Source organism: Pseudophryne corroboree, chromosome 6, assembly GCF_028390025.1.
Source record: "Pseudophryne corroboree isolate aPseCor3 chromosome 6, aPseCor3.hap2, whole genome shotgun sequence".
Taxonomy (NCBI): Eukaryota; Metazoa; Chordata; class Amphibia; order Anura; family Myobatrachidae; genus Pseudophryne; species Pseudophryne corroboree.
In genome coordinates, this window is record NC_086449.1 from 785,793,884 (window position 1) to 785,938,062 (window position 144,179).

The 144,179-nt window shown below is 42.1% G+C and overlaps 2 long non-coding RNA genes and 2 pseudogenes across 2 annotated transcripts; 2 read left to right on the forward strand and 2 right to left on the reverse strand.

The window, feature by feature from the left end:
* Positions 1 to 16,626: 16,626 nt before the first annotated feature.
* On the reverse strand, positions 16,627 to 37,438 carry LOC134935730 (uncharacterized). Its single transcript, XR_010180374.1, has 4 exons — positions 37,374 to 37,438; positions 18,120 to 18,177; positions 17,762 to 17,840; positions 16,627 to 16,766 (listed from the first exon to the last, which is right to left on the reverse strand). It is a non-coding gene; the product is annotated as an uncharacterized LOC134935730 (long non-coding RNA).
* LOC134935731 (uncharacterized) lies at positions 20,441 to 78,316 on the forward strand. The gene is made up of 3 exons (XR_010180375.1): positions 20,441 to 20,556; positions 33,295 to 33,451; positions 78,227 to 78,316. It is a non-coding gene; the product is annotated as an uncharacterized LOC134935731 (long non-coding RNA).
* Positions 78,317 to 132,077: 53,761 nt separating this feature from the next.
* On the reverse strand, positions 132,078 to 132,196 carry LOC134937035 (5S ribosomal RNA; annotated as a pseudogene).
* Positions 132,197 to 135,431: 3,235 nt separating this feature from the next.
* Positions 135,432 to 135,550, forward strand: LOC134937036 (5S ribosomal RNA; annotated as a pseudogene).
* The last annotated feature ends 8,629 nt before the right edge of the window (positions 135,551 to 144,179 follow it).

A 144,179-nucleotide genomic window follows, 5' to 3' on the forward strand; every position in this document is an offset into this window, starting at 1 on the left:
TCTCCAGTATTAACCTGTACTGCTGTTTATTGTGCAGCAATCTGGTTGTATAGCCATACACAGTTAAATACATGGGTTGGGTATGGGTGACTGGCATTTGGTATACCGAGGCTTTGAGTGCCGGTGGGGGGGTGAGCGCAATGAAGCCCCTTGCGGGATTGGTGGATTGCTGCGCTTTACACAGGTTCTATTCCCACTCTATGGGTGTCGTGGACACCCACGAGTGGGAATAGTCCCTGCTAGTCGGCATGTCGACTGTCGGGCGTTGAAGTGTTCAGGATCCCGCTGCTGGTCACATAACTACATCCCAAATACACTTAGTTTCTGCATGATGGAGTGTAGCATATACGAGCATATATATATATATATATATATATATATAACATATGTAGAGCATATACATATATAACATAAGTAGAGCACCAGCTGGGTGCATATTCAACAGTATCAGTATGCAGAAATAACGGGTTCCTCTCCCTCAAATCGCAGGGTCTCATTGGAGCTAATCCACTGTAATAAAATGGCACTGTGCATGTGCAGAAGACCAAACGGTGACCATCTTGGTTAGGAACTGATTCCTCCCTGAAGGAGTATCATGGAGACTGCATAGCAGCTCTATCCACATCCCAACAGAAACAAAATTGACTGTGATATTTAAAACAGCATGTGATTTCTATATGGTGAGTTAGCTGTACTCCGATTGGCTTCAGAATAAACGTCTGGAAATCCATTTTAAATTGAGGAAATTAACACCTGTCACTAGTGCCACTAGTGCCATAGATTGAATAATTCAACTCTGATTTCATTATTTTATAATAAAATTTATATATGATACCAGTCCTTGATAAATACATGTATATCCTGACGAAAATGCCACAATAAATACGGGCATTGAAACGTTGCATTTATACCTTAGTCTCTGTGTCAATCATTGGAGTGCCGCACCGCTCGTCCTCTCTGCTTATTTCTGTGAGGGCACCCAATGTTATACTATTTACAAGTGGCTGTGCCGGACCCCTGCCTTCCTCTATTGATGTTTTCTGGATTTCCGGATCTCTGGTCAGGGCACCCCTGAAGTCTTCATTCCAGGTATCATCTCCGTGTGTATTCACTCATGGACTGTTTTTAAATCACTTTGTTGATTATTTTTTTATCCTGCACGCATTTCTATTTACCATCTCGTTAGTCTCTTTTGTTGTTATGGCTGAGTCTAATCCTGACCCACAACCTAGTGGTCATGCATTCACCACTTATCCGATTGGTGATTCTTATTCTTATTCGGAAGCAGAAGCTGACGCCATTCTAGTCACTGGTGGCCTCACAGAACAAGCTGAGGCTTTACCCTTGGATGATGTATACCGTGAATTATTAAGGTTAAAGAGGCGTGAGATCGACTATTACTATCATGCATTATCCTTAAGCGACTATTACAGAGCGAAGAAAATCCCTAGGGGCCTGCGTGTTCGCAATGGCCCTACAATTGGGAAACATGATCCCGCTTTTTGCCGAAAGTGGATATCAATAACTAATAAATGCTCTTTTGACCTAATGTTATTGATCATAGAGTTCTCCACTAAAGAGGTTGCTAATACTAAGGATAAAATTGATGCATTTGAGATAATCCATAAACCTAATCTCACCAGTGATACTGACAGTGAATGGTATACCAAACTAAATACTCAGCTACAGACCTACAAACGAGACCTGATTAAATTTAAAAAGAACAAATTAACCAAAGTTGAAGCAGATTATGAAAACAATACGGTGTATCAGTGGACCTATCCAGCTAGAGGTCATGACTATCGTAAACCTTTCTTTAGACGTAACAGACGACAGGATCACCAGCAGGACTCTTCTACAGAGTTTAATTCTTCGGCAAGTGACAATGATCGACGGGCCCCTCGTGGCAGAAAACGTGATCAACTGGACCCTTTAGGGGTGACTACGAGAGCACGATACACCCGCGATGCAGAAAATACACCAGAAGGGGTGGACAAAACAAAAGGCAGGGGCCGCGCAAAAAAAACAACCTCCAGCAAAACTTAATTGTCAACTTATCTTCATATGATTTGACAACTACTGAGACTGAGGTCTTATCAAAGGGTCTTTCATTTGTCCCGACGCAAAAATTTAATGCGCTTGAATGGAATGTTGAACAACATAAATTACATCGGCTGCTGAAGCTTAAAGAATTTTACCATAAACGCCCACCTGCCGCTCCATCTCCCTCACAGGAGTCACCAGCTGCTGAAATTCCTCCACAATTGTTGAAACTTACTCCTAGAAGCACGTTTGAACCCCAATCGTTCAACCCCTCTATTAAGACATTTATACGTCTCCTTAATGATGAAGTCCAGTCGTCTGTGTCGTCTTTACCTTTGTGCCGCTTTAATTTATCTAAAGCTGAACAATTAGCATTGGACAATTTATCCAACAACAAATCATTGATTTTCCGTCCAGCTGACAAGGGGGGTGCTCTAGTAATCCAGGATCTAGACAAATACAAAGCCCAAGTTGATGTTCATCTGAATGATTCATCCACTTACCGCCTTCTTCCACAGGATCCGTCAGTCATCTTTAGAACTGAACTTGCCACTATCCTTAAGAATGCTTTGGATCATGATATCATTCCTGAGGCACTTTCTAAAGCACTTTTACCATCTTTTCCCATCGTCCCATTATTCTACACTACCCCAAAGATTCACAAATCCATCGTTGATCCCCCGGGCAGACCCATCATTGCTGCCCGTGGTAGCCTATCCCAACCTGCATCAGTATACATTGACAGTCTACTTCAACCATTTATTAGACAACATCCGAGATACTTGCTTGATACTACATCTCTCCTTGTGAAACTTTGTGAACTCCCTAAGCTTGACCAAGATGTGACAATGTTTACTATTGATGTCACTAATCTGTACACTGTTATTCCTCATGATTTAGGTTTACTTTCAGTTAGCCGCTTCCTAGAAAATCAGAGTTCTTATAATGGTCCTGACGTTGAATTTGTGATTATGTTACTCAAATTTATTTTGAATAGGAATTTTTTTCTATACAATGGTGCTTTTTATTTACAGCTAATTGGTTGTGCGATGGGGGCGGCGGTGGCCCCCTCATACGCTAATATTTTTATGTTTGATGTTGAAAAATCTGTATTTTTTTCAGATGACTCAATTGCAGATAGGATTATCTTTTTATGCCGTTACATAGATGATCTGTTGATCTTCTGGAAGGGTGATAGCCTTGTTCTTATTGACCATATCAACCAACATAATTTGGGCTCTAGCCCCGTAAAATTCACGTTCGCTTGTAGTCCCACTGAAATCAATTATCTTGATGTTTCTATACACTTACATGAGGGCTATGTGTCAACTAGTTTGTTTAGCAAACCCACGGACCGTAACAATTTACTGGCTTACAATAGCTGTCACCCAAGACCCCTTATTGCAGGTCTGCCGTATTCCCAGTTTATCCGTGTGAGACGTATTACATCAGACACTCAACAAGCAGAACTCCAAATGAACACCCTAATGAAGAAGTTTCTTGACAGGGGGTATGATTACGATCAGTTACTTCTTTCCAAAAATAAGGCACTTAATATGCATAGACAAACTTTATTGGAACCTAAACCTTGTGACAATAAAAATGTCCTTCCATGGGTTACCCAATTTACTACAGCTAGTGGCTCCATTAACAAAATTTCTAAAAAATTGTGGCCTATCGTCACATCAGACCCTGACTGTAACTTGACCAACACACATCTTATGTCATGCTATAAACGTGGCCGTAATATCCGTGACATTCTAGTTAAAGCGGATATCACAGAACCTGCTCCCAGTATTTACAGAGGTAAATTGGGATGCATACGCTGCACCTGTGTTACGTGCAAATTCCTTATTCCTGGTGACACCTTTTACCACCCTCATACTGGCAAAAAATTATCCATTAGACACAGACTCACGTGCAATTCAAAATTTATTGTTTACCAAATTATCTGCCCATGTAGTTTGTCTTACATAGGCAAAACTGAACGCTCATTCAAGGAGCGGATGGCAGCACATCGTTCAGCTATTAAAGCCGCTTTAATTTCTGGTAGTAGCGACCAACCAGTGGCGAGGCATTTTGCCTTAGCTTCACATAATTTGACCACACTAAAATATAGGATGATCGATCATATACCTGCATCCCTTAGGGGTGGGAATCGAGGTCTTAAATTGTTACATTGCGAGGCACGCTGGATTCACCGTTTAGGTACTCTAGTCCCTGGCGGCCTTAATGAACAGTCTGGCATTGCAACTTTGGCCCTTACTTAAATAGATATACTTGCCGCATAGATCGACATTTTGACTAGAGCCTTTTTCCATTTATATTGTTTACCATCTTGTTGTATATTTTGTTTCTTTTGGTATCTGTTCACTGATACATTATTGCAGTTTCCTTATTTGTCCTGTTTCGTTTACTCTAATCACTTTAAGATAAGGTCTCTTTTTTATTTGTGAGATGTGTCTATGCTGATACGTGCATTGTATATTCTTGTTGTCATGGTGACGGGTTTTCCTAATCACTCACAGTCAGACGCGTCTTTTCAGAGCGCCATGACGTAATCTCCGCTGAGTCGGACAGGTGGGTGGTCCCGCCGCACCGGCTGGCGTTTTCACATGGTGGTGGCTCCTATATAAGGTATGTTCATTTTTTTACATGTATATCCTGACGAAAATGCCACAATAAATACGGGCATTGAAACGTTGCATTTATACCTTAGTCTCTGTGTCAATCATTGGAGTGCCGCACCGCTCGTCCTCTCTGCTTATTTCTGTGAGGGCACCCAATGTTATACTATTTACAAGTGGCTGTGCCGGACCCCTGCCTTCCTCTATATATATATATATAACATATGTAGAGCATATACATATATAACATAAGTAGAGCACCAGCTGGGTGCATATTCAACAGTATCAGTATGCAGAAATAACGGGTTCCTCTCCCTCAAATCGCAGGGTCTCATTGGAGCTAATCCACTGTAATAAAATGGCACTGTGCATGTGCAGAAGACCAAACGGTGACCATCTTGGTTAGGAACTGATTCCTCCCTGAAGGAGTATCATGGAGACTGCATAGCAGCTCTATCCACATCCCAACAGAAACAAAATTGACTGTGATATTTAAAACAGCATGTGATTTCTATATGGTGAGTTAGCTGTACTCCGATTGGCTTCAGAATAAACGTCTGGAAATCCATTTTAAATTGAGGAAATTAACACCTGTCACTAGTGCCATAGATTGAATAATTCAACTCTGATTTCATTATTTTATAATAAAATTTATATATGATACCAGTCCTTGATAAATACATGTATATCCTGACGAAAATGCCACAATAAATACGGGCATTGAAACGTTGCATTTATACCTTAGTCTCTGTGTCAATCATTGGAGTGCCGCACCGCTCGTCCTCTCTGCTTATTTCTGTGAGGGCACCCAATGTTATACTATTTACAAGTGGCTGTGCCGGACCCCTGCCTTCCTCTATATATATATAAATAACATATGTAGAGCATATACATATATAACATAAGTAGAGCACCAGCTGGGTGCATATTCAACAGTATCAGTATGCAGAAATAACGGGTTCCTCTCCCTCAAATCGCAGGGTCTCATTGGAGCTAATCCACTGTAATAAAATGGCACTGTGCATGTGCAGAAGACCAAACGGTGACCATCTTGGTTAGGAACTGATTCCTCCCTGAAGGAGTATCATGGAGACTGCATAGCAGCTCTATCCACATCCCAACAGAAACAAAATTGACTGTGATATTTAAAACAGCATGTGATTTCTATATGGTGAGTTAGCTGTACTCCGATTGGCTTCAGAATAAACGTCTGGAAATCCATTTTAAATTGAGGAAATTAACACCTGTCACTAGTGCCATAGATTGAATAATTCAACTCTGATTTCATTATTTTATAATAAAATTTATATATGATACCAGTCCTTGATAAATTTTTTCAGAGTGCCTCATGAGCAAAGTCTCAAGAATAATGAGTAGCTCTCTGTCTTAACTTACCAAGAATGACAAACTGTCATGATCTAAACCGTCGGGCAAGGTGCTAAAGGTGATATGTGAGTCTTGCATAGGATGAGTGATGTTTGACTCTGACCATAGGCATATTTACAATGGATGCATGGTGTACAGTGCACATGGGCCCCTAAGTCCAGGGGGCCACACACCTCACATAATGCAGCCAGAATACACTTACTTTGTGCTGACAAGAGGATCCCTCCACCTCTGTGGAGCCATCTTCCCAGTGACATCTTCAGGATGGAACTGTGCAGTGAAAGCAAAGACTCTGGCATTCTCCTGTGCCCATGTGCCATCTTCCTGAATGGGATGTAGTTTTGTGACCTGCAGTCAGGAGACCGCCGGTCACAATACCAATGCCGGGATCCTGCCCCTAACAATTCCGATAGTTGGCATGCCGACTAACAGGGACTATTCCAAGTCATGGGTGTCCATGACACCCATAAAGTGGGAATAGAACCTGTGGTGAGCACTGCTCGCCACCAAGTCCGCAAGGGACTTCGTTGCGCTGCCCCCTCCCCCGACGGGCACCTCAAAGCTGGGTCTCTGGTGTCAGTATGGTGACCGGTGGTCTCCTGACTGCCGGTCAGACATACCCAACTCTCTGGAATACAGCAGGGAAGATAGTGGCACAGAGTAGAAGGGACCCGACTGACAGCCCTAGGTAACATGGGGAAATTGGTGGCGGTCCCGCTGCTAATAGGAGGAGGCCAGCCCAGCCACTGCTATCAGTTTTTTAACTATGTATGTTACCATAGCTGTATGGCCTTTTACTAACACATTTGTATCCCATGAGATGTTGCCCTCTTTGACTCTGAGAGCAGAGATCAGCATGGTGGTGACTGATAAATAGTCACCTCTGAAACATGCTGTGGTGTGCTGTTCATTAGGGTTATAGGGTTTTGCAACCGGGAGGAGGCTCAATTACCACTGGGGATGAATGCTACAATGTAGACCTACTGTATGAACATTGATGAAACGCCCATGAGGTAACGCTACTGGGGGATCTACTACCACTGGGAGGTGAGTCTAATGCCACAGCAGAATATACTACCACCGAGGGGACAAAGCTACACTGGGAACATATGGGCACTGTGGGTATATGGACTATGCTACTGCACTTTCCTTCATGTTGCTTTACACCTGAAGCATTTAACTATAGCAAGATGGCCACCGTTCTTTGTATGTGCAAGACATCTTGTTCACTGTGTTTGAGCAGTGGAACACACACGTATATACTACTCAGCACCCTGCAAATGCCTGTGTGTCCTGTGATCCTGCCTACATACATGTCTGGCTGATCCTCTGAATGCTCCACACCACCTTCACTGTATGCTCTGTTCCATCATTGCTGTCTGTCTATCAGAACTGTGAGTATGGCTGTACTATTGTTGAGCACTGGTATCTACTACTACTACTACTACTACTAGAGATGTGCGCTGGACCATTTTTACTGGTTTTGGTTCTAATTCGACACCCAGTTTTGGTTTTGGATTTTGTTTGCGATTTCGGTCGTGACTTGTTTTGGTTTTGGATTGTTTTCCAAAAATTTACCAAAAAAGCTAAAATCACATAAATTTGGCCTTTTTTATTCCTAAAGTATTATTTCACAAATTTCCAGTCAATTCTGACAACCTCACAGCTCCCAATATTGTTTTTATCTGTTTTAGGCCAAAGGCTGGAACAAGCTGGCTGGTTACTACGCGACAAACACACGGCAGTATATAACACATCTAAGAAACATTGCCACACAGCAATGGCAGACATGAAAAGTGGAACAAGATGGAATTGTCATTCAGATCTGTTCGCAGCAGCAAATTTGTTAGCTAATGGGTAAAACCATGTAGCAGTGCAGGTGGGGCAGATATGACATGTGCAGAGAGAGTTAGATTTGGGTGGGGTGTGTTCAAACTGAAATCTAAGTTGCAGTGTAAAAATAAAGCAGCCAGTATTTACCCTCCACAGAAACAAAATAACCCACCCAAATCTAACTCTCAGGCCCAAAGTTGCACTGGGGTACAGTGCAGAACAGTACAAACAAATTATACAATATTTTGTTTTCTTTTAACGGCAGCTCTGCTCACACTGTGTGGAGTCAGACTGCCTTTCTGCATGCACACTGGGGTGCAGTACACAGAACAGTACAAACAAAGGGGGTCATTCCGAGTTGATCGTAGCTGTGCTAAATTTAGCACAGCTATGATCATCTTCCCTGACATGCGGGGGGACGCCCAGCACAGGGCTAGTCTGCCCCGCATGTCAGTCCGCCCCCCCCCCCCCCAAACAAGTTCAAAGGCATCGCACAGCGCAGCTCCTGCGGCTGGCCGGGAGTTGATCGCCGCTGCCCTGGTCGCAGCGGCAGCATGTGACGTCACGCAGCCACTGCGGCCCGCTCCCCGCACCAGGGGCAAACGCAGGATCTAGTCAGCGGGGTTTCCATATGTATGTGTGCGAATATATATATATAAATATATCTATATATCCATATATCTATATATATCTATATCTCTCTCTCTCACTCTCTCTCTATATATATACACACACTGTGTATCTCGAAAAAGGTGGCACTCACGACGGCTTGAAATGATCGCAAGGATCCCAGCATTTAGTTCAACGCTTCAATCTTGTTATCAGATATACATATATATAGTCAAGAATAGGCAGCGGCACTCAGGGACATCAGTAGTGAAAAAGCTGTACTGAAAAACAGAAACCAAAACAAACCAATGTTTCGAGGCTCGTGGCCCCTTTTTCAAGGTAAACAAGGGGCCACGAGCCTCGAAATATCGGTTTGTTTTTGTGACTTGTTCAATACAGCTTTTTCACTACGGAAGTCCCTGAGTGCCGCTGCCTATTCTTTACTGTGCTGGACTACCCACAAGTAAAATAAATAAAAAAAAAATAATAATGATAGAAAAATAAAATAAATAAATAGATTTAAATATATATATATATATATATATATATATATATATATATACACACACACACACACACACACACACACACACTGTGTGTGTATATGCAGTATGGAGATATATATATATATATATATATATATACTTATGCTTACAGCATAGCACAGACATTCATACAGACACACACACAGTACATACATACATACATACATACATACAAACATACATACACAAACACACATACATAGATACATACATACTGTAAATACACGCAAACTTGACATACTGTATACAGCACACTACAAATTGCATATACAGTACTGTACCATCAGGGGCCTTGAGGAGGGAGCAGACGGGTGGCACTGTGTGGACGGAGGGAGCTGCTATGGCTGAGCATGCGCAGCCAGCAGCTCCCCCAGGACATTCTCCATGCAGAGAGCTACATAGCTGTCTGTTGCTACAGCTCTGCTGTCACGGTCACGTACGCGATCGTGGCTTTTACTGAGACGTCTCAAAAATAAAAATGTTGGCTCATCAGGGGGGGTTCCAGGTACTCAGAAACCTCCCCTGCATGCGCCACTGCGCACGGTCCGGCCACGCCTGCGTTGGCCGGACCATGCCCCCTTAACGGCTTGCGGGGGAGGCTTGCTGGGACTTGTAGTTCTTCTACAAAAAACAATATTCTTTCATTTTTCACTATGGCTATTAGCCTCCCATCCACTGCCCATGGATGGGGGGGACAGCCTCGGTCTTCTACCCTGGTCCTTGGGTGGTTGGAGGGGGGGACTCCTTGTTTTAAGGGGTCCCCACTCCTCCAGGGTACCCCGGCCAGGGGTGACTAGTTGGGGGGGTAATACCACGGCCACAGGGACCAGTATAACAGTGTCCCCCAGCTGTGGCATTATCTTTCTGGCTAGTGGAGCCCAGTGCTGGTTTAAAAAATATGGCGGACCCCTATGTGTTTTGTCCCCCGTATTTTTTGAACCAGGACTGGACGCAGAGCCTGGTGCTGGTTGTTTAAATATGGGAGAACCCTACACATTTTTTTCCCTGTATTTTTACAACCAGGACTGGCTCAAAGAGCCCGAGGCTGGTTACGTATAGGAGGTAGGGACCCCATGCAATTTTTTTTTTACATTTGTCTCCTAAACAGACCATTTCCCACAGATAACCATGCACAGATCTCACTGGTCCGTGTATGACTATCCAAACACGCTAGGAAAAAGCAAGTCTATTTTTTTGCTGCTTTTTTTAACGAATCGCTAAAAAAATACACCCGCAATTGACCATTCAGAGACAAACACCCAAATACGAATGAATAGTAAATTCCTGTGTTGTATGAACAAACAGCCGCGTTTGACCGATGGTCTATTCATTCGTATTTCTGATCTCTGCCATGAAAACCATTACGAATATCCCCAACACTGCCGAGATTTGTGCTTAGTAAATTCCCGTGTTGCCACTTAGAAAAACAAAATCAGACAAAGGGGTAAATTTACTAAGATGGGAGTACTATTTAAGATGGGATGTTGCCCATAGCAACCAATCAGATTCTACTTCTCATTTATCTAGCACCTTCTAGAAGATAATACCTGAAATCTGATTGGTTGCTATGGGCAACATCCCATCTTAAATAGAACTCCCATCTTAGTAAATTTACCCCAAAATCGGGACTTTAGTAAATAAACCCCAGAGGTGGGAGATAATGCTACATGGATATCAAGACAAAAGTATAGGGAAATACTACATTGGGGTCATCTGGGGGAGCCAAGGATCACATTTTGTCAGTGGGCCCATAATTCCCTATGGATTTAGGAGTTTTATAATAAAAATGAAACAAGAAGTTTGGGCACATTTTAATGAATACTGAAATGTTTTTTTTAAAGCTGTGCGTGTTATTTACTACAGTACATTCAGTTGTGGAACTTCATGTTTCCTTTGGCATGTGTGGTGGGGCTATGAACATTTCTATGCACAAAATCTGGACTGTTGTCCAACTATAAATTATGCCCTTAATGTGTGAATGTTCTGTTTAGTGTCTAGGAAAATAATAACCATGATGAGATCTTATCATAGGAAACAATGTTACTTTTGATTGCTTTTTTTTTCTATTCAGCATTAATAACCATAATAATAAAATAAAAACAATGAGAAGGAAAAGAAAATAAATTTCTCCCCCCCCCCAAAAAACAAACAAACAAAAAAAACAACAGAATTTTCGGGGACATAATTTTTTAAAATAATAATTTTATCATCCTGTTCCGTGTAACAAAAAGTAAAAATATTATTCAAATTATTATAAACCCAAGTACTGCAAACGAAAGCCACACCAAAACATACCATTTTTCATAACTTCCATTATGTCAAGTTTGAAGCAATGGAAACAACGCTGATAGCTATATTGTTTGTCACAAAATCTATTTTCCGTGTTTGCTGCTCCTAATCATTCATGCTTATGGAAATATAATTGGGTTCTCCATACTGTAGCTCCTTTCATTCTGCCTAAAAATAAATAAATTAATATTTTTTTTCAGTGTCCTGGATGTGGTTTCGCAACAGCAAGTTTTCTCAAGAGTAAAATTCAATACTTCAATGTTCATTTCATGTGATTTTCTCAATTCTCGCAGGGTGAGGAATGTTGATGTTTTTGTAATTTTGTGCTAAACGTAACATTTCACTCTAATTGCAATAAACTAATATTTCCAGTGTTGCATAGAACAAGAGAGACACTCTGACCTATGGGGGTCATTCCGACCTGATAGCACGCTAGCTATTTTTTGCAACACTATGATCAGGTCAAAACTAGTCAAAACTGCGCATGCATATGCACCGCAAAACACAGGCGCGTCGTATGGGTACAAAGCGGATCGGTGCTGGGCGATGGATTTAATGAAGAATCCATTCGCACAGCCGATCGCAAGAAGACTGACAGGAAGAAGTCATTTATGGGTGCCAACTGACCGTTTTCAGGGATTGGTTGGAAAAACGAAGGCGTGTCCAAGCATTTGCAGGGCGGGTGTCTGACATCAATTCCGGGACCGGACAGGCTGAAGTGATTGCAGCGGCTGAGTAAGTTCAGACCTACTCAGAAACTGCACAAACTATTTTTGTAGTGCTCGGCTGCACAAGCGTTCGCACACTTGCAAAGCGAAAATACACTCCCCCATCTGATCGCAGCGCTGCAAAAACTAGCTAGCGAGCGATCAACTCGGAATGACCCCCTATGTGCAAGCAAGCAGACACAGCAGGGGTGTACAGGATATCAGTGCATGGCAGAGACTCATTAGTAGAATATGTGAATTATAGAGGTTTAGAGTATATATATATATATATATATATATATATATCTATATATCATACAAACATTTATAGAACACTGCAAGTATGTAGATTTGGACACAAATCCTCTTTATACCACATTCATGCACATAACTTGAGAGCTTGTTGTTATTCAGTAACAATACCCTTTATTAAATAACACATTCCAGTATACTGCCTTACCCAGGATTCAAACCCATAACCTGTTGCATTCCAGTCAAACACCCTACTCATTGAGCTATTTGATCCTGCATAAAAAGTAATGAGATTTCTAACTACAATATATAAAGCTACACGTGCTCTGTAAAAATAAAGTAGGCAAGTATAGTAACATTGGTGCTGTGTTTTTCAGCAGGCTAAGACCCCGGCTGCCTTCCCAGCACCAACCAATAACAAGCTGCCGGCTACACACCATTAAGAGGACACGCTGACCCAGGCTTTTGCTTGTTAACAGGTGCAGTCACCGATGTTACAGAAATCAGAGGCTCACTTTGCTAGCTATCCAATTGACAGTGGAAACTAAAGGCCCGTACACACTGGCCGAAATATCGTCAGTTCTCTTGAACGGCCGATATATCGCGGGTCCGTTGGCCAGTGTGTATGGCCGATATGTCTGTGAACTCCGTCGTTCACAGACATATCGCTTCAGCCCCACAGCACAGCCGACGGCCAATATATCTACCGATATATTGGCGCATCGCTGTGTGTGTACGGCGGTCGGCCGACCACCCATACACATGCTGCGGCGGCTGGCGGTGATTGACAGCTGAACTGGGCGGGCGTGTGTACACGCCCGCCCAGTTCATGACGTCAGTCCCCGACGGATCGGGCAGTGTGTGTATGCACAGCACACTGCCCGATCCGTCCATAGATATATCTGCCGATCAATTGATCTGCAGATATATCTTTCCAGTGTGTACCCACCTTAAGACCCTGGACAACCTTTAACTCTCACTGAGTATCACTACAGCAGCTTTGTGGTGAGTTTAAAGACAGACTTTATTATCAGCACTGTGCTTCAGTTAGCAGTATAAACCTCCACTTTGCCTCCCAGGTGGGGGGATTTGGTGTAGCTTATAGGGGGATGTAGTGTACCATATAGGGTATGTAGTGTAGTAATGTATTGCAATATATAGGGGCATGTAGTGCACTGATGTGGTGTAGCATATAAGGGGATGTGGTGTAGTGATGAAGTGTAGCATATAGTGTATGTAGTGCACTGTATAGGGGTATGTAGTGTAGTGGTGTAGTTCAGCGTGTAGGGGATATAGTATAGTGATGTAGTGTACCATATAGGTGATGTAGTGTAGTAATGTATTGCAATATATGGGGGCATGTAGTGCACTGATGTAGTGTAGCATATAAGGGGATGTGGTGTAGTGATGAAGTGTAGCATATAGGGTATGTAGTGCAGTGTATAGGGGAATGTAGTGTAGTGATGTAGTTCAGCATGTAGGGGATGTACTATAGTGATGTAGTGCAGTGATGAAGTGTTATGATGTAGTGCAGTGATATAGTGCAATGCATGGGGACATATGGTAGACATGTAGTGGAACATGCTGCTGGGGGGGCATGTGACGCTTAGGTCATATGGGGCACATTGTGGAATATTGTTCAACAGTATCCCCTTTTTTGACATTTTTGTTAATCTGATTATTCAAGTCTGGCTGTGTTTTTTGGGGGGTTGCACCAAATTACTGCTTTGCCCCGGGTGACGAAAGTCCTAGTTTCAGCCCTGGCCAGGGCATTTGTGTGCTAAGCATAACAAACTGCAAAAATGAATATTGTGGCACACGGTTATCACAAAAATGAAAAAAATGTTTTTGAAAACTAAACATTTTACAGATTATTAGCATGTGATTAACAGATTTGCATAAATAACAATTGGATAGTAATTAGAGATGTGCGTCAACCCCTGTGTTTTGGGTTTAGTTTTGGATCTGTATTTTCTAAAAAAAAATGTATAAAAACAGCTAAAATCACATAATTTGGGCATTTTTTGTTCCTCCAGTATTATTCACCCAAATAACGTTAATTTCCAGTCATTTCCAGTCATTTCCACTCAATGGTGACCACCTCACAGCTCACAATATTGTTCACCAACATAGGCCAAAGGCTGACTGACTAACCTAAGCAACAGAGCAGCGGCAGAAACACACGGTAGTTATTTCTGTATCTTCAGTGCTGGTCAAATACAGTGCTGGTCAAATACAGTGGAGGTCGGATACAGAGCAGGTTACAGTGCAGGTTGTACACAATGCTGGTCAAATTCGGTGCAGGTCGGACACATCGCAGGTTGGATACAATGTGGGTTACAGTGCAGCTCAAATACGGTGTGGGTTTGATACAGTGCAGGTCAGGTTCAAAGTGGGCCGGATACAGTGCAAATTGGATACAGTGCAGGTCAGGTTCAAAGTGGGCCGGATACAGTGCAGGTTGGATATAGTGTGGGTTGGATACACCAATAGTGCACTTACTGTGACAGCAGGTGGCCCCCTCCCAGTGGTGTCCGTGAGGCTGATGATGGCCCGGGCACTGCAGTGTTCTCCATACTGGCTTTTGTATGGACTGTGGTTGCAGAAGGAAAAGAATGCAGGAGCTTATTGTCTGAGAGCCATGAGAACTGCTCTCACAGCCAATCAGCAATCAGCCACTTAAATTCATTGGCACTTTGAAATTTGACACCTGAATCCAAAACCTGCGAGATCTGACAGGGGGAAGGTGACGTCTCATGTAGTTATTTCTCCGAGAACCGAGCCCACTCATTTCTAATAGTAATATTAGAATACAGTATTATTATGCATATTATTACATTATAAAATACTAAGTGCACAATAACAATAATACAGTACATGACAATGACTATGGTGGTCATTCCGAGTTGTTCGCTCGCTAGCAGTTTTTAGCAGCCGTGCAAACGCTATGCCGCCTCCCACTGGGAGTGTATTTTATCTTAGCAGAAGTGCGAACGAAAGGATCGCAGAGCATCTACAAAGATTTTTTGTGCAGTTTCAGAGTAGCTCAAAACCTACTCAGCGCTTGCGATCACTTCAGACTGTTCAGTTCCTGTTTTGACGTCACAAACACGCCCTGCGTTCGCCCAACCACGCCTGTGTTTTTTCAAACACTCCCAGAAAACGGTCAGTTGACACCCAGAAACGCCCACTTCATGTCAATCATTCTGCGGCAACCAGTGCGACTAAAAAGCTTCGCTAGACCCTGTGTGAAACAACATCGTTCGTTGTAATAGTATGTTGCGTATGCACATTGCGCCGCATACGCATGCGCAGAAGTGCTGTTTTTTTGCATCATCTCAGCACAGCGAACGAATGCAGCTAGCGAACAACTCGGAATGACCACCTATGTGTACCTAGCTGCGACAATTTGCACCCACGATCACACAATGTGAAGTCAATGAGTCGCGTGTGCGAAAATGCGTACATGACCATGTACATCTGTGTACACCACAAAAAAAAAATAGTCACGGGTGCGAATATCTTCAGCCACAACGAGCTTGGCTACATCTTTATTTTACATTCTAACAACACTTTCATCAATGCATAAAAATTACATCATGATTTGTTTCGCTGCCAAGGTACACTTCATGTAAATTGTCTTTTCTAGAGAATTAAGGATTAGCAATAAATTCTAATTTTAAAATTATTCCAGATCTGCTACTGCTATAAAATATATCACGCCGATAAATGTTTGAGATAGAGGAACAATAATTCATAGCCCTTAACATTCTTATTTACACGACAATCTGCATAAAACTGTACATAACATTTTATAGTATTGACAGAGAAAAACACTTTAAAATGAACTGTCCTTTTCATAAGTCTTTTATTACCCCGAAATGTCACAATGATTTGGCTCATCCATACGTCAGCTGAGCAGAGAAAAAACGAATAAAGAAATTTTCTAGCAAAATAGCTTGTACAGGTTGAGTATCCCTTATCCAAAATGCTTGGGACCAGAGGAATTTTGGATATCGGATTTTTCCGTATTTTGGAATAATTGCATACTATAATGACATATCATGGTGATGGGACCTAAATCTAAGCACAGAATGCATTTATGTTTCATATACACCTTATACACACAGCCTGAAGGTCATTTTAGCCAGTATTTTTTATAACTTTGTGCATTACACAAAGTGTGTGTACATTCACACAATTCATTTATGTTTCATATACACCTTATACACACAGCCTGAAGGTCATTTAATACAATATTTTTAATAACTTTGAGTATTAAACAAAGTTTGTGTACACTGAGCCATCAAAAAACAAAGCTTTCACTATCTCAGTCTTACTCAAAAAAGTCCGTATTTCGGAATATTCCGTATTTCGGAATATTTGGATATGGGATACTCAACCTGTACCACCTCTAAGGAAAATGCTAGATGAACGAAGAGGGATCTTAACTGTTCTTTATTCGGTCTCTGTTCCTAAAAACACATACAACAAGTGTTCAGGAGCCTTTTAAAAGTTACTGAAAAATATATTTCATCATCATCACCATCATCAATAACATTCTTTATTTGCAATTCAAAGGGAAGGCAGTAAGCTGGAACAATAGGATCTAGAGGGACAGGACCGTAGCTGGTGGTTTATGAGACATTACTTAAAAGTTCACAAGTTGAGTCTGGTCAGGTAGGCAAGGGGACTTTATAAGAGGGGAGAAGTGCAGAAGGAGTCTTGGAGTTAGGAGACGTGGTAATCAGAGAAGATGCAAGGTACAGGGCAAAGGCAAGTAATCTTGTGATGAGGTTAGAGATGTATGAATGGGAGGTGATGGTGAGGGCTTGAAGTTGAGAGTGGGTAACCTGAATTAGATTCTGGAAGACATGGGGAACGGGCGTACAGATTTGTAGAGTGGTGCAGCAACTGTAGAATGGCAAGACAGGAAAATAAGTTTTGTCAAAACATTTAACGAAATGGACCATGGATAAACTGCTACAGGGCAGCTATAAAATACTTACTGTAGTCAATGAGGGAGATAATGAGAGAATGGATGATATTCTTCTGTCCTGAGTGAAAAAATTATGTTTTCTGGCAATGTTTTGAAGTTGGTATTGATGTGACTGAATGTGTGGAGTGAGGGCATAGTCAAGAATGTCAGAGGTGATACCAAAGAAGTGAGTATGGCAGACTTGGGAAAACACAATGTTGTGTGAATGGTGAGCGTGAATAGACAGGTGGTAGTGATACTGGAAGAAGGAAAGATAATGGGATTTGTTTTGGATTCAGTATGTTGAACTTTAAGTACATTACATTGGAATAGGGGTGAATGTATTTGTGCACACAGGAGGAATGGGAACAAGATAGGTACTGTAGATTTGTGTCACCTCAAAAGGGTAATAGTGGAGTCTGAAGTTTACCAGATTAACAGCACTATAAAATAATGTCACAGTTTTATCCCCCGAACGCACAAATCATATACCTGTAGATTGATACATAGCAGATCTTGCATAGAATCCATATTAAGTTCCTATGGTGGAACGTCATCAGGTCTGGTCTTTCTAAAAGAAACAAGTACAGTACACAAACTTTGATGAGAAGAGCAAGTATCCAGGTGAACCTCCAGGACAAATTAAGACATATAACCCACAACTCACTGTCTCTTAAGTGAGTGTTTAACAGCGACAGTATCTGTAAGCAAGATGGGTAAGCATGATGGGATCCCATGATTGGATAGCTCAACAAAAGCAGTCTCCTTTGTATGCAGATACTCAGGAACTTGTCAGAAATAATGTATTTTAAACTACTGTAGAACACAATTTGTAAATGAAACATCTTACACATGAGTCTTGCTGACACTTCATACACTTTATTCTGTGGGGAATTACAAAAACTCTCCTGGAATGACAAAAAAAAAGTAGTTTAATAATTGAAATAAACATTTTAACTAATGTCTAATTTCCATTTCTCATAATATGGTCAATGCGTAGGGAAAGCAATCGGTATTGTTAAATTGTCTAATATATAGTATTTATTCATATACTTATACACTATATAAATGTATTCAATGAATTAAAAAATATTTTTAGTGTTCTTAGAGTGTTAAAGAGACTGTAATAGTAACAATAACTAGCACTAAAAATATATTTTTACATAGTTTATATTTCTATCAGATTGTTAATTATCTTTTGAATGTCATTTTAACCTGAAAGGTTCAACATTTGCTTTACCTATTAAAGTAATATCTTTAGCCAGAAACAATTCTAGCATAATTTAGTTTCATTAAGCTTAAATGTTCCTTTCTTGATTACAATCCTTCAAGGAACTTATCCTAGTGGTTATTAACCTCACAATTCCATTTTACATTTATTTCTTATTTTTAATTAGTACTAATTGAAAAAAAAACAATAACAGTTGGAACCAACTTTCATCTATAGGCTACAGAATTTATCTATTTAATGCGCTTTAGTCTGAGAATATTTTATTGGCTGAATTGCAAAAAAAAATGAAAACACTATACTGTAGCTTAATGATGAATAATATTCATTAATAATGATTATCCAAGTGTTTTGACTAGAGATGTTGCTGGATTTGAAATTGGCTCTGATCTGTCACCCAGTTTTGGATTTGGATTTGCCAAATTGCCGTGACTGGGTTTGGATTTTGATTTTGATCTTTGTTTCAAAAGTTGACAAAAAGCTAAAATCACATACTTTATTTTGTTCCTGGAGTATTTTTAACCCCAACAACATTAATTTCCAGTCATTTCCAACCAATTTTGACCACCTCACAGCTCAACACTACAAACAAGATAATATATATATATATATATATATATATATATATAATGTGTTGGGGTTAAAAATATTCCAGGAACAATCTTGTTTGTAGTGTTGAGCTGTGAAGTGGTCAAAATTGGCTGGAAATGTATATATGTATATATATTTATATATATTCGGAAGTAAACGTCCGGAACTTCTAATGTTATGCAAACATCATGTCTAGGTGCCTATCCTCTCGAAATGGCATACAGTATACAGCAGCAGATGTTGGACAGCACTCTGAAGCTTATATACCCATATAACATCAGGCGTCAATATGGTGCCCAACATTTCCGGGACTTTATTCCTTTTATCAAGACTTGAAATATTGGTACATAAGCTTCCTCCTTCGTCCTACATTTATTATTTATTTATTAACAGTTTCTTATATAGCGCAGTAAATTCAGTTGCGCTTTACAATTGGAAATAACAATGATATAACAGAACTGGGTAATAACAAACAGTCATAGAGGTAGGAAGGCCCTGCTCGCAAGCTTTGTTATATATTATATCAAGTGCCCTTGTGGGCTGCTCTACATTGGCAAAACCATTCGACAATTTAAAGAAAGGATAGCATTGCACCGATCCAGCATACGAGCTGCCCTTGAGGGTCGGGGAGCAGATCAACCGGTAGCCCGCCACTTTAAGGAATTACAGCACAGCCTATCATCTATCCGGTACAAAATTATTAATTATTAATGGTGTACCTGAATCTACAAGTGCTTCGGAAAGATGCTTGAATCTACAAGTGCTTCGGAAAGATGCTTGGTGGATACATACACTGCAAACTGTTAAACCTCCGGGTTTGAATTAAATACTTTCTTACACATGCTTTTTGTAGATTACTCTTATACGTTGAGGGTCTGGCCATTTCTATTAGCTGATGGTTAGTCGGTTATTACTGGCATGCAGATTGGTTGTGTGTATCCTCTGATCTTCCACTATCGTCAGGGCTTTAGAGTATGGCCCATGGAGATTTTATACTCTGCTATTGGCCACCCCCCTACATTATATATTATGTTTTTCAGTATTCATCTTAGGTTAGCTTGCACACTTAAGCAGTTTTATATCTAATGCAGCACATTGTGGCTGCTTCATTGACTTTTACCTCTTATAGTACAGTATTACTTTAAAGCTCCTAGTATGTGTCAGGGTAATCGTTTTCATTAGCATTTACTTTAGTCTGTTCCATTTGATCTCCCCACTGCCACCTGTCCCCCTTATGATTAATGTATTCGTATGTGCCTCCCTCATGCCAGTGATTAGGGTGCTGTCACTGTCAGTGTATTTTTACATCATGTTTTTCTATATTCTTCCAGCTGTCTATTGTTTCCATGGTGATGGAACACAGTTTTTGATCCATGCCCCCTAGTGATTCCGGGGTCGCCGGCGAGCGCCTATGACATCACCGGGACTCTCTGGGTGCAGTGGAGGAATCGTGCATGCGGTGGATCCGGTAATGTATATATTCTTGTTTATTTTGTATGTACAGTTGGTCTTGATAATTAAGGGTTAAGCCCTGAAACGTTGACATAAGATACTTTGTCACCTGGTCTTTTGGTCTCCACGAGTGCCAGCTACTATTCGTTTTATATATATATATCCCACCTCTATATATAAATATATATATATACTGTACATAGCTCCAATATATATATATATATATATATATATATATACAGTATATATATATATATATATATATATATAGCTCCCACCTCCTCCTCCTCTGCTACCCCTCTCCTTCTGCCTGTTCCCATCTTGCCCACCTTCTCAATCTCTCCCTCTCATCAGGCACTGTCCCCTCTGCCTTCAAGAATGCACTCGTCACTCCTCCCTTTTGCCTCCAAACTCCTTGAGCGTATTGTCTATAACCACCTCACTGCCTTTCTTTCCTCCCACTCACTGCTTGACCCATTCCAGTCTGGTTTCTGTTCTTTTCACTTCTCTGAAACTGCCCACACAAAAGTGAGAAATGACCTCCATGCAGCCAAATTTAAGGGTCACTACTCTCTGCATATTCTTCTTGACCTCTCTGCTGCTTTTGACACTGTGGACCACCCTCTCCTTCTGAAAATCCTTCACTCTCTTGGTCTGCATGATGTGAAGCTGGAGCAAAATCATCTCCTAGCAAGTCTCGATGTTGAATCTCTATACAGTAGTATTGACCATCTGAAGGGTATCTCTGCGGTCAAATACTTCCTTGAGATGGAAGGTCCCAGTGACTTCAATTAATTTCTATTAAAATTACTACACTTTGTCCTCCACAAGAACATCTTCACATTCGCTGACATATTTTACACACAAGTACGAGGAACAGCGATGGGCGCGGCCTGCGCACCGACGTACGCGAACCTATATTTGGGATGGTGGGAACGAGAAGTGGTTTTCTGTGAGGAAAATGAGGAGTTCACCAAGAAGATAATCTCGTGGATGCGATATATAGACAATATATTCATCATTTGGGAGGGAGAAGAGAAGCAACTGGAGAGCTTCGTCAATAAATTAAATAACAACACCTTAAATTTAAGATTAACACACGAGATTAACAAAAACGAGATTCCTTTCTTGGACTTACGAATTTACAGAGAAACCAATGGCATGCTAGCAACAAAGCTTTATAGGAAAAAGACAGCTAGCAACAGTTTGCTTCTGAATACTAGCTCTCACTTTCCAGCCACGATACAAAACATACCGAGAGGAGAATTCCTGAGACTTAGGAGAAATTGTACAGAGGATGAGACTTATAAGATCCAGAGCAAGGAATTGACTGCTAGGTTGAAGGAAAGGGGATACAGCATGCGCTGCTTTTAGAAAGCAAGCAGGGCGCTTCTCCACACAGACAGGCAAGCCTTAATCTTCCAAGAAAGCAGGAGAGCTAAAAAACTGAAGGAGGGAGACAAACCTAAACCAAGATTTGTTGGTAGCTTCTGCCAGGAGTGGCGGGAGATTAAGAATGCTATTAACAAACACTGGCCAATACTCCTTAATGACCCAGACCTTGCTTCCAATCTTGACTCCTCTGTGTCAATGAGTTGGAAGAGATCACCTAGTCTCAGGGACAAATTGGTGAGAAGCCATTTTTGTCGAATGCCGAGGCGGAGATCAACAATGAAGGGAACCTATCCTTGTAGGAAGTGTAAGGTGTGTGATCACGTGGATACCAGTCCCATGATTAAGGACAGGTACGGCAATAATGTGGAGATGAAGGAATTCACAAATTGTCAGTCATCAAATGTTATTTACTGCATCCAATGCCCCTGTAAGATGCTATATGTGGGCATGACCACAAGGATGGTAAAGGTGAGGATCATGGAGCACATGGGAAATATAAAAAATGTGGAATCTGACTTGGCAAGATTCAGGCAAATTACATTGGTTGCCAGGCATTTTTATTACCAACATTCCAAATCTCCCTGTGAACTGAAATTCTTTTGTCTAGACAAGCTAAAAATGGGCATTAGAGGCGGTGATTCAGAAAGAGATTACAAAAGTTGGAAAGTGAATGGATCTTTAAATTGAATACGGTGGCCCCTGGTGGCCTAAATGAGAATATCAACTATAGTGTGTTTTTGCCAACTTGATACACCTTTTGTAGCAAGAACCGCTGGAACTCTGTACTTATATTAGTCATTGCAGAATACATATCCATTTATATTAACCAAAGTGTCTTTGTACGTGCACCTTCATATGTAGACGATCGCAATATATAGAAATCCATATATTATACCTTATATCATATCATATCTCAAAAGGATGGTTCTACCATGTCCCCTATAGAATAACTGTATTTTCATGGAGGCCTATATTTTGCACACTATAATAAGAGTGTGCACATATAAGTATCAGAAACACGATATTCACCTATTAATGGTGATACTTATTTGACGATAGGGATACTATATAATTTCCGGTGTTTATAGGTTGGTGTCTGCTTGGGTCGGCAGTCTTTTGTTTTCATCTACCGGAGCACTTTGGGGGACTCTCTGAGCGTCGGTCACTATGTCCCGTCTATTGGTGTGGATCTCCCTCTTTCAGAGTTAGGACGGCATGATTCTGTCCCAGTATTTGCAACTTTGATAAATCTGTGCAAATGGGGTTGGTGTATTAGCAATTGATGGGACGAGTGATGGTCCTGGCCAAAGACTATCGTCGGTGTGTCTGTGAAGGGAGTGGTTTGGTCTTCCCCTCGCCATCTAATTGATACTAACAGATTGGTGAGGTTTGTTTGCTCTGGTATCGATTGTGGTACTAGTGTACCGATGATTGAGGATAATAATTTAACATGATAATAATCTGACATGTACTATAGTCATGGGTATGATACATATATTGCGGGATATGGTTAGGATACATGTACTGTCACTAGCTAGTCACGCCGTTTTGATTCACATGAAAGACGGACTTTCTCCCTGCATATATTGTGGTGAAATACATTTCATGGTATTTGTCATCTCTGTGTTCCTTGCTGGCCTCGCAGTAGGGACATAATGCTATTGTGGAGTGGCGCATAATTCAGATTGTTTACAGTGTTTAAATAAATTTACGGGCAGAACATAAGCACCGTGATTGTCCAATTTGGTCTCCTAAATCATTGATAATTGAATCCTTTTCTCAGTGTACCCATAAGTAATTAAGATAAACTCTTTCTTTTCAACAATATATGTTACGTTATAGTTATTTCTGTGTTCCTCACCTATCATAAGGACCTAGCACTGTTCAGGCACGATTCATAATTTTACCCTATACCTAGGATATTAGACCAATTACAGTGTTTAATTAGTTAATACGACTATCTTGGGTTGTGATTATCGACTTAATTAGGACTGCTATTATCAATTGAAAATTAATTGTATTTTATAACTTGGGGACGAAGCTCCCTAGTATAGGCATTAAATATGTTTGGTGTATTTACATATCACCCTCGGTCCTCTAATTGCTCTAAGGAGTCTAATAATTATATATAATATAAAGCCACACCTGTATTGAGATTGCTACTTATACAGCTCTGGCAGATAGATCTGTCAGATACCGATGTGAACAAGCCTTTGTGAACTGTACGTCATCGGCATACCAGACGTACACTGTTTCCGGGGGTGTGGAATCTCCAACCCGACCCGGCGTCTGGTCACGTGAGCGGTTCTCTGCATCTAGCTGTGCACACAGGAATGGCGACACACACACGCTCCTTTTACATTTCAGAGCGGCTCTCATCCACAATAGTTCTCCTGCTGCCTCTGCACTGTGGCGGCACAACAGAGGAGGAGTAGCTCTTTTTGGGGACAGCAGAAGCAACTTGCGCTTCTTTCTTCCGTCCCGGCATCAGGCGTGACCCGAACTCTCATCGATCTCATTCACTGCAAAATTGCACATGGGACGACAGCAGAAAGGGGAACTAGCCCATCGGTGCCGGGACGTATTCACTTTCCTTTAGTGACACCTATACATATCAGCAGCCTTTTGCTTCTTAAATTAGGTATACATCACCTGGATACATTGTTGTGAGTTTTCTAACTGTGTCTATTATTAGATACTATATCACATTGTCTTAAGAATTTACTGTGGTGATGTCCTGAAGTTATTGTATCTATTGGCCTGACCAATTGAGGAACACATAGACATACAGGCTTTGATAAAGGGAACTTTTCCTTTTTATTATATCATGCAATATTGACAGATGTTTAATTAATGGAATGATGACTATGATATGTACGCATTTATGAATTTGAATAATATGCCTAGGTTACCATGTCACATATTGAATTATATGAACTATATGTTTCTCTCCTACCCTGTTAGCTGCCAATTACTACAGGAAATGTGTGTTTATTTATGGATTACCATTGCACACATTTAGGGGGATATATATTTTCAGAAATCAAGATAAGGATTGTGATGAATTTAGGCTCATCAATTGATTTTTATGCATTAGGTGTGTCGTTAACCATTTCATATTTTGGATTTATTTGAACAATTTATACCACTCCTGACCTCTTAGAGGACAACAATTCCCATTTATTAAAGAAAAGGGATGTGCATCAGCAGAGTAGACAGTTGCCGCTAACCGGGTATATGTCTCCGATGTGAGATCCAACCATTTATTGAGAGAGATCTCCTTGAGCTTTTAGTTACCCGAATAACCATATAACCAATATTTAACTTTTGTTCTACAACTATCTATCGTTTCTGTAGACACGTGGTTATGTTTTAAAGAAATTTCTAATAGAGACTCTATTTGTATACAAAGTGTTACCAGTTTCTTGTGCGCAAAAAAACCTCCTATAATGCAGCTAGTTAAGTATATCAGAGTAACGCATCCGTATTACTCAGGGGGAGTGATTTGAAAGAAGAAGATAGATATACACCATCTAGCGCTAAGGAGAATACCACATTCACAATATATTTTTCTATAAAACACCACACACAAACGTCTGCCACCAATAGGAAAAATAACACAATTGGTAGTACTTAACGTTTAGAAAAGTGGTCAACATATGGGCAGGTGTTTCTTAATCCATGGATATCGACAATTTTGTCATGTGAAAAGAAAAAAACGTATAATTGTGCAGATTATTTCAAGTAGATTGCGAGTTTTATTAAATGGATCCACTTACAAGTGTAGACTTTAAATTGAGCCTGATTGAGTTCCAAAACTGGCAGAATACAGCAACGGACAGGTGCATCGATTTTCAAAGTCGTAGGGGGACTTTCATGCAGACTCCATAATGAGAATGCACAATACCATAAGGAAGAAATATAGATAGTGCAAGTATGTAAAAACAATCCACAGTTTTAATACACATATACACTTACAAAAACTTGATAGCGTGGCTTTGGAAGGGACACCCCGCTCGGCTTAAAGACCTTGGGTTTGGTACAGTACTCACATTCCGGAAGTGAGAGCTGGATTATTCCTCGAACATCAGGAACTCACCTCTGCTGTCTTGCCAGTGGGGCACCCGTTATGCTGTATTTCTATCAAGTTTTTGTAAGTGTATATGTGTATTAAAACTGTGGATTGTTTTTACATACTTGCACTATCTATATTTCTTCCTTATGGTATTGTGCATTCTCATTATGGAGTCTGCATGAAAGTCCCCCTACGACTTTGAAAATCGATGCACCTGTCCGTTGCTGTATTCTGCCAGTTTTGGAACTCAATCAGGCTCAATTTAAAGTCTACACTTGTAAGTGGATCCATTTAATAAAACTCGCAATCTACTTGAAATAATCTGCACAATTATACGTTTTTTTCTTTTCACATGACAAAATTGTCGATATCCATGGATTAAGAAACACCTGCCCATATGTTGACCACTTTTCTAAACGTTAAGTACTACCAATTGTGTTATTTTTCCTATTGGTGGCAGACGTTTGTGTGTGGTGTTTTATAGAAAAATATATTGTGAATGTGGTATTCTCCTTAGCGCTAGATGGTGTATATCTATCTTCTTCTTTCAAGAGACTCTATTTGCACAATATAGTGAACATTAACCACGTATATACCATACGTATATGCATACAGTGATCTTGAATCACTGCAGGTCAATTCTGACCAACCTGTGTTGTTTATGTCTTATTTTGACCACATTATTTTAATATTTCCAATAAATGTTAAGTTTTAATTCTTTAATAATTATGAATTTGATAACAAAAAAGAGTGCGCCACAAAGTAAGCCTTCTTTGGAGGGTGACCGTCTTATGGTCATTCTCCTCTTTCCCCTTTTTTCTAGATACTGTATTATGCTTACTGGTGCACCTCCAGCCTAATCTAATCCAGTTTAGGGTACTCCGCTTTTTCAATTGTCTTTCCAAGGCTGGTTTTTCAATTAATACTTTTTCTCAATAATATTGATAGAGCCTGTGCATAGCCCTTCAGACTATACGTCTTTCTTTCTCTGCATGATACTGCCCTGCCCTGGCTGTCCTCCTACTGTACCTCTCTGATCGTTCCTTCTCTGTCTCCTCTCATGACACTACCTCCCCCCCACTTCCACTAACTGTTGGTGTCCCCCAAGGTTCCGTTCTTGGTCCTCTCCTTTTCTCTCTCTATACATCCTCTTTAGGTGAACTCATTAGTTCTTTCAACTTCCAATATCACCTCTATGCTGATGACACTAACATCTACCCTTCCTCCCCTGATCTCCTCATTTGTACCTCCAACTGTCTCTCTGCTATCTCTTCCTGGATGTCCCAGTGCTTTCTTAAACTCAACCTGTCCAATACCGAGCTGATCATCTTCCCACCCTCCCACGCAACCTCACTTCCCACAATCTCATTATTCATTGATGGCACGACTATCTCCTCTAGCCCCCATTATGCTGTCTTTGCGTAATCCTTGACTCCTCTCTCTACTTCAACCACACATTCAGGAGCTCTCACAAACCTGTCATTTTCATCTCAAAAACATTTACAGGATCAGACCCTTTCCCACCCAGGATGCCACCAAGCCCATTATCCAGTCACTGATTATTTCCAGACTGGATTACTGTAATCTCCTCCTAACTGGCCTCCCTGACGATTACCTCTCTCCACTCCAAACTATCCTCAAAGCTGCAGCCCGCTTCATCTTCCTCACCAAAAGCACTACGTCCACCTCCCCTCTCCTAGAAGCCCTTCAATGGCTTCCCTTCACTTTCAGAATCCAATTCAAACTTCTCACACTCACTTACAAAGCAGTCACCCACTCCTCTCCCATTTACATCTCTGACCTTATTTCCCTTTACTCTCCCACCCGTCCTCTTCGCTATGCTAATGCATGACGACTCTCATGTCTTCTGATTACTTCCTCCCTCCAAGATTTTTCACGTGCTGCTCTCTTACTCTGGAATTCTCTACCTCTCCCCCTCAGACTATCCACCTCTCTACAGAACTTTAAACAGGCTCACAAGACACATTTCTTTACCAAACCCAGCCAAATCTCATCCTAAGCCTCTGTCCCACGCTCGGTCTACCCCATCTGTGTCACCCCTGCCTGTCTACCCCTCCCCTTTAGAATGTAAGCTCTCACGAGTAGGGCCCTCTTCCCTCATGTGATTATCCTTTTCTTACTTTAATAATCATCAACTGCCCAAATCCTGCAGTTCTCGGCCACCTTGATACTTATCTCAGTGTCATCTACTGATGTAGTTATGCTTAGCTACCCTGTACTTGTCCGATATGGTCTTCAACTGTAAGTCACTATTTTCCTGTTTTGATTATGTGAATATGTACTCTGTAATTGGGCGCTGCGGAACCTGTGTGGTGCCATATAAATAAAGGATAATAATAATAATAATAATAAATATATGTATTTACATGTATATGTACGTGTGTGTGTATATATATATATATATATATATATATGTATATAAGTCAATTATCAAACAGAAGAAATTACCTTTTTCTCTGTCATATACCATGTAATTGTTTAATAGTTCAGTTGGGCTGCACAAAATTAAATGGAATTTATTTCAGAAATCCCATTACATCATTCCTTACATTATAAGGGAAACCAGGGTAAAACTTTATGATGGAAACACACAATACATAAAAAACAAGTTAAAATAGCTTCACAGTACAATAAACATTGGTGGTAGAAGTGGGTGCAAACTGCTGAATTACAGGAGAGTATGGGGGTCATTCTGAGTTGATCGTAGTTGTGCTAAATTTAGCACAGCTACAATCAGGCACTCAGATATGTGGGAGGACACCCAGCACAGGGCTAGTCCGCCCCGCATGTCAGTGCCCCCCCCCCCAGAAGTGCAAAAGCATCGCACAGCGGCGATGCTTTTGCATTTCAGGAGTACCTCCCGGCCAGCGCAGCTCCTGCGGCTGGCCGGGAGAACCTCTTTGCTGCCCGGGACGCAGCGGCTGCATGTGACGTCATGCAGCCACTGCGGCCCACCCTCCAATGGTCCGGCCACGCCTGCATTGGACGGACCGCGCCCCCTAAACGGCGGCGTAATGCCACCATCCAGCTCCCTCCCGCCCAGCAACCGCCTATGCCTGTCTGGCATTTGCGGCGCACTGCGGCGCCGGCGCATGTGCAGTTCTGACCCGATTGCACCGCTGCGAACAGCTACAGACTGCGATCGGGTTAGAATGACCCCCTATGTGCTTTTATGTATAAATACACTTACTTACAACTATAATTCTGCCAATATGTCATCAATGAACTTATCCTATGTCCTTTTATCACCCTGTTAAGTGGGGAAATATCTTAGCTGCATACAGTATAACTTTACATAACCGTAGGTCATGGGCAGTGAGATGCATCCGTAAAACTGACTTATGATCAACTTTGCAGCAGCCTCTAAGCATGTTATTTAATAGGTTTCAAGATATCGGAACCAGTGTGATTTTATCGAGTTTGCTGTGAAATTTAAATCGGCAATCAGTTATAAGGTTGGTTTTGACTTATAATTGACTGCCAATGTTTCTGTAATCTTATTTATTTATTTATTACCAGTTATTTTTATAGCACACTCATATTCCGCAGCATTTTTACAGAGAAAATTTGCCCATTCACATCAGTCCCTGCCCCAGTGGAGTTTACAATCTATATTCCCTACCACATGTGCAAATGCATTCACACTAAAGCTGGACATACTGTACACCATACAATTATCTGGCAGATAAACTGTGGTTCAAATGAAAACCTGGTAAGAGCAACTGACAATCGACCATTTGCTGCCAAACACTGGAAAATGGACAAAATCTGTCCGTGATTTAATCAATTTGTATATGCCAAGTTTAAGGGTTAATTTTTGTTGGGAACCAATCAACCTACCAGTAGATTTTTTTGGATCGTGGGAGGAAACCGGAGTACCCAGAGGAAACCCACGCAAGCACAGGGAGAAGATACAAACTCCACACAGTTAGGGCCATTGTGGGAATTGAACCCATGACCTCAATGCTGTGAGGCAGTAATGCTTACCATTACACCATCCGTGCTGCCCAAATCTTGGAACCAATCTTGGAACCAATTACATAATCCTTTATGTTGACTCCCTTTGACAATTTGATTGAGCAGATATTCCAAATATTTCTAAATCATTGATTGCAGTTTTGTCAAAAGGAGTCAACAAAAATATTGTTTTTATAATAAACCTATCAAATGGGACACACATTATAAGGGTTTCTCATGTGTTGGCAGCAATGGGCCTGATTCATATTTGTACACTATGCCAATGTTTTCACAATTGAATGTTTATCGATCAACTATGCAATGTGCACATGCATTGAGGATTCATTTGCAAGTGATTGACAGGAAGTGTCTGTTTTGTGGGAAGTAGGAAGTGGCCACAAAAATGGGGGCATGTTGGGACCATTTTAGGGATGTATATCAGCCACTGACTGCAATCTTGCACACATGAATCATGTCTCCGGCATCTCTGTTGCAAAAGCCATTCTCATTGACCATAGACTCCCTGATTGAGTCAATGTTTTCCAGATCTACTGTGAATGTGCGTGCAGTTGTGGGCAGCTGTGATGGCTCCAGGGCATACCTCTATACAGATTCCAGCAGCTGTTCATTTAGCATATTTTCGCACATCCTCTGAGTCAAAAATCACATCTGCGACAGCATTATTGTACAGCTATGAATCCATGCTCACTGTCTGCCCCATCTGTGTCACCTCTGTCTGTCTGTCTGTCCCTCCCCTTTAGAAGGTAAGATCTCATGAGCAGGGCCCTCTCACCTCATGTGCTTTTCCTTCTTTTACTTAGTCTATCATGTACTCTATGATCACTACAATGGCACATAGCCCTTGGTTTCTACCACCCTGATGCTTATTTCAGTGTCATGTCTACTGATGCAGAAATTTTTTTATACCTTCTACTTGTCCTACATTGTCTTGTAATGTAAGTCACTGTTTTCTTGTTTTTTAATTTGTTTATGTACCGTGTTTGGTACTGCGGAACCCTTGTGGTGCCTGATAAATAAACAACAATAATAATGTAAGAAGAACCATTATTCTGGTTTGCCACAATTTGTAAGAAATTAAACTCAAAATTATTGAATTGCTGTACTATTATATATATATATATATATATATATATATATATATAAATAAAACACATTGGACAAACAGCGTCTCTCTGAGGCTGTATAATGGCTGATGTAAAAAATGTGTATTTAAATCATCACAGCAATCCCAACGTTTCAGGGCTGTAACGCCCCTTTGTCAAGGTCCTGAGGTGTTTTCTATAACCTATCTTCTGATGGCACCGGAGCAATTAACCTTTACGTAAGGGTGAGTGCCAATTCAACGTATATATATAAACTTGCATATCATCATTTAAAGCTAGCAGTCATGGTATTGGGTATTGGTTTCTCTTGATATAATACTTTTCTTCACAGAATATCTTTTTTCTTTTTTGTGTGTGTGTTTGTGTGTGTGTGTGTGTGTGTGTGTTTGTGTGTGTGTGTGTGTGTGTGTGTGTGTGTGTGTGGGGGGGGGGGGGGGGTAATGCAATGATAGAGCTCATGCTTCTGAGATATGGCTGATGGAGAAGGTAATTTATCGTGCCTGCTGAATTCAAGCACCTAGATGGAATTTCTCTTCATCACCACCACTTAATACAACTTCCCAAACAGTTTCTAAAAATAAGATGTCTAATACAATTGAATTTTTGGAGTTTAAAGGGTAGCCAAAATAGGAATACCAGAATATATATATATATATATATATATATATACTGTATATATATATATATATATATATATGAGATTATACCTCAGATTCATAGACGACTTGGTAATTATATGGTCTGGCCCCAAGGAATTACTATTACAGTTAATAGATTCCCATAATGCCACAGAACATCCAGTACAATTAACTTATGAGGTTAGTAATGAGAAAATACATTTTCTGGATGTAAACATCCAGCTTTCACCTCTAGGTTTAAAGAAATCCATTTATGTGAAGGAGACTGATAGAAATTCTATTCTCCGACACGACAGTAATCACCCCCTGCTGTCTAGAAAGGGATTACCTTACTCTCAAATGTTGAAAGTGAGGAGAATTACCAGTGACCCTGACCAGACTCAGATAGATTTAACTAAAATGGTGGATAAATTTGAAGAAAGAGGTTATGATAGAACCCCTCTTCAACAGATTAAAGAAAAAGTCCTTAAAGTACCGAGAGAAGAAACTCTCAAACCAAAAATAACATCAGGCTTGTCAGATAAAATAATTCCCTGGGTCAATAGGTATACAGATTTTAGTGGGACAACACAAAAGCTAGCTAGACGGTATTGGCCTTTGGTTAACACAGATAAGGATCTCCCATTATTAAAGGATAGTAAGATAATGCCTAGCTATACTAGGGGGACTAATTTGGCTGACAAATTGATAAAAAGAGACACAACTAAATTGCATCAAACAAAAATAGAAAATTTTCTAACACACAAACCAGGGTGTTATAGGTGTCTGGGTTGTGTTACTTGTCGATCCATGATCACTAGTAATTTTTTCACCCACCCCTACTCGGGGAAGAAATATACAAATAATTATCCCTTGACATGTACGACTAGGTATGTGGTTTACGTTCTGTCTTGCCCATGTGGACTTATCTACGTGGGCAAGATAGAACGCCAATTCAAGGAGCGCATGGCGCTTCACAGATTTGCTATTAGAACAGCATTAGAGACGGGTCACAGCGACCAACCCATGGCACGCCACTGCCTCCAAGCGAAACATAGTATTGCTAGCATCAGGTCTAAGATAATAGATCATATACCTTACAATATAATAGGGTTCAAAAACTCCTACGCTTGGAGAGTAGATGGATATTCCAGTTGGACGCATTGGCACCTAAAGGTCTCAATGAAAAGTTAGGATTGCAATGCTTTCTATGAGTCAGTTTTGCAGCCCTTGATATAAAATTTATAACATAAAAAATTCCTGCGGGTATTATAAGCTCTAATTTAGCGTACGAGTCAGCACTATGCAAGTTAAGTTATCTCAAAAAGGAGATACATTTTTTCTAAAATGACTGAAGAGCTTTTAGAAAAGGGTTTTTGTCTTGAATATCCTTTTTAGAGAATTGCAATTATGACTGTTGTTGTATAGATACTATTAGAATTTTAAAATACTATTAGAATTTTAAAATAGAAAAAGTAACATTTAAGTGCTACATTGGGTTGTTACTTTTTGCCTTATGTATTAATATGATTCACAAGTAAGTTTTTATCATGTTTGAATTGAAGTAAGAAGACGCATGGTTGCTATGGCAACCACACACAGAACCTCGATCTCCGCTGGCGGACGTGGCCCTATGACGTCACCGGCGCATCGAAGCGGCGTCAAGGCAGCACGAGCACCGGGACGGACGCGGGAAGCGGACGCACAGCGGAATCGTCTCAGGTAATCACTGGGTTTGCACAGGGGGGTATATATTTGTATGAATGCACATTACACTTGTTATCCTGGCGACGGGACAGGTTCCCGAAACGTTGAAATAAAAACACTGATTATTCTACTAAAGAAAGTCTGGGAGTGCCGCCATTTCGTTTGGTGTATTGGAGACAATCTCATGGAGGGCACCCCAAGCAAGTAAAGTAGGCGCCTTTCAGCGAGTGCCGGGTGATTTGGAAGATATATACAGGTTGAGTATCCCATATCCAAATATTCCGAAATACGGAATATTCCGAAATACAGACTTTTTTGAGTGAGAGTGAGATAATGAAACCTTTGTTTTTTGATGGCTCAATATACACAAACTTTATTTAATACACAAAGTTATTAAAAATATTGTATTAAATGAACTTCAGGCTGTGTATATAAGGTGTATATGAAACATAAATGAATTGTGTGAATGTAGACACACTTTGTTTAATGCACAAAGTTATAAAAAATACTGGCTAAAATTACCTTCAGGCTGTGTGTATAAGGTGTATATGTAACATAAATGCATTCTGTGCTTAGATTTAGGTCCCATCACCATGATATCTCATTATGGTATGCAATTATTCCAAAATACGGAAAAATCCCATATCCAAAATACCTCTGGTCCCAAGCATTTTGGATAAGGGATACCCAACCTGTATATATATATATATATATATATATATATATACAGGTTGAGTCTCCCTTATCCAAAATGCTTGGGACCAGACGTATTTTGGATATCGGATTTTTCCGTATTTTGGAATAATTGCATACAATAATGAGATATCATGGCGATGGGACCCAAGTCTAAGCACAGAATGCATTTATGTTACATATACACCTTATACACACAGCCTGTAGGTAATTTTAGCCAATATTTTTTTATAAATTTGTGTATTAAACAGTGTGTCTACATTCACACAATTCATTTATGTTTCATATACACCTTATGCACACAGCCTGAAGGTAATTTAATACAATATTTTTAATAACTTTGTGTATTAAACAAAGTTTGTGTACATTGAGCCATCAAAAAACAAAGGTTTCATTATCTCACTCTCACTCAAAAAATTCCGTATTTCGGAATATTCCGTATTTCGGAATATTTGGATATGGGATACTCAACCTGTATATATTTATTTGGAAGGCACTGTTTATTGGTAAATAATTAAGTAAACAGAGTATAATTTTACAGCGATACAGGGCTAAATTAACAATTTATAATCTTAATTTATGTACAGTTTATTGTGAGAAGTTTGTTGTTGGATCTTCATATAAATGACCCAATACATAACTTTAATTGTTCATTGTTTGTTTGACTGTTGTTCTATTAAAATTCGCAGAGTAAAACAGAGGATCTTTAACTCAGGTTTAATCAGTTATCTACTCTTTGGGTTTTTTTTATTTTGTGGATATATAATATTTAGTTTGTTTATTGTTTTTCTGTATGTGTTGATTGAATAACCTGTCTGTATTTATGTAATGTGTAATATGGTGTATAAAATGAGCTCCATAGTTTACTTTACATAAGGGGTCATTCAGAGTTCACAGCAGCAAATTTGTTAGCAGTTGGGCAAAACCAGGTGCACTGCAGGTGGGGCAGATATAACATGTGCAGAGAGAGTTAGATTTGGGTGGGTTATTTTGTTTCTGTGCAGGGTAAATACTGGCTGCTTTATTTTTACACTGCAATTTAGATTTCAGTTTGAACACACCCCACCCAAATCTAACTCACTTCAATTTAGACTGCAGTGGCACTGCCAAGTACACAAGAAAGACTGTCAGCTTGTTCAGACCAATGAAAGGTGTGAGGCATCTAGACAATAATTTTCACCATAATTTGGCGTTGTTTGAGACCTTTTTTGCCAGTGTCACATTTATGGCCTGATTCTGGGCCATACGCAATCAGCATTGCAATTATTTGCAATGGTGCATGCATGACAATATCTGAAAAATCCCCATGGTACATGTGTTACACAAAACTGCTGCTACAATCGATTTAGACGGTATCAAAAATGTGGTCAAAAAGTAATGGGTATTCCTGAGCGTGACTGGGAGGTGACTAGTAGTGCATGAAAAACTCTTCCGTTCATTGGGCGTTTTACGGGAGTATCAATGCAAACTCTCAGCCACAAGCATAGGAGGCCATGATCAGACAGAGACACTACAGCTGCCATATAAGGATATACCTATTAATGTTACAACATGCACGGGCATTAAATGTGGATGTCTCAGTTCTTGCACATTCTGCTGCAAGGATGTAGACAAGGGAAGGAGTATGTAGGCCATTTGCATAAACTCACAGATGGGCGACAACAAATACAAGCTGCTATAGTCGCTTATGCGTGTGATTCAGATTTGACCTCTTAGTCTTGCAGTGTTTTTTGGTGGTAAATTTCCACACATCTGACCATCTTTGTGCATGGAATTATAATAAATGTCTATAACTCTGAGGATGATTCTGTGGATGAGGATGGCATTGCTCTGCTACTACTGCATCTCATCTCACTGATCCTCAAACTACTGGTACTTTATTGTAATTTCAAAAGAACCATGTTTTTATAATTGCTAGGATCTGCCTATTAAACTTGACAATGGGTCGTCCAAAAAACAAAAGATGGGAATGGACAGACTTACATCCATCAGTGCATTGTAAGAAAAATGACACCAAGGGGCGGATTCTGAGTCACGTGGACCTCTCTCAACCCAACGCAAGATGTGAATTTTTGCATCTATGTCTCTCCGTCCTATTCTGAGTTGGACAGGACTCGGACCTAAATAGCATACCCTCCAACTGTACCTTTTTGGCAGGTACAGTACCTTTTTTTATGGTCTGTACCGATTTTTGGCTCTCCAAACTTCCATTGAAAGTATAGGAAAAGGGGTGTGACCACGCCCCTTTACATAAGGCCATGCCCCTTTTGAATTTGTACCTAATTTTATGTGTAAATTGTTGGAGTGTATGAAATAGGGGTGTGATGAGGAGTGAACTGAGTGGTAACAAGGCTATCGCATGGAACCACCTTGAATTGTGGGAGTGACATGGGAGTTTTAGGGGCGTGTATCAAAAGCTGTATGCGATTCGGAGTCATGCGCATGGGAAGGGGAGCCTGGTTTTTGCTAAGATGGCAATGTATTGCTTAGGTATTTACTGTATATGTGTTATGGACTTTAAGGTAAACAAATAAGATTTTAGGGCAATTACTGTATTCAATTAAATTGTAAATGGTAAAAGGGTAAATATGGCCAATGTTTACTGTAATAAACAAAAACCCATATACCTATTGTCCTCCAACAGTCTTCTAGCCAGTAGCAATGTAAAATATATAATACAATATAGTAAAATATGGCATTGCTGCCATGCACCAAGTATGCAAAAAGAAGAGGAGAAGAAACAAGATTGAAAAAGTCAGAAAGAAAGACACTGATCCAGTGCAGTTTATGCTATAGTAGCATTCACAGATGTTTTCTGTAGACCAATGTTGGAGAAACAAGTACCAGCTTTTATGGATCTATTTACTAAGACTTGGATGGAGATAAAGTCGCTGGAAATAAAGTACCAGCCAATCAGCTCCTAACTGCCATTTTTCAAACCGACATGGCAGTTAGGAACCAATTGGCTGGGACTTTATCTCTGGCAACTTTATCTTCATCCAAGGTTTAGTAAATAGACCCCTTAGGCTGCTTTTACAAGACTTTAGATGCATTGTGACACTTATGTGTTCCTTGTTGATTGGCGTCTGTATATTCAACTCACTGTGATGCTGCAAATGTTATGCAGATATGAACTGATTCATGAATTGTTGCAATTCAGTCATATTTCACAAACTTAACTTAACAAATGCATCAATCCCTAATGAAAAGCTGCTATATTAGGAATCGCTACATTTCAAATTACCAGAGTGTTGCTTGGAGGGGCTTTCAAATTACAAGGGTTCCAGTCTTCAGCCCATGGCAGTCCCTGAAAAAGGTAGTTTAATATAGAGATAATTATGTGTGTGGTCAGTTACCTTCAATGTACCATCTTGCACATGAACATATTACAAAGCATTACAGTACCCACAAGCTGAGAAATAAAATCTGTTCTTAAAATACACCTCTTTTTCCGAGCCATTTATTTTATTTAGTCAGAGTAGATAACTGTGTTTTACATACTTTAGAATGACACAGAAATAATGCCGTTTCAATTTTCTGAAAGATTTTATAAAGCAAATCCTAGTTCCATACATATTCCAGGTGCATTAAGCCAGGCACAATGCAAGCAAATTAGCTGGTCATTTTCCAAAACATGAGCTGTAATATAAGCTAGAAATAGAAAATGACTATCAGATTTCAGCGTTCCTCATAAAATTGAGCAGTTTGTGCTATTCACTAAGATCGCTCAGCACACATCACTCCCGTCAGTACTGGCCGTAAGATTACCTGTCTTATTATGTTGATTTTGGAACAAAACCTGATAATCAGTGTGAAGTATTAAAAAAAAAGTATCATCAAATTGAATAATGGTGCTTACTTTTCTTGCTGTCGCTCCATCTCAGCAAAGATATAGGGGCTAATTCAGGTTGGATCGCAAATCGCAATCCAACCGGAATTTTTACAATCACCCAGCGGGCGCATGCTCAGTGCCCATCCTGTGCATATGCCTGCACTTTCAGCAGGGGGGGGGGGGGGGCCGCAGAAAATGCGATTGCCTCTGTCTGTCAATCAGGCAGAGGCGGTGGTGGGAGGGCAACACTCTGTTTCCAGGGGGGAGACAGAGCATTACGGGGGCGGTGCGGCATGAATGGGGGGCGGAGTTGGATGAACGGGGGCATGCCATGGGTGTGTCGTGGGCGTGATCACAGCAGCTGCATGATGTCACACGCAGCCACCGTGATCAGGGAGAATGCGGCGGGTCCCCTCCCGGGGGAACAGCCAAGCTGTGCTGGCAGGAGGCTTCCAGTATTTCTGCTAATAAGCAGAAATTGCGATCACTCGCAATTTCTGCTTGTTGAAGGTGGGGGGGAGGCTCCGGTCAGCATGCTGGGTGGCCTGGCCCAGCAATGGGCGGCTCCAGCATGCTAGGAAAAGAATAGCAAATTCTGCTGATTAGCATAACTTGCTATCCTTACTGATTTAGCCCCATGGTGCCTGATTCCGAATTGGATGAATTGGATAAAGCCCCATTTTTGTTTGCGTCTATTGTCAGTTGCATGCTAGTGACTTTATGCAAATGCAGCAACAAATCCACTTCTAGGTGTACATTCGCAAGTCCTAATGTGCAAGGACAAAGAGGTTAAGCCTTGGATGGAGATAGAGTGGACAGAAATAAAGTACCAGCCAACCAGCTCCTGTAACATGGCAGTTAGGAGCTGATTAGCTGGAACTTTTTTTTTCATCCACTTTATCTCCATCAAAGGCTTAGTAAATAGACCATTAAGACATCCAGCTTCTTAATATGCTGAAATATTGATTGCTGCATCTTTAGATGCACCAACGGTCACACCATCAAATTTGCAGTTGCCCTATGGCAATTGCAGATACTCCATGTGAGAATGGCCTCCTATGTGAATGATTCTGTGCAGAACTGGCACTGACCAATTTGTTGCCCAAGGCAAGCCTACCACCATCTTCTGGCTTCCCACCATTGTGGCTTTCCTACTCTACCTGCCTCTGCAGTGCTGTGTGATGTCATGATGTCATGCGCTGAAATGAACAAAAACAAACTTTATTACACAAACCATCACTGGTGCAATAAAACTACAGCCTGGAATTGCAAAGTAGAACTTAAATGTCCAGCCTGCCCAGATTGTCATAGGATTTTCATATACTCCTAGGTGTTTTCCTATACTGCCTATGCCTAGAACTGTCTCAGATTCTGCATCTCTGAGCACAACTATCCACAACACACCCGTTACACTCACATAACATGCTAATGAGATGGACCAACACCGAGCATGCGCTAAGCAACCTCCCAGTTACCGTCCAGAAAAGTCCAATGTATTTTTAAACATTTCTGAAACTGTGATTTTCCTGTGCACCCCAATTGCTACTCCGACTTTTGAGGCATGCATCCGACATCCCCGCTGCATCCGACACAGGAATCAGACCAGTAGCATTAATGTACTTGGTTAAGATAACAGGCATTTACCTACTAAACCTGGTTGCAATGGATCCTAGAAAGAACTTTGTAAACAGTTTGTGAATACTGTGTCACTATCCTGACAGTAAACCAATGTACTGTATAACTGTTGGCATTTGTACTGTGGTTATAGGTGTAATCAGGGCCAGATCTAGACCTTGTGGTGCCCATGGTGAAAAATAGGGGCGTGGCTTCATGGAGAAGGGGCATGGTCAGTTATGCCCCCCGTAGCTGTGCCCTCAGTAGTTATGCCCCCAGTACTGTGCCCCCTGTAGAGTTATGCCTCCTGTAAAGTTGTGCCCCCTGTAGAGTTGTGCCCCCAGTAGTATTGCCCCCAGTACTGTACCCCCCTAGTTGCACCACTTACAAAAAAAAAAAAAAGGAATACTCACAATCCCCGCTCCTGCTTTCCGACTGCTGCTGGCCGGCGCTGCTTCTCGGATCTATGCACCGCATAGACAGTAGAAGTCAATTATGACCTCTAGCGTCTATGTGCCGCTCCCACAATCATCCGCACCGCACAGCACAGCACCGCATCTGCACAGTACCGGGCAGCACCAGTAACGGATCTTTCCACAGCGGCGGAGGCCTCCCAACGGCATACGCACCCTCCAGAAGGCGGCACCATAGGCAAAAATCCTGCTTGCCTGTAGCAAGATCCGCTACTGGGTGTAATGCACCATAAGGGCCATCATAAATCCGAGTCATCATCTTACTACAACTGTAATTTTCCCATTTCAGTTCAGTGACAACAATTGTGTGAATATACACTGTAACTATGCCTGAAATGTTATAATTCTCAAACTGTATTATATTATTTTCCCTTTATTGTGAAAAGGAAATATTGCATTGTTTCAGTATCTAATTTCCAAGAATGAAATCCATCTATCATGAAATGGGTTAAAGTCAAGAAACCATCACTCAAAAAAATATGTTCTCACTTTCTCTCCCTCCCTAGGAATTGCTTTTTTTGCACCCTGGTAAGCTTAGTAAATCATTCAAGGGTATTAAACAAGGATAAGATGTGTTTAAAGTTCTTTGGGTCAGATGCTAAAAGTATATTACTGGCACCATTTAACTAAGACATAAAAATATTTAGGTAAGTATCTTTAATACAGAATGTCCTGTAAAAAAGTCACAGAAGTTTAGAAAGTAATTGTCCAATCATTCACAGGCCAATCATTCACAGGCCAAGCTTGACTATAGGGCTATTCCGATAACCGCAATTAATGATGGTTTGTCATGTCTTCAGCAAATCAACATCCAACATAGGGCCTAATTCCCCTCCTGTAGTGCACGTGGCTTTACCCATTAGCTAACAAATCTGCTGCGATCAGATTTGAATTAGGCCATTGTTGTTTCTAGCCAATCGCAGTGCAGATCTGTCAATCAATCAGAGCTCCTGTCCAAGGTCACACATTGGCCCTCATTCCGAGTTGATCGCTCGGTATTTTTCATCGCATCGCAGTGAAATTCCGCTTAGTACGCATGCGCAATATTCGCACTGCGACTGCGCCAAGTAATTTTACAATGGAGATAGTATTTTTACTCACGGCTTTTTCATCGCTCCGGCGATCGTAATGTGATTGACAGGAAATGGGTGTTACTGGGCGGAAACAGGCCGTTTTATGGGCGTGCGGGAAAAAACGCTACCGTTTCCGGAAAAAACGCAGGAGTGGCCGGGGAAACGGGGGAGTGTCTGGGCGAACGCTGGGTGTGTTTGTGACGTCAAAACAGGAACGACAAGCACTGAACTGATCGCACAGGCAGAGTAAGTCTGAAGCTACTCTGAAACTGCTAAGTAGTTAGTAATCGCAATATTGCGAATACATCGGTCGCAATTTTAAGAAGCTAAGATTCACTCCCAGTAGGCGGCGGCTTAGCGTGTGTAACTCTGCTAAAATCGCCTTGCGAGCGATCAACTCGGAATGAGGGCCCTTGTAACATGAAAGAATGGCTGGGAAGGAAAATATAAATCTGTTTACCATGTCACCACTTGTAGTGTTTGAATACTTTATGGTTCTAAGGGGCATATTTAATAAGTCAGTTGCACACCCGGTGTGCAAAATAGAGAATTCCTCCCAAGCCCCCAACCTCCTTGCATGCGGTGAGGGTGTGCAGGTCCAAAAAGGGGCATGGCATTTTGTGAAGTGGGAGTGGCCTCATGGATGCCCCCATTTTCATCACTCTGGTGGTGTGCCCGGCATTACTGGAGATGACTGGCTACCCCCGGACACTCTGCATGTATTACTTGTATAAGCACTTGCAAAACACAATAGAAACATTTAAAGGGTGGGATTCAATTATTTTCACCCCTTTCCACACCCGTTCTGTTTCTGCCCTTAGGGGCGTGGTATCATTATTTCAGCTCGCTACTCCTGAAGTATGGAGGCACCCAACTCTTTACACTGCTAAACCTGATTACTATGGGCGCAATATGCGCGATAATGGAGATTATTTTAGAAAGGAAATTGGGCGCGGTATATCATTTGAATCCCACCCAAATAGTCTAAATAATCTAAAAAAGTCTAAATACAATTGTTTGCTGAAATTAACTTTTTTATTTTTGTATGAATGAAAAATGACCTTCATTTGTCATTCATAAATAAAAGTTGTAATATTCAAGTCTGTGAGACCTTATAAAAGCCTCTTGTGCCCACTAGCAGCCTCCTACACTTTCCTTCATGGCCACTAGCTAACTTATTTCAGACTTTTAATGGGAATTGAGGTGCACAGGTGACATGGATAATGCAAGGAGTAGAGAAGAAGTGAAGAAGGCTTAAGTTGTGATGAAGGGTGCTAGGCTTTTATGAAGAAGTATCTGAAGGACTCATTTAAAGGTGTGGATACTGGAAGAGATAGGAAGAGGTAATTAGAGAGCAGTGGGGGCAGCATGGGAGTAGGCTTAGGGGGTCATTCCGACCCAATCGCACGCTGCACTTTTTCGCAGCTGTGCGATCGGGTCAGAACTGCGCATGTGCTGCGGCTGCAATGCACAGGCACATTATTGCCCGGCAACGGCAATGATGAGTCCTACAACTAACATTCGCAGCGGCTAATGCATGAAGATTGACAGGCAGGAGGCGGATCCGGACGTCAACTGACCGTTTTCGTGGAGTGGTGATCCGAAAGCGGGCGTGTCCAGGCTTTTTGAGGGCGGATGTCTGACGTCAATTCCAGCACCTGATAGGCTGAAGTGATCGCAGTGGGTAAGTAAGTCAGGACCTACTCCTAAACTGCACAAAATGTTTTGCATAGCTCGGCTGCACAAGCGATCGCAGCCTAGGCTGGCGTGCGCAGCACATTTTATTAGGGGGTGCACCGTCGGAGGGGTGTGTCTAGCACCGCCTTTTGGCCGTGTCTAGCACCAACTATTGATGGTCAATGCATATAAAATATCCACCTTTGTACCAAGCCTAATAAAGCAGATACATTGTCAGATGTTGTGGGGTGCACCAAACACACACCCCTGATGGCACTCACTGCAATTACACTGCTCCCCCTCAGCCTGTCAATGCTGCTCCGACCACCTGCCAGTATTGAATTTGTCTTCCTAAGAGGAACTCTGGCTGCATGCTGCTCCTCATCAGTGGCTGGCGTTGGCATAGCATAGAAGGAGAGAGGTGGGCATGTGGCGGGTGTGGCGATTGGGCGTGCGAGCAGCATGACATAATCATGTCACATAACGCTGTTTTTGTACATGGAGGAGGAGCTGGGAATTTGAAAGCCGGTGTCAGTGGCACCCTTGATTAACCAAGGCGTCTGGTCAGTAATACAGTCCTGACAGGGTGCAGTGCAGAGGGGACAGTAATCAGCCTGCTCGGAGATCGCTGCATCAGGCATGCGAGATCGGGGTGCCGGACATTAGGGGGTGCCTGTGCACACCAGGCACCCCCCCTGCGCACACCTAAGAGCCTTGCTATGCAAAAAAAACGCTCCCCCATAGGCAGCGACTATCTGATCGCATGGCAGCTAAAAACAGCTACCATGCAATCAACTCGGAATGAGGGCCTTAGACCCAACACTTGGAATTCATCTAATTTATTTAAGATAGCCTGCTTGGTAGGAAGTATGTTGTAAAGGCCAATGTTATTGGAGATGACTGTAGGACCTTCTATTATTATTATTATTATTATCCTTTATTTATATGGTGCCACAAGGGATCCGCAGCTCCCAGTACACAGTACATAATCAAATGAGCAAACAAGAAAACCGCACTTACAGTACAAGACAATATAGGACAGGTATAGAAAACCCGGGGTTAGGTGCCATCAAAGGGAGTATGGAGTATAAGATAATGTAAGTAAAAAAAGGAAAGGCACATTAGGAAAGTAGTCCCTGCTCTTGCGAGCTTACAATCTAAAAGGGGAGGGGCTAACAGTCTGGAGTGACACAGAAGGGGTAGACAGTGAGCATAAACAAGAGGATTAGGAGGAGAGTTGGCTGGGTTTGGGGAAGAATTGGGTCTTGAGAGCCCATTTGAAGTTTTGTAGAAAGGTGGAGAGTTGGACGGGGAGAGGTAGAGCATTCCAGAGATAGGGAGCAGCATGTGCAAAATCCTGCAGGTAGGAGTGGGAGGAGGTAATCAGTTGGTAGGAGAGACGGCATGCATTAGCAGAGCAAAGAGAATGGGTGGGAATGTAAAGGGAGATAAGGTCAGAGATGTAAGAGGGAGAAGAGTTGGTGAGATCTTTGTAGGAGAGTGTGAGAATCTTGAATTGGATTCTGAATGGGAAGGGTAGCCAGTGAAGGTCCTGCAAGAGAGGGGATGTGGATGTAGTACGTTTGGTGAGGAAGATGAGACGGGCAGCAGCATTGAGGATAGATTGAAGAGGCATTTTTGAGGGAGGCCAGATAGGAGGAGATTGCAGTAGTCCAATCTGGAGATGACCAGTGAGTGGATGAGGGTCTTAGTAGCATCCTGGGTGAGAAAGGGTCTGATCCTAGAGATGTTTTTGAGATGGAAATGGCAGGTTTTTGAGAAGTACTGAATGTGTGGTTTGAAGGAAAGTGAGGAGTCAAGGATTACTCCAAGATATCACACTTGAAGGCTAGAGGAGATAGTTGTGCCATCAATGGATAATGACATTGTGGGAGGTGAGGTTATGCCGGAGGGAGGGAAGATGATCAGCTCAGTTAAGTTTAAGAAAGCGCTGGGACATCCAGGAGGAGATAGCAGAGAGAAAGTTGAAGATACGAGTGAGGAGAGCAGGGGATAGGTCAGGGGAGGAAAGGTAGATTCTATGATGCCTGAATCCAATATGACATTTCCAGAGACAGTTGTGTTATGGTAACTGACCTGACGTCATTGTGCAGGTATGTGTCAGACTGGCCGTGTTTCTTTTTCTCCAAGGAAATTTATAAAGGACACCAAGGGCTGCCAGGTAAAGCTGCCAAGTAAAGCTGCCAAATAAGAGTCAAGCTCTCTCAACAACTGTGAATTTTAAAGGTGTTGATCTAACCTTGAGATGGGCACAATAACAACTGTGTGCATTACAATTAAATTACAGTATTTATAAAACTGAATCACTGTATAAGACTGTCCTTGAATTAGATACTGTTCACTTTACTCTGATTTTCTTATTGTGGTTATTTTATATACAGTATAAGCAGTATTTGAGTTTAATTCTCTTTCTTCCCTTTAGCTAAATACAATTATTTAGGAATTTGTCACATAGGGGGAGATTCAAATGTTTGAAAAGTCGGTTGGGTGTTTGTTTTTTCCTGTCTATTAGATAGGAAAAAACAGACTCCCAACTGACTTTTCAAACATTTAAATCTCCCCCATAATGTTTAAAAAAAAATAGTTGTGCCTAGTACTTAGGGGAACATAACTGGGGCATGCAGAGGTATTGTGTAGATATGGTACCACTGACGAGTTCATGGCCAAAAAATAGAAAGCATGACTGGAGGGCTTCTTTGTAAAATTTCTCCAGAATGGACCATTGTGAGAATGCAGTGGTATGGGCCCATGCTTATGGGTGTGGCCAGCCTCGAGAGGGGTGTGGCAAGCTACCACAGAGGCTATATTCTGCACAGGACCATATGGTGCATTTTCTAGAGTGTATTGCAGTTGTCAACCAATAGAAAGTATATGTCTGTGCCTCTTTATAAATATATATAGCAAATACTGATAGTGCATGCATGATAATGTACCAGAATAACAACAGCAATACACTCTAGAATAGACCACAGTCCTTTGCAGTATAATGTAAAATATACTGTACTGTATATATGCAAGTCTAGTGTACAGTCTAGAACTTGATCATTAGAGGAGTGGGTGGGCCCTCAGGCAGTGAGGCTCACTGGGGGTTTCCCCTGTACCTCTGTGGGTCAGACCAACCCTGCCTCCAGTAAATGTCCTTACTATGCAGTGACTTACATGTTTGTTACACTGTCAACCTCCAATTTAGGTAAAAGCGTTTAGTACATTTGTGGTACAGTATAATTTTTGGTAACATCTGTAGCAAACCTTCCAAAATATAAGACTTGAATGTCAACCAAAACTCTATCCATATATACTCAAGTCTTACTCTAAATGACTCCACTGCTAAGAAATTCAGAGCAGTAAATTCTAATTACACTAAGCGAAATTAACATGCATTAGAAATTGTTTCCTAATTTTATTTTCATGTTTTGACATTTTTTAATGTTGAGATTAGTTACATCAATTATCACAAATTGTTCTACAACTGATTTTTGTAAAACTTCATGTAAATTGGTTTACTGTATGTACAGTATATAAGTATTTCAGTATAAATAATGTCATTTCATAAATAAAGCTGTTAAGCTTTTGTCAAAATTACAACATGCTATACTTACCACTTTTTTTGTCTGTTACTTTCAAAATTGACTGCAAATAGATATAAAAATTGGTCAAAAATTGTCTACCACTTCCTGCTGATTATCTATTGGACGAAACATACCACATGTAAGAGGCTGATGAGATTCCTTTAATTCTGGTTTGCATACAGTACATCTACAATGGTGGGATGCTTGTGATGGGGTTCCACCGCAGTGCCCTCTGAGCCATTTAATGCATCGACAGATGCATGGGTATCACAGCTGACATTGTGCATACTAAGGGTATGTGAAATTTATGCAAAAAACCCCAGCATCCCTGAAAGTACATAGACGCTCACCAGAGCCATATCATAAAGGCACAGCAACTGTGTACGCATTTGCAGCGCACAAGCAGATTTTTCTAAATTGTCAGCTTAAGTAAATCTATGGCCAAGCCACATGGTAGCCTGAACAGAGAGACGCCCAAGCATGGCCACGACAAACCTGCATTCAATGCTCACAAATGGTGCCTGACTGTCAATCACTGTGTGAAGGTAAGTGCTGTGAACGCATTGCTATTAGACTTAGGCGTATGCGTGAACAATTCACCGATAACCACCCAATTGCAAAAATATCAGCATAGCGTTCGTCATTCCTAGTTTTATGGGTATCATAAGGAAGGTTTAGGCAATAGAATGTGTTTTACAAGTGAAAAATGTCTGTCATTTATTAGTCTATTGATTGGTTGAAGTTTGGTTGATTTTACAAACCAGCTGTTAGTAAATATCTGATTTGCATAGTAGACTATAGAAAACAATTATGTTTTTTCAATGTATTTTTTTTTTTTTTTGGCCGCAAGTTGATTTTTACAGATTTTTGGACAATTTTTTTCTTTAATAAATCTTCAATTTGCCAAATTGACCAAAAATTGACCAAAGATCCATGGACAACTTAAAATCGGTCATAATTGACAATTAGTAAGTATACCACCCAGTGTTTACAGATGTCCTTTATTGAAATAAAGTACAGTAGATGTAATCAACATCCTTACTGTATTGTAGGTATGACAGAAATACTGAAGCTATAACAGGGCCACAACTAGTGGGGGATCTAAGTGTTCCCATGCCCGTGGGTATATGAAGGGGTGCCAAAACAGTGACTCTGCATCCACTCCCTCCTCTCAGCCCCTGCTGCATGTCCACACACCAGCAATGTGGACTCCTGCAAAGCCCTTCAGAAACTAGAAAGTTAATGAATGGGGTGGAGGCCATGACCATGAACTCACCAGGTGATTGGTCTGGCTGTGGCCATGCCTCAATTCATTACCAAAGTGCTGGTTGGTGGCAATGCACACAGTCAGCCTGTGTACATAATGGGGGTAATTCCAAGTTGATCGCAGCAGGAAATTTTTTAGCAGTTGGGCAAAACCATGTGCACTGCAGGGGAGGCAGATATAACATGTGCAGAGAGAGTTAGATTTGGGTGGGTTATTTAATTTCTGTGCAGGGTAAATACTGGCTGCTTTATTTTTACACTGCAAATTAGATTGCAGATTGAACACACCACACCCAAATCTAACTCTCTCTGCACATGTTATATCTGCCTCCCCTGCAGTGCACATGGTTTTGCCCAACTGCTAAAAAAATTCCTGCTGCGATCAACTTGGAATTACCCCCCATGTCTGCTCCCAGCCCAGTTCCCTAGCACCTTTCCCTGCCGGGTAGCTCCAACAGAAGATGGAGGCAGCGAGAGGATAAAGCAGCCGCCATCCATCAGTACATGCACTGAGGTGAGGTTTCCATAATCCAAGATAGCTGCTGGTGCTAAAGTGAAGTTCTAGATCCTGGATGGCATGCTGGACTTTGTAGTCCTACAGCAGCTGGAGGCACTTTCTAACCCCCAGTTATATAATACCAGTCAGATCCAGGGGGGCCTCCCTGCAGTCACATTGTGTGTGTCCCCAGAAAGTTGGGACTCCTCTTTAATTTTCTTTTTATTGCTGAGAGCAGCTGGTGCACTCAGACAAGTCTGCTGCAGGAGCCCTACATTGCTGCACTGTACACAACAGGCCAGGTATGCCTGATCGGGGTCAGAGATACTGCAGAACCTCTTGTTAAGATCCCACCATGTTTATTTATATGGCTGACCGTGGTCTGCAGCGTGGGATGGAAAAGTTTCATGCAGAATCTTATGCATGGTTCTTCCACTCATGAAGCATATTTGCAATTGACATCTGCTTTGATTGGTGCTTTCCACATGCAAATCAGTGTCCATGGTAATGCTCAAAGCTAAGCTTACATGGATTTCCTCTGGTTACTTCCCCCAAATTCAAAAATACACTGGTAGGTTAAATGGCTCCCAACAAAATTAAGGCCCTCATTCCGAGTTGTTCGCTCGCTAGCCGCTTTTCGCAGCAGTGCACACGCTAAGCCACCGCCCTCTGGGAGTGTATCTTAGCTTAGCAGAATTGCGAACGAAAGATTAGCAAAATTGCGAATAGACATTTCTTAGCAGTTTCTGAGTACCTCGAGACTTACTCTGCCACTGCGATCAGTTCAGTCAGTTTTGTTCCTGGTTTGACGTCACAAACACACCCAGCATTCGCCCAGACACTCCCCCGTTTCTCCAGCCACTCCCGCGTTTTTCCCAGAAACGCCAGCGTTTTTTCACACACACCCATAAAACAGCCAGTTTCCGCCCAGAAACACCCACTTCCTGTCATTCACACTCCGATCACCAGAACGAAGAAAAATCCTCGTAAAGCCGTGAGTAAAATACCAAACTTCTTAGCAAATTTACTTGACGCAGCCGCAGTGCGAACATTGCGCATGCGCAGTTAGCGGAAAATCGCACCGATGCGAAGGAAAATAACGAGCGAACAACTCGGAATGAGGGTCTAAGTCTAATGTGTAAGTGTGTGCATCAGAGGCGTATCTAAGGTAGGGCGAGTGAGGCACTTACCCTGGGCACCTTGGCAGGCCTAGCAGAGAAGGGTGCCGCCGCCGGCCAGGGCATCATGCCCACCCGCCCCCAGAGCCGGATTTTTTTTTAACAGGGTCACCCGCCGCCCGCAGCCCGCACACAGATCGTATTACCGATCTGAGGCGCTACGCTCCTCCGGCGGCTCCCTTATAGGTTGCCATGGCAACTGAACAGAAGCAGCTTCAGCGCCGCATAGAATTTCAGGACATCTGAGCGACGGCTCAGCTGTCCAATGGTGTAAAGATTAGGGATGAGCGGGTTCGGATCCTCAGGATCCGAACCCGCCCGAACTTCATCTTTTTTTCACGGGTCCGAGCAACTCGGATCCTCCCGCCTTGCTCGGTTAACACGAGCGCGCCCGAACGTCATCATCCGGCGGTCGGATTCTCGCGAGATTCGTATTCTATATAAGGAGCCGCGCGTCGCCGCCATTTTTCACTCGTGCATTGGAGATGATCGTGAGAGGACGTAGCTGGCATCCTCTCAGTTTCTATGTTCAGTGGGCTGCAAATTGTGCTTCAAATATTTGTGCTCAGTGTGCTGCAAATATCTGTGCTCAGTGTGCTGCAAGTGCAAATATCTACGTTCTCTGCCTGAAAAACGCTCCATATCTGACTGTGCTCAGTGTGCTGCAAATATCTGTGCTCAGTGTGCTAATTGCTTTATTGTGGGGACTGGGGACCAGCAATATTATATAGTAGGAGGACAGTGCAGAGTTTTGCTGACCAGTGACCAGTGACCACCAGTATTATACGTTCTCTGCCTGAAAAACGCTCCATATCTGTGCTTCATTGTAGTATATAGTAGGAGGACAGTGCAGAATTTTGCTGACCACCAGTATAACTAGATATATAGCAGTACGGTACAGTAGGCCACTGCTCTACCTACCTCTGTGTCGTCAAGTATACTATCCATCCATACCTGTGGTGCATTTCAGTTTTGCACAGTTTGCTGACCACCAGTATATACTATATAGCAGTACGGTACAGAAGGCCACTGCTCTACCTACCTCTGTGTCGTCAAGTATTCTATCCATCCATACCTGTGGTACATTTCAGTTTTGCACAGTTTGCTGACCACCAGTATATACTATATAGCAGTACGGTACAGAAGGCCACTGCTCTACCTACCTCTGTGTCATCAAGTATACTATCCATCCATACCTGTGGTGCATTTCAGTTTTGCACAGTTTGCTGACCACCAGTATATACTATATAGCAGTACGGTACAGAAGGCCACTGCTCTACCTACCTCTGTGTCGTCAAGTATACTATCCATCCATACCTGTGGTGCATTTCAGTTTTGCACAGTTTGCTGACCACCAGTATATACTATATAGCAGTACGGTACAGAAGGCCACTGCTCTACCTACCTCTGTGTCGTCAAGTATACTATCCATCCATACCTGTGATGCATTTCAGTTTTGCACAGTTTGCTGACCACCAGTATATACTATATAGCAGTACGGTACAGAAGGCCACTTCTCTACCTACCTCTGTGTCGTCAAGTATACTATCCATTCATACCTGTGGTGCATTTCAGTTTTGCACAGTTTGCTGACCACCAGTATATACTATATAGCAGTACGGTACAGAAGGCCACTGCTCTACCTACCTCTGTGTCGTCAAGTATACTATCCATCCATACCTGTGGTGCATTTCAGTTTCGCAAAGTTTGCTGACCACCAGTATATAATATATAGCAGTACGGTACAGTAGGCCACTGCTCTACCTACCTCTGTGTCGTCAAGTATACTATCCATCCATACCTGTGGTGCATTTCAGTTTTGCACAGTTTGCTGACCACCAGTATATAATATATAGCAGTACGGTACAGTAGGCCACTGCTCTACCTACCTCTGTGTCGTCAAGTATACTATCTATCCTTACCTGTGGTGCATTTCAGTTTTGCACAGTTTGCTGACCACCAGTATATACTATATAGCAGTACGGTACAGAAGGCCACTGCTCTACCTACCTCTGTGTCGTCAAGTATACTATCCATCCATACCTGTGGTGCATTTCAGTTTTGCACAGTTTGCTGTCCACCAGTATATAATATATAGCAGTACGGTACAGTAGGCCACTGCTCTACCTACCTCTGTGTCGTCAAGTATACTATCCATCCATACCTGTGGTGCATTTCAGTTCTGCACAGTTTGCTGTCCACCAGTATATAATATATAGCAGTACGGAACAGTAGGCCACTGCTCTACCTACCTCTGTGTCGTCAAGTATACTATCTATCCTTACCTGTGGTGCATTTCAGTTTTGCACAGTTTGCTGACCACCAGTATATACTATATAGCAGTACGGTACAGAAGGCCACTGCTCTACCTACCTCTGTGTCGTCAAGTATACTATCCATCCATACCTGTGGTGCATTTCAGTTTTGCACAGTTTGCTGTCCACCAGTATATAATATATAGCAGTACGGTACAGTAGGCCACTGCTCTACCTACCTCTGTGTCGTCAAGTATACTATCCATCCATTCCTGTGGTGCATTTCAGTTGTGCGCAGTATATATAGTAGTAGGCCATTGCTATTGATATATTGCTGGCATATAATTCCACACATTAAAAAATGGAGAACAAAAATGTGGAGGGTAAAATAGGGAAAGATCAAGAGCCACTTCCACCTCGTGCTGAAGCTGCTGCCACTAGTCATGGCCGAGACGATGAAATGCCATCAACGTCGTCTGCCAAGGCCGATGCCCAATGTCATAGTAGAGAGCATGTAAAATCAAAAAAAATAAAGCTCAGTAAAATGACCCAAAAATCTAAATCAAAATCGTCTGAGGAGAAGCGTAAACTTGCCAATGTGCCATTAACGACACGGAGTGGCAAGGAACGGCTGAGGCCCTGGCCTATGTTCATGGCTAGTGGTTCAGCTTCACCTGAGCACGGAAGCACTCATCCTCCTGCTAGAAAACTTAAAAGAGTTAAGATGGCAAAAGTGCAGCAAAGAACTGTGCGTTCTTCTAAATCACAAATCCCCAAGGAGAGTCCAATTGTGTCGGTTGCGATGCCTGACCTTCCCAACACTGGACGGGAAGAGGTTGCGCCTTCCACCATTTGCACGCCCCCTGCAAGTGCTGGAAGGAGCACCCGCAGTCCAGTTCCTTATAGTCAAATTGAAGATGTCACTGTTGAAGTACACCAGGATGAGGATATGGGTGTTGCTGGCGCTGGGGTGGAAATTGACAAGGAGGATTCTGATGGTGAGGTGGTTTGTTTAAGTCAGGCACCCGGGGAGACACCTGTTGTCCGTGGGACGAATATGGCCATTGACATGCCTGGTCAAAATACAAAAAAAATCACCTCTTCGGTGTGGAATTATTTCAACAGAAATGCGGACAACTGGTGTCAAGCCGTGTGTTGCCTTTGTCAAGCTGTAATAAGTAGGGGTAAGGACGTTAACCACCTAGGAACATCCTCCCTTATACGTCACCTGGACCGCATTCATCAGAAGTCAGTGACAAGTTCAAAAACTTTGGATGACAGCGGAAGCAGTCCACTGACCACTAAATCCCTTCCTCTTGTAACCAAGCTCCTGTAAACCACACCACCAACTCCCTCAGTGTCAATTTCTTCCTTAGACAGGAAAGCCAATAGTCCTGCAGGCCATGTCACTGTCAAGTCTGACGAGTTCTCTCCTGCCTGGGATTCCTCCGATGCATCCTTGAGTGTAACGCCTACTGCTGCTGGCGCTGCTGTTGTTGCTGCTGGGATTCGATCATCATCCCAGAGGGGAAGTCGGAAGACCACTTGTACTACTTCCAGTAAGCAATTGACCGTCCAACAGTCCTTTGCGAGGAAGATGAAATATCACAGCAGTCATCCTGCTGCAAAGCGGATAACTCAGGCCTTGGCAGCCTGGATGGTGAGAAACGTGTTTCCGGTATCCACCGTTAATTCACAGGGAACTAGAGACTTGATTGAGGTACTGTGTCCCCGGTACCAAATACCATCTAGGTTCCATTTTCTAGGCAGGCGATACCGAAAATGTACACAGACGTCAGAAAAAGAGTCACCAGTGTCCTAAAAAATGCAGTTGTACCCAATGTCCACTTAACCACGGACATGTGGACAAGCGGAGCAGGGCAGACTCGGATCCGGGATCGTGACGTGAAGTCCGGGGCGGTTCGATTCTCTGAGAACTGAACCCGCTCATCTCTATAAAAAAGGCATCTATTGTAATAGCGCTAGCATCTGTGCCACGTATATACCTTGATATCAAGTCCTCTCACAGTGCATCCCTTTCCATTTGAATAGCCACCTCCCCTGGTCACCACCTAGGAACACTTAATTCATTTCCAGTACATTCCTGAGAGTGCGCTTCAATTAATACTGCGTCTCTGTGTATATACACTGTACACTTAGACATATGCGCAGTTTGAAAAGCAATGACTTTTTGCACAAATATCAGCATTGTGTGTGACTCAGATATCAGGGGATGTGGTTAGCATCCCTGCAGTCGGAAATGCCAGTAGTCATGTGACCGATGCCGGAATCCCGACACCACTCAGAATCTCAGTGCCAGAACATTAACCGCCGACACTCGAAGGTAAGTATCGGGGGGTTACTGTTAGGGCCCAGGGGGAAGGTTAGGCACTATGAGAGGAGTAGCCCTAGCAATCACCCCTCGAGTCTTAGCCCTAGCCGCCACTCCCGGTGTCTTAGCCCTACCCACCACACCAGGTGGGTTGGGGTAAGGGTAGGTGACAGGAGAAGGCTAAAACAATTACCCCGTTGCTTGTCAGCATACTCATTGTCAGGATGCCAGTGTCGGTCATGTAACTGCTGGCATCCCAACTGCTGGGATAATATATCACACCCGACATCAGGCCCATAAATCTGTCAGTATAAAATATGAAAGAGGCTAACATATCTTTTATACAATACTGTAGGTTTACATTTTTGATTAATTAACAATTTGTACATAATCTGTTTTAGGGGGAATTCAATTAGCCGCGGAATTTTACCACGGGCTAATTGAAGCAGCAGAGCTATTCAATTACTCCCTAAAGCTGCAGACAAGTACAGTATACTCTATATTTTTTAAAGAAACCTCTGTTAAATAGCCTGTTTTTGGGTGCCGCAACTGTGTTAACAAATAAGATTCTATGGGTTAATGCCCATTAACAGTATAATTTACTAAGCGAGAAAAAGGGTCTCTAATTGAATAGCCCTGGGAATTAGAGCTCAAGGCTACCACCCTTTTTTAACTATGGTAAATTACTACATCTAATTGAATTCCTCCCACATCCTTCATGTGGTATATCATACAGAGATTTCTGTACAAGGCAAACAAATAACCATTATACCAGCTACGATCCTGTGAATTGATCCAGTATGTTTACATTTTGTGGGTTCTTCAATTTATTATTACCTTCATGTGTAAATGTATTTTATAGCATGAAGTTAATTAAGAAAACTCACGAAATGTCATGAGGTCAGCACAGTAATGTTCCAGATATTGCAGAACCTTTTACAGACATGACATGTCGTTTATGATTTCGAGCCTCGGTATGAATTTTTTGTGGATAATCATGTCAAGTGTAAGATATTGATCCACATGACTGAGAAGAGATTTTGAGAGTTTTCTCAGCTTTGAGAGCATATCTGTCACTCTGACAGCTAATAACCACCCATAAATCAATTGAAGTATAAATCATCTGGACCAAACACTACGAAACACTAGAAAACGTGAATGAAGGATTGTCTCTTCACAAAGCTTTGATGATGGTTCTACAACATTTCAGGTCTTCCTACACCATAACTGCGGAAGCACTAACAAAGCTGGTGATGAGTCATGATCTATGGCTGCCGCACACATTTTTACAATCATTGATTAAAGGGTAGTTGGTCAGAAGGTCGGTCAACAGTAACCATGTTGATGTTTGTAATTTCGACACAATGACAACATTAGTATGTCAGCATGGGTCAAAGTATTAAGTCCCCTGAACAAAAATAAACATCTCAGAGAATAAGAATCATGCCCTTCATGATTTCCAACAATAAGACTAGGACCCAAATGTAATAGACTGTGATCCCCTGGCCAGTGACAGATGATGAAAGTGACAAAATGAGCTTAGCATGTGAAACTACTTGTTCCAGCAAGCCCATGCAGCCATCAGGGTTGCCACCAGAAATTGTGGGGTCTGGGACTGACAAAATAGGCAGGGCCCCCCACCACCACCACCACCCAGACAATGCCCCATAGACACACTCACAGACTACCCCACAGCCCCACACAGGCAATGCCCCATAAACACACACATATACCCTGCACCAGCCCCTCTTAGCTCCAGCCACAACAGCTTACCATTCTGGGTGCTCTATCCCAACAGCATTGAACGGGACCACTGATAGACAACAATGGACGGAGCGACAGAGATGGTGGTGATGGTGTTTTGAATTCAGTCAGCTTGTGGACTGGCAGCCAATCAGGACCTGCCAAGTGGCAGCTCCTGGTTGGCTGCCAGTCTGCAAGCTCCGATTTGATAGTGGCCGGCACTAAATTCAAAATACCAACACCACTGGCTCTGTGTCTCCATCCATAGTACATAGTTGTCTGCTAGTGGTCCCTGTCAATGCTGCTGTCATACAGGTCCCCTCTTGGTACGGGCCTGTGACTGAAGTCCTGTTTATCCTCCCTTGAAGGTGGCCCTGGCAGCCATTATGTCAGCAATACCAGTTCCAGCATACCCAAGTGAATGGCTGTCAGAGCTTGCTGGGACTTGTACCAGTAAACTACAGCAGTTTTGAGGAATCTTTGATCTTCAAACTTTCTTTGTTCTAGGGAATAGGATTACTGGTGGGTGGATGATCAAGCCCCCCCAATTACCACCACCTAAGACCATAAGGAGGGCAGTGCGGCTAGTGACATTGCACATGGTGAAGCAATCTGCATTTGGGGCAGCTCACTCCAGTCAGTTTCTCTGCTGCAGTGCTGGTTGGCATGTCCTTTGGGCATTGCCGTCACGCACCCTGCAAGTTGTACAGCCATTCCGAGCATCCTTAGTGCAGTAGTGCCCCACTGATGGTGGGAACGGGCCATGCTGTCACTCATTTACGGTGCTGCCACCACCAACTGTTGCTAGGAGGCAAGAGCTACCAATAAACAAATTGACTTTTCTTGCTATCACTTATTATCCCATTTCACACTGGAAATAAAGCCACAGTGCTATCTGGATGGGACTGGTTGTCCTTAAGTAGGGGTGGTTGCACAAAAAAACCCGCCAGTCTTCATAGATACTGTAGCAGATCTTTATGCACTTTGGCCCTCATTCCGAGTTGATTGCACAAAACAGCTTTTTGCGATCAACTATTCGCCGCCTATGAGGGAGGGATTTTTTGCATAGCAAGGCTGCGAACGCTTGTGCATCCCTGCTATGCAAAAGGATTTTGTGCAGTTTCTAAGTAGGTCCTGACATACTCACCGGCTGCGATATCTTCAGCATGACTGGTCCCGGAGTTGACGTCAGACACCTGCTCTGCAAACGCCTGGACACGCCTGCGTTGAACTCACCACTCCCAGAAAACAGTGAGTATCTGACCCCAGAACGCCTTCCGCCTGTCAATCTTCTTGCGATCACCGGTGCGATCGCTTTTGTCGCTGTCCCTGTCGTTGACCAGCGATGGCCGTTGCTGGGCAATGATGCGCGTGTGCAATACGGCCGCTGCGAATGCGCAGTTCCGGCCCAATCACAAGGCTGTGAAGAAGTGCAGTGTGCGATCGGGTCAGAATGACCCCCTTTAATCATAATTTGAAGTAGCCGAGTTGCAGTCTTTTGAACTGCACACATGGATGGATTACGTATGGGATCCCGGAGGACATGATTCTGGCAGTCATTAGACAGATGCCAGAATCCTGACAGCTGGAATCCCAGCAGAGAACACAGTGAGTCCCTTTGCGGGCTCACTGCACTCACCATACTGCGCTCGCCACACTGCGCTCACCATGCTGCTTGCCACACTATTTTATTTCCGCTCCAGTGGTGGCGGGGTCCACCACCCTATGGGGAAAACTGGGAGTGTGTCAGGATTCAGTGAGCCGGCACGTCACCCGCTGTCGGGTTTCTGGCATTGGTATCCTGACCGCCAAGAACCCCACAGCCAGGAAACTAAACACATCCCTCATAGAATATACACCCCTAACTACAAAACTTAGCTCATAAATTTATGTTGATATTTTTAGATTATACAATAAGTAGGACACTAAATTGTAGTCTACGCTGGGTGTGGACCTACTGTATAAATAGGTTTATCAGACTATCCATATAATTTAGGGACACCCATGAATTACACAGTTTCCGTGGCTGATTAAATCCAGGTGAAATGGATTTTCCGGGGGCGTGGCCACGGCAGCACAGGAGTAGCTCCCTGGCTGATTTATCCTGCAACACAATCCTGACCCCCTCTGGTGTGCCTGACTAGCCTGCTTCCTCTCCCCACATTGCGGGGCACAGGCAGGCGTCCTTCTCCGCTCTCACCGAGGTCCGTACGGCTGCGGCGGCGCACTTCCGGTTCTGCGGCCTGTGCCTCCTCCGGATCCCCGGCCTCAATTTTGGCGGCTCCCGGCCGCGTTGCGCCCGGAGCTCGAGTGGCGGGACGCTGTCACCGCTGGACGCCGCGGAGCGGTGGGGGTAAGGCCGCTGGCCCTCCTCCTCCTGACAGGCTGCGATTCGGGGCCCTGACTCCCGGAGGGAACGCAGGCACTCCTGGAGAAGGGGTGAGGGCACTGAGACCAGCGGCCATTTTACCAACAGCTGCACAGACGGCCCCACTGCTTTGGACTGTCATCCTAGCCTGGAAGGGATATCTGCATCCAAGGGCTGCCTGGTCTGTTTTTCTGTGTCCGGTGAGTGGATTCTGCCTTCTGGGACCACGCTGCAGGCTGACTTCACCTGCTCTCATTTTACATACTGACTATTACATTGCTCCTGTTCACCTATATTCTGTGACGCTGCCTGTACCCTCCTTTATATTTGCCTTCTACTTTGACGGCCAGCTGCGGCTACATTCCTACATACTGAAAGCTTAAGACTCCACTACTGCTGCCTCCTTTTTACGCTTCTGACCTGTGAATTTGCTGGAGTGACTGTCACTACCTTTTGTCCGTCATGGTTCGGGATGGCCAGCGCGCGGCTGCGGCTAAGTTGGAGAGGTTTTTCAGACAACCTAATCCACCTAACCTTCGGGCCTTGCAGGCCCCTTCTCAGGGGGCCTCTCCGTCTCACTCCTATTCCCCGTCTGCGGCAGCTGCTGACTCCCCTACCACACCCTCAGCTCCAGCCCTTCAACAAGTGCTGGAGGCCATTGCAGGGACAGAACAGTGTCTGTCGGATAAGATGGAGAAAGTACAGTGTGATCTATCCTTGCTTCGCCAGGATGTCCAGCGCATACGAGAGAGAGTGGGTGAGGCGGAAACCTGTGTCTCGAATCTGGAGGATATGTGCGGCCCTATGAAACAATCCGTATCCGCGGTGACCCAGCAAGTTTCTTCCCTTCAATCCAAGCTATTAGACATGGAGGGTCGGCTACGTAGAAATAATGTGCGATTTGTGGGCCTGCCGGAGAGGGAGGAGGGCTCTCAGCCTGAGGACTTCCTTGAATCGTGGCTAAAGGAAATGTACGGCGCTGAATCCTTCACGGCACAGTTTACGGTGGAGCGTGCACACCAGATACCATCCCGTCCTCTACCTCCTGGTGCTCCTCCGCGCACCTTCATTGCCAAATTTCTGCATTATAAAGATTGTGACTCGGTCCTCTGTCTGGGACGCACGAAAGGCCCCCTTGTCAGGAATGGGGTTACTGTGTCAGCTTTCCCTGATTTTGCCGCGGACGTCCAGAAAGACCGAGCCCAGTTTATACCTATTAAGAGGCGCCTCAGGGACCTGAACCTCTCCTACTCTATGCTGTTCCCTTCTCGGCTCCGGGTGGTGGCTGACGGGGAAACCAAGTTCTTTAATTCCCCTAGAGAGGCGGCCCAATGGCTGGACAGATATGCACCAGGTGCTCGCCAGCTGGCCCCGGACTGATGTCCTGCATTGCTTATGGTTCGTTTGGGCTCACCAGAGGTCTCCACCCATTGTCCAGGAAGCCCCCCCTTGGCTTTGGTGGCTCAGGACTTTTTTTTCCCTTGCTCACTTGATTTTGGTTAAGGGTTTTGTTGAGAATTTAGCCCTTGGGAGTTATGATTGGTTGTTTGGGATATAAGTATGCCGAAGTTAGGGGTGGTGTACGGGGAGGGGGGGGGGGATGTCAGCAAACAGTTCATTGCTATTTCTTCTGCATGTTTTTTTCTTTCTATAGTTTGTTATTTTTCTTGTGTTTGAATTTGTTTTTATGTTTATTTTCTTTGATGTGGGAAGTATATTTGATGCTTTGGTTACTGTGGATTGCGTTTCAGGGATTAAGTAAGATTAGCACGGTTCTTGCCTTTACTGACGACTTCCAGGTATATTTGCTGGGATGTTTATTTACTGTGCTACATAGAACCCTACCTGGATTATGGCTAATTTGAAGTTTCTGACATGGAATGTTCGAGGTTTGAATAATAAGATAAAACGTTCCTTAGTCTTGACTACACTTCGGAAATATGGCCCGGATGTTGCATGTCTCTGCGAGACTCACTTGGATGGGAATAGGTTGTTGTCACTTAGAAGACCCTGGGTGGGTTGGGCCTATCATGCTTCTCATTCCTCCTCTTCCAGGGGTGTGTCGGTTCTGATAAGAAAGTCAGTACACTTTGAGTTGGTGTCGGTCAAGACTGACCAGTATGGTCGTTTTGTGTTCCTTGACTGTAAGCTGAGTTCCCAACCCTATTACATTCTGGCGGTTTATGTCTCCCCCCCCTTTTTCGTATGATGTGTTACAACAGGCAGCTTCATTCATAGCCTCCTCTCCATGCACCCCGGTGATCTGCTTGGGTGACTTTAATAACGTTATGAATTTGGCATTAGACAGGTGGCGCTCTCCACAGGCTGCTGGGGTGGGTTCTGGTCCTACTAAATTTGCTGATTTTCTGAATAATTTGCAGTGGGTGGATGTGTGGAGGTTTCGGCACCCTACAACTAGTCAGTTTTCATGCTTCTCCGGCACACATGGCTCATTTTCCAGAATCGACCTGATCCTACTGTCTCCCGTTCTTCTCCCCAGGGAAGTTGATGTCCAGTACGAGGCCCGAGGTATTTCTGACCACTCCCCTATGATGTTGACTCTTGCTATGGTGAGCCAGAGGGGACAATCTTATTAAAAAGTGCACCCTTCTTGGCTGGTACAAATGGGCGACTGCTCTGACCAGGTGACTCAGTGGGAGGGTTATTTTATTGATAATGTAGGGTCGGCCCCGTGAACAGTGGTCTGGGATTCATTTAAGGCTCATAAGATATCCTGCGAGCCCTTGAGAGTGACGCCAGAGATCTGGAGTCCCGCTACCTGGTGGATGGTACCCCTGCACTGAAGGCACGCTGGTTGGCGGCCCAGTCAGCATGGGTGGCTCATTTGTCTGATAAAAACTCGCGCTCGCTTCTATTTCAGGCTACTAACATTTATATGCAGGGTGACAGGCCTGGTAGCCTGCTGGCTCGACTGATACACTGCGACCGCCCTGGCTCTACGATTACCCAGATGTCCGGTAGCGATGGCTCCCTTGTAGACACCACGCCGAACATTGCGCAGTTTTTTCATTCTTACTATGCTGAGGTCTATAGTTCACAGTTAGTATGCTCAGCATCAGACCTCTCCACTTATTTGAGAAATATTCCCTTACCCACACTCTCCTCTGAGGCCTCTGAAGTGTTGGAGGCACCTTTGACACTGGAGGAGGTGACGGCAGCTATTGGTCTGTCTCCCAATGGCAAGGCACCGGGGTGTGACGGCATCCCCTCTGAAGTGTATAAGACCCATATTGATTTTTTTTGGTCCCAGGCTTCACGCCCTGTATTCTGATATATTTGTTAATAATGAACTTCCCCCCTCTATGTCGGAGGCGATTATTATAGTGATCCCGAAGCCCGGAAAGGACCCTAGGTCCCCGGAATCCTATAGACTAGGGGTGGGCAACATGCGGCCCGCGGGCCGGATGCGGCCCGCGGACCGATCCTGCCTGGCCCGCTGTGCCCCACCAGAGTGCAATGACAAGAGGCCCGACAGGCCGCTTGTCATTGCACTGCTCGCAGACGCGGCGCCGCTGAGGAAATCCCGGTCACGTCACATGGTCAGCTGACCGGGATTTCCTCTATCTCATGCGCTGGGCGTCACGGGTTGCGTCACGGGGGGCGGCGCTGGGCGGGCACTGCAGAGCAGAACGAAGCGGCCAGTGGGGAGCACAAGCGGAGGCCAGTGGGGAGAAGAAACGGCGGCCAGCGGGGAGAAGCAGCAGCAGCGCCGATCATCACTGACAGTGGGGATCGTCACTGACAAATAGGTAAACCCCCTGGATAAAGCTAAAGCTGCCCTATAAGTTATGGGGAGGGGAGTTAAAAACGGTTGTATGGGTTTAGGGGAGTGTGGGGGTGGGGAGGGTAAGGACTGCTATATAGGTTTAGGGGAGGGTGGGGAAAGGGGGGTAGGGACTGTCTGCCGTAATGTGTAAAAACGGGGGCGCTGTCTGCCGTAATGTGTAAAAACGGGGGCGCTGTCTGCCGTAATGTGTAAAAACGGGGGCGCTGTCTGCCGTAATGTATAAAAACAGGGGCGCTGTCTGCCGTAATGTGTAAAAATGGGGGCGCTGTCTGCCGTAATGTATAAAAACGGGGTCGCTGTCTGCCGTAATTATAAAAACGGGGGTGCTGTCTGCCGTAATGTGTAAAAACGGGGGCACTGTCTGCCGTAATGTATAAAAACGGGGGCGATGTCTGCCGTAATGTGTAAAAAGGGGATGCTGTCTGCCGTAATGTGTAAAAACGGGGGCGCTTGCTGCCGTAATGTGTAAAAACGGGGGCGCTGTCTGCCGTAATGTGTAAAAACGGGGACGCTGTCTGCCGTAATGTATAAAAGCGGGGGCGCTGTCTGCCATAATGTATAAAAGCGGGGGCGCTGTCTGCCGTAATTATAAAAATGGGGGTGCTGTCTGTCGTAATCTGTAAAAAGGGGACGCTGTCTGTCGTAATGTGTAAAAAGGGGGACACTGTCTGCCATAATGTGTAAAAAGGGCACGCTGTCTGCCGTAATGTGTAAAAAGGGATCTCTTTTTGAGTATTTTGTGTGTGGCCCTCGAATATTCGCTGGAAGTGTTAAGCGGCCCCCCAGCTGAAATAATTGCCCACCCCTGCTATAGACCGATCTCTTTGATTCCCACCGATGCTAAGATCCTGGCAAAAATTTTAGCAGTTCGGCTTAACACTGTAATTACCTCCATTATCCACCCTGACCAGACCGGCTTTATGCCAGGGATGTCCACTTCTATTAACTTGCGTAGATTATATACCATCTTACAAGTCCCACATGATTTTCCCTCCGACTCGGTAGTGGTCTCGCTGGATGCCGCCAAGGCATTTGACAGTATTGAATGGCCTTATTTATGGGAAGTCATGACTTGTATGGGCTCCGGGCCTAATATTATAAAATGGACTAAACTACTCTACCAGCACCCGACTGCCAGGATCTCAGTAAACGGCTATATCTCTCCTTCATTCCGCCTGTCTCGCGGAACCAGACAGGGCTGCCCTCTATCCCCCACTTTGTTTGCCCTGGCCATCGAGCCCTTAGCCTGTCTGATAAGGTCGCACCCGGGTATCGTGGGAATCCATACCGGCCCTCAGGAGGATAAGATTGCTCTTTACGCTGACGACATGCTGTTGTTTTTGCAGGATTACACCAGGTCTATGCCTACTTTGTTGCAATTGATCGAGGAGTTCGGTGCGTATTCAGGCCTTCATATTAACTGGTCTAAATCCTCCATTATGCCTGTGATTGCCCCCCCCCCCCCCCCCCCCCTGCTGTTCCTAAAATCTCCCTGCCACTATGTTGGACGGCGAAATTTATTTAAATATCTCGGGATTCAGGTAACCAACGACCCCTCTGACTTTACACCTCTGAATCTCGATCCGATCATGCAACAGGTTGCTCGTAAATCTAGGACTTGGTGTAAGCTTCCATTGACTGTATCTGGTAGGGTCAGCCTTGTTAAAATGATAATATTACCTAAGATTCTGTATATTATTCTTCAATCCCCTATGTATATTCGGCCATCCTTCTTTAAGAAATTGAATAGGTGTTTTATCTTCTTTAATATGGGCTAACAAACGTCCTAGAATACAGCTGAATACTCTCACCAGATTGCGCTGCGACGGTGGTCCGGCCTTACCAAATTTTCAAATGTATTATTATGCCGCTCAGCTGACTCATATTAGTGCATGGGTGCAGGATACTGGCGTTACTTCTCTACACTGGGTGTTTATTCAATGTTACTTCCCTGACCTATCTCCCCTGCAGGTGTTGTTGAGTGGGAGCATGGCCCAGTTTCTTCCCCCAATTATATTTCACGCCGTGAAGGTTTGGCAGGCCCTAAGGGACCTTTTGAAATTTGACGGATTAGACCCAGACACCCCCCTCTGGTATTCTAAATGGCTCCCTGAACTGCATGCGCTCGAGGGGAGGGAGGTTTGGGCCCCTAAATCAGTGGTTTCCATATCTCACCTCTATACAGATACTACACTTAAATCCTTCCAACAATTAAAGGATGAGTTTGACCTACCTAACTCCTACTTTTTTAGATACCTTCAACTTAGACATGCTCTACAGTCCCAATTCGCTAGTTCTCCCCCTAAGATCCTTCCATTTCCCATTAAGACCTTTGTAAGTATGCTGGGTCGAGCTAAGATGATTTCCCTTGCTTATGGTTATCTTCTCGCTAAACTCCATATAGACCCTTTGACACGTCTCCGTGGCAAATGGGAGGAGGATCTGGGCCCCTTAACTGAAGAGGACTGGACCCTTGCTTTGGAAAACCCGAGCACGGTTACCAAATCCATTAGGTATCAACAAATACAATATTTCCTTTTGCATAGAACGTATATGACCCCGGTTAGACTGGCTAGATTCGGAGGGGGTCGATCGGGTGACTGCCCTAAATGTGGGGTGGCTGTGGGTACTTTTTGGCACCTTATTTGGGTCTGTCCACTGCTGTTTAAGTAATACCCTGTGACAGAAAGAGTACAGAGTATGTTACACCCAAAAAGGCCCTCATTTTTAAGTGAGTCAAATCTGCCAGGAGATACTACCATCCCTTCGCTAGCTACATCCTCTTTGTATATCACTGTGAACACTTTGCCCTGTCACAACCCCGGATTTTCCCATACATATGTGTGCCATTTTCTCCCATTGACACATTGTGGCACTGCAAAAGTACATCAGAGCTCCAATGTTTATAGCCTGTGAAGAATTTTATATCTTTGCTAGTGAAAGCTAGAAAGTTAGTGTTCGTTATTGCTGAATGTGTTTTTCATTACTCTCAGTACCACATTATAGATTCCAATTATCTTATGCTAATATTTGTGGTTCCAATTAACATGTTCATCTGTGATTCACATGATATGCTGCCATTCTTCTGTGATTCAAGACAATTGTCTTTGCATATTGAATGCTCCTTTGTGGTGTGAACTGTTGTCAATTGTCTTCTCTTTGTTTTTCTTTAATGCCCAATTCTACTTTTTGTGATTATTTAAATTTAACACCAACTAACCAACCATCATCATCTTCAATTCAGAGTTCATTCCAGCTCAATAAAAATACATCCTGTTGAATTGCCGAATCACCCTTGTTTCATATAAATTTATCCTACCTCTCTGTATACGGTACTACAGGACAAGGTACGGGGAGAAACATTTCAGGGGGAAGGTCCATCACATAGCAACCCAACACCTGTGATACCTCTTTCAACCACTTAGATATACCCGCCAACCCCGGGGTGTTGCACACAGGTGTGTTCGTTACTCACTGACACATTTTAAAAGTTCCAAATGTGGAACTAATTATTTCCCTTGTGATTCTGTGAGGAGACCTGGAATTCATGCACTGTTTGGGGTCCAGATGACCGAGTGTGAGAACCTATGTTATAGGAATTTTAATAATATTTATGAGAATTTCCCAACATGGTCCTCAAGGCACCCTAAAGATGGATACAAACGATGAGATTATCTGTCCAATCTTTGTGGTTGGAGCGAAAATCTGGTAATGTATGGGAGCAATGACAATTTGCTCCCAAAAGCTGAAAAATGGGGGAAAATGGTTGTATGGATAAATTGATTAACAAATTTGTCTGAAAGTCTATTTTTGTCTGTTTTCCAGTGTTTGGGAGCAAATGGTCAATTGTCATTTTCTCCTATACATTACCTGACTTACGCTCCAACCAGATTGGACAGATAATATTAAATCCCCTACACATGGTACGATGTGTACCGTCATGTGATCGACGATCCGAGGGCTGACATATCAGGCGGTCCCTAGACATAGGGCGATCCAGCACCTGACAACCCACTGTGTTGCCAAAACACACACATACACACATAGCGCTGCATGGAATCATCAGCTGCATCGGTTAATCTTTTGAATATGCAGAAAGGTCAGGCAAAGGGACGGATGACCCCACGGTAGCGCGCAATGAACGATATCATGCATACACATGGAACAGTATAGCTGTTTTATAGTTCCAATGCAACACCATCATCTATATCGTTCCGTGTCTGGGGACCTTTAAAGAGTGTATAAAGATTAAAAATCCAGGTGTTAAAGATAACCAAGCATGGGACCAAGTGACTTCATCAGTACCTCAATTAAATTGATTTAACCATCTGTGCTCATCCATGGATATCCTTAAATTCTGGACCGTTAGGGTACTTTGAGAACTGTGTTTGGGAACCACTGATTTTATATATCTATTTTGAGGATAGCCATGCTTGAGCACAGATGACTTAATCAGTACCTGAGTCAATGCTTGAGTACTGTCAAAGTCAGAAAAATATCACTCTGCACGTTGCCATATATTCACCTCATGCGCGTGCCTGCTGCACATGCACATTCTCTCCCGTGCATGCGGATACTCGCAGCCGCGTGATGGCGCCTCGGCCATACGCTCGAGCACGTGGTATGTGCATTTACGGTAGAGTTTGTGTGCGTCTAGCGAGCGACTCAATCGTTAGATAATAAATCCATATAGCATGTTTTATAGATAATGTTCCCCTTAGTAATAACTGTAAGTTTGTTTAATGTGACTTGTTCACGGACTTAGGAATCCCTCTTTGTATGGTACGAAGGGTCAGACAGGGTTTGAACAGCTGTGTCTGGTACCTAACTGAAGAGTATTTTAATAGCAACAATCCGGTGCTGGTTAGGTAAAGATTAATCACTCCTGCGTATAGTTATGGCCATTAGTAGATTCTGGACATTTCATATATTTGCGATTCATTATCCATGCGGCGGGAATCCGGAGATTCCCACCCACCTGAGCTGTTTGAAATAGTCACAGCCCACCTGTTCAAACTAACCTATGACCTTTTGATATGATGCGAGGAGACATTCCTGTGTCCAATGAACAATGAGATTGTAGGTCCCTTTGTAGTATACTGTACTCAGTGTATATAAGATCAGCCAGCCTGGACAGCTCCCCCACTCTCCACAAACGGTTTTCATATTGACTAACTCGGAGCTGGTACCAGGCTGCGCTGTGATCGTTCCCAGTGTGTGTAAGTAATTCTCTGTGATTATCTCGCTCTTTGTTTGTATTGGCCACATTCTCTCTCTCTCTCTGTTTAGTTTAAGATTGTAACGTTATTATATATATTTCTGTCTAGATATTCTGTTAGAATTATATGTTAGTATGTAGTGTATGACTTGTAACTGTTTTACCCCTTTTTGATATAACTAAAAGCTTGTTAGTAAAGGTGTTGGATCCTTAACACGGTATTGTGTGTTCATTACATTGCAGAGGGTAATAGGAGCGTTTCGATCGCTCAAACAGCTTTAGTGTTAATAAGGTTAAGCAGCGTTATATCGCTACAGTGTCTCAGTACAAGGTTTACAGTATAAAAGTATCCTTTCTGTGTGTTACATTCAAGGTATACTGATTGTCATCTTGTGAGCGTCTGCGCCGCTCGTGATCTCCTCGTGGTCTCGAGCGTCCGCTACGCTGATAGCGTAGCATTACGGTAGTCGCTCGCCTATAGCGTGCTCGACACCACGCATTAAGCTGTGAGCGAGCGTGCCGCATGTGCGTCTCGATCACGGCATAGCGTATGCTACGCTAAATACGTACCCTTACGGTACCCCATACGCCAATTGCGTACTGTGTCTCTTACCCATTATTGTGAAGTTATAAGGTAATCTAAATCAGCATTATCAATTGGCGGCTCGTCCGTCCTCCACATATCCGCACTAGCGAAAACAAACGTTATCTGTCAGCAAGGGCGGGAAGGCAGTATCCCTTCGTATCGGGATACAGGAGTGCTGACTAGATAAGCGTCTGTTTCGCTAGATTGAAGGAGTGCTGGTGGGATCCGGAACCGGAGGTAAGAACAATACGCTATTGTTTTTTTAAAACTGTTTATTTCTGTTTTGCGTACACACGCACGCACACACACAACTGTATCTCTTTTCATTTGTGTATTTTCACATATCACCTTCCTGTTTGCCATTTCACAATTGATAACGTACTGAGAAAGATTTGTTGCTATTGGTAGTTAAAAGTTAATATTAATACGTAAGGAAGTAATTTGTAAAACACGCACATGGCTTGCCTAAAATACAAGGAAATTCTGTGTGGTGTTCAGTAGATGATTACAATTAAAGGACATTTACATTGATAAACGTGTTAGTTGTGTTACTGTGGACATACCTGGCTTGCGTACACGTGTCTCTAACAAGGGGCAGAACGAGTGTACGCGACGCAAGGGTCGACGCACGGAGCGTATATTACGCAACGGAGCGTCTGGGTACGCCCACATAATACAAATCACACAATAGTATTATTTTAAATAGGCGAAAAGGAGGCAACGCGATAATAGCGCAAGTCAATTTCAGTGTCCAAAATTTTAAGCTAATAGATCCTTCTCTAATTTGCAACTCATCTGGACTGAACTGTGTTACTGAATGAAAGGGATTTCTGCGCAGAAACGAAAGTAAAGTGTATATGAGGTGAAAGAGTGTGTATACATATATATAAGTTTCTAATTTTTGGGGTTTGAACCAAAGGAAATCATCGAGTTCTCGTGAAGGTACATACGTGTAAGTGACTGCATGGTGGCTTGGGAGGCATCCCTTGTTAAACATTTAAAAAAGAGCATTAGAGTATAGCAGACCAGGAAGTCTACTGTAGCACAGACCAGGAGGTCCAGACAGACGGACTCGGGAGACTTGTGTACTGGATACGCAGTCGTAGATGACCAAGGTACCATAGAAGCAGAACCGCTAGGCCCACCTCACTCAGCACAAGTTGCTGAACTGGTTGCCCTAACCAGAGCATGTGAATTGGCTAAGGGCAAGTCAGCCAATATCTACACAGATTCTAGGTACGCATTCGGAGTAGTCCATGATTTCGGAGCCTTATGGCGCCTCAGAAATTTCATGACGGCAGCTGGCACACCCGTAGCGCATGCAGCCCACATCAAAAGACTTCTAACAGCGATACAGGAACCCGACAGAGTGGCTGTTATCAAGTGTAAAGCTCACACGTATAGCCAAGACCCGGTATCACTTGGTAACAGCCGAGCAGACGAAGCTGCTAAATCAGCAGCTAGTAACCCCATACAAACAGATAGTACACGACTGATGGTATTTAATACTGTAAACACACAGAAATTGTGTGAAATGCAAAATTTGTGTTCCCCACAGGAAAAGGCAGTTTGGAAGTCAAAAGGATATGACCAGGAGTCCTCAGGATCCTGGACAGATGGACATGGTAAACCAGTGGCACCCAGAGCATACCTTCCAAGTCTACCGGAAGCAGCACATCGGCTGACTCATCTAGGCAAAGAAGGGATGTGCAAGCTAGTAAGAGCTTATTGGTGCGCCCCAGGATTTTCTTCCCACGCGGGTAAAAGAGCAATGACATGTCTCACCTGCTTGAGGAAGAATATCGGAAAGGCAATACCGACAGAGCCATCCCATATCCCTCCGACAGATGGCCCTTTCCAGGTAATACAAATTGATTTTATACAATTGCCACCTTGTAGAAATTTAAAGTATGTTTTGGTCTGTATTGATGTATTCTCAAATTGGGTTGAAGCATTTCCTGCGGCCACAAATACCGCTGTATTTACTGCAAAGAAAATTGTGCAGGAATTTGTGTGTAGATACGGTATCCCTAGAATAATTGAAAGTGATAGGGGTACCCATTTCACAGGTGAAGTCTTTCAAACAATGTGTAAGTTGATGGGAATTAATAGTAAGCTGCATACTCCGTACCGCCCCCAGGCGAGCGCGAAAGTGGAAAGAGTAAACAACACTATTAAAAATAAATTGAGCAAGGTAATGACTGAAACAGGACTGTTATGGCCTGAAGCTTTGCCAATCGTATTATACAGCATCAGAACCACTCCCAGGTCCCCTCTTAATCTGTCTCCTTTTGAAATTCTGTTTGGTCGACAACCCCATGTTATGATTAACCCCCAGGATGATTTGAAATGTAACAATGAAGTAACCGTAAAGTACTTGGTTAAGATGAGTAAGCAATTGAGGAATCAGAATAATAATCTAAAGTTGGTGATTCCTGATTTGCCAGACAGTAATTGTCATGACATTGAACCTGGGGATTGTGTAATGATACGGAATTTTCTACGCTCAGGTTGCCTTATTGACAGATGGGAAGGACCATATCAAGTCTTATTGACCAGCACAACTGCTTTGAAGGTTGCCGAGAGAGAGACTTGGGTCCATTCGTCTCATTGTAAAAAGGTCACTGACCCAGAGAGGTCCCGTGATAAAGAACAGACGGTAGAGGTTGTATCACTAGAGTGTCTGTTCAGGGAGGATTGAGACGACACCTGAGCGCTGAGAATAACAAGACCGGAAGCTTGTCGAGCTAGATTTCTTTTTCCCATTTGTTATTTTCTCCAGTTCCCACCTCCCTCCTATTTTCTTTCCTCCTTCTTATTTTTCCCCTTTTACTCCTCAAAGATGGACTTGCCCCAAGAGACTGTGATCCGGATTTTCCTGTTGACCATGATGTTGACCAGAGCAGTCTGTTTCGGTGAGAGTACCATGGAGGTCGAGAAAGGATCGGGAATGGGTTCTGATGACCAGGATGCAGGCGTAGATTTCCAAGAACAACATAATCTCTGAGTAAAGGCGAGTATCAGAAAACGATCTGGTAGCATTGACAATAGAAGGAATTGTGAAGGATTGTTAGCTGAAGAGAACTGCATCTGTAGGCATTGTGACAATATAGTTGAGGATGGGTGCATAAAGAAATGTCAGTCCAGTTTTAATGTCCACATGGACCGGCATCCATTGAGTAACTATCACTCCTTAGTGGGTAAAGTGTTAAACCAGACAGACTGTTGGGTATGCTCTCAAGTACCTCAAGGCCATAGCAAATCAGGACTAGTACCATTCCCTTTAACGGTAGGAGAGGTACTTGAGCTAAGTGGTGGGAGGCCGGTGGACAAGAGGTTTAATATCTCTAGTCCTCCTAGTTTGAAGCTCCACCAATATCATGTGGATAGGTCCTTAGTGTGCTTTAAGATTTCCAATCCCCGAAAGCCGGGAAATTGTGAAGTGTCATGGAGTAATCAAACCATGACATTCTCACATAGAGCCGACAGATTGCCCATAGACACAGAACTTATACGCCTGATAGCCGACCATAGGAAATTCTTTCGGTATAGGTACACCTTAGGAAGTAGGATCATGCGAGTTGGAGAAGTATCACCAGGATACTGTGCACAGATCGTACAAACTGATACGTGTACTAAACAGATGGAAGAATTAGGGTTAGGAGAGTTCACATGGATAATCTGTAATATGGTTATGTCACACTCCGTCCCATATGTTCTCCCCGATGATGCATACTTCATATGCGGGAGGAAGGCGTATAAGTGGCTTGCCCCAAACTCAGAAGGGTTATGTTATATTGGAAAAGTACTGCCTGAGGTAATGACTGTATCCCACACTAAAATGAAAGATATTGACCGTGGTGCCCAAGCTCCTTATACTCACACTCATTACGAGCACATCGTTAAACGGCACCTGATAGAAAGAACAGAGCATTCAGCCTCTGACCTGATCCATGAATCCACCGGGATTCAATTCCTACTCGCGTTAGATATCACTCGTACCGCTAGAGGAGTGATAAATTATAAATATATATCTGCGGTTGCAAATTTATTAGACAATATCACCGAAATGTATGACGACACCTTCAGGTACACTGGGAAAGAGTTACAAGCCTACAAAACGGAACTGGTTCAGCATAGGATGATTCTCAATTACCTCACAGCTGTGACAGGCGGGTATTGTGTAACCCTGGCAACTCAATATGGAATCAAGTGCTGCACGTACATTACAAACAGCACGGAGGACCCAGCCGAGGTCATAGACCAAAAGATGGATGATATTTTACAATTAAATGGGAGTTCCGAAGGAAACACAATCTCACCCTTGCGGCTGTGGGTAATGAGCTGACCAGTTGGGTGTCATGGTTGAACCCACGAAATTGGTTCTCTGGTTTAGGAGAATGGGCCCAAGGTATTATCATGGATGTAGGGAAATTTCTTTTGTGTATTCTGGGAGTCGCCATATTGGTTGGTCTGATATTTAGATGCGTTCGGGTTTTAACGAAGTGTAAACGTAGTGCCCGAGTGATGAGTTTAAGAAGCAAGGACACTGTATTAACAACGACTAATTTGATGTATGACCCAACGATAGAGACAATGTTGTGATGAAAATGTGATTCCACGGTCCGTTTCTTTCACCCGTTTCTCCTTTGTTTTCCTCCAAGGTACAAAGACATCCGCTTGGAAGAAGAATTTGACAACCTTTTACACAGACCATTGATGGACAATGCCATAGACCCCCATTTTCCCTAGTGACTCTAAAATTTTACGATAGCCCAACACTTCAAAGATTGTAAGTCTATGGACATTGAGAAAGCTTTTTGCTCAAGCAATTATAGCAAAAGCATCGGGAGACTACAGTCAACATGTACATCGAGACAAGACATCAGACAAGACCTCAATCGGCAAATGTACATTAAACTCACATAGTTTATGACTGCATTTACCATAATTGCTTCTTATGTTCATCTCTACAACCTTCAGGTAATGACACACATAGTCGATAGGGAATACAGGCACAGATATCAGCACTCACATATCCCCCCATTCATGTATCATCAACTAAAATGTGCTCCCCCATTTTGTTGCAACCAAAAGCCGAAAAGAGCTCGGTAAAGTTTGACAGCCCATCCACAGACCCGTACTACGGGATAAGAAGGAATTCAAATGTATACTTCGCAATACCTCAAAGCTTGATTTAAAACACGTACGGCACGATGATACATGACCCCTCAAACATGGACTCATACATACATGCTTCTACTATCTCACTAGGTCATACCTTTTTCCCACCTTCTTCTCTTCTCCCTTACCCAATCATAGAAATGTATTTTTACATGACATATATTTTTCTCTTTTTGAACTGTTTTTAGGAAGTGGCAGTTATTGATGACTGCCAAAGGGTGGAAGGTCAAAGTCAGAAAAATATCACTCTGCACGTTGCCATATATTCACCTCATGCGCGTGCCTGCTGCACGTGCACATTCTCTCCCGTGCGTGCGGATACTCGCAGCCGCGTGATGGCGCCTCGGCCATGCGCTCGAGCGCGTGGTATGTGCATTTACGGTAGAGTTTGTGTGCGTCTAGCGAGCGACTCAATCGTTAGATAATAAATCCATATAGCATGTTTTATAGATAATATTCCCCTTAGTAATAACTGTAAGTTTGTTTAATGTGACTTGTTCACAGACTTAGGAATTCCTCTTTGTATGGTACGAAGGGTCAGACAGGGTTTGAACAGCTGTGTCTGGTACCTAACTGAAGAGTATTTTAATAGCAACAATCTGGTGCTGGTTAGGTAAAGATTAATCGCTCCTGCGTATAGTTATGGCCATTAGTAGATTCTGGACATTTCATATATTTGCGATTCATTATCCATGCGGCGGGAATCCGGAGATTCCCACCCACCTGAGCTGTTTGAAATAGTCACAGCCCACCTGTTCAAACTAACCTATGACCTTTTGATATGATGCGAGGAGACATTCCTGTGTCCAATGAACAATACGATTGTAGGTCCCTTTGTAGTATATAGTGATGAGCGTCTGTACTCAGTGTATAAAAGATCAGCCAGCCTGGACAGCTCCCCCACTCTCCACAAACGGTTTTCATATTGACTAACTCGGAGCTGGTACCAGGCTGCGCTGCGATCGTTCCCAGTGTGTGTAAGTAATTCTCTGTGATTATCTCGCTCTTTGTTTGTATTGGCCACATTCTCTCTCTCTCTCTGTTTAGTTTAAGATTGTAACGTTATTATATATATTTCTGTCTAGATATTCTGTTAGAATTATATGTTAGTATGTAGTGTATGACTTGTAACTGTTTTACCCCTTTTTGATATAACTAAAAGCTTGTTAGTAAAGGTGTTGGATCCTTAACACGGTATTGTGTGTTCATTACATTGCAGAGGGTAATAGGAGCGTCTCGATCGCTCAAACAGCTTTAGTGTTAATAAGGTTAAGCAGCGTTATATCGCTACAGTGTCTCAGTACAAGGTTTACAGTATAAGAGTATCCTTTCTGTGTGTTACATTCAAGGTATACTGATTGTCATCTTGTGAGCGTCTGCGCTGCTCGTGATCTCCTCGTGGTCTCGAGCATCCGCTACGCTGATAGCGTAGCATTACGGTAGTCGCTCGCCTATAGCGTGCTCGACACCACGCATTAAGCTGTGAGCGAGCGTGCCGCATGTGCATCTCGATCGCGGCCTAGCGTATGCTACGCTAAATACGTACCGTTACGGTACCCCATACGCCAATTGCGTACTGTGTCTCTTACCCATTATTGTGAAGTTATAAGGTAATCTAAATCAGCATTATCAGTACAGATGATAAATTAAATTGACTCAGGTACCTGTGCTCAAGCATGGGTATCCTTAAAACCTGGACTGTAATGGTCAGAATTTGGGGAATTCTGCTTTAGTTACTCCTGAACTCATTTTACAGTAGATGGTTGAAATTTTGGGCTGGATGTTATTTTCAGACGTGCCGCATTAATTATTTGAAAGCTATTGTTTTTGTGGCAGTTGGTGTTATAATTTTGAAGAGCCTCTTGCTGCTTTATCTTACAGCTTCAGTCTTTGCAGTTAGTTATGATTTTTATGGCCGTTATATTGTTGCTGTAGCGAGATGTGCTTTGTATTCCTGCAGTGCCTGCGCTGTGTTTAATTTCCTACATGTTTGCTTCCAGCTGTCTCTTTGCTGCAAGGAATCCAAGACAGAAAGTACTGGGGGCTTATCCTATACACTAAGGGCCTAATTCAGCATGGATCATATATGTTTCGAAAAAGCTACGAACCATTTCACTGACATGAGGGGGGACGCCCAGCATGCCGGATCCAGAACACACCCCCGCGCACGCACACATGCGAAAGCGTCGCCCGGCGGTAATGCTTTCGTATGTTTTGGGTATCTCTCTCCTACACAGCCTAGCTGCTAAGGCAGACAGCCACCCACCATGTTTCGGATTGCAGCGGTTGCATGTGACGTCACACAGCCACCACAGCCAGCCCCGCAAATGGTTCAGACATGCTTGCGTTGTCCGAACCAAGCCTCCCCAACATTGCTGCGATGCCCCTTAAATGCTATTGTGATGCACTGCAATGCCCCCTCCCGCCCCCGTGAATGTATCTGCCTGTCAATCAGGCAGAGGCGCTCACAGATGTGAGATGCCGCAGCATCTAACAGTGTGCGCATGTGCAGTGCGGCTTCAGCAGTGCGGGTTATGGAAGTAACTGGGCAGTTGTAAATATGAGCTTAGAAACATAGAAACATAGAATTTGATGGCAATTAAGAAACACTTGGCCCACCTAGCCTGCGCTAAACATATGTACATACACACACTGGGGATCATTTTTTGTCGGGAGCCAATTAACCTACAGTAGCAGTTAATTTTTGGATTGTGGAAGGAAACTGGAGTACCTGGAGGAAACCCAAGCACAGGGAGAATATACAAACTCCACACAGTTAGAGCCATGGTGGGAATTGAACCCATGACCTCAGCACTGCGAGGCAGCAATGTTAACCCTACACCATCCGTACTGCCCTTACGCCATCCGTTATGCCCAGGCTTGGTGCTTTCATTTTATGCCTTCATTCAATAGTGAAATTTATTTTGGACAATAAATGTAAATTCAATTCTGGGTATGTATATTGTGCCCTAACTGGGATGTTACATGTTTGCAGCCAGGAAGGAAGGAGGGCGGGACGCAGGTACTATTATCTGGGTCACAGCTTTCTTGAGGGTCCCAAAGGGGGCCCTGAGATGCTGTTGAGAAGGACTAAAAAGGGGGGCCTGCTGTTGAGTGCCCCCCATTGAATCACACATAGCCACTCAAAGTACGTAGTATTTTTTATTTCTCTGGAGGGGACGTGGTCACATCTGAATTTGGTCGCACACCTTTAGCACCACCTGGGTCCTATTTGCAGCAGCTAGTCACCATTTTCCCGCCTGAAAAAGTCAAAAAGGTGGTGCTAAAAGTCACAGGTGGATCAACCAACCTTCAGCCTACATTCATTGGGGGGTATGTACTGAGCCTTGGAGAGAGATGAAGTGGAGAGAGATAAACAACCAACTAATCTGCTCCTAACTGCCATGATACAGGCTGTGTGAAAAATCAGGTGTTCATTGACAGGGATGCAGTTAATAAACCGGCTGTTGGAATCCCGGCGTTCAGGATCCTGACACCGGAATCCCAACAGCCATGGAAATACCGGTGGTCAGAATCCTGACCAAAGCCCCGTATTCCCACTTGGGAGATGGTCCATGCCAACACCCGAGGTGGAATATAATTGTGTGGCGAGCAAAGCTTGCAACTGGGCCCGAAGCATGGCTAGCGCAGCGAGCCTGCCAGGGAATTTGCTGCACTCTCCATTGGGATTCTGAATGTCAGGATTCCGGCGTCGGGATCCTGACCGCCGATATTTCATACCTGATCCCATTGACACACTCACTATGATAATTAATTTAAGACAGAAATAAAATCTAACTCAAATGTTGGAATTATTGGTACTTTGGGAAGGGACCACAGGGTTGCAGTAGTAGACATTCATTTTTATGTAAAACCCTTGCAGCTATGCAGCATTTTATGCAATTTTATTGGAACCTGGGGACATTAAATTAATGTACAGTATTAGATATGTTTACTTTAGATTCAAGATACTGTAAGGCAGTAATTAAAATGTCATTTAATGTATATAATGTTGCAAATATGTCTCTTTACCATGAGCATGGAATAGTTTCTAATTTTGGCCTTTTTTTTTTTCATTTTAGAAGTTAATATAAAAAAATAAAATGCTACGTATCTCTACCATCATAGACTAGTGTCAAGGGCGTAGCTTAGGTGCAGGCAGTGCAGTGCTATGGGGCCCAGATAGCTTAGGTGGCTTTACTATTTAGCTTAGGTGCAGGCAGTGCAGTGCTATGGGGCCCAGAGCTGAGAGGGGCCCACCTTCCCTGTCAAAGTTACATGTGTTATATACATTTTTTGCCATTGGGTAGTACGTAGGGGTCCTTTCAAACTTTTTACTTGGGGCCTGCAATATATCTAGGTATGCCCCTGGACCTGCTCATTGTAGCGTGGTATAAAATGAACTGGAGGGCATTTTAATGTTATATAATATGAACTGGGGCACTGTAATGAGGCACAATATGAACGGGGAGCACTTTATATCATAATCTGAATTGGGGGTACTGTGTGGCATAATGTGTACTGGCAGCTCTGAAATGTGACATAGGGGGAACTTAAGAACTACTGCGATTCAAAAGAAACTAGGGCACTACTATGGGGCATAACATTAAATAAGGCTCTACTATGGTTCAGACAATGAACTAGGGCACTATTATAGGGCATAAAATTAACAGAGAAGTGATTTTTTTTCTAGAAGCATTGGGATGGGGGCCCCTTCAAAATGTTGTTATGGGACCCACAAATTTCTGGCTACGCCCCTGACTAGTGTATTTCTGTATTCATAGTAAATGTTTGGATTCAAGGGGCAGGATGTAATGAAGTCTGAGTTCGACAGCTGTGTGGGATGCCGGATGAACTCGGATGTGTTTTAAAGAGGCAGTAATGTAAAAGGCATGGTTTAGCCTTGTACATGATTGCCCCTTTAAAAACAGCATGGCCGCCAAACTCGGATTTCATTATATCCCAGCCAATCTGTTGTTTTATCAGGGACCAGAGAATGTGATTGCAGACACCAATGACATGGAGCCTTTTGAAAATCTCTTTTCATATTGGTTGAACATTTTTTTGGTTGTTATATTTTTCAGCCAAATACAATATATCTATCTATCTATCTATCTATCTATCTATCTATCTATCTATCTATCTATCTATCTACAGTATACATTTAAAATAAAAAAAAATCTCAATATAAAACATACAGTAATGTAATAATCCAATATTGGTAATACTTTAGAAATTAGCACAGAATTGATATGCAGGTTTCAGGATCCCAGGAATTCAGGAACTGACTGTATATTCTATCACACAATGATTTGATACCCAGTCACCTATCTTCGCACCAATCAGTGCTTTTAATGTCAGAATACTTGTGGAAATTCTAAATTATTATTATTATTTTTTACAGCAAGAAAATTCATCATTACAGAGGCGCTGTGGATATTCCATATAACGTATGTCCTAAATGGACATTTTTGGAAGGTTTAGACAAATACAATACAGTACCATAAAAATACAAATTATTTAAAACCTATAATAATAAAATGGAATACAAAAACATGAATTTGAATAGTATTTTAACTACTTTCTTAAATTTACTGTTATTCCTGAATAACACACCTAAAAATCACCACTGTAACATGGTGCAAGTGTATAAAGCGGTAATAAATAATTTTTTTACTGGTGAGTTAGCGTAAAACCTCTCCAGCGATGAGGCGGGCGACCAAACTAATTAAGGGCATGGAGATGCTGGAATACGAGGAAAGGCTTGCAAGGCTAGGCATGTTTACATTGGAAAAGAGGAGACTAAGAGGGGACATGATCCACTTCTTTAAATATATAAGGGGACAATACACAGATCTTGCGCAGGACCTGTTTTTGGTTAGATCAACACAGAGAACTCGTGGACACTCGCTCAGGTTAGAGGAGAGGAGATTCCGCACAATATGGCGTAAAGGCTTTTTCACGGTAAGGATGATACGTGTTTGGTATTCCCTGCCTGAGGGAGTTGTAATGGCCGACTCAGTCAACACCTTTAAGAATGGATTAGATAAATTCCTAATGTATAAGGATATCCAGGGTTATGGTGCATAGTCACGCACTATAGTTATTATAAAAAAGAGGGATAAAACGTAACGGCAGACATCAGCATCAGTCAAAATTTTATACCAAATAATCCTGCATAGGAGACCACAAATAGGTTGAACTCGATGGACCAATTGTCTTTTTTCAACCTTAGATACTATGTTACTCTGTTACTATGTTACTATGATATCCCATATCACTGAAATAAGGGACAGTCACTCCATGGTGTATTATGCATAATAGTTTATTTTACCTTAGGATAATTTAAATTTCAGATTAACAAGTCTCCTCCAAGATACACATTTTCATCAATGCATTGTAATAAAGCTTCTAGTAGTAGTGTAATTATTTCATATCTCTTGCCAGATCATGTTTGTCAATTGTACACTGATCATTATACAGTATCACTACGATAATGTATTGATGCTAAAGTAGTTTATTTTTGGAATTTGTAAAACAAGGGATCACTCATTGTATCATCCTTTTCCCGTCATGCGATATTATCTTTAAGTCATGTATCATTTGATACAGAATTCACCCTTAAGATCATGGAAGAGCCCGGAACATTTCCGCTCTTTCATTCACATTTTTTTTTCCAACTTTTAATTCATATTCCTCTATAGCAGTGGTTCTCAAACTCAGTCCTCAGGACCCCATACGGTTCACGTTTTCCATGTCACCCAGCAGGTGCACTGTGTATCACTAACTGTCACATTTTAAAAATCTACAGGTAACCTGCAAAATATGAGCTGTGTGGGGTCCTGAGGACAGAGTTTGAGAACCTGTGTTCTATAGAGTAGAGAAAAGTCTATGTATTTTCATTGTTAGAGATACTGCATATACCAGTGCTGTCTACAGTCTGTGCCCATGCTTCATGTGAGATGTATATCCTGAGCTTCCCAGGAGTGACTTCTTACTGTACAATTCCATCAATTTATTTTCCATTTTCATAACTGCTGAACTATACAGAGGATACTGTGTACATTTGTTCACAACATTTTTACACATAAAAAATGAATATTTACTTGAAAACATAAGTAAGAGCAATATTCATAATGACATCACAATGTCGACAGCAGTGGTGTTTTAAGAGAGGAGGGGGCCCGTGTGCATACTCCATCTAGGCCCCTACATCTCTCTCTCTTTTGCCGGCAGTGTAGTCTCTGTCACGGCACCGCTAATAGACAGAAGCACTGTGCTAAAGTCTACTGTCAAGCTCAGGGTTCTGGGAAAAAGGCGTAGAATTGAATTTCTCAGCTATTCCTTTTTTACTGCGCATGTGCAAAACTCCAGTAAAATGCCTATGTCGCCATTTTCCTGGTGCTTTTACAGGCTGCCGCAGTGGATGCTGGGCTCCAGAGAGGTGAGTACTGAAAAAATGGGTGCAGCATGTGTGGTGTGGGCCCCCTTGAATCCATGAGGCTCGTGAGCTCCACACACACTGCACCCATAAAAGATACAGAGTAGGGATTAGGGTTAAGAATAGTGGAGAAAGACATACTGGAATGCAGGAGAATTGGAGGTCTGATATGTCACAGTCACATGACGCCCAGGACCCATAAGATTCTGAAGGAGCCACTGCAGCCATCAGGAGAAGGTAAACCCCACTGGGCCACCAGGACAGAATGGCAACATTTCATGACTGTCTACTGTACAAGATAAATGTCGACAAGCTCATGTCAACATGATGAATGTGTATATCATGACTGTTGACATATCATACCCACCCCACTGTATGCCATTTGGTAGTAGTTGTACATTAGTAAACCAAAGGATGTATTTGTTTGGTTAGGTGTTGGTGTAAAGATTTGAAATACAAGTGAACATGATCCCTCAAAGATTTGCACAAATATAATTGTGAACCTATATTATGAAGTAGTCACGCGTTAATTGTTTATCCAGATGGTAGAAAGTTCATAAAATATGTGTATGGATGACTGCAAGCATTCAGTCTGCAATTAAACTATTCTATTAGTTATTACAAGTATATGATTATATTGTTCACAAACAAGTGGCAAAGGGAGATTAAGATTATCTTCGACTATGGCCATTGAAAAAAATCATCGATTAACCCTTCAACTCCTCTACAAAAATGTTGACATGCTGTGTGCTTGATTACTCAGTTCTCAACATCCCATGTAACTCCTCCGTAGAATTGTTACCATGCTGTATATCTGATCATGCAATAAATTGCCTATTATTGAATACCTGTACAGAAAGGTTAGCAGACTGTATGCTAGCTCACCCTGTTATTGACCAATATCCTACTACTCTACAAAAATCTTATCCTTCTTTATATCTGATAACCCTTGGCATTTGCTTCCTGGCCAACTTCTATATAGAAATATCACCATGCTCCATGAATGTTTACTCAGTTATTGGCCTGCCATCCAACTCCACTTCCATATCTCTTTAATCAGTACTCATGCAGAACCAAATTTTAGAGCAGTCCACAAGCGCTGCTAGAAAATACACCTCACAAAATCTCACCATGAGAGTGGTACCCCAGGCTGTAAGTTTGTTCTTAAACCTTTTTTTCACCTTAAAAACTGAGGGCCATAGTTTGACATTGGTTAGACTCTTTCTCAAAATTATAAAGAGGAGAATATACAATTGGCTTCCTGAGGGTGTAAGGTGGAACAAATCTACAACTAATTGGGGGTATTGTATTTTTATCTTTTTTTTTTTTGTTTTTATCCATTTTTTTGGTGGACTTTTTAATCTTTTATGGATATATACGCTGTATGCTTCTGATATGGAATACACTTTTTTGCTTTGGATACAACACTTGGATCTTATTGGCTACGTCAACATCTGCTGTGGTAGATGGTTTCCCGAACAAACATTGGTGTGACGACTCCGAAAATAAACTTTTCAAGTAATATAGGGAATAATATTGGGGTGAGTGCCCCTCATAAGGAACAAGATGTTCTTTAGCTGACTGGGTGTGGTGATACACGTGAGGACTCAAAGAAACCTTTTGATATACATCTCTCGCTAAGAGGAGGTTAGTCCAGAGGTGCGAGTCCAATACATAAAAAAGGAATTTTTGAACACTAATTAAATATTCCACCCTTTTCAACTATATAGGACATCTTGTAAAGAATCGTGAGGATTGAGATGTGTATTTTCTAGCAGAGCTTGTGGACTACTCTACTATTTGGTTTTGTACGTTGTTCAAGGAGTGGTGCTCTTGAGAGCTACGGACTGAGCTGTAGCTAGGGCGCAAGTTACCCTTTTCTTCTGTTATAGTACACATGCAGTGTTTATCCCTTATAAACTGCAAGACCATAAGGTGGTAAAGAAAGAAAATACAAGAGCTCAAACTCACTGAGAGCCGTTTATGAGCCACATAAGTGTAAAAGTACATAAAACTTCTGAGAAGTGTTAGAGTTTGCACCGATTGATGGGAGAAGCTGGGTGGATTAAGGGTATTTAATAAAAAGAGTAGAATAGATGCACCAAGGCGCCTTCTTTGACAGATAATTGCAAGAACTAAATTTCATTTCTGGTAAATGGGATAATTTAAATATGGTAACTTGGTAGGGAGGGAAAATTTACAGAGCACATAAAGAAGCTTCATGGGTTTGTAGAATTTTCAATCCATATAAGTTTTTAATTAATACTGTTCCAATAATTTTATTTCCAAAAAAGAACAAGAAAAATGTAGATACGCTGTTTAAAGTATATAAACGGATTTGTTATTTGAAATGAGTCATTTGATCGCTATGAATAATTGAAAAGCATATTACTATGCAGCCTAAATCTGTTATCTCTCTGCAATCTTTTTTTCTTATGCAGTGAAAATAAAGAATCTGTCATGTCCAGGTAAATGGATCATTTTGTTTACACTTACCAAAAATACATTTCATTAAACTCTGTAAATCTTTGACAGATATTGGGTATCATATAATATGTACCCTGCTGCCTAGTAATGCAATGCTATTTTTCACTCATAGGCATTTTGGTTAAATAATAAAACAGTAGAAATTTAAAAAAGATGGATGTGCAACAATACATAAATATATATTATTTTCATGAACAAAGATTGTTTGAACACATGAATGAAAGAGGGTAGCTAAGCACATATAAGGGTGCACTGCAGCCAGTACTGCTGCTGCAGAGTTATCCATAACATCCTACATGGAACCTTCAGCCTGTAGAGAAACCCAGAACATTCTTTGGCTGCTCTACTTCCTAGTGGTGGCTGTCCTGCAGGGCAGTTTCTACAGAGGAGGGGGCCCGTGTGCACCTCCGAGTGGGCCCCCTCCTCTGAATGGCGCTGTAGACTCCGGCTTTGTGCCGGAGTCTACTGCGCATGCGCAGGTCTCCGGGAACATGGCACCCACCATGATCAGGAGACCAATTTGGCTAACGCTGGACTCCGGTAAGTATTTAAATGGGTGCAATGTGTGCGGAGTAGGCCCCCCCTGGACCCATTAACACACATTGCACCCATTAAAGAAACGCCAATGCTTTCCTGCACTCTTGGTATTATGTCATGATGGGCACTTCATATAGCCCTGCTCTGACCCAGCTGTAATATATTGGAGAATGTTTCTGTTTCATAAAGGAACCTTTACTTTCACTGCTAGGGAAGTAACACCATCTGTCTCTACTTTTGGCAGTGAGCAGCAAAAGAAAATGAAAAGGGTAAAATGTGTTTATTGCTGGTATAAGCAATGTGATTGGTTATCAGAGAAGAACAAGGCCGGGCTGTAATGAAGTCCGAGTTCGGCAGCCGAGCGGGATGCCGTCGAACTCTGACATTTCTTTTAAGGGAGCAAACATATACAAGGCTTAAACTATGCCTGTACATGATTGCCGCTTTAAGAAAATGTCAGCGTTTGGCCGGCATCACACATGGTCACCAAATTCGGACTTCATTAGATACCGCCGCAAATCTTTAAAATTCTTTTTGTTGTGCTGCAAAGTATGACATTTTTACTGTAGGTGATAATGAGCTGTATTAGCACAATGTTCAAATATATTTAAATCTATATTTAAACATAGATTTACTAAGTTTGTCATTTAATTGTGTAATTTAAAATGTTGCATGGTTTATAAATTACATGCCAGAGCTTTGAAATGTAATAAAATTTAAAATGTGTATTAATTAAACATTAATGGGAAATGAATTAACATCTAATTTAAATTAAACCCCACAAATGAGTACATTCGCTGTACAGTTCTTGATGATTAGTTATGCAACACAGAGTGACTAGCGGGTGCCATGGGGTGCTCACTGCATGAAAAATGTAGTTTTCCTCCAGCAACACAGATATAAGTAATATAAGTTATAATTTAGTATCTTTGGGAAATAATAATTTCCAGCTTCTTATTCCACAAATCCTTATGAAGTTTATAGGCAAAAGAAAACGTTGGTTTGTCTGCCAGTATTGTTTAAAACTAACACTGCTCTTGAAATGTCATTCATTTATTGATAATTCCTTTTTAACAGTATTCTATTCTGAAGTGAGATTTGAACTAATTATCAATTTTCTAAGATTGATTTAGATTGAATGTCAAATTGTGAATTCTGTGTAGAGGCAATTTAACTTTCTACAGCTGTATATTAAACAACATGCACAGTATCTTAACAAATGTGTGATCTTTAAATCTGGCTTAAAGAGGTGACTCATGAAAAAGTACTGTCACAGTCGTCAACTTGCAAATTAATACCAGGCATATGGTTTGTGAAAAGATACAGTATTCCTCCTAAAAGAAATTTGAAGATGGACCTTCTGTGTCTGCCTGGGAGGAGAAGCAGAGATTGGTGTTGGAAAAGGAAGATACACAGTAAAAAAGGTATTCACCGGGAAGCAGCAACCATCATTGCTAGAGCCATCTTGGAGAAGGTTGGCACTGTTGTAACATCGTCTCATGAGTTTGGTATTGGAAGGCTTGAATCTCCAAAGATTTAGACTCAGCCAATCAATCAGAAACATGTTATACAAACCAAGCAGGTCAGATGACCATGACCATTGCCAGTCCGTGATTGCCATAGTTATTCCCCACCCATTTCTTATTAAGAATAAATGAAGTGCTGAATGAGAGAAGAGACACCAGCAGGCGGTAGAAGAGAATTGGCAGTGGAAAGTAGAAAAAAGAGGCCAACACCTATATCATGGCCACAATGATGTTCTTATGTAAAGATCCTACATTTTCCCCTGTTTTGTACAGATGAAGGCCAGTGTGATTTAAGAGACCAGCAGGAGTCAAGTTGACCAGCACTGCAGATCACTTTTGGGAACTGCTGTTACCCAGGGGACCCATTGTAAAATAGTCATCCCTGGCTATGCCTTGTTTTTCATGCTGACATTTGCTGATATTGTAAGACCCTAGTGGGACACTTGTGTGTTGGTGAGTCACGGAACACACCATTGATGTTGGGCAGACATGTGCCAAACATTGGACACTAGGCAACCCATTTCAACAAGACTTAATATTGTGTACACTACCTTATCAGTTATACTGTACTGTATGTGCATTGTGTATTATTCAATTCTTAAATGTTGACAGGTACTTTAGTTAAGTTATTTAACCAGCAAAAAAAGGAGCTAAGGTTACTTATGGCCATCAAGGTACTGAACCGACTGGGGGCACTCCAATGATATATTCCAATTGCCGCAATACGGTGAATCATTGGATATATCCGATCAAAATTGGGGCTTGACATAAGATGTTCAAAAACCAATGTAATTGTTCTCCATTACCTGCTAAAACTGTCCAAATTTGTGTACAGCTAGACTCCCTACAGCTGCTCACTATAAAATACCTTCTACCTCTGGGGAAGCCTTATTTATTCACACATACAGTATTGCAATGCAGTGTAGCTATCTTGGAAGTGCCTTGCTGAATGTGCACCACCTTGGGAACCAGACTGATCATAAAAGGAATATGGTGGGAAACACCAACAGTCGAGTACTGTGAAGTTCTGATTACGATTCACCACTCCTAATAGACAGCTGTTTGTATACAGATGTATATACTTACGCCTATAGCCACAAATTGTGGAAAAAAGACACATTTTGTGTGCAATAGACTTTGCAGTTTACCATGCCATATGACTTTTCCTAATATGCATCTTAATTTGCTTCTTACTTATCCTAAGTACTTGGGGCCTAATTCAAGGTTGATTGCAAAACAACATTTTCCTCTAATGGGAAAAACAATGTACACTGCAGGTGGGGCAGGTATAACATGTGCAGAGAGAGTTAGATTTGGGTGGGTTATATTGTTTCTTTGCAGGGTAAATACTGGCTGCTTTATTTTTAAACTGCAAATTACAGTAGATTTCAGTTTGAACACACCCACCCAAATCTAACTCTTTCTGCATATGTTATATTTGCCACACCTGAAGTACACATAGTTTTGCCCATTAGAGGAAATTGTTGTTTTGCAATCAAAATTGAATTAGGCCCTTAGTGCACTATTTGTGACATAAAATGAAAAAATTATAAAAATAAATATTATTCCTAAATACAGTACTTAATATACTAATAAGGAATTAAGATGCAAAATTTGTGAAAACATACTCAAGTGCTGGAATCCCAAGGCAGAGCTACTGTTGTCCCAGGAATCTTATGCTCTATGATGCAAAAAAGGTAAACACAAATCTATTGATGTATCAGATGCTCTGTTAGCACATAATGTTGCCTACAAACAACCTACTGTAGCTATTCTGAGGGGTAAAAATGAGCTACTCATTATCTGCAATAATAAGATTTTACTTACCGATAAATCTATTTCTCGGAGTCCGTAGTGGATGCTGGGGTTCCTGAAAGGACCATGGGGAATAGCGGCTCCGCAGGAGACAGGGCACAAAAAGTAAAGCTTTTTCAGATCAGGTGGTGTGCACTGGCTCCTCCCCCCATGACCCTCCTCCAGACTCCAGTTAGGTACTGTGCCCGGACGAGCGTACACAATAAGGGAGGATTTTGAATCCCGGGTAAGACTCATACCAGCCACACCAATCACACCGTACAACCTGTGATCTAAACCCAGTTAACAGTATGATAACAGCGGAGCCTCTGAAAGATGGCTTCCTTCAACAATAACCCGAATTAGTTAACAATAACTATGTACAATTTATGCAGATAATCCGCACTTGGGATGGGCGCCCAGCATCCACTACGGACTCCGAGAAATAGATTTATCGGTAAGTAAAATCTTATTTTCTCTATCGTCCTAGTGGATGCTGGGGTTCCTGAAAGGACCATGGGGATTATACCAAAGCTCCCAAACGGGCGGGAGAGTGCGGATGACTCTGCAGCACCGAATGAGAGAACTCCAGGTCCTCCTTAGCCAGAGTATCAAATTTGTAAAATTTTACAAACGTGTTCTCCCCTGACCACGTAGCTGCTCGGCAAAGTTGTAATGCCGAGACCCCTCGGGCAGCCGCCCAAGATGAGCCCACCTTCCTTGTGGAGTGGGCCTTTACAGATTTAGGCTGTGGCAGGCCTGCCACAGAATGTGCAAGTTGGATTGTGCTACAGATCCAACGAGCAATCGTCTGCTTAGACGCAGGAGCACCCATCTTGTTGGGTGCATACAATATAAACAACGAACAGATTTTCTGACTCCAGCTGTCCTTGCAATATATATTTTTAATGCTCTGACAACGTCCAGTAACTTGGAGTCCTCCAAGTCACTTGTAGCCGCAGGCACTACAATAGGCTGGTTCAGATGAAATGCTGACACCACCTTAGGGAGAAAATGCGGACGAGTCCGCAGTTCTGCCCTGTCCGAATGGAAAATCAGATATGGGCTTTTGTAAGATAAAGCTGCCAATTCTGATACTCTCCTGGCAGAAGCCAGGGCTAGAAGCATGGTCACTTTCCAAGTGAGATATTTCAAATCCACCTTATTTAGTGGTTCAAACCAATGAGATTTTAGAAAGTCCAAAACCACATTGAGATCCCACGGTGCCACTGGAGGCACCACAGGAGGCTGTATATGCAGCACTCCCTTAACAAAGGTCTGGACTTCAGGGACTGAAGCCAATTCTTTTTGAAAGAAAATCGACAGGGCCGAAATTTGAACCTTAATAGATCCCAATTTGAGACCCATAGACAATCCTGATTGCAGGAAATGTAGGAATCGACCCAGTTGAAATTCCTCCGTCGGAGCACTCCGATCTTCGCACCACGCAACATATTTTCGCCAAATTCGGTGATAATGTTGCACGGTTACTTCCTTCCTTGCTTTAATCAAAGTAGGAATGACTTCTTCCGGCATGCCTTTTTCCTTTAGGATCCGGCGTTCAACCGCCATGCCGTCAAACGCAGCCGCGGTAAGTCTTGAAACAGACAGGGACCCTGCTGAAGCAAGTCCCTCCTTAGAGGTAGAGGCCACGGATCTTCCGTGATCATCTCTTGAAGTTCCGGGTACCAAGTCCTTCTTGGCCAATCCGGAACCACTAGTATCGTTCTTACGCCTCTTTGCCGTATAATTCTCAATACTTTTGGTATGAGAGGCAGAGGAGGAAACACATACACCGACTGGTACACCCAAGGCGTTACCAACGCGTCCACAGCTATTGCCTGCGGATCTCTTGACCTGGCGCAATACCTGTCCAGTTTTTTGTTGAGGCGAGACGCCATCATGTCCACCATTGGTCTTTCCCAACGGGTTACCAGCATGTGGAAGACTTCTGGATGAAGTCCCCACTCTCCCGGGTGAAGATCGTGTCTGCTGAGGAAGTCTGCTTCCCAGTTGTCCACTCCCGGGATGAACACTGCTGACAGTGCTATCACATGATTCTCTGCCCAGCGAAGAATCCTTGCAGCTTCTGCCATTGCACTCCTGCTTCTTGTGCCGCCCTGTCTGTTCACATGGGCGACTGCCGTGATGTTGTCCGACTGGATCAACACCGGTTTTCCCTGAAGCAGAGGTTCTGCCTGGCTTAGAGCATTGTATATTGCTCTTAGTTCCAGAATGTTTATGTGAAGAGACGTTTCCAGGCTCGTCCATACTCCCTGGAAGTTTCTTCCTTGTGTGACTGCTCCCCAGCCTCTCAGGCTGGCGTCCGTGGTCACCAGGATCCAATCCTGTATGCCGAATCTGCGGCCCTCCAATAGATGAGGACTCTGCAACCACCACAGAAGAGACACCCTTGTCCTTGGAGACAGGGTTATCCGTAGGTGCATCTGAAGATGCGACCCTGACCATTTGTCCAACAGATCCCTTTGGAAAATTCTTGCGTGGAATCTGCCGAATGGAATTGCTTCGTAAGAAGCCACCATTTTTCCCAGGACTCTTGTGCATTGATGTACAGACACCTTTCCTGGTTTTAGGAGGTTCCTGACAAGCTCGGATAACTCCTTGGCTTTTTCCTCCGGGAGAAAAACCTTTTTCTGAACCGTGTCCAGAATCATCCCTAGGAACAGCAGACGAGTTGTCGGCATTAACTGGGATTTTGGAATATTCAGAATCCACCCGTGCTGTTTTAGCACTTCTTGAGACAGTGCTAATCCCATCTCTAGCTGTTCTCTGGACCTCGCCCTTATTAGGAGATCGTCCAAGTATGGGATAATTAATATGCCTTTTCTTCGAAGAAGAATCATCATCTCGGCCATTACCTTTGTAAAGATCCGAGGTGCCGTGGACAATCCGAACGGCAGCGTCTGAAACTGATAGTGACAGTTTTGTACAACGAACCTGAGGTACCCCTGGTGTGAGGGGTAAATTGGAACGTGGAGATACGCATCCTTGATGTCCAAGGATACCATAAAGTCCCCCTCTTCCAGGTTCGCTATCACTGCTCTGAGTGACTCCATCTTGAACTTGAACTTCTTTATGTACAGGTTCAAGGACTTCAGATTTAGAATAGGCCTTACCGAGCCATCCGGCTTCGGTACCACAAAAAGAGTGGAATAATACCCCTTCCCTTGTTGTAGAAGAGGTACCTTGACTATCACCTGCTGAGAGTACAGCTTGTGAATGGCTTCCAAAACCGTCTCCCTTTCGGAGAGGGACGTTGGTAAAGCAGACTTCAGGAAACGGCGAGGTGGATCTGTCTCTAATTCCAACCTGTACCCTTGAGATATTATCTGCAGGATCCAGGGATCTACCTGCGAGTGAGCCCACTGCTCGCTGTAATTTTTGAGACGACCGCCCACCGTCCCCGAGTCCGCTTGAGAAGCCCCAGCGTCATGCTGAGGCTTTTGTAGAAGCCGGGGAGGGCTTCTGTTCCTGGGAAGGAGCTGCGTGTTGCTGTCTCTTCCCTCGACCTCTGCCTCGTGGCAGATATGAATAGCCCTTTGCTCTCTTATTTTTAAAGGAACGAAAGGGCTGCGGTTGAAAAGTCGGTGCCTTTTTCTGTTGGGGAGTGACTTGAGGTAGAAAGGTGGATTTCCCGGCTGTAGCCGTGGCCACCAAATCTGATAGACCGACTCCAAATAACTCCTCCCCTTTATACGGCAAAACTTCCATATGCCGTTTTGAATCCGCATCGCCTGTCCACTGTCGCGTCCATAAAGCTCTTCTGGCCGAAATGGACATAGCACTTACCCGTGATGCCAGTGTGCAGATATCCCTCTGTGCATCACGCATATAAAGAAATGCATCCTTTATTTGTTCTAACGACAGTAAAATATTGTCCCTGTCCAGGGTATCAATATTTTCAATCAGGGACTCTGACCAAACTACCCCAGCACTGCCCATCCAGGCAGTCGCTACAGCTGGTCGTAGTATAACACCTGCATGTGTGTATATACTTTTTTGGATATTTTCCATCCTCCTATCTGATGGATCTTTAAGTGCGGCCGTCTCAGGAGAGGGTAACGCCACTTGTTTAGATAAGCGTGTTAGCGCCTTGTCCACCCTAGGAGGTGTTTCCCAGCGCTCCCTAACCTCTGGCGGGAAAGGGTATAATGCCAATAATTTCTTTGAAATTATCAGCTTTTTATCAGGGGCAACCCACGCTTCATTACACACGTCATTTAATTCTTCTGATTCAGGAAAAACTATAGGTAGTTTTTTCATACCCCACATAATACCCTGTTTAGTGGTACCTGTAGTATCAGCTAAATGTAACGCCTCCTTCATTGCCAAAATCATATAACGTGTGGCCCTACTGGAAAATACGGTTGAATCGTCACCGTCACCACTGGAGTCAGTGCCTGCGTCTGGGTCTGTGTCGACCGACTGAGGCAAAGGGCGTTTCACAGCCCCTGACGGTGTTTGAGTCGCCTGGACAGGCACTAATTGATTGTCCGGCCGCCTCATGTCGTCAAACGACTGCTTTAGCGTGTTGACACTATCCCGTAGTTCCATAAATAAAGGCATCCATTCTGGTGTCGACTCCCTAGGGGGTGACATCCTCATATTTGGCAATTGCTCCGCCTCCACACCAATATCGTCCTCATACATGTCGACACACACGTACCGACACCCAGCAGACACACAGGGAATGCTCCTAACGAAGACAGGACCCACTAGCCCTTTGGGGAGACAGAGGGAGAGTTTGCCAGCACACACCAAAAGCGCTATATATATATCAGGGATAGCCTTATAATAAGTGCTCCCTTATAGCTGCTTTGTTATATCAAAATATCGCCATAAATTTGCCCCCCCCTCTCTGTTTTACCCTGTTTCTGTAGTGCAGTGCAGGGGAGAGACTTGGGAGCCGTCCTGACCAGCGGAGCAGTGAGAGGAAATGGCGCCGTGTGCTGAGGAGATAGGCCCCGCCCCTTTTCTGGCGGGCTCGTCTCCCGCTATTTAGAAAAATCAGGCAGGGGTTAAATATCTCCATATAGCCTCTAGGGGCTATATGTGAGGTATTTTTAGCCTTTATAGGTATTCATTTGCCTCCCAGGGCGCCCCCCTCCCAGCGCCCTGCACCCTCAGTGACTGCCGTGTGAAGTGTGCTGAGAGGAAAATGGCGCACAGCTGCAGTGCTGTGCGCTACCTTTAGAAGACTGCAGGAGTCTTCAGCCGCCGATTCTGGACCTCTTCTGACTTCAGCATCTGCAAGGGGGCCGGCGGCGCGGCTCCGGTGACCATCCAGGCTGTACCTGTGATCGTCCCTCTGGAGCTTGATGTCCAGTAGCCAAGAAGCCAATCCATCCTGCACGCAGGTGAGTTGACTCCTTCTCCCCTCAGTCCCTCGCTGCAGTGATCCTGTTGCCAGCAGGAATCACTGTAAAATAAAAAACCTAGCTAAACTTTTTCTAAGCAGCTCTTTAGGAGAGCCACCTAGATTGTACCCTTCTCGGCCGGGCACAAAAATCTAACTGGAGTCTGGAGGAGGGTCATGGGGGGAGGAGCCAGTGCACACCACCTGATCTGAAAAAGCTTTACTTTTTGTGCCCTGTCTCCTGCGGAGCCGCTATTCCCCATGGTCCTTTCAGGAACCCCAGCATCCACTAGGACGATAGAGAAAATCACACACCTCTAGTGTACTGACCTTACACATGAATGGTTTTAACCCTCCTCTCTAAATTAGGTGCAAGATATGCAACCTCAATCATGGACACATGGCAAAATTAGAAATATTACACTGTAAACCAGGCCCTACAGTATGTGTCATTTGACCACTCTAGGATAACCTAGACTGCTGCTTCTCTATCCATGACACCTGAAACTGGAGACCTGGTGGGAAAATTACCAAAGTCCCACTAAAATCAAGCAAAAAATGCATCTCAGTGTACCACTTTTAAAAAGCAACAGGTGCAAACCATTATAATTAAGACTAAACCAATCCCACCAAGTTACCTGCAGCACTCACTTTCAACTCAACCATAGCTGAGGTGGATGTTGCTGTAGTCTGTATCCGGTCACTGATTTCATGTGTCCTGCACCAGCTGATAGACTGGGGAGTTTGTTACATTACAGTACAACGACTTGTGGAGCACATTGAGGCATGAGTTGGTTTGTGCCTGCATGCAACTTGTGAGCCATTCTACGGTGAATTATAATGCATTCACAAATCACACACGCCAGAAAGCGACAACATAAGACAAAGTGAAAATTCTTCTTAGTTAATGTACAATTTTTGTTCTGGCGATTAGGGCGATAAGAGTTGATTGAGGGTGATTTGTAATCTCACCCAAAATTGATTCTTAGTAAATTGCCCTCCTGGCTTTTGTTATTGATATTAACTCTCTGTCTTCAATAACTTTTGTAAACCATTGTAATATATCTACAGATTTTGGCAACCTGCATATGAGGCCTAGTGGTGACTGAATCACTTGTTCAGAGTAGTAGATATTGGGCCTGAAAAAAGGTGGGTACACACTGGAAGATATATCTGCAGATCAATTGATCTGCAGATATATCTATGGACGGATCGGGCAGTGTGTTGAGCATACACACTGCCCGATCCGTCGGGGACTGACGTCATGAACTGGGCGGGCGTGTACACACGCCCGCCCAGTTCAGCTGTCAATCACCGCCGGCCGTCGCAGCATGTGTACACACACAGCGACGCGCCAATATATCGGTAGATATATTGGCTGTCGGCTGTGCTGCGGGGCCGACGCGATACGTCTGTGAACGACGGAGTTCACAGACGTATCAGTCGTACACACTGGCCGACGGACCCGCGATACATCGGCCATTCAAGAGAACGGCCGATATATCGGCCATTGTGTACGGGCCTTTAGAGATGGCCGCAAATTTTGATTTTGTACTGTATGAAGTGAATATTTGCTACTGTACATGTGAATAAGTTGTACTGATCATATACCCCGATGGTCTGGCGGCAGGGGTCTCAGTGAGTGACAGACATGGATCGTTTGTGGAAGGTATTGCAGGCGCATTGTGACCATTTTGGGTCATGTCTGAGCTTGCGACTGAGATCCCATATGCAGTTGCAATGTCTCTGGTGTCATATTTCCTGCACCCATGTGGCGCACCATAGGGTTAATCACAAGATTGATTATGGACTAATGCACATCTTCATACACAAGCAGAGAATATAAGAAACCCCCAGAGAACATCTTGGTATAAATCAGGCGGCTTCAACATTTGCATATTTTTGTACAGCTGCTGCATGCTAAAACACAGCTACAATGGCATTTGCATACATCTCTGAATTAGGCCCATTGTGTTGTACACCACTTGAAGATAATTCTCTATTGCTATGTCTATGAAATTAGGCACTTAGCTCATAGTACTTGTGCATATAGATAAAGGGTGGAGTGTGATCAAATATTGCTGGGTACCAGCCCATCTTGCCATGAAATCAAGATTTATTTGCTCTATTTTCCCTAGCACAATAAGCATCAGGGTTTTAAGCACTACTTGTCCAATTTCCCAATGCACATCACTTTCAATAGATAATAAATATTATAGAAGTTGCAATAAGGTTGTAATAAGGTCAAATTCCAAATTCCACTTTACATGGACTTTTCCAACACAGTTTTATGCATACTGTCCCAGTAAATAGGTAGCACATACTGAGTATTGCTGGGGATAGTAGTTATACAACATGACAGTACATTAAATACCAATGCAAAATATTCATGAGCCTAAGTTTCTCATATTGTCTCAGCCAACAAGAATCCTAATGTCTGACACATCCCTCCCAACAAGGACTCTTGTAACTTCCATCACATTGCATACAATAGCTTTTTATTGTGGACATACTTGTATCCTATTATACAGGTACTTTGCCATTATAATACTTTCCAATATCCAGAGACCATCTCTCTGACATGTTGGCAATGCTATTTCCTCTGCTAGACTCTCCAGCTTACATGTGTGATTACCATGTTGCCTTCTTGCAATGGTCCCTCACTATAGAAACACTTCTCAGTGGGCTTTCAATCAGGGATCCTTCATCACATTACACATGGGGGCACTCACCCACACATCCTGGTTGTCTACCACTTCTCTCCTCAGGCATTCTTTACATATGGGTCTCCATTGCAGCGTCTCTACCTCTTGTGAGCTTTAGGTCCCCCTTAAATGTGGGAACTTCTCATTTTAATATTATAGGTGCTTCTTAAAGCGGGGCTTTTCTTGCTGAGGGATTCACCTCTTTTGGTCTCAAAGCCCACACTGCTGCTTGAGCCATGCACTCCTCTAAGCAATTTGCAACTGCGGGACCTCCTCGCTCCTGTCCATGGTTCTGGTAATTTGGTCACCAATTCAAATGCAGGAAACCTGAAAATTTTATACTTTTAGTTTCCTCTTGTGATTCCTAACAGTTCTGGATGGAACGTGCATGTAAGCCCCACTTGGTTACACCTACAATCAAGAAAAACCTTACTGCAATGGGGTGCCTCGCTCTGACATTGTGATGACTGACAGCTGATCTTACAGGAAGGAAGGGCTACATGGAGCGCCATTTAATACTATATCAATCTGAATAAAAATCAATCTTATAGTCACAATTATAAATTCTAGATACCAAATTATTAAAATCCATTTCACTTATTTTTTACACTTTCAAATGAATCATGATCTGTTTTATTATAAAGATAGCAACATTTAATAATGCTTCCTAAAATTAACTGGGCATGTAACTTTACTTGGGTATTGCATTTTGTATTGCTTTTACAGGTTGAAATTATGTATTACCCAATCTCTGTGTTGTATTATATTGTACTGTACATTACTGTATACATCAGCTTTTACAATCCCCACAATAGCCACTAAAATTCCACTAATCCTAAGTGCCTTTTACCACCATTCCATCTATACACCATTTTATTTTCACTGTGTCTCGGAAATAGTAATGATTAATGTAGTGTCCATTTTCAAAATGAAGTTAAAAGATTTCTCTCACGTAGCCTCAAACTGTTTATTGTACCAAATGACCCAGTTCCATATTAAGATTTCACACTGTGAATATAAAAAATAACAGAAGCCTGAATAATATTTAATATGCCTGAAGTGTAAAATAATTAGCTTCTCTGTGTTACATTTCTACAATATTTAACTTTTTGTTACAGTACTTGACTGCCAGTTGACAAAATCAATACACTTATAGGCAGGATACTAACATGATGAAACAAAAAAATGGTAATCTTGAAAAAAACAATGAAGTTTTTAAATGATAAATACAACAAAGCAAAGCAAAAATCAACTACATGTTTAAAAAATATCTATTGTTTTTTTTTCAACAAGGGGTTCAAACTAAGTTGTGGGGAATAGGAAACTTTAGGCCATATAGCAAAGCACATCTTACTCTATTCTATCCCATAGCATGGTCACAATGGAATCAAAATGTAAAGATTGCGCAAATAAAATAAATAACATAACATACTACTCACTGTATATTTTCATTTAACCACTGCTTACTTTCTGCAAATTTACATTTTATTTAAAGGGTGGTTGCCATGTTAATATCTCAGTCAAATTAATTATCTTTCAATGACTACATTGAAACTGTTCCACAGAGTTGCTAAAAAGATATGAAAAATGATAGAACTGTGAAGAAGTATAAAAGGATTGCACTACTAGTGTGACAAACATTCTAATATACATGCAATAACTTTTATTAATTACAATTAATTAATTAGCCACTTAGTTTAAACTAAGAAATAGGATTATTTGTCTGCTGTTAGAAATTCCACACAGACATTATTTCATTTAATGTATTTTGTATTTCTGTTAACATGTTTAATAAACATTTCTTTCACATAAAACACATATAGTACAATACATATAGAAATTAATACAGGTTGAGTATCCCTTATCCAAAATGCTTGGGACCAGAGGTATTTTGGATATGGGATTTTTCCGTATTTTGGGATAATTGCATACTATAATGAGATATCATGGTGATGGGACCTAAATCTAAGCACATAATGCATTTATGTTTCATATACACCTTATACACCCAGCCTGAAGGTAATTTTAGCCAATATTTTTTATAACTTTGTGTATTAAACAAAGTGTGTCTACATTCACACAATTCATTTATGTTTCATATACATCTTATACACACAGCCTGAAGGTCATTTAATACAATATTTTTAATAACTTTGTGTATTAAACAAAGTTTGTGTGTCACAACTGAGGGCCTGAGCTGACGGGAGGCAGCCTCAGTTGTAGGGGCTGAGATGTACCGGAACCTGGGAGGTTGTATCAGACCCCTGGACATGTAAGTAACATGAACAATAACTGCCCGAAGGCGTGACCACGACAACTTAGATAAAAGTCAATGATGTTTATTATGACAACTCCGCATCACAGCAGCAATAAAAGAAAACGTAAAAGTCAGCAAAGAATAAATACAGTTCCTGAGTACTACAGCATGGCAGGAGCCACAGGGCACTGGTAGTGTGAGATAGTTCTTATGATCTACTAGATGGAAAGTCCTTACCAGGCCCGGCTGTAGCAATGGAGATAACCCAGGATTGTACCAGCTGGTGTTCCAGGAAGAGCTGGGTTGCTGAAGGTAAAACAGCTGCTGTGGATACTGGCTGGAACCAGACTGTTGTTAGCACGGAGTGGATACTGGCTGGAACCAGTTAAATAATAAATGAACTTTGGGAGCGATGAAATGTGAACTGAAATGTAGAACTTGAGAGCGGAGAAATAATAATTCCGGTGGAGAGTGGTAAAGTGTAGAAAGGACACCGGCCCTTTAAGGGAAGCTGTACTCTGCTGGAAGCTGAGGCTGGAAGCAGGTAGTGTTGTAGCTGGAAACAGATGAATCCACAATGGATTGGAGAGTCAGGCTACACCGCAGGTGGAATGCTGGTGCGGGTCTCTATGGTGGAAGTCTTGAGACAGGAGCTGGAACCTGGAAGACAATCATAGAAGAGAGACAAACAGGAACTAGGTTTGACAACCAAAGCACTGACGTCTTCCTTGCTCAGGTACAGCTTACTTATACCTGCAGCAAGGAAGGGGTTGGCTAGGCAATTATGCAAATCAACAACACAGACAGCAGATTGGTGGAAATGATCAGATGACAGAATCCAAGATGGCTGCGCCCATGCAGACACTTGGAGGGAAGTTTGGTTTGTAATCCATGTGGTCTGGGAAACAGTAATGGCGGCGCCGGCCACCGGAGACAGGAGACGCCAGGCTGATAGATGCACATTTAACCACGCGGGCACAGCGGAGGCCGCGGCTGATGAAAAGACCACTCTGCATGTGGAAACTTAGGAACAGCGGAATCCGGTCCTGGAACGCTGAGCCCGCCTTAGGAGGCATCTGAAGGGTAAGTAATGGCGTCCAGATACCCGGATCGTGACAGCACCCCCCCCTTTAGGAGTGGCCCCAGGACACTTCTTAGGCTTTAAAGGAAACTTTGCGTGGAAATTTCGGACCAAGGCAGGAGCATGGACGTCAGAGGCATTGGTCCAAGAGCGTTCTTCAGGACCATAGCCCTTCCAGTCAATGAGATACTGAAGTTGACCGTAACGGTGACGTGAGTCCAGGATCTTGGCCACTTCATACTCAACGCCTCGTTGAGTTTGGACTTTCGGAGTTGGTGGAAGTGAGGAATGAAACCGATTCAAGATTAACGGTTTCAACAGGGAAACATGGAATGTCCTGGGTATTTTTAAGAAGGGAGGTAACTGGAGTCTGTAAGCAACAGGATTGATGACTTGATCAATTTTAAAAGGACCGATGTAGCGAGGTGCAAACTTCATACTGGGAACTCTTAACCTCAAATTCTTCGTGGATAACCATACCCGATCACCCACCTTGAGAGCAGGAACTGCTCGACGCTTCTTATCCGCAAACTTCTTGTACCTGAACGATGCCTTGAGCAGAGCTGATCGTACGCTCTTCCAGATATTGGCAAACTGATGCAAGGTGATATCCACTGCGGGAACAGAAGTTGCTGGAAGCGGTTGGAACTCAGGGACTTTAGGGTGGAATCCAAAGTTGGTGAAGAATGGTGTTGAGGAAGATGAAGAATGATACTGGTTGTTATGACAGAACTCGGCCCAGGGAAGTAATTGAACCCAGTCATCTTGAGAGGAGGACACATAGATGCGGAGGAAGGCCTCCAAGTCCTGATTCACCCTCTCAGTTTGACCATTGGTCTGAGGATGGTAAGCCGTGGAAAACTTTAACTTGACTTGGAGGACTTGACATAAACTTCGCCAGAATTTGGCTGTGAATTGAACTCCTCGATCTGAGATAATTTCTTCTGGAAGACCGTGGAGTCGGAAGATCTCTTGTATGAATACTTGAGCCAACTTGGAAGCTGACGGAAGACCGGTGAGAGGAATGAAGTGTGCCATCTTGGTGAACCGGTCAACTACCACCCAGATGGTATTGAACTTGTTGCACATGGGCAAATCTGTAATAAAATCCATCGACAAATGGGTCCATGGTCGACGGGGAACAGATAGTGGAACCAGTTGCCCCGCAGGCGACTGGCGGGATACTTTATGTTGAGCACACTTTGGGCAAGATGCAATAAACTCCAAAACGTCCTTTTTCAGAGTTGGCCACCAATAGGACCTAGAGATAAACTCCAGGGTTTTTTGGATACCTGTATGTCCGGCAAAACGGGAAGCATGGGCCCAATGCATGAGCTTCTTCCTTAGTGTCGGCTTCACAAAACTTTTCCCTGATGGGGGCGTAGAGTCCATCCCTACCGTGGAGAATGCCAACGGATTTATAATAGGATGCTTGTCTGAAGACTCTGACTCATTTTCTTGCTCCCATGAGCGGGAAAGGGCATCGGCCTTGCGATTCTGAGAGCCCGGACAGAACTGGAGTTTAAAGTCGAACCTGGAAAAGAAAAGTGCCCATCTGGCCTGACGAGGGTTGAGACATTGTGCGCCTTTTAGATATAGAAGGTTCTTGTGGTCTGTAAGGATGGTGATTGAATGAGAAGCTCCCTCCAACAGATATCTCCACTCCTCTAGAGCGAGCTTGATGGCTAGCAACTCCTGGTCGCCAATGGCATAGTTGCGCTCCGCTGGGGAGAACTTCCGTGAGAAGAAACTGCAAGGATGTAAATGACCATCTTTAGCCCTCTGAGATAACACCGCTCCTACTCCAACGGAGGAGGCATCCACCTCTAAGATGAAAGGAGAGTCGATGTCAGGCTGTTTCAGGACAGGCGCAGAGATGAACCTCTGTTTTAAAAGATGAAAAGCTTGCATGGCTTCTTCAGACCACTTGGACGGGTTAGCACCCTTCTTGGTGAAAGCAGTAATAGGCGCCACAATGGTGGAAAAGTCTCGTATAAACTTTCGGTAATAATTGGCGAACCCTAAGAACCTCTGGACCCCTTTGAGGGTTAAGGGTACCGGCCAATTCTGGATTGCTTGTAGTTTCTCAGGATCCATCTCTAGTCCGGAACCGGACACAATGTACCCTAGAAACGGAATGGACTTGACTTCAAAGACGCATTTCTCTAATTTGCAGTAGAGATGATTGACACGGAGACGGGACAGAACCTCCTTTACCCAGAAACGATGTTCCTCTAAATCGTTGGCAAAAATGAGGATATCATCTAGATAGACCACGACATGACGGTATAGAATGTCTCTGAAGATCTCATTGACGAAATGCTGGAAGACAGCTGGAGCATTGCTCAATCCGAAGGGCATGACGAGGTACTCATAATGTCCGTCACGGGTGTTAAATGCGGTCTTCCACTCGTCACCCTCACGGATCCGGATGAGATTGTATGCACCTCTCAGGTCCAGCTTTGTAAAGATGGTAGCTCCGCTAACTCTGTCAAAGAGCTCAGTAATCAGGGGTAAAGGATAGCGGTTCTTGATGGTAATGTCGTTCAAACCTCTGTAGTCGATGCACGGCCGCAGACCACCATCTTTCTTCTTTACAAAAAAGAAGCCTGCGCCGGCTGGAGAAGAAGAAGGTCGAATGAACCCCTTTGCTAGGTTCTCTTTAATGTATTCCTCCATAGAATGTGTCTCGGGGAGAGACAACGGATAAGTTCGGCCTCGAGGTGGAACCTTCCCTGGAACGAGATCAATCGGGCAGTCCCATTCTCTATGAGGAGGAAGGATATCAGCAGAAGCTTTACTGAACACATCCGTGAAATCTTGATATGGAGGAGGTGGAACATCAGACGACCTGGGGGAGGAAGAACAGACAGGCAACACTTTAAACAAACATGTCTTAGTACAGGAGGAACCCCATGCCAGGATTTGCGTAGTCGTCCAATCAATTGTAGGATTGTGAAGACGGAGCCATGGAAGGCCCAGGACCACAGGATGTGTGGCTCTTGGAATCACTAAAAATGAAATAAGTTCGGAATGAAGAACTCCCACTCTCAGACGAACTGGTAGAGTCCTTAGAGAAATAACTGTATCAAAAATTTTACTGCCATCCACAGCAGTTAAGGAAAAGGACGAAGGAAGTCTCTCGGTGGGTAGAGACCACCGTTTAACATAGGCTTCAGTAATAAAGTTCCCAGCTGCTCCGGAATCCAGGAGGGCAATGACGTTCTGATAACGTTGAGCAACTTGAAGCGAGACTGGGAGGTTACAATCTTGAGGAGATGGAGAGGAGATCATTACTCCTAGCCGGCCCTCTCCTTGGCGAGCTAGGATTTGGAGTTTCCCGGACGTTTGGGACAGGCATTAATGGTGTGAGACGGAGCTGCACAATACAGACAGAGAAACTCGGAGAGACGTCTTCGGCGCTCAGCAGGAGTTAAACGGGAACGGCCAATTTGCATGGGTTCATCTGTAGTTGGTGACAGTTGGCGAGGAGGAGGAGTAGAAGATTTTGGAGCAGATGATCTTCCACGCTCCGTTGCTCTCTCTCTGAAACGTAAGTCAACTTTCGTACAAAGTGAGATTAGCTCATCTAACTTGGAGGGTAAGTCTCTGGTAGCTAACTCATCTTTAATACGCTCGGATAAACCATGCCAGAATGCAGCATACAGGGCCTCGTCGTTCCATGCCAGTTCGGATGCCAGGATCTGGAACTGTATAAGATATTGTCCTACAGTACGTGATTCCTGGCGTAAACGTAGAATCTCAGACGAAGCTGAAGTTACCCGGCCTGGCTCGTCGAAGATGCGCCTGAATGTTGACACAAATGCAGTGTAAGAAGATAGCAGGGTGTCGGACCTCTCCCATAACGGTGATGCCCAATCAAGGGCTGAGCCACTGAGAAGAGAAATAATGTAGGCAATTTTTGTACGGTCACTGGGAAAATTGCCAGGTTGTAGCTCAAACTGAATCTCACACTGGTTGAGAAATCCCCTGCAGAATCTTGGAGATCCGTCAAATTTTGCTGGCGTTGGAAGATGAAGACGTGGAGCAGAAATGGGTAAGGTGGGTGGGGTTATAGCTGGAGTCACTGTGGTTGACGCACCAGATGCGCCTGATCCACGGAGAGTTGTCTGAATCCCATCCAGCCGAGTAGAGAGATCCTGGAGACAGCGGATGATGTGGCCCTGTGCAGCCTCCTGATGTTCTAGTCGGGCTGCCAGTTCTTGCATCGGCCTGGCCGCTTGATCCTGGTCTCCGGCTGGATTCATTAGGTCAGTGCTTACTGTCACAACTGAGGGCCTGAGCTGACGGGAGGCAGCCTCAGTTGTAGGGGCTGAGATGTACCGGAACCTGGGAGGTTGTATCAGACCCCTGGACATGTAAGTAACATGAACAATAACTGCCCGAAGGCGTGACCACGACAACTTAGATAAAAGTCAATGATGTTTATTATGACAACTCCGCATCACAGCAGCAATAAAAGAAAACGTAAAAGTCAGCAAAGAATAAATACAGTTCCTGAGTACTACAGCATGGCAGGAGCCACAGGGCACTGGTAGTGTGAGATAGTTCTTATGATCTACTAGATGGAAAGTCCTTACCAGGCCCGGCTGTAGCAATGGAGATAACCCAGGATTGTACCAGCTGGTGTTCCAGGAAGAGCTGGGTTGCTGAAGGTAAAACAGCTGCTGTGGATACTGGCTGGAACCAGACTGTTGTTAGCACGGAGTGGATACTGGCTGGAACCAGTTAAATAATAAATGAACTTTGGGAGCGATGAAATGTGAACTGAAATGTAGAACTTGAGAGCGGAGAAATAATAATTCCGGTGGAGAGTGGTAAAGTGTAGAAAGGACACCGGCCCTTTAAGGGAAGCTGTACTCTGCTGGAAGCTGAGGCTGGAAGCAGGTAGTGTTGTAGCTGGAAACAGATGAATCCACAATGGATTGGAGAGTCAGGCTACACCGCAGGTGGAATGCTGGTGCGGGTCTCTATGGTGGAAGTCTTGAGACAGGAGCTGGAACCTGGAAGACAATCATAGAAGAGAGACAAACAGGAACTAGGTTTGACAACCAAAGCACTGACGTCTTCCTTGCTCAGGTACAGCTTACTTATACCTGCAGCAAGGAAGGGGTTGGCTAGGCAATTATGCAAATCAACAACACAGACAGCAGATTGGTGGAAATGATCAGATGACAGAATCCAAGATGGCTGCGCCCATGCAGACACTTGGAGGGAAGTTTGGTTTGTAATCCATGTGGTCTGGGAAACAGTAATGGCGGCGCCGGCCACCGGAGACAGGAGACGCCAGGCTGATAGATGCACATTTAACCACGCGGGCACAGCGGAGGCCGCGGCTGATGAAAAGACCACTCTGCATGTGGAAACTTAGGAACAGCGGAATCCGGTCCTGGAACGCTGAGCCCGCCTTAGGAGGCATCTGAAGGGTAAGTAATGGCGTCCAGATACCCGGATCGTGACAGCACCCCCCCCTTTAGGAGTGGCCCCAGGACACTTCTTAGGCTTTAAAGGAAACTTTGCGTGGAAATTTCGGACCAAGGCAGGAGCATGGACGTCAGAGGCATTGGTCCAAGAGCGTTCTTCAGGACCATAGCCCTTCCAGTCAATGAGATACTGAAGTTGACCGTAACGGTGACGTGAGTCCAGGATCTTGGCCACTTCATACTCAACGCCTCGTTGAGTTTGGACTTTCGGAGTTGGTGGAAGTGAGGAATGAAACCGATTCAAGATTAACGGTTTCAACAGGGAAACATGGAATGTCCTGGGTATTTTTAAGAAGGGAGGTAACTGGAGTCTGTAAGCAACAGGATTGATGACTTGATCAATTTTAAAAGGACCGATGTAGCGAGGTGCAAACTTCATACTGGGAACTCTTAACCTCAAATTCTTCGTGGATAACCATACCCGATCACCCACCTTGAGAGCAGGAACTGCTCGACGCTTCTTATCCGCAAACTTCTTGTACCTGAACGATGCCTTGAGCAGAGCTGATCGTACGCTCTTCCAGATATTGGCAAACTGATGCAAGGTGATATCCACTGCGGGAACAGAAGTTGCTGGAAGCGGTTGGAACTCAGGGACTTTAGGGTGGAATCCAAAGTTGGTGAAGAATGGTGTTGAGGAAGATGAAGAATGATACTGGTTGTTATGACAGAACTCGGCCCAGGGAAGTAATTGAACCCAGTCATCTTGAGAGGAGGACACATAGATGCGGAGGAAGGCCTCCAAGTCCTGATTCACCCTCTCAGTTTGACCATTGGTCTGAGGATGGTAAGCCGTGGAAAACTTTAACTTGACTTGGAGGACTTGACATAAACTTCGCCAGAATTTGGCTGTGAATTGAACTCCTCGATCTGAGATAATTTCTTCTGGAAGACCGTGGAGTCGGAAGATCTCTTGTATGAATACTTGAGCCAACTTGGAAGCTGACGGAAGACCGGTGAGAGGAATGAAGTGTGCCATCTTGGTGAACCGGTCAACTACCACCCAGATGGTATTGAACTTGTTGCACATGGGCAAATCTGTAATAAAATCCATCGACAAATGGGTCCATGGTCGACGGGGAACAGATAGTGGAACCAGTTGCCCCGCAGGCGACTGGCGGGATACTTTATGTTGAGCACACTTTGGGCAAGATGCAATAAACTCCAAAACGTCCTTTTTCAGAGTTGGCCACCAATAGGACCTAGAGATAAACTCCAGGGTTTTTTGGATACCTGTATGTCCGGCAAAACGGGAAGCATGGGCCCAATGCATGAGCTTCTTCCTTAGTGTCGGCTTCACAAAACTTTTCCCTGATGGGGGCGTAGAGTCCATCCCTACCGTGGAGAATGCCAACGGATTTATAATAGGATGCTTGTCTGAAGACTCTGACTCATTTTCTTGCTCCCATGAGCGGGAAAGGGCATCGGCCTTGCGATTCTGAGAGCCCGGACAGAACTGGAGTTTAAAGTCGAACCTGGAAAAGAAAAGTGCCCATCTGGCCTGACGAGGGTTGAGACATTGTGCGCCTTTTAGATATAGAAGGTTCTTGTGGTCTGTAAGGATGGTGATTGAATGAGAAGCTCCCTCCAACAGATATCTCCACTCCTCTAGAGCGAGCTTGATGGCTAGCAACTCCTGGTCGCCAATGGCATAGTTGCGCTCCGCTGGGGAGAACTTCCGTGAGAAGAAACTGCAAGGATGTAAATGACCATCTTTAGCCCTCTGAGATAACACCGCTCCTACTCCAACGGAGGAGGCATCCACCTCTAAGATGAAAGGAGAGTCGATGTCAGGCTGTTTCAGGACAGGCGCAGAGATGAACCTCTGTTTTAAAAGATGAAAAGCTTGCATGGCTTCTTCAGACCACTTGGACGGGTTAGCACCCTTCTTGGTGAAAGCAGTAATAGGCGCCACAATGGTGGAAAAGTCTCGTATAAACTTTCGGTAATAATTGGCGAACCCTAAGAACCTCTGGACCCCTTTGAGGGTTAAGGGTACCGGCCAATTCTGGATTGCTTGTAGTTTCTCAGGATCCATCTCTAGTCCGGAACCGGACACAATGTACCCTAGAAACGGAATGGACTTGACTTCAAAGACGCATTTCTCTAATTTGCAGTAGAGATGATTGACACGGAGACGGGACAGAACCTCCTTTACCCAGAAACGATGTTCCTCTAAATCGTTGGCAAAAATGAGGATATCATCTAGATAGACCACGACATGACGGTATAGAATGTCTCTGAAGATCTCATTGACGAAATGCTGGAAGACAGCTGGAGCATTGCTCAATCCGAAGGGCATGACGAGGTACTCATAATGTCCGTCACGGGTGTTAAATGCGGTCTTCCACTCGTCACCCTCACGGATCCGGATGAGATTGTATGCACCTCTCAGGTCCAGCTTTGTAAAGATGGTAGCTCCGCTAACTCTGTCAAAGAGCTCAGTAATCAGGGGTAAAGGATAGCGGTTCTTGATGGTAATGTCGTTCAAACCTCTGTAGTCGATGCACGGCCGCAGACCACCATCTTTCTTCTTTACAAAAAAGAAGCCTGCGCCGGCTGGAGAAGAAGAAGGTCGAATGAACCCCTTTGCTAGGTTCTCTTTAATGTATTCCTCCATAGAATGTGTCTCGGGGAGAGACAACGGATAAGTTCGGCCTCGAGGTGGAACCTTCCCTGGAACGAGATCAATCGGGCAGTCCCATTCTCTATGAGGAGGAAGGATATCAGCAGAAGCTTTACTGAACACATCCGTGAAATCTTGATATGGAGGAGGTGGAACATCAGACGACCTGGGGGAGGAAGAACAGACAGGCAACACTTTAAACAAACATGTCTTAGTACAGGAGGAACCCCATGCCAGGATTTGCGTAGTCGTCCAATCAATTGTAGGATTGTGAAGACGGAGCCATGGAAGGCCCAGGACCACAGGATGTGTGGCTCTTGGAATCACTAAAAATGAAATAAGTTCGGAATGAAGAACTCCCACTCTCAGACGAACTGGTAGAGTCCTTAGAGAAATAACTGTATCAAAAATTTTACTGCCATCCACAGCAGTTAAGGAAAAGGACGAAGGAAGTCTCTCGGTGGGTAGAGACCACCGTTTAACATAGGCTTCAGTAATAAAGTTCCCAGCTGCTCCGGAATCCAGGAGGGCAATGACGTTCTGATAACGTTGAGCAACTTGAAGCGAGACTGGGAGGTTACAATCTTGAGGAGATGGAGAGGAGATCATTACTCCTAGCCGGCCCTCTCCTTGGCGAGCTAGGATTTGGAGTTTCCCGGACGTTTGGGACAGGCATTAATGGTGTGAGACGGAGCTGCACAATACAGACAGAGAAACTCGGAGAGACGTCTTCGGCGCTCAGCAGGAGTTAAACGGGAACGGCCAATTTGCATGGGTTCATCTGTAGTTGGTGACAGTTGGCGAGGAGGAGGAGTAGAAGATTTTGGAGCAGATGATCTTCCACGCTCCGTTGCTCTCTCTCTGAAACGTAAGTCAACTTTCGTACAAAGTGAGATTAGCTCATCTAACTTGGAGGGTAAGTCTCTGGTAGCTAACTCATCTTTAATACGCTCGGATAAACCATGCCAGAATGCAGCATACAGGGCCTCGTCGTTCCATGCCAGTTCGGATGCCAGGATCTGGAACTGTATAAGATATTGTCCTACAGTACGTGATTCCTGGCGTAAACGTAGAATCTCAGACGAAGCTGAAGTTACCCGGCCTGGCTCGTCGAAGATGCGCCTGAATGTTGACACAAATGCAGTGTAAGAAGATAGCAGGGTGTCGGACCTCTCCCATAACGGTGATGCCCAATCAAGGGCTGAGCCACTGAGAAGAGAAATAATGTAGGCAATTTTTGTACGGTCACTGGGAAAATTGCCAGGTTGTAGCTCAAACTGAATCTCACACTGGTTGAGAAATCCCCTGCAGAATCTTGGAGATCCGTCAAATTTTGCTGGCGTTGGAAGATGAAGACGTGGAGCAGAAATGGGTAAGGTGGGTGGGGTTATAGCTGGAGTCACTGTGGTTGACGCACCAGACGCGCCTGATCCACGGAGAGTTGTCTGAATCCCATCCAGCCGAGTAGAGAGATCCTGGAGACAGCGGATGATGTGGCCCTGTGCAGCCTCCTGATGTTCTAGTCGGGCTGCCAGTTCTTGCATCGGCCTGGCCGCTTGATCCTGGTCTCCGGCTGGATTCATTAGGTCAGTGCTTACTGTCACAACTGAGGGCCTGAGCTGACGGGAGGCAGCCTCAGTTGTAGGGGCTGAGATGTACCGGAACCTGGGAGGTTGTATCAGACCCCTGGACATGTAAGTAACATGAACAATAACTGCCCGAAGGCGTGACCACGACAACTTAGATAAAAGTCAATGATGTTTATTATGACAACTCCGCATCACAGCAGCAATAAAAGAAAACGTAAAAGTCAGCAAAGAATAAATACAGTTCCTGAGTACTACAGCATGGCAGGAGCCACAGGGCACTGGTAGTGTGAGATAGTTCTTATGATCTACTAGATGGAAAGTCCTTACCAGGCCCGGCTGTAGCAATGGAGATAACCCAGGATTGTACCAGCTGGTGTTCCAGGAAGAGCTGGGTTGCTGAAGGTAAAACAGCTGCTGTGGATACTGGCTGGAACCAGACTGTTGTTAGCACGGAGTGGATACTGGCTGGAACCAGTTAAATAATAAATGAACTTTGGGAGCGATGAAATGTGAACTGAAATGTAGAACTTGAGAGCGGAGAAATAATAATTCCGGTGGAGAGTGGTAAAGTGTAGAAAGGACACCGGCCCTTTAAGGGAAGCTGTACTCTGCTGGAAGCTGAGGCTGGAAGCAGGTAGTGTTGTAGCTGGAAACAGATGAATCCACAATGGATTGGAGAGTCAGGCTACACCGCAGGTGGAATGCTGGTGCGGGTCTCTATGGTGGAAGTCTTGAGACAGGAGCTGGAACCTGGAAGACAATCATAGAAGAGAGACAAACAGGAACTAGGTTTGACAACCAAAGCACTGACGTCTTCCTTGCTCAGGTACAGCTTACTTATACCTGCAGCAAGGAAGGGGTTGGCTAGGCAATTATGCAAATCAACAACACAGACAGCAGATTGGTGGAAATGATCAGATGACAGAATCCAAGATGGCTGCGCCCATGCAGACACTTGGAGGGAAGTTTGGTTTGTAATCCATGTGGTCTGGGAAACAGTAATGGCGGCGCCGGCCACCGGAGACAGGAGACGCCAGGCTGATAGATGCACATTTAACCACGCGGGCACAGCGGAGGCCGCGGCTGATGAAAAGACCACTCTGCATGTGGAAACTTAGGAACAGCGGAATCCGGTCCTGGAACGCTGAGCCCGCCTTAGGAGGCATCTGAAGGGTAAGTAATGGCGTCCAGATACCCGGATCGTGACATTGTGTACATTGAGCCATCAAAAAACAAAGGTTTCACTATCTCACTCTCACTCAAAAAAAATCTGTATTTCGGAATATTCCGTATTTCGGAATATTTAGATATGGGATACTCAACCTGTATATACATTGTTATTTTCATTCTATACTGTGTAGTATGAGATGAAGTCTCAAACTGCTGCTTTTTGATTATGTGTTGATGAAGCCTCACGTGTCAGTATAGAGGGTTTATCTAAGGCAATGTCTATCATATTGTTACTGTGCTACACACAGGATGTGGTGACAAGTTTGACAGCCACCATCTTGTTATTAAAAAACTCAATTTTGTCTACAGTAAACCACAAATGTAATCATACAGTATATCACATGTATATAACATGTAGCATAACTCATATGTTAACTACACCTCTCATTTAGAATAGTAATAAAATAACTAATCACATGTTTGAATCACTATTAACCATTAAACTCTGGCAGCACATGTAAACAGAATTTATATCACTGTATACACAATCATTATGCTTTATAGTCAGTGTAATGAATATAAAGTCTTAATCCATGATAGGCAATTTAAATACAGGGACAGATACTCCACAGCATAATTCTGAATTGAAGACTTTTCTTTTGCATGATTCTACAGATATAAACCATTTTAAAATATACCATAATTTACAATGCATTAGCTAGGCATAGGTATGTATAGTTGTAGCCCCGTGCAAAAAGTCTAGCCCACAATGAATGTGCCCGTGTAAGTGCATCATGGGCTGAACCAGTCTGACATTATCTGTACAATTATACATACTGCTTCTACAAACCATACACTTAAAACAATATAAAATAATTTTAATCGAATGATTATTAAAGACTTGAAATGTTTTTTCTTCATTTTTTTTTATAACAAGAAAAGAGGTCTTCTTTGGTGTGTAGGTCCCTTGGGCACAGCACAATATTTTTTTTTACAAGCAATCTTAAAATCACATTGCTTCTTAACTCATACACAACTGAAATACACACCGCAGTATAGATAGAGGAGAAAATAATATGTGCAAGTTTAATTTTTCTTTAACAGACAAGAATCTGTTTGCTTAGTAGTACTGAATTGTAGGTGACAATTGTCTGACAATCACTTTGTAGCCTGTACATTTTTCACTATAGTGTACTGGACTGTAGTAACAGCTAGTGAGTCTGACAAAGAAACACACTAACAAAGAAATCTACAGTCACTCTTCCAAGGCACCAACTCTTCCACCTATTACTACAACTCATTTTAGTGCCAATAAAGCTGGGGAAAATAGGGATCTACATGTCTTTAAGCAGTGGCAGGTGCTGTATTTTTAGCTATGGATGTTGCAGATACAGTACGTGTTGAGTCCCACAGCCTTCATAATTGTACAGCTGCCCAAACAGTACTTGTTGGTTTAATTAAGCTACACTAGCCAAAGGTAAAACTATAAATACAGATGTAGTGGGGCTCATCTGAGCTGTGGCTTTTTGTATTAGCAATTGTTTTCTCACACTGCACACATACATTCACAGGCATGTACATATATTTACACTCGCAGTTCAAAGACTTTACACTATGTAATCATGAATGCAAAAAGTGACAGCCAGGCACAGCTTGATGTATGCATATGCATCGCGGGTAAGCTGAGCCTAGCTATCTCTGTATCAACACAGAGTCCTGCTATGCTTTTGGGGTAGTTCATGACTTTGACACCTTGAACATCTAAAATTCCTGTTTAATGTTTAATAAGTAAGTTTCACATCACACAACAGTAAATAAGCTGTCTTACTTCTCAAAAAGTAGCTGCATTTAAATGCCAAGCACAAATTGTTAACACTAATAATATAACTATAGCTGTCACCCCATTTCTAGCTGCATTCATCATACTAGAAATTCATCTCCCTTTCTTTGATGAAATCTTTCTTTGAAACAGGATTCTGGTCCAAAAGGTGAAAACATGTGGAGACTGGACACAGCAAGGCTGCAGCTAAAATTACAAGGATATCTAGGTTGATCCAAATCACCCATCCTATGAACATTCCACTAAATTCAAGGCTGCATCTCACCTTATTTTAATCAGCCACAGAACCTATGTAAATCATAGATATACCAGATTTTATTGATATAATGTCAAGTATACCCATACTGCAACTCAATAAAATAATTAATTAGTAGACAGACAGTTTACTACAGTATTTACTAAAGTATGGGGTTATAGAAGTAGACTCTAGTTATTTTCTAGAAGGTGGTAGATTAATGATAAGTAAAATGTGACTGGTTGCTATTGGTGATCTCCACTTCCATAAAAATTGTGTTAAATTTGATTACACAAGTTTAATGGAGGATAGTATTATATGTTAGGTGTTGTTACTGTTGTGCATGTGTTTAATTTAGTACAATGTTATGCACTGTGTTCTTTTTTTGCATATCTATAGTAGGTTGATAGTATATATAGCTGTGATTTGAAACAAATAGATTTTACCAGCAATACATTAAAATGTATCTTATTTTATATAGTATATGAGTGAGCTTAATTTCTACACCTGTAATGGGTTAATGGCTGTATTATATTATCTATGGTCATGCACATGCATACGCACATGTGCGACAGTTTGCGGACACACTTGGCATGGCTACTTTGCCACAATGTGTGCAAAGAAAAGGCTGGCTACATATGTACATAGTGGGTGTTTACATGTACTGTAGCTGGCAAGTGCACCCCAAAAATAAATAAGCAGTGTTAAAATTTTTATTTATTTGCTGGAGTTAAAAAATATTTCAAGCCTTCTATAATTATTTAATTGAAATCATATTTTTCAAGTGTGTGTTTCATACAAGCACCATAAATCATTGTACTTAGCGAGGGGTTGGCCTTCTCTAATTATTTGATTAAAATCATATTTTTCAAGTGTGTGTTTCATACAAGCAGCATATATCATTGTACTTAGCAAGGGGTTGACACATGGATGCCAACTGCAGCCCAAATATAAATAAGCACACACAAAATATTTTTTTATGTTGCTTTCAACCAAAATATTCAAGCTTTAAAAAAATGCATGAAAAATGTAACAGTCCCTCATTCTCTATCTCATTGTATGTACAATTGGTGTGGTAGCAGTTATGTTCAACTACAGTAGTTTTTCTCCTGTCCTGGTGTGAAAAAAAACAATCATGGGTCAGTCAATGGAAAAGCAGGACTAACTAGTACTTACAGTAATAGTACTTCTTCAACATCTACTAAAGGAGGTCAATGGTAAATAATATGTAAAAGGCACCTCAAATAAAAACATAATTTCACTCTAATCATTCTAATTATGGAAGGATAATTTTAAATCATGGCCTTTACTTGTCAGGGGTGGTCTTGCTACTGCGCTTTCATGCATTAAAAAGCCTATTGAGAAAGCCAGGGACAAACAAAGGCACATTCTCTAACCTCACATGCACCACCTTCTCACTCTGAATCTAGATATGTCACTTTTGAGTCTACATGTGTCACCTTCATAACAGGAAAATCAGTCCACAAAAAGAACACTAAAGATGAAGAAGAAACTGTGTGCTCAAACGTCACAAATTCTTGAGTAGAGTCTTAGGGTGTTTATGAGTGATACTGTATGTGCGAGTGATGAAAAGAAATAAAAGTAATAATGGTGATAGTTTAGACATAGACATTGAGGCTGCTACTTTGGAAGTGCAACAGGATGATAAGTATAATAATGCACCTGATGCTAATGAGGATGTTGATGATGATGATGATGATGATGATGATGATGGCATTGGACAAGAAGAAGTTGATAAAAGTCAGGAGCATGTTGTTTGTATCAAACTATAACAATCTGGAAAATCTTATAAAATAATAACAAGCAGTCCAGCATCATCTTTCATAAACATGGATAGATATCAGCACATGCCATTTTCACTTCATCATCTAACTCTTCATTAGCAATTGGTGGTAGTACTGTATTCAGTTTTCAAATTCAAGCTCTTTTTTGTCTAGGATTCAAAAGAGGAATCCTTGTGTTATAGGACTGCTGCTGAGGGTGACACTTCATCAGAGAAGGGGACCAAGAATAAGACTAGTAGTTTGTTTACACAACAACTATCTGTAAGCCATTAATTTGCAAGAGGTCAACCACCATTTGTGGCCAATAAAAATTCTGGGCATTTTCAGAATTCAGCAACCAACCACATGTAGATCTTTGCAGCCACTGAAAGAAAAGTTACAATTGCCATGCCACCAACTAAAGCAATACTTTAGGTAGTAATCAAGAGTAATTAAACCATCTATATGCTTCAGAAACTGGGGGAACAGCAACAAGCCATCCACATGTACATATCATGCCCTGAGATTGGGAGAAGATGGTATGTTTTCTTAGTCCAGCATACTGGAGAATTATCTTGGTTTTATGCAATCTATTTAAACCATTTGAAATTGTAACCAATGAAGGGATTTAAGACACTTCCAGCCTGCATCAGGTCATACCCTTAATTAAACTACTGAAAAAGCAGCTAGAGAAGCTGAAGGAGGAAATGAAAGAAAGTGATTCTGATATGTATGCTGAGCTTGTAGGTCAAGTTATTATTATTATTATTATTATTATTATTATTATTATTATTATTAGCTTTTCCAGGACCTACAGGCTTGCAAAATCTTGCACTTTGATCAGGAAAAGTTGGCAGCCATGCTTGACCCTAGGTTTTAGTCCATTATAACATCTTTGCTTCCAACTAACACAGATGTTCAGAGATGCATATATCTCCTTGAGAGCAAATTGGAATGAAAGATGGCACATGATAGGATGATGTCTCCTGCTTTATTTTCTCCTACAAATGCTGCTGCTTAGCTCAAAACTGATCTTATCCATGATATACTGTTGCTGTGATGATGATGATGATGATGTTGATGATGAGTTAACTGAGCGCACCTGAGTGAAAGAACATTATGACACATTGTCAGGCTTAAATAAATTGCCCAAAATTATTTCCACCTCTGCCATGACTAAATCCGATAGAGGAAACAGAAAAGGAACGGCGGATGATTTCTTTAGTTATAACTAACAAATTAGCATCTCACACAGTTCCTTTGAATACTGTGAGGAGAAGAAGGCAATATGGAGCCCCTTCTACAATCTTGCTTTGGTGTACTTATGCTGCGCACCCTCCAGTGTGTACTCAGACAGAGTGTTTATTATTATAATATAATAAAAATAATAATACTTTAGCAAAAACAGATCCTAATAACTTGATTTTAGCTGTTTTAGGCACTTGTTATAAAACGCCAAAACATAAAGCAAAACATTTAAGGGGGGTTTTGCCAAAACCAAAACCAGTGCATGATAAACAATTAGAACCAAATCAAAACACGGGGGTCTACACAAATCTCTAGTTTTAAAAGAATACATTAATTTTTTTTAACAGTTCTTATAACACATCAATCCCTGAACAAATATCTTCTTATTCTACTGTATGTGTATTTGTTTTAATTACTGTATTTTATCATGATCTTTTCAAATGTAGATGTTACAATGAATTTTGTAAGAGCTTTTCTAGAAGAAATAATTAGTTTTGCATTCTGTTAGCTGTCAAAAGTGGTTGTGCATCAACTGTCAATGCCACCTGTCATTTTATGTGCATATGCCTTAAAAAACTAAATAATTCAGCTATTGCTGTTCATCACACTTTCAAGTACTTATTGTATTTATTCTCAACTACATACATAACAAATGGTGATGAGATAAAAACATATTCATCACTGCTCCAAAAAAATCACCAGCAGTGGCATGTTGGAAGTGTATGAAACAGGAAAGGGGTCCTCCAATGCACTCTGATTCTTTTATCTCAGAATTACCAAAGGATGCATTGATAGATGTTCAAAATGTCAAAATATTTTTTTTAGTGCTCATAAATTGGCTTATTAAATTAGGGTGAGGTGAATTTTCTCCTGTAATTTTCTACAAAATACATTTCTCAGATCACAGTCTGCTTCATCAAGTTTCTGCAACTTGGTCTGATTATCAAAGTTCCAAAATTCTCCCATCAATACCCATGGAAAGGGATAAACCAAAACCTGTTATTAGGATCCTACCCCCTAACTAAGCATCCTCTGCTCTCTTGAGCTCTCTTGAGCCTCCAGTAGCAACACTGATCTCTGATTGACATTTGTATTGCTATAGTAAGGATTCATTTAATTTGAATACACTATCTTCTGTGGTTTCTTTTTTTATCTTCATCTACCATTTGGTATGTCAGTTTCTCAGGATTCAAGAGTGCATTTACTCTGTCATTTTGGCTGTTTCATTGTTTGCCTAACAACTTCAGGGTGTGCAGCTCTTGCATTCTTGTCATAGTTTTATATATGCCCCAGGTGGAATGTTAGACTTTTTTTGTAAAAAAAACCTTGACTACAGTACTTGCTCACATTTTGCAGTTGTTCCATAATCAATCTGGATGGAGCAGCATTTCCTGACCCATTTCTTTCTCCTGTTTTGCATTTTTTTTCATCAACAATAAAAAAACTCCTTGTTTCCTAACTTCAAAAATAGGGAGTGTTTACAGTTGTTGTATGGACTGTGTGATTGTATATGTATGTTCATTTTCTTAACATATATTTCTTTCAATTCTTGGGGTCAAATGTAATAGGGTCTGAGTTTGTAAAATGTGTGAGTTTAGCGCTTAACTTGCACATTTTTACAACTCAGATAATGTAATAGGAAGTAGGAACTTGCAAAGTTGCATGCTTCCCGCAATCCCACAACTTGCACACAGCAAATTTGCATCCAGCTGTTTTTCATAGGGAAAACATACAACTTGGGCAATGTAAAAGGGTGCAAGTTTTAAACGCATGCCCAAAACCATACCAAAAAACTCATCTATAAAAAGATTAGAGTTTGAAAGACGCAAGGTCTCCCTGTATTTTAAAAACCAGCACCGGGCTCTTGGACCTGTTCTGGTTCCAAAAATATGGGGGGGGGGATGTAGCAGTCCCCCATATTTTTGCAACCAACCCTGGGCTCCACTAGCCAGAAAGGTAGTGCCACGTTAAAATTTTCACAAATACAAACCATACAGTATTGTGGTGCAAAGGCAACAAATGCAATTTCTATATTTTCAACATGCAGGGAAAATGTTGCCTACATTTTGTAAGTACCACACAGGTACTAGCCAACTTTACTTTAAGTAGATAAGCTAAACAAACGTACATACGGGTGATGCCATGAAGAAATCCTCTCTCTGCAGCCTTTAAAGACCTTTTCACACACACCGTACATTTTTTTCCCCGTAGACTGTATTTAAACAGAGAAATAAATGCTAGCTTTCAGACGAGCTTCTACCCATCCACAGTCGTCGGTTTTACAAGTGTTATTGTACAATGAGTGAAGAAATGGATATTGACATTGAAGTACTCATTTCTTCAATCGAAGATAGACGGCCGTAATAGTACACACAACACAAAACCATTGCTTGTGAAAGCGACTGATGAACAGGAAAAAAAACATACAATTTTGTTCTGTAAGGACAAAACCATTGTGTGTGAAAAGGTCCAAAGGAGAGATAGGGGTTTCCAAATTAAACCCCAGGATATGGAGCTACAGATGTGTCCTCTTTCATTGTTCCTGAGTTTTGCAGCATTTCATGTTGACATGACATTATGACTGTCGACATATCATACCACAACCATAGGATGCTTAAAATTTTGGTGTTTTTTTGGTGCAAATTCTGCAAATAATTTTGGATAAATATTCCCCTATAAAATACAGTAAGCTCCTGATTGCCATACCAACTCTAAATATATCTGCCCATTTTAAATTCACCCTATTACAAGGCAACATGGTTTTGCAAAAGTACAAAATTACACCTTCTACTTGGATATTTAGCCCTAACACACCCAAATAAAAAAGTTACTTTATATTGTCTGTAAAATGAAATATTTTTCATCCTCATGTCTCAACGAAAACTTTTCTTTGTAAAAGTAGCCAAAGTACATAAGACACATTTCAAGAGGTTCTTTGAAAGTATTTTTACAAAAGTATTCTATTTAGGTTGTCGCATCATTCTTTTATCCCAGGGTATTGTGTCACTGACATAAGAAAACCTAAATCATCATTTTCTTTTCTTCTGAGCATACACATGCCTCCGTAAGCACTATGGATTTTATGAAATGCATTCTCCTCTATCATGTTACTTTCAATTGACTCCAGGCAATGTAATACATGAATAAATTAGTTATCACTAAGCTGCAAGATGTATAGCGGCTCTTTTTTTAGAGCAAGTGATACTTTTTTGTTTTATTTATAAAGTGCCAACATATTCTGCACAGCTGTAGCGAAAGGAAAGAAAACAAAGATAATTATACAGGAACGTGACTTCAGACTAAATTTTAGAGGGTCCTTCTCTCTTAGAGCTTACAGTATATAACTCAGCTCAGTATAAATAAGCACTGATTAAGTAGGAGACTATACAGTCTGTCTGCACTGTAGGTTTTAGTTTATGTAGTAGACTTAATTCTGCCTGAACTCTTAGCTTTAAGGGAAATTCTACCCTAAAGAGTGGGAGGTTGGAGGACCTCTTTGTCATCGCTGCTCTGCATAGCATCATACACACCCTGCAGGAAAATGCAGGGGCTCCCGGAGTGCCTCCTGCATGACAGTGACGTGTGGTGAGGCAGGTGAGGCAGAGCCTTCTTGGCATACTAATGTTTGTGCCAGAGTTTTGACTATATAAGGTATATGAAAACTGCAAAGAATATATTAGAAATACAGTATCTTCTTTGTATTATTCAAATAATTTTAATAGTCAAAACTTTGGAGCAAAAAGTCTATGACAGGTGAAGCAGTGCCTCCCCTTGCCTACCTTTTCAGAAAATCTCTGATCAAAACACACCAGTTTATTTATTATCAGAACACTCCATATACACAAATATATTTATAAATACATATATTTATATATATATATATATATAGGAGGGCACCAATATTTATCTTGCCTCTGGGCAACTGGGACGAACTTACGCAACTGATTAGTTCTATGACACAAACTAACTGTGTTTCTGTGCAAGATGTTCGGTCTTATTGTTAGAAATAGCTACTTTAATGGGCATAGTTAATTGGCTATGTTAATTTTTTTTCTTTGTGCTATTCATGAAATTGCAGCACATCACAAGGTTCTTCTTATTCAATTACCCATGAGGAATTTTGCTACGTAATTTTAATAGGATTTACTGAGCGCTTTTTTCTTGCGGCTTCAGAGCAGGTGCAAAGTCAGGGAAAATCTGTATTTTAAGGTAAAAATGTTGGGACTTGGGGCCCAATTCAGACCTGCTCACTGTACATGCAAATGCACCGCAATGTGCATGCGCGTCGCCAGTAACAGATTAGCTCAAAAATTTTGTTTGCAATGCGTTTGCAAGGTGATCGACAGGTAGAGAATGTTTGTGGGTAGTAACTGGCCGTTTTCAGGGACTGTAAAAAACAGCCTGTTTGTATCGCACTGTATGAGTAAGCAGAGCCGAAACTAGACCTTTTGGTGCCCCGTGCCAGAGATAGAAATGGCGCCCCCCCCTCCTTCCTCCACCACCACCACCATTATCTTCAATAGGGACATAAGGCGCATGCCCCATAGGGAAGGGGTGTGACATTTTTAATATATATTATAGAAATAGAAATAATACACACACACACATATAGACCACTGCAAGAAAGTGGATTTATACCACATTCATTCACTTAACTTGAGAGATCATTGTATACTGCCATACCCAGGATTCAAACCTATAACCTGTTGAATTCTAATTAAACACCCTACTCATTGAGCTATTTGATCCTGAATAAAATCTATGAACACTATATGAAGCTACTGGTACTTTGGGGGAAAAAAATCAGCATTGCAATTGAGCAGATCTACAGTACATAGTGTGCAGCCACACATCCATACTCTTGCAGCCACACACTACATAGATGTGCTCAGCTGCAATGCTGATGATTTTTTCAAAAAGTACAAGGTAAGCTTCAAATAGTTAGAATTCTCTAGCTTAGAATGATGTACTTTTCTATGCAAGGGCAGATATGAATCAATGAATAGATTGTCTGCCTGCAATGCCACAAGCAAGGGGTTTGAATCCCAGGTATGTCAGCATCTTGAAATGTAATAAAAGACAGTGTGACTTAATAACAAAGAAATCTCAAGTTGAGTTCATGAATGTTGTATAGGTATTAGCGACAGAAGGGGTTAGGGTAGGAGACAGGGGAGGTCAGGAGATGCTGGGCTTTAAAAATGGGGAAGCTGCAAGTGAAAGTAATTAAAACAGATAATTGACAAATGCCACCAACAGCGTCCCCTCTATATTGCAGCACTATGTGCGGTGCCCCCTCTGCACACCTAGTTACGGCCCTGGGAGTAAGTCTTGGGGTACGTACAGACTGCACAGATGGGAAAAATCATTCAATGGTTAGTGAGTTGCGAACGAATTTGCAGCTGTCTGCTGTCTGGTGAAATTTCTGCACGGCGTACACATGCATTCACACACTTGCACGGAACGGGTTTTCACTCTCTCTGGGCAGCGACTATCTGTTTGCAGAGTTCTTCAAATTTGCAGCACAGCAATCAGGTCTGAATTAGGCTCTTGGTTGGGAGCTATTAGTATACCCTCCTCCAATAATTAACAAGGCAATTTTAAGTTTTTATTAGCTTAGTTTGGGTAATGATTTTATTGTTGTGGTAAAATTCTTAAAGTGGCATAAAATGACCAGAAATCTTACAGGCATTTTACGTACCCCTAAAAATAACTAGAGCATTTATTTGCTTAAAAAATGTTTTGCAGCAGTAACTTGTTAAAAAAATTAAAAAATCAGCCATTTAAAAACTATTAAGAACACCAAATATGTTGCTTTTGGGTAGTGTAGGATATTTGTAATGTTACTGAATTTTAATTTGCATGTTTTTCGAGGTATAGGCTAGAGATGAGCAGTTCGGATTTTAAGAAATCCGAACCGTTCTGAACTTCCGGGAGCCGAGGCAGTCGAGCCAGGGCTTAGATGTGCCCCAGCTGACTCACGGCCAGAGACCATGAGATCCCACTGTCGGATCTCTCAGTTTTGGCTCGGGAGCCAGTTTCGAAAGCCCCAATGAAATCAATAGGCTGACCGGCTGAGATAGCCATCTGTCAGGGCTCTCAGCCAACCAGCGTGTCCCCGTAGACTTTAACGGGACAAGATGGCGGCCTGCATCACGCAAGTGACACCACCGCCTACACTGCCGACACCACAGCCCACACTGCCGACACCCCTCACTGCTGACCCACCCCCACTGAGGATACCGCTGGCACTCCCACATTTCCAACACCCCCATACTGAGGACAGCGCCGCACAGCAGCATTGTTGACACTGCCGGCACCCATGGACTGAGGACATTGCTGGCACTCATGCACTGCTGACACAACCAGCACCCCCACACTGCTGACTCAGCCAGCACCCCCAACACTGCTGACACAGCTGACACTCCCCAACACTGAGGACACCACTGGCACTCTCACATTGCTGACACTGTCAGTATTCCTGCACTGAGGACACCACCAACACTCCTGCACCCCAGCAACACTGCCAACACCCCAGCAATACTGACACCACTGACAACCCCACACTGAGGACACTGCTGGCACCCATGCAGTGAGGACACCCCTGGCACCCCGCCAACACAGCCAGCTGTACCGAGTCCACCAGCAACTCCGCACCAAGGACACCACTATCACTGCCAAAACTGCCAGCACCCCTGCAGTGAGGACACCTCTGACACCCTTGCACTGCCACAAACAATACAATGGTTCGCCTTCTACTTCGCTATCTGCCATTTTAGAATGTAAAATAATGTTCACTTTTCACACGGCTGTAATAAAGTCCCAAACACAAGGGGGAACAGCTTCCAACAGTTGAAATGATTCAGGCAGAGTGGTATATTTGAGTCTATATGGGTGGTGATTGATAAATGTAGGTCGCATACGGGTACGCACCGTACTCACATGTGCAGTGTGCACGAACTGTTCATAAAGGTATCTTTCTCCTCCTTATGTGTCGTGGGTTCCCTCACTCTTCTTTCCCTTTTCAATCGCCGCTCATAAAACAGAGAAGGGCAGAAAAAGGGGTACAGAAATCCCGATGGTGTAATACGTTCAATATACGATTATCAGGATGATGTATGTAGAACTAAGAGATCGATATTATATCAGGAACATACCCAACTTACGTCAAAATAAGCGGGTTGCTCATATAAAGGTATCTTTTCAAAAGTGCTGATGAAAAAAGAGGGTAATGGTGACTTATACATTATATATTTGATATTTTGATAATTTTATGAGGATTTTTTAGAAAATGTTTCATAATTATTTACAATAAATGGACACATTATCATGAAACCTTCTCCTTTGTGAGGGTTTGTGTATCCTGTGGCCTCAGCGACAGTACAGAAGAGGAAAATAGGAAGGGATCCATTAAAGAAACCTTGACATGCCTGCATAACATCTGTAGAATGTGAGTTTGGGGTACGCATCACCCCCACACTACTAATACCTTTGAAAGATACCTTTATAAGATTATTTTGTTTTATGTCTATATAAATTCGGTACGTTCCAGATCTTGCATCACCTCCTCATTTCCTGCACACCTTTCTGATAGCCATATATCAAACGTATTACACTATTGGGGTCTCTGTACCCTTTTGCTTTTCTCCTTTGTGAGGGTCCATGTATCCTGTGGCCTCGGCAATAGCACGGAAGGGGGTGAACAGGAAATAATCCGCTTAATAAACCTTGATGTGCCTGTGCAATATATGCAGAACGTGAGTTTGGGGTACGCATTACCCTCTTTTTTCATCAGCACTTTTGAAAAGATACCTTTATATGAGCAACCCGCTTATTTTGACGTAAGTTGGGTATGTTCCTGATATAATATAGATCTCTTAGTTCTACATACATCATCCTGATAATCGTATATTGAACGTATTACACCATCGGGATTTCTGTACCCCTTTTTCTGCCCTTCTCTGTTTTATGAGCGGCGATTGAAAAGGGAAAGAAGAGTGAGGGAACCCACGACACATAAGGAGGAGAAAGATACCTTTATGAACAGTTCGTGCACACTGCACATGTGAGTACGGTGCGTACCCGTATACGACCTACATCTATCAATCACCACCCATATAGACTCAAATATACCACTCTGCCTGAATCATTTCAACTGTTGGAAGCTGTTCCCCCTTGTGTTTGGGACTTTATTACAGCCGTGTGAAAAGTGAACATTATTTTACATTCTAAAACTGGCGGATAGCGCAGTAGAAGGCGAACCATTGTATTGTTTGTGATTGTTCTTTTTGGAGATAGAGTGACATCTCCTCGGACGCCTTCACCGCAGCTGTTTGTGGGCGCAGTAGATACTCACCCCTGTGTCGTGTCTACCCTTGCACTGCCAACTGACCCAGCAGTGCCAGCCAGCTGTACCAACACCACCAGCAACTCCACATAGAGGACACCACCATCACTGCCGATACCGCCAGTAGTACCAACACCGTAGGCAACCCAACATTGAGGACTGTCAGAACTCCCACACTGAGGACACCACCGGCATCTCCTGTCACAGTAAGTGCACTATTGGTGTATCCACCCTGCACTGTCTCTTGCATTGTATCCGATCCACACTGTATCCCCCACTATATCCATCCCACACTGTATCCAACCCACACTGTATCCTGCACTGTATCCAACCCACATTGTATCCAACCAGCAATGTATCAAGGACTGTAACTGACCCAAATTGTATCCGACGCACACAGTATCCAATCCATACTATATCTGACCTGCAGTGTATGCCGCACTGTATCCGATCCACAGTGTATCCTGCATCTGTAGTCAACCCACAATGTATCCAACCTGCACTGTATCTGACGTGCACTGTATTCAACCCACACAGTATTCAACAAGCACTGTATCCAACTCACAATGTATCCTGCACTGTATCCAACCTGCACTGTATCCCGCACTGTATCCAACTTACACAGTATCCAACCAGCACTGTATCTAACCCACATTGTATCCCGTACTGTATCCAACCTGTCCTGTATCCTGCATGGTATCCAACCCAAAATGTATACCACAGTTTAGCCAGCCCTTGGCCAATATTGGTGAAAACAATATTGTGAGCTGTGAGGTGGTCAAAGCCAGTAATGGTGGTTTGGCAAACACAAAAGCAAAGCTTACTGGCGAATCAAAGACAAATCCAAATCCAGCAAAAATGGCTCGGTGCACATCCCTAGTATTGGCTGATTTACCATTTTTTTCAATATTTAATGGAGCTTTTAACAGAATAAACTCATGACACAATTTTCCAATTAGATCCTGCAGCAATCAGCCAGTATATATATATATATATATATATATATATATATAAATAAAATACAGATCAGAGGGTGCTGAACGTAATAGGGTATTCCTAAAATTCACCATCCATTTTAAAAATTAAGAAAGCATTGGCTTAAAAATGTATTCACAAGCTCAAATAAAATCAATTAATTCCATAATAGTACAATATCATGACACATTTTCCAGATTTACACTTCTCAGACTGACAACTAGTTTGGGTATATTCCCTTGTTGCAGTGAATTCAGAGTGCACCAATAAGTGGATCAGAAGAAGAACCCAATGAGTTTCGTCCCATAGGACTTCCTCAGGGGTACTAGATCTGGGTAATAGAATAAAACAACTAAATAGTTAAAATTTAAACATATACAATGCAATAAGTATCCTCATATAGAGCCATACATACCAATTGGTTAGATACAATGTGATTAAGGTAGCTTGAAAAAAGTGAAAACATCACTGTGAATATTGATTCATGTGAATCTAAAAAGACCAGTAAATGAATCAACATATCAATAAGTGCCAGTGTGGAAAAACAGAATATGGAGATAGGTGGTAATGGAGGTTTAGGAATATGTACCGACATGTGTCTGAGTGATAAGCTCTAGACTAAAACCTTAAAAAGGTCTAAAATGATCAGACCTAAAATCTAAATCAGACTTATGGTAAAAGATAATAAGTCTCAATTAGGGGGAAAACCCTCCTTGAATTTAGTCCACTAATGTGTAATGTGAAAAAATACATTATACATACCAAAACGTCGTGCAATAATAAACAGCACTGGACGTTAGAGAATGGCGCAAATTCCTCATACAATTTATAAAGATGAAGCGCCTAAAAGAAGTTTATAAATTAAATTCATGATTTTTTATACTAAAAAGTTTACCACTATTAAAAGTCAACCAAAAAAATCGACCAAAAGAATAATATATGTATGCTACCGGGATCTCTTGTATCTAAATCCCAGAGGAGTATGGTTACAAGCTATATTTAGCCATGAAAACAGTCATGGCATATGTGAAACAATTAATACTCTTTAAACAGCCATCAATACAAATTAAAAATAGTGTACTTCAACCAATAATGAATATGTATCCACAATTTAAAGAAAAAGACGGGCTGCCAAAACAAGGATCCAATACATTCAAAACCTTCAATATGTAGGAACAATGGAACCAGATTCCAATCATACTTACAGAGGTACATGTGCTCCTCACAAAGTCCAGTGGATAACTGTGAGGGAGCTCCAGACCTCTTACTTATACCCCCTAAGAGATTACCTTACTTCCTGTTTAATTTTGATAGGTTAATGAAGATTTGCAATAATAAGCACTCCCATACTACAAGACATAAAGAAGGGGAATAGTTAATTATATTATAAACCCAGTGCCTGCACAAAAAAACTTTAAAAAGGCCTTCAAGATAGTATACTACAGACAAACAGCCGTACATCCGGCATGCGTTCCAATGGCGGCTATGGACATCCGGTCATGCGTTCCACCGGGTCCCCCCGCTTCCTTCCTGACAATACCCATTACAACTAGACAGGTGATTCCCAGTCACATAGAGGAGGTGGAATGTATTTCCTGTTTGCGTTCCACCGATGGCCGCGGGCTTCTATATTTATATATAGTATGCAAAAGCCCTCACTCACTCACTGACTCATCACTAATTCTCTTACTTCCCGATATGTTAGGAAGCTGAAATGTAACACAGGTATACTTCAGGTGGGAAATAGGAAAACTACGTAATTCAAATTTAAAAAAACCTCTTCTAAGTGGATGAAAAGGGGCTTGACATAATGATGTCATACTGATGCATGGCTTATGTTGAGGGAATGATAATGCCCAAACAGACAATTGTATCAAAATTTGGGTTGTACCTCCAGTGTGTAGAATTTAATAAACTACAAAAATGGTCCTGCCACTTTTTACCGTATCTGCTATGGATGCTCCTCGGGTAATGCCAAGAACCATAGATTAATATTTACCAACGTTAAGACATCTTACATTTACATCTCTATAGATTTACCAAATTATTAATACTCATTTATACTTACAACCAACAGCTAGTGTGTATGTATGTATATATATATATATATATATGATAATGGGTGTGGCAACAACAAAATGTCTTTATTACTTTGAACAACATTGTACTGTAAATACATTTTAAGGTTGCAACTTTATCGGAAAGCTACTGTAAAATATATGGAGCCAGAGCTGACACAAAATCTATAAGGAACACAAGTCTTATAGTCCCTTTACAGACATATTTATTACAAAGCACTTTGATGTTGCTTAGCCTATCCACCTATTATTGTCAATGAACTTTGGTGTTATCTGCTGCAGGCACCTCTCAATATTTTTAGCACTAAACTGTATACATAGTGTAGTAGACGTAGGAGCATATTAAATTAAATAATGCAAAGAGCAGAGATGTACAATAACAAATAGCAACCAATCATACAGTATATCACTTTGTGACATTATTATATTCAAACTAATAGAAACAAAGAATTTGACGGCAGCTAAGAATCACTTGGCCCAACAAGTCTGCCCCTTTTTTACCTTTTGGTAAGCTCAACCCTATCTGATCCTTAGTTCTTGGTAAGAATATTCTTATGTTTATCCAAAGTATGTACTGACCCCTGTTGTACAACCGGTCCCGGATTACCAAGTAGGCACAGGCCTATGGACCCCATGACAGCGGCTCAAAATAATATTTATTTGATCTTGAAAGTAAATTACAATCAAGCTTAATTGTTTCTAAAACTTAGAAAAAATTAATTAACTCAAAGAAACGAAAACTTCAAAGACTCTATAGAGAAAATACTGTATTAATGAAATGTATCCATTAACAACTTAAATTACATAAACCATAGACATCAGATTCACATTAGAGTTTGTCTCTTTAAAGCTAATCTTCTGTCAACTGTCAGTTTATAAAAAATGTTGGTGCAACCTACATACGTGTAATGTACAGCAGTGATGGTCATCTCTATCTAGTGGCCAACGTGCATACTACTTAGTTCAGTGTTATCCCATTAGAGCACACGCACAAGAAACCTAGAGAAATGAAGCTTTCTGTGAGTATGTTAATAATATTATGTAGTATTGTTTAATAATATTTAATAATTTTTGTTTAATAACATAATATGTTAATTTGATTAATGACAGTAATTGTTAAAGTTTGTTTAGTGTTTTAGTGTTTATTTTTAGTGTTTAATTTGGTGTCTGGTTAATGCTTTATTAAAATTGTAGGTAGGTAAAATTTAAAATGTATTAGGAGATAATTTGTGAGGTTAGCCCTGAGATTTCGATTGGCTAGGGGCCTCCGCAGGGTTTAATCCAACACTGGGTACACTACTTTTACCCTTTCCCTCCTGAGACTGCACTCCATTTACTACAACTCTCTTCTTTCTATCTGGCAACTAAGTTGTTATCCATTAACCAATCTTAGAATCCAAACCCACACTTTTGAGTAAATATGATTCTTAATTTCTATCTTTTGGTTAAATAACATTCAACTCTTTGCACTGTAATATTAAACATACCCTAATGTTCTATCCATGCAGCTTTTTCAACACCTATATGCTACAGGTTTAGTCCCCCATATCCAAAAATCCAATATACAAAATATTCTGAAATGCTTTTTTTTTGTATAATGGAGTTAGTGACACCTTTGCTTTCTAATTGTTCAATGTAAATAAACGTATTGTATAAAATGACCTTCAGGCTATGTGTATAAGATGTATATGAAACACAACTGCATTTTCGGTTTAGACTTGGGTCCCATCCCCAAGATAGCTCATTATGAAATGTAAACAATCCAAAACACACAAAAAAAATGAAAGCTACTGTAAAATACTTCTGGCCTAAGCATTTCATATATGTGAGAATAAACCTGTACTAACATCTAGTATGAGTCTTGGTTATCTGCTCCTTATTTTAATGTAGTTTATTTTATTTTTTTTAGCTGTTATATGTATTTTAAGTGTATAATAAACCTTCATACTTAATAATTTTTTCTGATTTTGTTGTCACTACTGATGATTGGAAACATCCATTGTGATAGAAAGTCAGTGAGTGATCATAAAATCTCTGTTGCAGTATGTGCAATCATGCAAGTTTTATTGAAATAAACACATAATTAAAAGAGCTATATCCAAAGGATAGGATTGAACACTCCCTGCATATGGTGAAGGGGAATAACATTTAATTGTGCATCAGACACTTATCACTAAGGCTGTTGTAATGTGAGACTGTGTTAATGGTATATAGGTGTTTATCGTATAGCGATGAGAGAGCTGAGGGGAAATCTCTGTATACTCCCTTCTCTTGTTTAAGGATAAAGTTAATAAAATCTATCTCACCCATGCAATAATGTTTTTTCTACTGAGGGAGCACTTCATTAGAAGATCAGATTTTCTGGCATAGCTTTCTGTAGTCCTTTCACTGATAAGAATTAGTTGAAGATGGTATATTGGAAGCTAGTTTACCAGGAGTGCAAGGAAAGTTAGGTTTCAGGCTTTTTTGTATTACTGAGAAATGAGTTCAAGTGGATTCTTAAGGGGAGAGGGAGAGTTAGGAGTTAAAGATCATAACTTGCCATGGTTGCACTGATGAGATTTTACATCGACTGCAGATGTAGCCATGTTCATCTTTCCTGCAATGCAGCATGCTGCAACACAGCTTGCTGCATGGTGTGCCAGGCTTTGACTATTCGCAGCCATCAATCACTCCATTAAGTAATGAAGCGTAGCACATCATGCAGCATGCCATGATACAACACACTGAATCGCATTAAGATGAGCATGGCTACATCTGCATATAAGATGGACAGCTCTCTGTATCTAGTCAGCCTCTCCATGGGATGTTAATACCTGAATGAGATCCTGATGGAAGATGTGAACCAATGAGTGCTATGCATAAGACCTAATGACAGGTGGCTTTGGGTCCACAATGCCCTATGTTCATTCCTATTAGTCCTAGGTACAATATTTCCAGGGACTTTGTAAATAACGTACCCTATTTGTTGAGACTTCAGCACCATTTTGTAATAATGGACCATTTTTCTAATAAATAAATAAATATATTTATACCCACTTAATGGTCTTCCTTCCTTCTGCACCTAAACTTTTGATTAATTTTATTAAAGAGATCTTCATACTCCATGGTTTACCTCAAGAAATCTCCATGGTTATCCTCAGGAATTCTGTTCAGATTTGGGAGTACAGTAGTTTTCATTTTGACTCTCTAAAGCTCTACATATCAGGCTATTTTTTTTTTTATATGTCTGTCATCTCCAATCCAATGGATAGAAAAGTTATTCAAGACTTGGTTGTATATTTATGAAACCGCAACTGTACACAATTCTGGTGTGAGATACAAAATTGCAATAATATTAAATGCAAAATGGCTGGCCTTAGCTAGAATTTCTGAGAATTTGCAGCAATGAAAAGTGGTTTTTAGTACATATTCTCCTGGGATAACTTGCTCAGAATACATGTCTTAGCATGTCTTAATTATTATCGCTAGTCTATGTCTTCCTCAATTTCTTTGCCCAATATAAGCTTTGTTCAATTTTACCACAACTTCCTTATTGTCTGACTGATCAAACTCCTGCAGTGGATTTGGTTATACACAACCCAGTAAATAATACCAAATGGGTTCCCAATGTATTCCATTTTTTCTTAAACAAAATGTCATTAATCTGTTCACTTCTGTTTGAATGTCTGCCTTTATCGCCCAACAGCAAGAAGAATTTGAAGTGAGCCAACCCCGAGACTTATTTGTTAATTGTGAGGCCTTTTGCCTTGAAGAGAACTATTTGGTAGAATCTTTGCATAGTCCAGACGATCATCTTCAATAACTGTATCATGAGAAATTCCCTCAAAAACTCGATATTAGATGTCTGTCCCTAAGAGAGTGGTTAATGTCACGAAGCACCATTTGAAGCACTTGACAAGGACAGACAGCAGCTGTTCCCGAGGGTCTCTGCTTCCGTGTCTCATACTCATGCTAATTGTTTCTGCAAGTCTTACTCTGTCTGCTACAGACTTCCAGAGCATTAGGTTAACCTAGCTCCAGCACTTTCTCATTGCCTGTTCATACGGAACTCCTAATTATATCCTGGTTTACTCCATTATCTTATTGCAACTCTTCATTGACTTTTATTGTTTAGCAATTCCTGGTTTGCTGATCTCTATACCAAATATTCACTCCCAGCCTATGCTTGGAACTAAAACAGGGGCCTTGTGAAAGGCACAGTGAAGTCATATCCCATTTACAAGCTTCCTTGGGAAGAACACTGTTTTATCTAACTCCTCAGAATACAAATCCTACCTACATTGGTTATGTGACACACATTGTCTTAACAGGGGAAACAGATTGGTTTATAATAAATAGCTTGATTTAAAGGAGATAAAAACAAAACTTACAAAAATGTTTATAAACAAACGGCACTCGCAGGGTATCAATGAAGAAAAAAGCTGGTACATTTATTTGACGTTTCGGAGCTACAGCTCCTTCTTCCAGAAAACACCAGACAAACCGGAAGAAGGAGCTGTAGCTCTGAAACATCAAATAAATGTACCAGCTTTTTTCTTCAATGAAACCCTGTGAGTGCCGTTTGTTCCCGCTTTTGGACTGCTATGCACTATTAGGATTCTGGCACCGGGGGAAGATGTCCTTTATGACCTGACTGCCAACCGAGTTGGAGGCCTATATATATATATATATATATATATATATATAACCAAGGAAAGAAGGCGGCATTGTGTTTCCTGAAGACGGGGGTCCGTCCCCCGAAACGTTGAAATAAACACGGGTCGTTTTTCACCAAGTTTTTGAGACTCTGAGTGCCGCCTTATTTCCTTGGTTGTATAAGGAGTCTTACTCCTTGAGGAAGGCACCTGAGCAGATACCCAGGTGGAGAGAGAGTGCCGGACTGCAGCGAGGAGGATATATATACATATATATATGTATATATACATGTGGAAGGGGGGGATAGGGGTACCAGCGACTTACAGTGTCTAATGAAAATGAAAATAAATATGAAGAATATAGCAGGATACGGTTTCCCAAAAAAGAATAACAAATTTATTTATACAATTTAGAATAAAATACAGGGATAGACAATGGATATAAAAGCTGGATAGTAGGAGCAATAAAAAAATATAAAAAAGATTATATATGAGAGTAAATGCAGTTGTGCTAGAACCCTAAAACACCTAAAATCAGTAAAAACAATTTTCCACTGATAAAAGTATGTAAAAAATAAACAATGATGCTTATCTTTGAGAATGGAGGGTCAGTGGAGGTGTACCCTAAAAATAAATGCAGTTGTGCTAGAACCCTAAAACACCTAAAATCAGTAAAAACAATTTTCTACTGATAAAAGTATGTAAAAAATAAACAATGATGCTTATCTTTGAGAATGGAGGGTCAGTGGAGGTGTACCCAACGCGTTTCGTCCTCAGACTTCATCAAGGGGTGGAGGACTAGTGTGCGAACACTTCTATTTATACCAGTGGTCATTAAGGAAGGATGTCTATGACATCACTTCCTGTTAGTGTTTAACATTAAAAATTCTGACACAAAATGTTGTTACAAATATAGGGAATGGATGCTGTTACTTATAATAAGTTAGAATGTGTTTTTAAAGTGCAAAACGAGAACTGTACATGGAGAAATGTTGATAACATTATAAAACTCGTGAAGGACGCATTCCGCGTCACTTCCGCCCCACTTCCTGTGTCCTTTCCGTCCCACTGCGCATGCGCATCGGGCGCCGCTTCCGGAAACAAAGTCCACAGAGTTACATAGTTCTTGCCCTTCATCCGGTTGGGCGTGGGAATCCTTTTGCCAATCTTCCGGCTGGGCGGGTCTGTGAGGTCTTGTCACGGCTGCTTCCATCATCTCCATGGTGATTTGTAGTTTTAAGCTGCAGTGATGCGGCGGCCATCTTTGGAGTGATTTTGTATATATTTTCAGCTCCTACTGTCGCCATCTTTAAGGGGCCTTTGGATAGCGGACACATCCTCTTATTTGGAGTGCGCAAGCAGCTCAGAATAAATAAAAATAAACACAAAACGCACATGTTAATATTTGTATATATACTTAGCTTAAAAGGACAATTCTAAAAAAAGGGTAATCCATATGGATATGTAAATTGCGTGGTGAACAAAAACGATTGACATGTTTTATACTCAGACTAAACTTTTAATGCTGTTGTTGTTTTCTGGATGCTAATAAGCCTTAGTATTACTTATGCAGAGAGTATTATCTATTAAATATTATTTGGACCTTTCATTTAGACACATAGCATATTTAGGGATATTTTAAGTAAAAAGTGAGTATTTATTGTAGGATATTACATGAATATATACCAAAGATTTAAAGTAAATAAATAAATATAAATTGATGAGCTGGTGCAAAGTGATTGGGAATACATGATTGTGATAAGTGAGAGGGGGAGGGGTTTGGAGTAAACTTTTTTGAAAACTCCTGTGATGGTGGATACGAGGTGTCAAGGTGGTGTATAAATATATATATAATAAAAATATATATATATAATAAATATAAAAAATATAGAATAATAAAAGTGAGGAGTATATGGCTTTGGTGAAACTGGTATAATAAATATTAAAGTACTGTGAAGTGTGAATATACATGTGTCAATATTCCCTTATAATATTGCCGTTACGAGTTCTCTGGTCTGCCCTTATACAGTACCCAATCTTCTCAAGTGGTTACCCACTTGGTACTGATTGGGCCCAACACTGCTTAGCTTCCAAGATCGGACGAGATTGGGCGTGTGCCAGTGCGGTGTGACTGTATTCATTGGCGAAATGACTTATTCACACAGTAACAGGTTTTTATTAGGAATATATGACACTCTATCTTATGAATTAACAAGGTGCAGGGTGCCAAGTGGAACAAAGTAAAATGTACTATACACATCCATATTGCTTGCTTGACTAGAGCATTACATTGAGGTGGACAGAATACCAAGAGGACTTAGAATATTGAAACAACCTACCCTTGGAAACACTGAGCCTGAATTCATCAAAGAATGGGACTCCATTTTACACACATGCTCGATAAATTTAATGAAACTTTTGATTACCGAAAGAAAGAGAAGTGCAGTGGCACTTGAGAAAGAGATTAAAAAGAAGGAAGAAGAGCTAGACCCTCACAAAAATAAAGAAGATTATCGTATCAATGAGACTGTTCTCAACAAAAAACTGGAACACATAGAAGAGGAGGTCATACGAGGGAAAGAGAAAAAATTTCTCAGAGATAAAAAGGACTATGAACAAGGGAACACTAAGAATTGGAGTAGATTCAATACCTTTGATAAATCTAAGAAAACGGACCATAGATACCAGTGGAAAACCATACCGACCAGAACGAGACCGACATGGAAAAATGAATCACCATCAACACCATACACAAGAACCACCAATAGATTCACCGCCTTGAGTCGCCTAAGATCCAATAGTGAGCAGGATTTTTTATCCGCAAGACAAGGCGCGAAACCAAAAAACTCAATTTGCGAGGATGTCAAACACGCCTCTCCTCTAAAAAGAAGATTCATAGAAGTAGAGGAAAACGGGGCGGTAGGAGGGAGAGATGTCAAAAAAAGGAATCTTTAAATACAGCTGACAAAGGAATCTTCAATTTATCTTCACATATCCTCACAGACCCCGAACGGACCCTTTTAAACAAAGGACTATCCTTTGCACCCTCTGAAGGACTAAACAAGTTTGACACCTTCATCGATCTGAACAAATTTGTACGAAAACTTACGCTTAAAAGACATTTTATGAAGAAGGACCAGGCAATTATATCCAATTATGAAGATAGGTCAAAATCTGGACTCAAACCAAAAAGCAAATACTACCCAGTGGAATCAAAGGGGAGTAATCTGAACATCTTCTATGACTTGGTAAAGAAGGACCTCTGTGAAACAGAACCTGCACCAATTAAGACAAAAAATTTACACAATAGAGAAATAGAAGCCTTGAAAAAACTTCAGAAGAACAAACAAATTGTCCTAAAACCAGCTGACAAAGGGGGGGGGTTGGTGATCATGGATCGCGACAAATATATTCAGGAAGCACAAAGACTCTTAGGAGACTCCCACTCCTATAGGGTACTGCCAGACGATCCAAAAGACCCATATGTGGAAGAATTGAGATCACTACTCCTACAAGGCCTGAGAAAGGATATTATTACTAAAGATGAATTCTCATTTTTAATGTCATCCAACCCCACAACCCCCATTTTTTACTTCTTACCAAAAATCCATAAGGACATGTCAAATCCTCCAGGAAGACCCATAGTTGCTGGGATAGACTCTCTCACGTCTGGCCTATCTAAATACGTGGACATTTTTTTAAACCCATACGTGAAGAAACTCTCGTCCTTCCTTAAAGATACTACCATGGTACTGAATGAAATGCAAAATGTAAAATGGAAGGAATCATATCTATGGGTGACCATAGATGTGCAATCATTGTACACCTGTATAGAACACCAAAAAGGAATTGAAACAAGCAGAGAGTATTTAAACAAAGACGATTCCCTCACAGAACCCCATAAGAAATTTATTTGCGACATAATGGAATTTATCTTAACCCACAACTATTTTAAGTTTTTAGACAAATTTTATCTACAACAGTGCGGCACCGCGATGGGCACCATTTTCGCACCCAGTTTTGCGAATTTATTTATGGGACAATGGGAGGAGAAACACGTCTATCCGACACAGTATTTTAAGGAATCAATCATCATGTACAGGAGGTACATTGATGATATCCTGATTATATGGGATGGGAGTGCGGAATCATTTATGGATTTTTTAAAACTTTTACAGATCAACGATTTTAATCTTTCATTTACCTGTAATTTAAACAAAACATCCATTGAATTCCTGGACCTGATTTTAACTGGAGAACAAGGTACGGTTTCCACCAAAAACTACATCAAACCTGTTGATAAGAACAGCTATTTACACTACAAAAGTAATCATTCAAAAAGATGGAAAGATAATATACCTTATTCTCAATTTCATCGAATCAAGAGGAACTGCAACCAAACTAGAGACTGTGAAGAACAATTGGGAATATATAGGAAAAGGTTCGAGGAGAAGAAATACCCCAAAGCAATTCTGGACAAAGCAATCAGTAAGACGAGTAATCTGGAGAGAAAAAATCTGCTGATATATAAGGATAAGACAGAGAAGAAGGAAGCGGTCTCATTCATAACGACCTACAGCAACCATGAACATGCCATCAGAACTTCATTAAGAAATCACTGGCCCATACTCCTTATGGATCCCATCCTTAAGGAAATCCTCCCGACCCAACCAGAACTCGTGTTTCGAAAATCAAGAAACCTTAAGGACATTCTTGCACCCAGCATGTTACGGGAATTACCTACTGAAAATAACCTATTTACCTTACCCAAATGTACTGGATCCTACAAATGTGGACACTGTAATATCTGCAAATATCTCAACCCTAACAGAAAAACCTTTAGCACAACAGACGGCACCCAGGAGTTTAAAATTAAACAGTTTATGAATTGCAACATTACATCGGTAATATACTTAATAGAATGCACATGCCACAAAAAATATGTGGGAAAGACAAAAAGAACTCTCAAGATCAGAATACAAGAGCACGTGAGGAGTATCAAGAATAAACTGGAAACCCACCTACTTTATAGACATTTCCTACTTGAACACAACTCAAATCCAGAAGAGATGTCCTTCAAAGCCATCGAACACGTGACCAGTGGCGATAGAGGTGGAGACTTGGCCAAGAAACTCTCCCAAAGAGAAATGTTCTGGATTTTTCAACTAAAAACTACACATCCTCTTGGCTTCAATGAAGGATACGAAATCGCACCCTTTTTGTGAAGAAGGCGTTGACAAGCAAGCAATATGGATGTGTATAGTACATTTTACTTTGTTCCACTTGGCACCCTGCACCTTGTTAATTCATAAGATAGAGTGTCATATATTCCTAATAAAAACCTGTTACTGTGTGAATAAGTCATTTCGCCAATGAATACAGTCACACCGCACTGGCACACGCCCAATCTCGTCCGATCTTGGAAGCTAAGCAGTGTTGGGCCCAATCAGTACCAAGTGGGTAACCACTTGAGAAGATTGGGTACTGTATAAGGGCAGACCAGAGAACTCGTAACGGCAATATTATAAGGGAATATTGACACATGTATATTCACACTTCACAGTACTTTAATATTTATTATACCAGTTTCACCAAAGCCATATACTCCTCACTTTTATTATTCTATATTTTTTATATTTATTATATATATATATTTTTATTATATATATATTTATACACCACCTTGACACCTCGTATCCACCATCACAGGAGTTTTCAAAAAAGTTTACTCCAAACCCCTCCCCCTCTCACTTATCACAATCATGTATTCCCAATCACTTTGCACCAGCTCATCAATTTATATTTATTTATTTACTTTAAATCTTTGGTATATATTCATGTAATATCCTACAATAAATACTCACTTTTTACTTAAAATATCCCTAAATATGCTATGTGTCTAAATGAAAGGTCCAAATAATATTTAATAGATAATACTCTCTGCATAAGTAATACTAAGGCTTATTAGCATCCAGAAAACAACAACAGCATTAAAAGTTTAGTCTGAGTATAAAACATGTCAATCGTTTTTGTTCACCACGCAATTTACATATCCATATGGATTACCCTTTTTTTAGAATTGTCCTTTTAAGCTAAGTATATATACAAATATTAACATGTGCGTTTTGTGTTTATTTTTATTTATTCTGAGCTGCTTGCGCACTCCAAATAAGAGGATGTGTCCGCTATCCAAAGGCCCCTTAAAGATGGCGACAGTAGGAGCTGAAAATATATACAAAATCACTCCAAAGATGGCCGCCGCATCACTGCAGCTTAAAACTACAAATCACCATGGAGATGATGGAAGCAGCCGTGACAAGACCTCACAGACCCGCCCAGCCGGAAGATTGGCAAAAGGATTCCCACGCCCAACCGGATGAAGGGCAAGAACTATGTAACTCTGTGGACTTTGTTTCCGGAAGCGGCGCCCGATGCGCATGCGCAGTGGGACGGAAAGGACACAGGAAGTGGGGCGGAAGTGACGCGGAATGCGTCCTTCACGAGTTTTATAATGTTATCAACATTTCTCCATGTACAGTTCTCGTTTTGCACTTTAAAAACACATTCTAACTTATTATAAGTAACAGCATCCATTCCCTATATTTGTAACAACATTTTGTGTCAGAATTTTTAATGTTAAACACTAACAGGAAGTGATGTCATAGACATCCTTCCTTAATGACCACTGGTATAAATAGAAGTGTTCGCACACTAGTCCTCCACCCCTTGATGAAGTCTGAGGACGAAACGCGTTGGGTACACCTCCACTGACCCTCCATTCTCAAAGATAAGCATCATTGTTTATTTTTTACATACTTTTATCAGTAGAAAATTGTTTTTACTGATTTTAGGTGTTTTAGGGTTCTAGCACAACTGCATTTATTTTTAGGGTACACCTCCACTGACCCTCCATTCTCAAAGATAAGCATCATTGTTTATTTTTTACATACTTTTATCAGTGGAAAATTGTTTTTACTGATTTTAGGTGTTTTAGGGTTCTAGCACAACTGCATTTACTCTCATATATAATCTTTTTTATATTTTTTTATTGCTCCTACTATCCAGCTTTTATATCCATTGTCTATCCCTGTATTTTATTCTAAATTGTATAAATAAATTTGTTATTCTTTTTTGGGAAACCGTATCCTGCTATATTCTTCATATTTATTTTCATTTTCATTAGACACTGTAAGTCGCTGGTACCCCTATCCCCCCCTTCCACATCCTAAACTTAAGGCAACTTATCACTGCCGAATTTTTAGGGGTTAGCTGACACCTTACATTTTTAAAGGAGTGTCTTTAATTACTGTATTACCACTTTATAAATATCTGTTCACATACACCTGTGGCGCCGTACCCCCACTATCCAATGTATATATACATATACATTTTATATATAGCCCACCAACACCCCCAATGATTGCAGTGTTTGGTAATACCACCCAACCCCTCCCAAATGACAATCTTGCAGAGTGCAGCAGATTGTGGTTCAGATCATCAGTTACCCCTGCTAAAGATCCTCTAAGTTCCACTCATTGTAATTTTGTTCCCTGCACATGCACTCCAAAATGCCATATGAGTGCAGTGTTTGAAAAATGGCAGTTAGAAGCTTATTGGCTGGTACTTTATCTCTCTCCACTTTATCTTTCTCCAAGCTTTGATAACTGTTGCCCTAACTTCCCTTACCTTCCTTGTTTTGTTTTTGTATTGATTAGAGTTTTTTTGTTAACTGGGTTACCTGTTTTTCTCTGTGTTATTTACTTTATTATTGCACATAATGTATTTTCACCAATTAATTATTTTAAGACTGAAAAGTATGATTTAAAAATGTTAATGTGACTCAGTGAAATACATTTTAACACAGTCAAGTAAACAAAAATAACTAGATACAAATAAATCTAGACAATACTTATGGCACTGATCTTAAATCATAGACTGTTGACCTTCTGTACAAGTGCTCAATAAACTTTTACTATATGAAGTACTGTATAGTATACCCCTAGCAATTAACTTATCTTCCTGTAATAGAAATTATAATTTAAGTCAGTAATGAATATTTAATTCTCATTTTAAATGCAGCAAAGTTCTTTCTAATATTAAAACAACTTGTGTTTTTGCTAAATGTTTAATTGATTTTCATACTACAGTATGTGACAATTTAGTATATTTGCTTTAGTGTAGAATTAATTTTTCACATCTTACTACTTTTGATATAATCTTTTCTAAGCACACTGTGTTTGTCTACACTTTAAAGATGGATAATACATATTTTAGTTTTAGATAAAATAAAAAAAATGTTGAATTAAAGATGTACATATTCTTTCAACAGAGCTGAATACTTCAAGTTTCTATTGCTTTGGGCAATTAAGTAAATTCCTGAAATTGTTATTTAATTTTCTTTCTTTGTTTATAAATCTAGCATACCTAAATTATTGCTCCCTAGCTACTATATATCTACAGAAAATGAAAATGTAAAGATATTAGAAAATACTCTATGTTTAGACAGTTTGGAAGTGTCTCTCTATAGAAGAGTACCTAATAGCGCTGTCTTGTTTGTTTGTTTGTTTGTTTTTGTCTTTCTATAGAATGTAACCTGGAGTCTTGACACAACTTTTGTAGGCTTTTAGTCTAAGTAAAGACTATAAGATACTTTGGGGGAAATTCAAATGTTTGAAAAGTTGGTTGGGTGTCTGTTTTTTCCTATCTAATAGACAGGAAAAAACAAACACCCAACTGACTTTTCAAACATTTGTATTCCCCCTTCTATGTTGCTTATTTACAACTCTGTCTCAGGGCTAAGGGCCTAATTCAAACTGGATCGCTGCAGCGATCGCAGTCTGAAGCCCTTTGAGGAGTGCACTCGCGAAGCTGGCGCACTTCGCGTGGGTACATCGGAGGCCCAGTGAGTTGCTAAAAGCATCACAGAACTGCAATTGCATCTGCCTGATTGACAGGCAGAGGCGGGAAGGGGGGGTGCCAACGGCATGAGAATGTCCTGGTGGGGCATGGTCCGGACAACGCAGGCATGTCTGGAACGTTGCTGGGGCGGGCCACGGCAGCAGCATGATGTCACACGCAGCCGCTGCAACCTGAGGCGCAGTGAGTAGCTGCCTGCCAGCACAGCTAGGCTGTGCTGGCAGGGAGATACTTGGTGGGTGAAAAAGCATTGCCGCCTTGTGATGCTTTCACATCCATGCGAAGGTGGGGGGTGGGCAAGGCCTGATATGCGCGGGTGGACTAGCCCTGTGCTGGGCGTTTCCCCACATGTCTAAGTAATTGATTGTAGATGTGCTACATTGAGCACATCTATGATCAGATCTGAAGCACCCCCTAGAATTGGCAAAATGGGTCCCTTCTACAATCAAAGCAGAGGACATGTGTAAAATGGTGCAATTCTCCACTAGGAGTATGTCAATGTCCAGTTAAAAGAACACATGGAATTAATTAATGAAGGTGGAAAAATACATTCGTTTTTTAGACATTCTACTCAAGAGAGTGCCAATCTTTCATGATGCAATGTGACTTAAGACAAACCCATGGATACACCCAAGAGACACCCCTTGTTTCATTACATAAAACATTTTTTATCCTGCTTGAATGGGCAAGGCATTCAAATGTGACCTGCTTGATACAGATTTCGGTAAAAAAAAGTATTTAAGGTTCTTTATATTTTTTATTAAGTTATTTTTTAAAACATAAATATTTTTTGTATGGATTTGCAATAATTCACAAGGATATTTTATCAGTGACCAAATAGCCTAACTTAATTTCCTTATGTGTGGGAAACTTACAGTATATATTGAAGTCATGTTTATAACCAGCCTTAACAGGAATTATATGAAGGATAAGTACAAATAGCCTTAAAAAAACCAGCAATTTATAAGTTCATAATAACAAATCTTTAAAAAAATAATAATAATAATAATAACAACAAAGAACAATATTTAATTATAGCTATGATGATGATGATTATGATTAATTTTATTATATACTGTATTTGGAAATGTTATTATTGCTTCTTGTGCAGTATGAAAGGCAAGTTATATACTATGTGTACTGATTTAAAACTACTAGGTAAAACACTTCAAAATTAACTGTTTTGCAGAGTGCAGCAGAAAGTATCAGTTGCAATAAAATAAAATGAATTTTATTTTTTAGCTCAATCTCAAATTTGGCAAATTAGTCCACGAAGACAACTGTAATATTATGACTAAACTACAGAGTGCAAGTATAGCGTTTTCACAAATTGCATTTTGATGTTTTTGCTGCCTCTTTTCAAAAGATTCATATTTAGGGATGTTTTGATTAGTTTTCAGAACACTCAGAAAAAATCTCAGAAAAAAAAATTATACACTGACAACAGACTGGGATTTCTCTGAGCATTCTCAAACTTTAACCCTAAGTACTAAATATATATACTGTATAGAGATAGATGAAAATATCATTAGGATGTAAGAAATTTGGGGGAAAAATACAAGAAATAGTGATAGTGATGCAAGTGTGCAATAGAGTTCTGCAGTAAATGTCAAATCTCTTTATATTGAGTATACTATGAAGATAATTTCAGAAGCTGTAAAATTCAGACATGCAACTGATTATTATGTATTTTTTTTATCTGGCTAGTTCCCTGCACAAACATACTGTAGGTTTCTGCCACTGTTCAACAATTGTGAAGGCTCTTGTACACTTTGGTTGCAGGCAATTTGAGATTGCCTCTTCAATGCCCTACCTTTTGAGCACCCTAACTAATGAATCACAGCTGTGATTCATTAAAGCTTTACTTAAGTGAATATAGTAAGGGGGACATTGTGGCTGTCTATATTGCATATGTTAGATTTTCATATTTTTTATTATTACATTTATACTAGTACACCTTTGTAGATGGTACTTGCATACAGTACCTACTGTACATGTGTATATGGCATGCTGTGATGGGTTAAAAGTAGAAATGAACTGTTGAGATTACCAGAAGTCTGACGGAACTTCCAGGACCCGAGTAAATTTGAGTGGCGCCTTTGGTTTTCCCACCAGGATCGGATCCCATATCAATGCAAAACATCATCCTCCCGCTGTTGGACTCTCGCGGGTTTTGGATTGCATATAAAGATGCCATGGTGGTGTCTTGGCATAATTTCACTCCAGTCCAAGCACACCGCTGTGTTCTACACTCTGCTCTGCTATCCATACACAACTTAGTGGCTTTGCTGTAAAGGGTCACTGCAGAAGTGGCTGTGCTGCTGTCACTGTGTCCATTCACAAGTGGCTGTGCTGCTGTCACTGTGTCCATCCACAAGTGGCTGTGCTGTTAGGTAACACTTAAAGTGGCTGCACTGACTCTGCAGGCCATACCTCACCCACTGAATTCACATATAAGCAGTGTGAGCATATTGTCAGTTGTGAAAAAAAAAGTAAAAAAAAGTTAAAAAATTAAAAAAATTTAAAATGTAAATGTTAAAAAGTTAAAAAAAAAAGTAAAAAACATATTTTTAAAATGTGTACAAACTGTGTGTACTGTACTCTAGTATGCTGTACCCCAGTGCACTTTGATCACTTTAAGCACACATATAAAAGTGGTCTAACTCCACGCAGTGTGAGCTGAGCTGCCTGTGAAAAGAAGTAAAAAATATATTGTCTCATTTGTTTGTACGGTTTTATGCACTTTACCCCAGTACACTGTATTCCAGTGCACTTTGGGGGTCATTCTGACCCTATCACGTACTGCAGTTTATCGCAGCGGTGCGATCGTGTCAGTACTGCACATGCGCCAGCACCGCAGTGCACCGGCGCATGCCAGATGGCCGAGGGCCGTCGTTGCCTAGCGATCGCCTCTGCCTGATTGACAGGCAGAGGCGGTCGACGAGCGAGAGCGGGCTGGATGGCAGCTTAATGCCGCCGTTTAGGGGGTGCGGTCCGGCCAATGCAAGCGTGGCTGGACCGTTGGGGGGCGGGCTGCGGTGGCTGCGTGATGTCACATGCAGCCGCTGTGACCCGGGCAGTGAAGAGGTTCTCCCGGCCAGCCGCAGGAGCTGTGCTGGCCGAGAGCTACTCCTCAAATGCAAAAGCATCGCCGCTGTGCAATGCTTTTGCACTTCTGTGGGGGGAAGGGGGGGGGGGGCGCTGACATGTGGGGCGGATTAGCCCTGTGCTGGCCATCCCCCTGCATGTCTGAGTGCCTGATTGTAGCTGTTCTAAATTTAGCACAGCTATGATCAACTCGGAATGACCCCCTTTGTTCACTTCATGTACACATATTAAAGGAGTCTGACTCCATATTGTGTGTTTGTGCTGATGCTCTGTTGCTTAGTAACTGGGTGGAAACAATAGTGTGAGCTGTGACGTGGTCAAAATTGACTGGAAATGAATGTTATTGAGGTTAATATTGTAGGAACAAAAAGGCCCAAATTATATGACTTTAACTTTGTTTGTCCTTTTTTGAAGACAAAAAAATACAAAACCAAAACCAGTCACTATGTATAGGCAAAACCAAAACCGGATGATGAATTAGAATCAAACCCAGCTAAACTGGTCAGGTGCACATCTCTAATTAAAAGTAGACTGATGCCCATATTAAGATCGTGTTAAAATTAGGGATGTGCACCTGAAATTTTTCGGGTTTTGTGTTTTGGTTTTGGGTTCGGTTCCGTGGCCGTGTTTTGGGTTCGAACGCGTTTTGGCAAAACCTCACCGAATTTTTTTTGTCGGATTCTGGTGTGTTTTGGATTCGGGTGTTTTTTTACAAAAAACCCTAAAAAACAGCTTAAATCATAGAATTTGGGGGTCATTTTGATCCCATAGTATTAGTAACCTCAATAACCATAATTTCCACTCATTTTCAGTCTATTCTGAACACCTCACACCTCACAATATTATTTTTAGTCCTAAAATTTGCACCGAGGTCGCTGGATGGCTAAGCTAAGCGACACAAGTGGCCGACACAAACACCTGGCCCATCTAGGAGTGGCACTGCAGTGTCAGGCAGGATGGCCCTTCTAAAAAATACTCCCCAAACAGCACATGACGCAAAGAAAAAAAGAGGCACAATGAGGTAGCTGTGTGAGTAAGCTAAGCGACCCTAGTGGCCGACACAAATACCTGGCCCATCTAGGAGTAGCACTGCAGTGTCAGGCAGGATGGCCCTTCCAAAAAATACTCCCCAAACAGCACATGACGCAAAGAAGAAAAAAAAGAGGCGCAATGAGGTAGCTGTGTGAGTAAGATAAGCGACCCAAGTGGCCGACACAAACACCTGGCCCATCTAGGAGTGGCACTGCAGTGTCAGGCAGGATGGCCCTTCCAAAAACTACTCCCCAAACAGCACATAACACAAAGAAGAAAAAAAAGAGGCGCAATGAGGTAGCTGTGTGAGTAAGATAAGCGACCCAAGTGGCCGACACAAACACATGGCCCATCTAGGAGTGGCACTGCAGTGTCAGGCAGGATGGCCCTTCTAAAAAATACTCCCAAACAGCACATGACGCAAAGAAAAATGAAAGAAAAAAGAGGTGCAAGATGGAATTGTCCTTGGGCCCTCCCACCCACCCTTATGTTGTATAAACAGGACATGCACACTTTAACCAACCCATCATTTCAGCGACAGGGTCTGCCACACGACTGTGACTGAAATGACTGGTTGGTTTGGGCCCCCACCAAAAAAGAAGCAATCAATCTCTCCTTGCACAAACTGTCCACCTCATCATCATCGTCCGATTCATCACCCCTTTCACTGTGTATATCCCCCTCCTCACAGATTATTAATTCGTCCCCACTGGAATCCACCATCTCAGATCCCCGTGTACTTTCTGGAGGCAATTGCTGCTGGTGAATGTCTCCATGGAGTAATTGATTATAATTCATTTTAATGAACATAATCTTCTCCACATTTTCTGGAAGTAACCTCGTACGCCGATTGCTGACAAGGTGAGCGGCGGCACTAAACACTCTTTCGGAGTACACACTGGAGGGAGGGCAACTTAGGTAGAATAAAGCCAGTTTGTGCAAGGGCCTCCAAATTGCCTCTTTTCCCTGCCAGTATACATACGGACTGTCTGACGTGCCTACTTGGATGCGGTCACTCATATAATCCTCCACCATTCTTTCAATGGTGAGAGAATCATATGCAGTG